Raw genomic sequence first — 137,959 nt, forward strand, 5'->3', positions numbered from 1 at the left:
AATTTGATACATAAAAAAATTACATAAATTATTATTAACGATAAGTTCTGAAAATTAACGATTTTTAAACTGCCGAAAAATAATTTATGAAAAGCTATTCATATATTATATATATTAGTTACCAAGCATGTGCTTAAGTTATTTTTGTTATTTGTAATGTTGTGTTAAAATATGAAATTATCCTTTACCTTATTACACAAAAGTATAACTTTGAATGAAATTTGTTTTCATTAGCTTGAATAAAAATGTTTATTAATAGATAAAATAAATTAAACAAAATTAATAAATGGAAAGACAAAGAAAGGGACTTTTCACTTACCCACCTTATGTTTTGCTTCCTACAACACCAACACGTACAATCATCACAAGAACACCAAAATCTTAAATGGAATATCAATGTTGATTCTATGATATATTGACATTTAAAATTGTCCACTTGATTAAGCTTGTATTTGGTTTACAACATCAAATAAATCAAGTGAAAAAATAATAATTAAATTAAATGCAAATAACTTTTACATTCATGGTTTAATTATGATGTAGGTCCAACAAGCCATTTCACTAATATAAAGTGATAGACTCACCTCTTAAAATAAAATTAATGTCCAATCCAACTTCAAACAATCCTCAATCTTTTTTCTTTCTTAATTTTCTTATACATTTAGCAATTTAATAAAATTAAATAATAATTTCATAGCCAAATAAAATTTATTATTTTTCATCATAAATCACTATTAACTTTTATGATATAAAAATTAATAAATCCAACTAAATATCTTAAAATTTTATTAAATGAATTGCTTTAGGGTGGACTGACCTAACCGTTGCTTGTTGGATTACTCTAGTAATTAGGCATAGTTGAATTTCTTATATTTTTTCTACAATAGTTATGGATTTATCAATTTTAACTTTTTGAATAATGGACTATCCATTTTATTTTTGCTTGCTATTATACTAAGAAGCAAACACTTTATCAAAAAGAACAAGTTAGATTAGGCAGCCCAAACTCATAGAGCTATAGTACAAGTCAAGATGCTCGTGAGTAATTCGGTCAAAATTCGACTCATCGACTCGAATTCGGTTTGATCGAGCTCGAGTCGAATAATTCGATTTTGTAATCGACCTCGAGTTCGGGTTTTATATTCGAAAAGTTTGTGAGTATATTCACGCTCAATAAATATTATAAAATTTTTTATATATAATATATATATTATAGGATAGAAATTTAAACAATTTGAGCATATTTTCTCCGATTCCAACTCCAACCCCAACCCCAACCCCAACCCCAACCCCAACCCCAACCCCAACCCCAACCCCAACCCCAACCCCAACCCCAACCCCAACCCCTTTTTTACTTTGAAAATCTTTACTTTAATTCATCATCTTCTCCATTACAATTAAAAAAGCAAATATCTCTAACATGTTGATCTTTCACATATTAGGTAAAAGAGTAAATCGAACTCAAGTAAAATATATAATTTTATTTAATAAAATTTAATTTTCGAGTTCAAGTTCGAATTAACGGGCCTAGTTCAAATAAACTCTATATATAAATGCAAATCTAGTCGAATTCTGTTCGGCTCGATTCGTTTAGCTCACTGTACATAACTTTATCGTGTACTCTTTCGCTAATATTTCTAAATGTTTAACAAATAAATAAATGCAAAAATTAATTAAAAACATTATTATTTTACAAGTTCACACAACAATAATTTGTTTTCTTTATTTAATAAATTAAACTCTTATGATAAAAAAAAAATTATATTTCACATGATACTACAACTAGATGATGGGTTCTCATCACTAAATGAACTCACATAGTAGTCGGGTGGGGGTTGTGGGTACGTATATGGACACGGGTATGGGTAAGTATAAGGGTAAGGATATGGATAATGATATTGGGGCATATTATAGTTGACCGGCGACGGCGGCGGTTGAAACATCTCGTTTCCATAATTCGCTCGTTGCTGCTCATAATAAACGTTTGCCGTCACAACCTCCGCCCTACCCGCCGGAAAATATGGCCCTTCGCCGGCGGCAGAATTCATCCGATCATCATTTCCCATTCCACCACCTTTCTTGTCTCCATAATTATTACCATTAGACCCACCTTTTTTACCTTCTTCTCCCCCACCACCACCACCGCCGCCGTTCTTTTCCCCTTTTTTACCGCCGCCGGCAACACCACCTTTCTTTCCTCCTCCATTTTTACTGCCGCCGGCGCCACCCTGGTTCTCATTTCCACCGGCCCCACCTTTCTTTCCTCCTCCATTTTGACCGCCGCCGGCACCACCCTGGTTTTCATTTCCACCGGCCCCACCTTTCTTTCCTCCTCCATTCTGACCGTTACCGGCGCCACCCTGGTTCTCATTTCCACCGGACCCACCTTTCTTTCCTCCTCCATTCTGACCGCTACCGGCGCCACCCTGGTTCTCATTTCCACCGGACCCACCTTTCTTTCCTCCATTCTGACCGCTGCCGGCGCCACCTTTCTTGCTATTATTACCCATCAAGGGTAATTTCTCATCGTCTATTTCATCGTTTTCGTCATCGTCATCATCATTGTCCTCGACATCCTCATGCTCAATATCAATCGATTCATCTTCATCTGGTTTAGGGTTCCGGTTCGAACCTTTGAACTGGGTTTGCCCTGTTTTGCGCTGATTATTAACATTGGCACCTAATTTCTTGCTCTTGTCGTTTCCGTTTCCGTTTCCGGTCTTTGGTTTGTTAGGGTTGCCGGAGGTTTTGACTTCCGGCCATATCTCGACGTTTTTTCCATTCTTAGCTAGATTCTTGATTAGGGTTGATGGATCTATGTCTCCTGAAACTGTCACCTTTCCCTGTTCTGTTTCTATTTTGAATGTATAAACCCCTATATTAAAATACCCACAAACAATAACAAGATTCAATTATCCTTCAATGGAGATTAATTAGATTTAAGATAGAAATACCATCCATTTTCTGCAAGATCTTCTTCACTTTATCCTTGCATCCATCACAGTGTATATGAACTTTCAGAACACAAGTCTGCAGAAACAAAAATTCTTATAAGGAAGATTCAAATCAATGTTCACTATAGACTATGCATATCCTCGTTTTGAGTCTGTCAAACTTAGGACGCTCTTGAGGTTTTGGATTCGAGTCTGTCGAAGTTTCGTTCAGATAATTAATTGGCTAGTTACCTTAAGTGTATAGGCGGGCTACATGCTTAACTCGAGACTCCGAAAAAAACCGTAACTCAGAGTTAAAAATATCAATGTAGAGTTAAAAAAAACAAATAGAAATGGGTTTTACCTTGATCTTCAAGAACTCTTCTTTACTCATGTTGTTAAAAAGATGATTGCTTTAACTTTCATGGAGGTTTAGACAAGCTTGTTCATGAAGGAAGAAGATAATTAGGAAGAGAATAATATTATTTTCTTCACTTATTTATTAGTTTTGATTAACATAATTAAGAAATTAATTCAATTTTTATAACGATTTGATTACATAAATGAGAAGAATCTGACAGTTTTTTTTCATGTAAACATAATTATGTTGTATTTATGACAAAAATATTTTTGTGAATGAAATAATTTATAGTCATAATGATCTTGATTTTATAATTGTATCAAATGTTTTGTTTCATTAGTTTCCTTCTTACTATTAATTAGAAAATTTTAAAGGTCTTAAGTTTGATTTTTGTGTTAACCTCTAAAAGAAAATAAAAACTTATTAAAAATTATGGATTTTTTATAGTAATCATTATTACATTCATAATTAATTTTATAAATTAATAAAATAAAATGTTGAGAGTTATTTTGATTGTATTTAGTATAAATTTAGAATTAAAGACTAATTATAAATTTTTTTAGACTAATATTTATATATCAAGTTTATAAGTTCATATATTTCTGATCATTTTTATAAAAAAATATATATTTCATTGAAAATGGGTGAAAAGTTATAAAATAATTTAATTATGATAATAAAAAAAAAAACAATTTTGACAACACTTTTAAGCCAAAATATTTTTTTTATTCCATTTTTTTCATACCAAAATAGGCTTATTCAATAATACTTGCATTTCAAATATAAGGGCCTTCTATCTTATTTATGAAAATATATGATGGGCTTTCTCTTTTTCTTATTAGTTGCGAGAAGAAAGTCATTGGGCTAAGTTGTTATTATTTATTATTATTAAAATCACTTCCTTATTTATTCACTAAAATATTGTTTTTTTTACTTCCACAAAATTTAAATAAATAATAAAATAATATAATAATTCAACTAATTAAAAATTCAAATAATAATACCTCATTTTATAATACTAAACTCATCTATTTTGCTATTACTGCTCTCAATTGGGCTGTTTTGGTATACTTCTTGTTTCAACTTTAACTTCTTTTATTTTGAATGCATGAACTTCCATTTTTATTATTGAAAATTTTTCTCCAAATATTAATTTAAATAAAATAACATTTTAAAACATAACTTAAACTATAATTTATAATTTTTTATTAACATTTTCTTGTTAAATTTAGATCTGACTCAAATTAAAAAAAAAAGTTTTTAAACAGGCCTTTTTATAACTTTTATCTCTTCTCACACACAAGGCTTTAGTTCAATAGAGACCCAGATCAGTTTTGTCCATAAAATATATATATATATATATACTTACTAGTAAAATCAGGTGTTTTAACAATCATTTATAATGTTTTCCAAAAAAAAAAATTATTTATAATGTTTTCCAAAAAAAAAAATCATTTATAATGTTGGGATAAAATACTGATACTATAGGTGCTTAAATAACGTACATATGAAAACAAACTCTAGACGTGGATTAAATAACGTTCATATATAAAACCGACGCTAAAGGTGGATAAATAACGTCCCTTATGAAAAAGGACATTATAAGACTAAATAAATACAACATAAATTTAGTAATTAGGGCACATTCCTCGGGACTACTAGACTTTCACCTTCTTAATCAAAAAAATAATGAACGACATTTTTCAAGGTTCAATGCCTTTTACCACGTTTTCATTCATGAACACTTGCCCAAGCATATATATATATATATATATATATATATATATATATATATATATATATTGGTTTCTAATTAATTTAGATTTTAGAATTTTTTTTAAAATTTTAAATTTAAGACTACTCAGGGTTAAAGTTATATAAAACGAAATTTTGTTTGAAATTTGGTAGTTGAAACACTTGTTTTTGCTGAAATCCGATAATTAAATTAATTACATAAATATTTTATTTATTTATAAATTCAATGTAAATAATAAGTTATTATCGTTTAAAATCAATAAGGCAAAACCTCGGTTTATATAAATTTAATAATAACGAGTCTCAAATAAAGTTTGAAATAAGAAATCTAAAATCTCAAGCACAAATAAATAAGAAGCCCTGATTCAATTTCAATCATTTCAAAAATCATGAAACTGATAAATAGTAAAAAAAAAAAAACTGCCCATATAACTAATTAACTTCTTCTAGCTAGATCATCCATGTCACCATCTTGTTTTCTTATTACTCATAAATTTATTAACACTTTTTAGAATTTTTTAAATGGGTCCAATGTATATATATAAGTAACTATGTCGGTGATCATATGAATATTAAGTGTTTATTAAAATTGTATTATTTGGAATCTAAGTCCCAAATATATAGTGACTGAAAAGCACACACATATATATATAATTTATTGATTAATATGAATCTAAGAGATTATCTTCTAAATTAATAGTTAATTCCTCCATTAATTAATTTATTATTCCATTGAAAATTGACCTGTTTGGGGTATCTATGCATGTTCATGTGTGCTGGCTGTCTAATGGTCTCCCTTAATCCCCACTGAAATCATTTATGGCTTGCCCCACTTTGTTCTCTATATACTATTTTTTAATTTAATTATTAAAAGAGAATCTTCATTTCTTAATAACACATTTCATTTTATTATTTTATTTTATTTATTTTTTCAGATTTCTCATCAAAATGTAAATGGGATCATTATTAGAAAACTAAATACATAGAGATGTAGAGATGTTTATCATGTAACTTAAAAATCAAGTTTTAATGAAAATCGAATTTTAAAATTTTTGGTCATTTTATATGATACTTGAGCTACTTTAATAGGTTAATAGAGTATTATCGCAAAAATATTAAAACAATTTTTTTAATCATTTTACATTAATATTCCCAATAACTAATTTCTTTTACATCAAACAAATTATTAATATTTTTTAAATAATTGAATAAACATAAAAATAAATAAAAAACATGAATAGACATTTATGGGCATGTGACTTAAGTGTACAACAAAATCAATAAGGCTATTAACAATCATAGTTTTTGTGAACTCAAGTTTGTAGATATTGCTATTTTATGAACTGTCATTTTTCTTTAAACTAATGGCTTGCACTGTTTATCTTTTTTCCTATTTGTATAATTCATCTCACTAAATTATCAACTCAAATTTCTTTTATTTATTTAAAAACTTATATATATTTTTATTAAAATAACTCAAATTCTTATAACTTAAAAAAAATAAAGATCATCATATATTGCTTGTCATATTGAGATTTTTTTAGATATTTGAGAAGAATACCATAATGATAATTATGATTTATCACGAAGACAAACTAACTTTCGTCGTATTGAAATATATATTTTTTTTTAGAAAATAAAAGTGATGTGATAACCACTGCATGGGTAGGGTTGATTTAGGATGTGTAGTTGAAATGTCTTATTATTGATTTAGGTTAATAAGGATCAATGAAATTATTTAACATTCCAAGATAGTTGAGACAGGGGATCCCCTATTTGTCATTATTATAGAAAGATTTAGCTTAATTATTTCCAAGGTCGATACAATATGTGATTTGATTGGGGGATTGATAATGGAAATTCTCAAAAGAACAAACTTGTTTATGGGTCTCTATTGGTTGAATGGTTCATTAGGGAGTAAAACCCCATATGGACTTGGTGTATATGTCTACATTAGTGCCAATTTGCAAGTTTTGAGTCGTCTATTAACTTCATACATAACATGTGATGCAATGATGCAAATTTTACGATGTCAGTTTCATATGTCTTTTTGAAGTTGCGATTTACTAGGGCTCGGGTGTACGTCGTAATCATGTATGACAAGATTTAGGAGATTATGATCCATGCATTAGGAGGTCTTGATCTAGACTATTCAATAAGTTGGAGAGACAAAGATTCTTTCAATGGTTAGTGCTATTTGGTCACTAAAAGAAAGACTTCTACTTTTTTAATGAGAGTCAGTGCTATACTTCACATCTCATAGATTATAAATTGAAAGGTGCACAAAGAGAATAAGTGTTATTATGTGTTTCATGTTTCCAAAGAATGAAGACTCGACCACGACGCATCTCATGCTTTGGTTAAAACGTTACAAATTATATATGGATAATTATTGTATTGGGCGAAAGTTCTATTGGATTCAAGATATACTAAATGTTTGATCTCCATTATGTTTTGATGAATTATTTAATTAATTGAAAAAGAATATATGAGATTTGAAAAAAAAACGTTATAGTTATATAGAACAACATCCTTATTATATTTGTTGAAGAATGACGGGATTTCCCGATCATCAGTCATTATTTATCATTTTTTTTTTTACAAAGATTAATCTATAATTTAGATCTTTTCAAAATCCTAAACTTTTGATACATTATATTTTTATTGTCTTGTTTTTTCTTCTTCTTAAATTTTTTTTGACATATGTTTATATACATTTTTTTTTTGTCAATGATTATTCTTAGAAAGTTATTGTTTTTTCAATAATTAATTCATGTTTATGTTGTCATGTTATATTTTTTTATTATAAAATAAAAATGTATAATTTTCTCAAAATAAATTGTAACTGTTAATTTATTAAAATAACTTTAGCTTTCAAATAAGGTCTTTTGTATTTTATTACCAAATAACATTCCTTCAATCTTGTATATTTGGCCCTTTGTTAATTGGCTCCTAGAAGACATTTTCAATTCATGATTTATATTATTTTTTTGGTATGACACCTTCAATTGAATTACTTAATCAATTTTGAGTCAATTCAAATTTTATGAGGTGTAGCTAGATCAAATATTTATAATTTAAAATTGTTTGACTTATTTTTTGGGGTTATTTTATTAAAAGATTTCATATAAAAAGGCATGCCATTGTTTTGAGTTTCTAGTAAGTCATTATTTGATATTGACAATAAGAATTTTATATTTCTTCTCATGAGAAATAAAATATTATTTTCTTACAAATAAAAAAAAAAATCCTCAACCAACATGACAAAACCTAGAAAAAAATATATAGAGGAGATAATTATGTACACTTATTTTTTATTGCCTTCAAAATAGTTGGATATTAATATTGATTTTTTTTATAACTCATTCTTTATATTGGTTTCTACTTAAATAACCTAACTACATAAATGACTTCACATTTTGAAAAAAAAAAAATAGAAATAAGAAGTTTAAAATTAATATAATACTTTTTTTTAAAATGCCTATTGTCAATTAAAATTCAAAAATAAAATTATGCCCCATCACAAACAAATATTAATTTGAACAAAGACATGCTCAGAGAGCAGAAAGATAATTTCATATTTAATATAAATATGCTTCTTATATTCATTAAAACATAAATTTTATCAATATTAATAGTTTGAAAAAAATAATTTCTAAGAGAAAAAAGGTAGACGATTCTTACTTTATTTAAATTTAAAAAAAAAATTGATAATTTTATTTAAATTTAAAAAAAATTGTGATAATTTTTAAAATTTAAATAAAATATAATTATTGCTAAATATATATATATATATATATATATTAATATTAACTTTTATTGATATAAAATAAAATATTTAAATAAAAAATAATTTTATATTTTAATTTATAAAATGATTGATTTGACCTTTAAAAGGATATTTAGATTTCTAAGATAAAAAATTGGTTTTATCTCAATAGGTATGGATATTTGAATTTTTTTTATATAGGTATGATTTTTGTTTTTTTCAACTTATCTTTAAACTTTATAACACTTGTAAGTTGTAATTATTATTGTAAAATAACTTTTAGTATAAATAAAATTATATACGTGCATAGATATTATTATAAAATTTTGAAAGTCTGTAACAATTTTAATTTTATACCATTATTTAAAATATTAAAAAAAAAAGTGTATACCATATTTTGTGACAAACAGAATGAGTTAAATTTAATAAACATATTGCTAGTTACGTATAATAATAAATCTTAGGGTCACACTTGTTGCATGTAAGTTGAAAGAGAAAGTTGGTTTTAAATTGAATATTTTAATAAAATTTATATTATTATTTTATATTTTTTAAAATTATTAGGATCTTACATTAAGATCTTATCTTAAGGTGTTTTGACTTAAAATGAAAGGCAATACATATTTATTATGTTTAGTTTTTAATTTAAGAAAAATGACAAAAATAAATCAATATATAAATATCACGTGAAATTGATTTTAAGAATTGGACAAAAAAAAAAAAAAACAGATGGTTGGAGTTAACAATAACATGTGGTCAAATTTTGTTTATAATTTTATCTTTCTTTGTCAGGATCACATGTGGTAAATATAAATATCAATTGAATTGAAAAAAAAATTTGATAAAGATAATATATATATAAATTACGGATTTATTGGCTACAAAAACAATTATTAAAAAATATATAGACAACAGTCATTAATATTGACCTTTTCATTAAATAAACATTCAAAATCAATTTTTTTTGTCTAATAGAATTAGTATTGATAGTTTGAATAAATTAATATTACTTATATAAAAACAGCATTAGCATTAGATCATTCAAGAATTGTTATTTATATTAAACTGACGAACATTTATTATTAAAAAATAAAATTGATTATTATTTTTGATTTATAGATTAATAAAATTATTAATGAAAAACTATTTGAAAGATTCAAATTGGGCATGAATTGTGTATAAGAAGTTCTAGTTCAGTCGGTTTGTGAAACAAAATAGATAATACTAGTTTGATAAATCAATAAAAAAAATATTATAAAAATAATAAATATATATTCATTTTTTCTAGTTAAAACAAATGAAATAAATTGTAAAATCTAAAAATTGTTTATTCACTTTATTCGGTTTGTTTTTGTCGGTTAAAAAATATATTAAAATTTTTTATATTCAAAACAAAATTATTGCTAAATAATATATTATTATAGTTAAAATACTTAGTAATAATAATAATAATAAAATTATATGAATAGTTGCCGAAGAAAAAGTTGAATTATGATTACTAATTGTCGTATGTGTCACGAGATTGTTAAATCGGTAACTCGTTTATTTTTGCATTATCGAATGACGGTTAGTATACGGAGGTATGAAGTATTTTGTGGAGTATTACTAGGATTCAGGACCGGTCTCAAGTTTTGGGATGCCCCAAACCTCGGTAAAAAAAAATGTTGATATTTTTTGTTGCCCTAGGTCTAATTTAAAAAGTTAATAAAAAAAATAATTTTTGGTGAGATTTTAACTCATAACTAAATAAATACTCTATGTTCTTATCTTACATCACTAAGGTACCATCTTTATATTTAAACACACAATAGATTTGACTTAAACATCCTACGATTTGAAATAAATGGGTTGCTCTGGGGAGTGGGTTGCCCTAGCCCGATGGCTTGTCGGGCTTATCCTAAGATCGACCCTACTATGATTCATTGGATGATGTTTGAGTATTTGTGTAGTTGCTGACAATATTGGTTTGATGCGTCTGATATGTTAGATTTACATATTTGAGTTATAATCACAATTATTTTTTGCTAGACTATCTAGTTGAAGAGAAATCGTTGAATTTTTAATGACCGTTCGATGGATATCATTCATAATGTTATTATTATAACGCTTTCTGAGTTTCGTTCCGAAAAAACTAGTTGAATTCATCGTAAAGTTAATCGTTTTTCTAGAGGACTTATACTAAATTATATATATTTATTAAATTTTAATTATTATCAGTCTCAATCAAATAAAAAGTTTGCATATTACAGTAAAACCTCGATAAATGAATATCTTTAAGATAAAAAAATATTCATTTGGCAAGATTATTTATTTAACTATTAATGAATATATTATTTATTTATCGATAAATGAATAATAATTCATTTAGATAATATTTTTAGATTTTTTTATAATTATATTATTTTGTATATATACCTAGAAACTCATGGTAGTTATAACTTTTTATGCAAACTTTAAATCTAGATTAATTGTAAATGCATGCATGGAGTAGATAAAATGCGCAATATCATGTATTGAGACTATTGTATTGTGTACATGCATGACATCTTAGAGTTAAGATGTCTACTCAATACCTCATTACACATAGATATATAATTCTAAATTTTCACTATATCTTCGTAACACAATCATATTATTATTTTCGTGTTCAATCTACTATAATGGCTTTCAACGAGCATTCAAACACAGTAACAAAAATTACTTTAACATATTAGATAATGAGAGCCATGTGTAAGCATAAGAAGGAACATCCAAGTATTAGCCAAAAAGATGTGCATGAAAGAAAATTTTGATAACCACACTATCAAATACTCTCAAAAGATCTTCAGAATATTATATAAATAAAAATATATTATTTGAAATATATTGGTATCAATTGTTTATCTAGGGTAAAGACTCCATTTGTATTTATTTGTTAATGCATCATTAAGTGAGGTTATTCGTTAAGCCCAATGGATCAAGTTGATATCGAAAAAATTTATTCATTAGACAAGATTATTCATTTATCGAGATTATACTGTAGTAAACTCAACTATTTAATTGTTTTATTTAGACTTTCTAGTTATGTTCATTACAAATTGAAATTTATTTGATTTTAAAAGGTTACATAAGTTTCCCTCACATTATTAATTGTTGCCTTTTTTATATAATAATTTTTTTTTAAATAAAAGAGAAAATAAGTGGAGAAAATGTCTTTTCCCCCTTCTTTGGTCCCATCTCATTTTATATATATATATTTAATATTTTGCTCGGTGGAAATAAAAGGAGAAAATAATTTGATGTTTAAATTAAATTGAATTTAACATGATAATAATTTGTTTTCATCTAATTTAATGAGTTTCTCTTCCACAATTAATTTTGATGCTCTTGTCTGATCTCAAATCCAAGTTCTTCTCTTTCTCTCTTTCTCTCACCTCAAAGCAAGACACCCCGTTTTCAGCCCTCTTTATCTCTCTCAAGATCTAAGCTTTAAGCTTGCCTTTCTTCTTCAATAAGCATCCCTTCATAGTCTTACTTTCTTCAACCACTTCACGAAGACGACAACGGATTTCATAAGCTTTCAGACCTTCAAAAAGCTTCCAGTATCGTATTACTTGTTGAGATTCTCGCCCTACTGAATCCACCGTTAATTTAGCGGAACAACTTATAAGGGAAAGGAAAATCACACCCCCATTCCTGATCTACTCTCTCTGTTTGTTTCTACGCCTACCCTTCACAAGCTTTTCAGAAATCCCCACCATATTCGGACTTTTTCCCACTTTCCCCTTTTCATCCTCGATTCCCGCTGCTACACTTTCCACTGGCTCACTGTCCTTATCCGGAAGAAGAACATAACCCTTATTTTCACATCCGATTTTGGCGTTACAAGTTTACAATCAATCAATTTTGTGAACTTAGGTTATTTGAGCAACATTCACACTTTCATTCCCGTTTAATCAGTGGATTGAAGTCAACCCATAATCTATTTTACTAAGATGCAGTCTGATCAGCGAAAAAAGGTAAAATAGTAGCTTTCTGATTGTTAACAGATCTGGACTTGGGTGATGATTATATGTCAATTGTGTCATTTTCTACTTATCTTGATAGTTTTGTATGCTTGTAGAAGAAAGTATCACTTTCCAGATCTATTGTTTTCTAGATTGTTTTCTTAAACATGACATGTTTTTTTTTTGAAATGTAGTCATCTGTAGAAGTAGACTTCTTCACGGAATATGGTGAAGGGAGCAGGTATAAAATAGAGGAAGTAATTGGGAAAGGAAGCTATGGTGTTGTATGTTCTGCATTTGATACATATCTTGGTGAAAAAGTTGCTATTAAGAAGATTAATGATATTTTTGAACATGTATCTGATGCCACACGCATTCTTAGAGAAGTTAAGCTACTCAGACTTCTTAGACATCCAGATATCGTCGAAATCAAACACATTCTATTGCCTCCTTCAAGAAGGGAGTTTAAAGATATTTATGTTGTCTTTGAACTAATGGAATCTGATCTTCATCAAGTTATTAAAGCAAATGATGATTTGACACCAGAACATTACCAATTCTTTCTTTATCAGCTTCTTCGAGGTTTGAAGTATATACACACAGGTATACGTTCTAGAAGATCTTTCCGCGTTTCCAATAATTATTGTTGTTGTTGATGATGATGATGAGAATGTGTTTTGCAGCAAATGTATTTCATCGTGATCTTAAACCGAAAAACATCCTGGCCAATGCTGATTGTAAACTGAAGATATGTGACTTTGGTCTTGCAAGAGTGGCCTTTAATGATACTCCTACTGCTATATTCTGGACAGTAAGTCTTTTTCTTTTACCTGTACAAATAAATGTTTTTTTTTTGTTGACAATATTCTTTGTTATGTGTAGGACTATGTTGCCACAAGATGGTACCGGGCGCCTGAATTGTGTGGATCTTTTTTCTCCAAGGTTATTATTCTTCCATTAAATCATTCAAACGATTTATTTAAATACTTGGGACTTGTTTGATCTAAAGGTTATTTGAATAACCAAATGGTTATTTCCTTATAACCTTGTTCGATTTAGGTTATTGAAAATCAGGTCACTTGGTTATAAACACATTTAAAATAGAGGGTATTATGATATTTTGGTTCATAATGGTATGATTGCTGAGTAGACTATTGATTGGATAATGGGTTCATTAAAATTAATCTTAAATAACCCACAACAAACCAGGCCTAAAATACCCTTATTAAAACTTTAAATAAAATAAGGAAAACCAAAAGAGAGGTTATTTTGGTCATTTATCCCAATATTCCACATCTTTATGAAACAAGATTTGGAATATATCTGGATTAATGCTTCACATGTCTGTTAAGCTTTTATTGGATTATATCTGAATTTTCTCTTGATTTGCAGTACACTCCTGCGATAGATATATGGAGCATTGGTTGCATATTTGCGGAACTGTTAACTGGAAAGCCTCTTTTCCCTGGAAAAAATGTAGTTCATCAACTGGATCTGATGACGGATATGTTGGGAACACCCTCTCCTGAAACAATAGCCAGGGTTTGTTCGATTGTTCTTCAGTTTGTTTAATTTTCGTATTTTAATAGTAGGTAAATAAATATTTGCTATTACAGATTAGGAATGAAAAGGCTCGGAGATACTTAAGCACCATGAGAAGGAAGAAAGCTATTCCTTTCACACATAAGTTTCCAAATGCTGATCCTCATGCTCTTAGATTGTTAGAAAAGATGCTTGCATTTGATCCTAAGGATCGACCTTCTGCTGAAGAGGTATATTATAATTTATTTTTTATATCATATAGACCGATATTCTCTAATCTTTTGATGATATTCACTATGTTCGAATTTAGGCCCTTGCCGATCCATATTTCAAAAACCTAGCCAGGGTTGAGCGGGAACCCTCTGCTCCTCCAGTTACAAAAATGGAATTTGAATTTGAGAGAAGAAGGGTAACAAAAGAAGATGTTCGTGAGCTGATATATCGGGAGACTCTTGAATACCACCCGAAGATGTTGAAAGAATATTTGGACGGAGCTGAACCAACCGGATTTATGTACCCAAGGTATTATTGATTGTTTTGATTTTGTTTTCCTTTCAAACGTGTAATTGCTGCTGTTATTTCAATTTTTCTTCCCTTTTTTCTTGAACAGTGCTGTTGACCATTTCAAGAAACAATTTGCTTATCTTGAAGAGCACTATGGAAATGGAGGAACCGGTACTCCACCTGAGCGACAGCATGCATCATTGCCCAGGTATATATATATATATTTTTTTTTTTAATTTCTTATATTGTACCAGCCTGAGATCTAAGATATATAAAAGAATGGTAGATGGGACTATAATGGCTTGTTTTTAGAAGAGATAAAATCGACCCACATGGAAACACATTCTAGATCTGAATCTGGATTAGATTAGTAACAGTCAATAAACACTTTTTTCCATCAAGCATCTCATTTGGAACCAGAACTTAGTTAGACACAAATTTAGAATTTTATTTTGGTTTCTCATCTAAATCCGGATCTAGATCCATACCCAACTTAAAAAAGGATTCCAAATGAAGACAAGAAAATGTAAAGAAATTTCTCTGTAAATGAGATAATGTTTTAAGCCCAAACCCAAGATCCAGGTTCAAGAAAATGTTTTCAAATGCTTTACTAGTTATAAGCTACTGACCTAAGATCCTAATTTACTCTACTAACATTTACATATACATGTTGGGTTGTTGTAGGCCCAGTGTATTGCATTCAGACAGAGTCGTTGTGCAGAGTTCAGCAGAAGTTGCAAATGAGCTCTCGAAATGTTCTATAAAGGAAGTTGATAAAGCACATACGGATAGAACCACCACCAACGGGGTGATCCCCATGACGAGAATGCCCCTTCCCCCAAATATCCAAGGTTTGCACTTTTATTTTTCTCAAAATTTCTGCTACAACACTAAAATCACTCTTATTTTTTTGCAGCCGGTTCTGCTGCTGCTGCGAGACCTGGAAAAGTAGTTGGATCCATATTGCATTATAACAACTGTGGAGCGGCTGCAGTAGCTGGTGAGGCACTTGAACAAAGGAGGATAAGTAGAAACCCAGCTGTTCCACCTCAATATGGTGGCGCCATTTCTTCATCTTCTTCTACTTCTTCCACTTCGTACCCTAGAAGAAGTGCACCATGTAAAAACAAGAGGGTTGAAGATGGTGTTGTTGAAGGGTCTGATGGTCTGCAACCTAAACCATCTTTTGTCGCCAGAAAAATGGCTGCCGCCCCTGGTGGTGGTTCTGGAACCCACTGGTATTGACTTGTGATTGACTCCTTCGATGATACGTACAGTATTAGTTTAAAGATCGTGAAAATTGATAGATTTGACCACGGTTTTCCAATTGGAAATTTGGTTAAGATGTCGAGATGAAGAAAAGTTCTACACGCGTTTATGGGGGTATATTTTGTTTAATGTTCCTGAATATAAAGGCGGACGTGTTTCATGACCTTACTCTATAATGATTATTATGTTTCCCGCCAAATGATTATAGTAATGTTCTTTTGGAAGCCAAACATTGTAAGTTCATCGATCGACATCTAATTTGAAGGGAGGAAAGAAAGAACTATTATTCTGGGATTCTAATGAATGGTAGCTGAAGAATGTCTTAAATTATTGTTTTTTATTTCTACGTTAAGAGTTATTATTTGTTGCAAAGTATTGTGTTGAACTTTTAAAAAGATTATGTGTAAGTTGAACATAAAAAGTTATCAAAAATTTAGATGTTATTTGTAACTTAAGTCATAATTGCAGAGCCTATTTGTTATTTCTTTAGATGAAAACTAACAGATTTTCTATTTTTATTATTTTGTATGAATTTATTTTAATATTTAATTAATTAAATAGAGTTCAAGCACTAAATTTGACAATTATAGTATAGTTAGAGTCTACTAGGAGAATCTATATATATAATGATACTTAATTTTTAAAGTGTCCGGATTGCCGGGTCGAGAGCTGTGATTAATTTGGATATTTATGTGAGAGTAAATGGATACTTGGGTCGAATTGTGGGTTGACCCGCCCATAAACTTAAAACGGTTAAAAATAAATTTAAAAATGTTATTTGTAAGTTTCGAACTTGCAACCTAATATAACAAATACAACATTTAACCAAATGTGATTGAGATATGATTTTTCGAGGGATAATAGACCGATATCATTTGAAAGTGGTTAAAGAAATATGAATCAAATATTTAATTGACCAAAGTGTGAGGTCATGATGCTAATTATTAAAAAATATGAATCAAATATTTAATTGACCAAAGTGTGAGGTCACAATGCTAATTATTAAAAAATATGAATCAAATATTTGATTGACAAATTGAAAGTGTAAAGTCACGAAATGAGAGATTATTCGGAAAAAATATGTTATGAAACATGTGAGAAAATAAGTTGTTTTATCGAAGTGAATAAAATGTAGAATGAGAGCGTTATATTTTTTATTTTAATAATTTTAAACATTTAATAAATATTATTATAATTTTTTTAATTTATTTTATTTTTATCATTATCCGTATGCATCGTACGGAAATTTTCCTAGTCTAATTAAAATATGAATTAACACAAAATTAGTTTCACCAACATTTTTAGTCATTTCATTGTCTTAAATAGAGACATCAATATTGTTTTCTTCATTTTTTTTTGTGTCTAATTCATCCCGTTTAAAATCTCAAAATTTGCATCTACAACCAAAATTTACAAAATAAAATTTTAGTAACTTATATTATTAATGAGTAATACCGCTGAGTTAACACGGGCTGTCGGATTTCCGGTCCAACCGACGGGTTGACCGGGCTTAACTAGGTTGATTGTATTTCTGATTTTGTACATCAACCCAGCCCGATTTGACGACCGATTCACCGGGTTTGCCATTTCGACCGCCGAGCCGAGCTGGATTTCAAAACTATGATTATTTGTATTTTTTGAAAGGAAATTAATTGTAGTTAATTCAAATTAGTAGTTGAGGGCCTGAGGTGTTAATTTTGTAGGAGATTCTAAAGTTATGTAGTAATGAGTGAAGAAGTAAGTAAGATGAACAAACAAATCAAATATTATCAAAAAAATTCAATATTTCTATCGACGAAGGGTGGATAAACAATGTCAGAAATGTTCTGTTTAGTGACAATCTGGTAAAAAAAAAAAAAATAATACGAGGAAACATGTAAAAAATCTCCAACTAAAGTATTTGTTTGAGTGACTTTTTATTGAATAATAAATAAAAAATTCAGATAACTTAATCTCTTTTACTAATAAGAAGGAAACGGACACGACTCGAGAAATGATTATCAAGACAATTATAGGGTATGAGTAGCAAACGACCCACCAACCGTTATAAATATTATTAATTTTTTTTTATTCCAAATAAAAAATCTGATCCTATTAAACAAAATGCCGAATCGAAAAAAACACAATATCAACTCAAATATGAGTGGTTAAAATAAAAATAGTCACACCCTAAACTAAAAGAAAGTCTTCGGTGTGCAATTAAAAAAAAAAATCAACTTCTTAAAGATTATTTTAGAGAGAAATTTTTTTTTTTTTTTGGGACATAATCACAAAATAAAGTATTTTTTATAAGAAAATTATATATATATATATATATATATATATATATTCTTAAAAAAAATGTTTTGATTAACTTGTACATTTTATTATCATTAAGAATTGATTGAATATTTAATAAGAGTTCAAGGACTTGATTAATTAGAAAATTGATACAATCATTCCAATTAACCGTCATTTCAATTACAAACTTCTCTCGCTCTATAACCGTCTTCTTCTTCCTCCTCTTGAGTCTTGCCATCGAACGATCAAAGTACGAATTCAACTTTACTCAGTCTTCATCTCTTTCTCCGCTCTTCTTCGCTGTAAGTTCTCCATCTTCTGCATTGAATTATTTGCAATCGTTATTCTCTCCTCTCTATGTATCAACTTGTTTTTGTACGTATAATTAGCTTGTTCTATATCATCTGTATCAAATTCCTCTTTCCTAGAAATTCTCGGTAAGCATTATGCTCTAGATTGTTGTTATTTCGTTTTCTCTTGTTTGATTTGGTTCATCAACCGTTGCATTGATCGAAAGTCGGTCTAAGGTTCTAGTTAAACTAGTTCTTATCATTTCGATGATAATTTTCTTCAGATCTGGATAAGAAATAAAGAAGATCGATAGAACATGTGTTTGATCGATTATGAAGTTTCATTTGTTTTCACTTCGCGCTAATATTCTTTCTCCGCTTCAAATTTTATTTTCCCGCTCTAAATATACTCTACATAGAAAACTCTACTCTTATTGTTTTGAGAATTTGAACTAATTACTCATCGATTCAATAACAGAGTTACATAGCTTGCAAAGAGTTCAATTATTGTCTGGACTGATTCAAACTTGGTAAGTAGAAGTAATCTTGATTGTTCTATAGTAATTTCTTAATTAAGCTAAATTTATTTACATCCAAATGACCTTATGCCTCTTTGAACAGATTCATCTTCTACATTTGAATTTATCAGTCCTCCCAATCTCAATAATTGAAAGTGTTTTCATTTAAATGATTATTACATCCATCTTCAAGCAGCAGCAAATGATTAATTTATGTTATTTCAGGTGTAAGCAATGAACTCTTCAGTTGAAGAGGTTGTTGATGATCATGATGTAAGTTCCTTGCATAATTCAGAGTTTTAACAATGGATATACATCATATGCTGATAATTCATTTGTTGAATTCAATACTGATATATGTTAATTACTGTTCTTAATTTTACAGCTCAATGAGCTTGAGACAGAACAATTCTGCTCAAAAACAAATAAAGAAGAAGCAAACACTGTCAAAGATAAAGAGAAGGAAGAATGAGTTTAACAATGGATACATGATATGCTGATAATTCATTTGTTGAATTCAATACTGATATGTTAATTTCTGTTCTTAATTTTACAGCAGCTCAATGAGACAGAACAATTCTCCTCAATAACAAATGAAGAAGAAGCAAACAGTGTCAAAGATAAAGAGAAGGAAGAATGAGTTTAACAATGGATTCATCATATGCTAATAATTCATTTGTTGAATTCAATACTGATATGTTAATTTCTGTTCTTAATTTTACAGCTCAATGAGACAGAACAATTCTCCTCAATAACAAATAATGAAGAAGCAAACACTGTCAAAGATAAAGAGAAGGAAGAACTTGTTACTTACGTAAAGAAGGCGCTTCAAGATGCATTGGATAGGGAAGAAGCAGAAGAGTTATATGAGGATCTTACACGCAAAATGGGCATGGCAAAACTGGAGGTAACTGATAGATAAATAGTTTGTGTTGTGCTAATTAATTTGGGTTACAATAAATTAAAATACATATGTTAGGAACCTGATACATGGTTGGAGATGCAACTTGCTTATGAAAAAATATGTCAGTTTAAGAAGTTAGACAAGCAGCTGCATGAACTCAAAGATCAAGTCCTTGCGAAATGCGGGTATTAATTATTAGTCTATAATTTAATTTGTTTGTTTGTTTGTTTGTTGAGGAGGTTTAATTAAACTGCTAATGAACTAAATATGTGTATTTATAGAAAGATGGGTATTGAAGAGAAAAGGCGAATTCTGTTTGATATGAAAAGATTATCATCTCCTGCTGATTTAACAAACGCGGCGATAATCATAGCTGGGACTGAAGTATATTTTGATGAATTTAACAAGGCCTTTGTGATTGATGATGAGATGGTAGAGTTTGTTGGTTCATGATCTCAATTTTATGTCTTGTTTTTAAAATGATTTGTGAATTTGCAGAGTGAATCAGTTTTATGGGAATTGAAGTTTTTCATGAAAGGTAAGGAATTGGATGATGTTGATACAATAGATTTGTTCAAAAAACAACAAGAAGAAGATTCAACAGTAGTACTGGGAGCTGATCAAAAGCAAGCCATTGCCAATACTTTGCTGAAAAAAGGTTAAGTTTGAATCTTTCCTAATGATTTTTAGCATATGCATTAAACCAAGTAAATACTACATCCCCTTCTAACTATATACAGTCACTTGGTTTGGAATGGAATGATTTCAGCCTAAAATAGTCTTTTCAGGGCTTTACTTTTGGTTTTAAAAATATACCAAAATAGGGTGTTAGATTAGATTTTTACTAATGATATAAAATTATAACTTTATACAATTTATATAAAATTGTAACTCTTTTACTACTTAATTTTTAATTTTTAGTTATGCCATTTATTAATATTATTATTATATACATCTTATAAATACATAATATATTAAATATATATTTTTTAATTTAAACATTATTATTAAATAGTCCAATATTATAATTTTATAATTAAAAATATTTATTTATTTTTACTGTGATAATTTTATTAATTATTATTATTTTATATACTTTAATTAGATTATAAATAATATTGTTTATTATTATATTATTTTTATTTTATTATAATATTTAAATTAAATAAATATTATTTATAAGTTTATATTTTGATTATTTTTATATTTTAATTAAAATTATATTAATTATTCAATTTAATAATTACAATATTAAATAATAATAAATAAATTAAGAGAATAATATAATTAAATATTCATTATATTTTTTAAATTCATATTTCACTTTAATTCATTCAAATGTTAAACTGTCTCTTTTTTCATTTTCTTTTTATTATTTCTAATATTATATACCAAAAACAAAATTATAAATTATATATAATTTATATATTTTTTATAATTCAAACCAAATAACACTAATATATAAAATTTATATTCTTATAATATTTTTATCTTTACAATTTATACCTATAATTATATCTTTACAATTTATATTTATATTTTATACCATGCACACTTAAGGCTACTTAAATTATTTGAAGAGGTCTAATTAATTATTTTTAAAATATGTTTGTTGAAAAAAAATTTAAGTGTTTTTTTTTTTGAAAAAAAAAATAACATTAAACAAGCTATGTATTTTGAATAATCTTGAAGAACATATAATTTTAGGAATCTCCAAATCATTTCAATCCCTAAATCACAGTTACGTGTTTATCAAACATTTCAAATAAAAAAAACTTTCTTAATTTTGTTTTGCAATTCTATATACTATTTAACTTACTTCAAATCTTCAATTATTTTATCAAACATTTCATCCAATCTTCATCATCATTTGTATTTTTTGAAATTTATTACAAGTTATATTTTAAGTTAGAAATATTAGTCATCATATCTTATGTCACTCATCAAGTGATCATTCTATTCTAATAATTACACCTTGATTTGAAGATATAACCTATACAAAAAAAATGAAATTGAAGACGGAAATTGGAATATTTTTTTTAGTAACGAAAAACATTAACATCAAGGTTATTATTATTATTATAATGAAAATAAATGTTGAAACTTAAATTGATTTCCTTTTTCCAAGTTAAGCAAAGTCATATTATAATCCGAAATAAAAAAATATCAATCAATAGTATTTGTATAATTTAGGAATGAGCAAACCAACCATTCAATTCGTTTTATCCAATTTATATAGATCAAATTATATTAATTCAATTGATGAATTGGATTGAGTATGGTTTGTATAATCATTTAATTTAATATTTTTAATTATTTAATTAATTTTATGTTATGTTTTATATATATATATATATATATATAAATCACTTATTTATAAATAAATTATAGTTAAATTTTTTAATAATATATTTGGTTTATTTATAGAAATGATTGTGAAAGGAAATTTTAGAAATATTGACGTAACACAATCAATTAAAAAATAACAAATTTTTTCTATCTTCTTTTCCCTAGTTAATTTTTAATCAGATAATACTCATACAGGTAATGCATGTATCCACTAAGGCAGTGTCACATGTAAAAAGAGAAAAAAAAATCAACAATGAGTTTGATGATTTCCCAGACTAACATAGTTTCGCGTTCAACTTCCCAAATTAACATACTTTATTCATTCATTCTCAAACTAACCTACTTTATTATTCAAACTCAGATTTTATTTTTTATTTATTTTTTATTAAATTTAAAATTCATTATTATATATAGATAGATATTTTAAATTATTATTATTTTTATAAATTTTATATATTTAAATTATTATTTGTATAAACTAAATTATTTATATTTTAATATATATATTAAATTATTTTTATAAATTTGATTATTTATATTTTGATATATAATCTAAAATATTATTTTTATAAATTTGATTTATAAATAATTTAAATTATTATTTTTTTATAAATTTGATTATTTATATTTTAATATATAAATTTGAGAAAGAAGAAAAACTAATGAGTTCAAAGGCATATTCGAACCGAAATGTATAACCACATAGGACCATCATTTGTGGAAGGTGTGTCCAAGAAGGTCATACGAGAGGTAGCCAACTTTGTCCTGAGTAAAATTGTCAATAATTTAGATAAATGATGATTGTAATCGATTTTATGAATGATTAATTATTATATTGTCATAGTTAAAAATTTAAGATATTTTAAATTTATTAGTATTTATCAATTATTTATTAGAATGCTAAAGGGAATATTTATTACACTATATAAATAATAATTAAAATGTATATATATATATATTAAAATATAAATAATCAAATTTATAAAAAATAATAATTTAAATATATTAAATTTATAAAAATAATAATTTATATATATATATATATAATGAATTTTAAATAATAAAAAAAAAACTGAATTTAAACCGTAAACTAGGTTAGTTTAGGATAAATGAACAAACTATATTAGTTTGAGAAGTTGAATCCGTTAGTTTGGGAAACATCGTCATTGTGTGGGTAGCATCGAAATAACCATTTTATCCTCATCTTTTTTCAGCAAGTGATGTGGTGATACGTAATTCTCTCTCCTAAATCTCATTTTTATCCCTCCTCTTATTTGTAATAATATTTTATTTATCTAATAATAATTTTAAATTTATTTAATTTAAAACATTTAATTTTAAATATTTTAATTGACTACTTCAAATTATAAATATATATATATATATATAATGATTGCCTAAATTTTGAAAAAAAATAAATTATAATATATTACAGTAAAATAAGTAAAAAATATGAAAAATATATTTATTTTTGTTGTTTCAATTTATTCCGTATTTAATCAAATTCGAATTATATAATCTAAAATAATCAAAGTAATATTTCAGATTAAGATTGGATGAATGCTCACCTAACATAATTTATTTTATTATAAGTTTAAGTTTAATGTTAATCCATTAATAAATAATTGGTCCAATTACTCAGGATAAAACTGGACTAGGCCCATTAACGAAACTATTGATTTTGCCCTAGCTACATTTCTCTGTAGCCGCAGCCACCTTTATATATGTCAAAATCTATCAAGAAACAGACAAGCAACCATAGAGAATATGAAAATCAAGAGTTGGGTGTTGATACGATGATCATTAGAAAAGATGAGGATTTCGCCTTTGAAAAGAGTTTAGTATATGTCAATGATGTTTTATATAAAATAACATGAACCCCGTTTTGATACCAGTCCCTCCCTCGCCTTCACCCCCTATCATACCAAGGTCCTTCAGGTAGAAAAGTCGGCTTAAAAGATCAAAAGATGGGCTCGATTCTATCGGAAAGCGCTTTGAGTTTAAGCGGAGAGTCATGTCGGTTGGGGTCGGTTGGGGTGTTAGGCTAGTTTTCCTTTAATTTCTCAAAAAATTGCAACCACTAACTACGATGAAGCAACGAGTTTGGCTAAATCGTGAGAAGAGGGTGGTGGGTTCGATTCCTGGAGTTCGAAATAAATTTTGTGAACGTTTATAAGGGATATGAAGAAGATGAGAGCATCCAACTCATGATGTTTAGGGTTTAGGGTAAGAACATTTAGAATTAGTTTTTGTGTAAGATTGATGTAACTTAATTGTTTTAAAATTATTGAAAATGTGTAACTTGTTACTGAAATTAAATAAATTTGTTACATGTTGAGTTAGAGATGTGTTTTTCTTTGATTTGTTAATGAAATTAATGTGTTAGATGTTTGATTTTAGTTTTAGTTGAATGATTGATCAATTTGTTTATGTTTAGTAAAATCAAATGTAACTTAATTGTTTTAATTTTTTTTGGATTGATGAAATGAAATAAATTTGTTAGATGTTGAGTTGAGATGTGTTTTTCATTCATCTGTTAATGAAATTAATGTGTTAGTTATTTTATCTTAGTATTAGTTGAATGATTGATCAATTTTTTATGTTTAATAAAGATCAGATGTAACTTAATTGTTTAAGAATGCATTGATAAAATATTTTGAATGCATTGAACAAGATTTTGAAACATTTAAGAATGTTTTGAGGTGTGTATGAAATTTTAAAAAATTGTTTTGAGGTGCTTATGATTTTTTTTTTTTAATATTTGGTCGATTTCATTTGATAAATCACTTTTAAATTTGTATAGTTTGAACTTAATTTGTTGCTTATGTTTGCATAAATTGAATTACTTTAAATCAAATTAATTTTATTTGTATGGTTAAGATTGGGAAATTTGACGAAATGAAACAAAAAAGGGAACTAAATAAGCTGGTGACCAGCGCATAATTTTAAATACGCGGGTGACCGCTTCATATTTTTTTGATGAAATTATCCTGTTGCGAGACGCAACCAGATGTCCCGTGAAAAGTCCACAATCACAAGAAGCAACCGACATTCGCGAGACGCAACCGACAATCGCGAGACGAATTTTCATTTACTTATTGAAAAGTCCAAAAAAAAAATTTTAAAAATGCGTCTCGCGATTGTCGGTTGCATTTCGCGAATGCCGGTTGATTCTCGCAACCGGGGTTGTGTCTCGCAATGATGGACTTTTCACATTGCATATGATTGCGTCTCGCGACAAGGACAATTTCGTAAAAAAAATATGAAGTGGTCACCAACGCATTTAAAATTATGCGCTGGTCACCAACTCATTTATCCCTATTATGTGAATCATTTCGTCAAATTTCCTTTAAGATTTTGAATTCAAGTCAATTTATTTGTTTTTTTTATTGTAATTTACAAAATATTGATATTTAGAATTTAAAACTCAAAAGATTTATATTTATTATTTTAAATGGATCTAGAAAGTTGTACAAATTTTCATAATTTTAAACAGTACTAATCAGATATGCACTGTTTATATTTAAAATGTTTAAGTTGAGATATTTTTTTAATTATGTATTATATTATAACCAAGTTTCTAAAATAAATTTGATTGTAAAATCACATTTTATTTGATGTATGCCTTGTTTTTGTATTTTTATAGAGTCTATGATTGATATAAAAATGTGCATAATTTGTGTGAAGTCTTGTATTAAACCTCACTAGAGTAGTTCATCACGAGAATAGTTTATAAGAGATTTTCCGTTTATAAGAGATCAAAAGTGACGAATTCAATTCTCATTTAAAATGTGTTAAACGAAAATTATAATAATTTTTGTTTGATAATTTTTTTTTTTGGTTAAAACAATATAAACAACCCTATATCAGCTCTAAATGAAGAAGAAACTAACATCAAACAAAATATTATTAAAATGAAAATAAAAATTCAAAACCCATATTTTTTCAAGCAAGATTATGGAATCCAAACAAAGTCTAAGAGATTAAAATGATTGTCTCATCATTTGTCAATATTTTCTTCATCAAATGTCAATAAAGTTGATAATATACAACTGCCCTCTCTAACATTATGCTTATATATTTTTATCCAAATTAAGACAAAAGTAGCTAGCCTAATGTTGTGCATTCACATCCAACCCTAACAATATTTATTATTTTTTTCATTAATCTTTTGACTAATGATTCTCATAATTGCATTGAATCTCATAACCCACCCACCACTCTCTTTTACCTTCGTTGAAAACCTCAAGACTTGTTTAATATGTAACATTAATTCTAAATAACTTAATATCTAATACAACTTATCATTCACTAAAAATTATATAAAAAAAACACATGTTAAAAAGGATAATTTGGTAATATTAGAATTTCAAATAACCCCATTATTTGAATGTGTATAACAAATAAGATAATCCATTTTGTACTAATGGATAACCCTATTCGGATATAGATCTGAATTTGTACTAAAAATATGTATAATTTATTTAAAAACACGATGTTTTCCCCATTATGTATAGCTTATATCATGCTTACAACTTAATTACGCCACAAATCTATTAAGCTTTAAGTCAACAATAGTTCCACCCATCTTTTAACTAAATTAATCCCAGAGACATGACTAAAAATCAACCCATCAAATAATTTATTTTTTGACATAAATCCAAAAAAGGAGCTGGTTTTACAGGTGAGAGTTGTTATGATTTTTTTTCTTAGAGCTTGTTTGATTTAATAGATTTTTTTTATCCCAGTATTTAACAATCTTTTTATCTATCATTTCAACCATTTAATCACTCATTTTATTTATTTAAATACCAAAATAACTCTTTATCTCATTGTAGAAAATGAAAAGTATTTTTTACTTTTAACTAAAAAAATATTTTCTAGAAAATTAATCAAACATGATTTATTTTCAAAAAAAAACCCGAAAACCTATTTAACTAAAGATCAAACTAGGCCTTAGTCAAATCTATTTTTTTTCTTTTTCTAAAAAAGATTAAGGAGGACTAATATAACACTTTATTAACCTTCATTCCCATTCAAAGTGTTTTTTTAGTTTTTTTTTTTTTTTATAAAAACCGAACTTCTAATCTTTTGATCTCTTAGATCGACTTTTATGACCTTTTTTTTTTTTTTCATGTTGGATTAAAAAATTCTATTTTTTTAGATATGATATGTATATTTTTGGTAAAGAAAAAACCCAATATCAAACAGAGCTAGGCTTATTATACCCATAAATAAAAAGTCCATCAGTCCCCAATTTCTCTTATCAAAAACTCACCACACTCTGTAATATACCCATGCCGGAATTATGCCACCGCCGGCAACTCCTCCGGCTATGCCGGAATCTCTCCCTTCAAATCCGATCATCCCTCCGTCTTCTCATTCATCATAAACCCAAACCCAGATTAATCATCAAGAGATTCAAATTAATGTTTTTTAGGTCAAAGAAGAAGAAGAAGAAGCTGCTACCATCGATGATCCAAGTTGGGAAATCGTTCAGATTGGCATCTTTTAATGTAGCCATGTTTTCTCTTGCACCAGCTGTTTCTATTTCAGAGAAACCGAATAGGGAAGAAGATGATGATTATGATGATGAAGATGATGATAATAAAATTAAGAATATTTTTCTACCCAAAAGCATACTGAAGCAATCTTCTCCATTGAACCAAGCTTTGATTTGTAATGGTGGATCGGAGGAGATGAAGAAGACGAAGGTATGTATTAATCTACCTGAGAATGAGATAGCTTTGGCTGCTCATCAATTGAGATCTCCGGTTTGCTTCCCGCCGGGGATGTTTAGTTATATGAATACCACCGTTGGAGATCTTCAAGGTCAGATTATCTCATTTTCATCTCAAAATATCAAATTTACTTTTATAAAAAATATATTAAATATTTGATATGGGTTATTTGAATTTTTCTTTAAGGGTTTTGTAAAAAAAAAAAAAAATTGTTTGATAAAAAATAAGTTATTTGAGTTTTTATTTGGTTTCATTCAATTAAAATTGAATAAAATTAAATAAGAATATTTTGATATTTTAGTTAATAAAATTTGTAATTTAATGTCTAAAATAATATTGATTTGATAAAAAATTTAAAAATTCATAACTTTTTTCTTCCTAAATTAAGATATCAAAACAAAGCTTTTAAGGTTTGTTTGAGGAAAGTTTTTTTTTTCTTTTTCTAAAAAACATTGTTTGATGATACTTTTAAAAAACTGATTTTTTGAGTTAAATTATTAAAATATTATTATATTTTAATTTTCTATTTTGATATTTAAATATATAAAAAGATTGATTAGATTATTGAAATGGTAGAGGAAAAAATGGTTGAATTTTAAGATTAAAAAAAAAAATAGATATTGAATGAGCCCTTAAATCATTTTAACCTAGATAAATAGTATTTTTTCTTAAAACCAAATTTTCTTCATTCTCAAAATATTTTATTTTCAATCTACAGTCTTTTTTTTTTTTCTCAAATCATCAATTCAAATAATAGATTAATCCTAACATTATTAATACACAATTTAAGTAATAACTAAAAATATATATTTTAACAATTTAACACAAATAATTAACCTTTTCCTTTAACAAAATTTTAAAACTATAATCTGATTTTCTCCAAATTAAACATCTTTGTTTGATATGAGTTAATTTGTATTTAATATAAATAATCTCATTATCATAGTCATAAATTACTCTTATTTATATTTTAGTCAAGTGAATCTAAAGAGCACTTTTTCATCCAACAAAATTTTCAAACCATATATAAACACGATTTTTTTCAAACAACCTCAGGTCAAACAAACTCTAGAAGTATCGAAGATATCCTTAGAGAAGTGAAGGCGGACGTGATAGCATTACAAGACGTGAAAGCGGAGGAAGAGAATAACATGAGACCGTTATCTGATTTGGCTAAGGCTTTGGGAATGGAATTCGTGTTCGGGGAGAGTTGGGCTCCTCAATATGGTAATGCAATCCTTTCGAGATGGCCAATCAAACGATGGAGAGTGCAAAAGATATGCGACGATCATGATTTTAGAAACGTATTGAGGGCGACGATCGCGGTTCCATTTATAGGCGAGGTGAACTTCCATTGTACGCAGTTGGATCATCTTGACGAAAGGTGGAGGATGAAACAAATTAATGCGATATTTCAATCGAGTATCGGTCCACATATCTTGGCAGGAGGCCTTAATTCTCTCGACGATTCTGATTATTCGTCGCAAAGATGGGATAACATAGTTAAGGTTGTTTAATTATTCATTCTCTTAATTTATGTATATATATGTTTTTATTCATGTTTTTTTTAACTCTTTTTAATATGATTTGATTTTAAATTGTAAAAATTGGCAGTATTATGAGGAAATAGGAAAACCAACACCAAGGAATGAAGTGACTAGGTTATTGAAAGCAAAAGGATACATTGATGCTAAGGATTTTGCTGGAGAATGTGAGCCTATTGTAATGCTTGCAAAAGGACAGATTATGTCAAAATCATTTTTTTATAAAGTTAATTATTAGTTGATTTTAATTTTATATAATGGATCAATTACTTGGGATCAAATTCAAATAAACCCTCAAGTTATAACCAACTATAATGCTTAATTATTAATAGATTATTGGGTTAAAATTATTTTGGTTGGTGAAAGCAGATGTGCAAGGTACATGCAAATATGGGACGAGGGTCGACTATATAATGGCGTCGCCAGATTTTCCTTACAAATTTGTGCCAAAGACTTACTCGATTGTTTCATCTAAGGGCACGTCCGATCATCACATGGTTAGAGTGGATATGATTAACGGACCAGAAGATAGGAGAGAAAAAGTACAAAAGAGAAATATCACGAGAAGAACGAGTTTTAATAGATAATTGTTTGATTTGATTTTTTAAATTCATGTATTTGAGTATAACCCGTAAAATTATATTTTAATTTTTGTTTTGTAATGGATATGTAATCAAATTGTATGAGATGAGTATTAGTTTATTTGTGCATTCATTGTTTTATAAAATTGAAAATAAAATAACTATATATTTTTTCAACAAATGATCAACTTTGTACATAAAAAATAAAAGAAAAAATAGATAGAAGGGTTACAAACAGAAATACAAATACATGAAAATGTAAAACTATTTTATTAATTAGATATTATTTTGTGAAAGAAATATAAAAATTGTATGAAGACAATAAAATATGTATCTTCTCTTTAGAAACGATTACTTTTTCTCGGTTGAGGAAATAGCTCATCACATTCTTATATAGTTGTGGTTTTAGGGTTGTTCATGTGAAGACATTTTAAGTATTGAACGGATCATGTTGTTGTCAATTAAAACTTTTAATAGATTAAACGATCATTATTTGTCATGTTAACACATTTGTTGTTTATTTCCATGATTGTTTGGTGTACCTTTTAAGTTTAATTTAGAATGAATAGATTCAAGTTATCTTTTATGCTAATAAAGCTTAATAACAATTGCAAACAATGTGGAAGAATGAATTACAAGATATACAAAACAATTTATCCATTCTATCATTTACATTCTTCCCATGATATATATCAAAAATTTCCTAATTGACATGATCTTAGTGGGCTATTTATAATATATATATATCAAAGATTTGCCATAGCCATCTATTTCTATTGAAATAGCTAATGAAAATACTTCAATCAATTTATTAAGCAACAAAAGTGTTGCTAAGAGAGACCAAATATCACTTGTTTAATTCGGTAATGACTATGAGTTCGTATTAGTTATATATATATATATATTTTTAACTAATGTAGTAGTCGAAATTATATTGTTTTCCTAAACTTTCAAGAATTTGAGTTTCACTTATTGTTCATTAATAAATGATACCTTCTTAATTAAAAAAAATATAATGAGTTTGAATTCTAACTTTTGCAAATATATATATTTTTTAATTTGGACAATTATTCTCTTCATTTGAATTATTTTGCTTTACAAAATATGTATTTTTACTATCTCATGTTTGAAATTATTTGGAGACAATATGAAAATATGATGATTTTTTTAGTTGATGTTGTCTATTTGCATGATTCTTAATTTTTGTTTATTTATTTGGAGTTTATAAAGTAAATGGGCTAAATCTTAGTTTTGCTGATATTAGTTGAATGAAAAATGGAGTAATCGCTCATGATAAAAGTAAAAAAAAAAAGGACTTGTTTCAATTAGTTATGTTTCCATATTTTAAAATATTAAAGATTAAATTTTTATTAATCATTTCATCTAAATAATCTACTTTTAAATCATTTACTTTTCCCCCAAATAACCCACTCAAAAACCCAAAATCTAAAAAGGCCTAAAAGTGATTTAAAATGAATTTTACACAATAATGTTGTCTTTTGACTTTTTAAGTCACGTATATATGAATATGTTGTCCATTGCATTTTGAATATAGTCTAAAATTATTTATACCAATATTTAATTTTATTTACTACATAATTTATACTAATATTCAATTTTTCATATATATATATATATATATATATATATATATATATATATTTAAAAAAATGATCCTCATCTACAAAAATGATAGAGAGCGCGACTTGAGACAGCGACTGGGAGAGCGATGCCTACGTGAGTTGACAGGTGAAATATTCTCTCTCTTATTATTAATTATTTTCTCTCTCCTGTTATTAATTATTTTCTCTCTATTCTTATTAATCGTGAGAATAAAAATATTAGATAAACATTTATTTATAAGTAATAAAACTAAAAAAATATTAATAAGTCAATAGAAAAAATAATAAAAAAAAAGAAAAAAAAGACCATAAAAAATATTTGATAAATAAAGGAATTGAAAAGTCATAAAAATAAAAGAGATAAATTCATAATTCAACTAATAGTGATATTAATTAGGGTTTATGGTTTAGAATTTAGTATTTAGGATTTAAGTTTTAGTTTAAGGTTTAGGGTTTAGGGGTTATGCTTTAGGGTTTAATAAGAGAGAGAAATTATTTAATAAAAGGAGAGAGAAATTAATTAATAATTAAGAGGAGAAAGAATATTCTACAAAAGGTGTTTTAATTATTATTATATTTTTATTTATTTATTAATTCCACCTGTCAACCCACGTAGGCATCATCGCTCTCCCAGTCGCTCTCACAGTCGCGCTCTCTATCATTCCTCATATATTTAATAAGCAAATTGCTTTTCCCACCCCCTCCCATATTCCCACCCCCGCTTAACTCCTTAATTAATTTTAAAATGACTTATTTATCCCTACCACCTTTATATATTTACACATTTCTTATTTTATTTATTTTATTTTATTTTATTATTGAGTGTTTTTATTAAATATAATTAATTAATTAATTTTTAATATTTTTTAACTTTATTTATTTAATTAAAAATACAAAATATTATTATTTTATATTATAATTATTTAAAATATATTAAATATTGAAATATATAATAATTTAATAAAATATAAATAATTAATATTTTATTATATTAATTATATATATATATATATTAAAATACTTACAAAAATTATTTATCAAATAATAATTAATAATTAGTCTAATTATAATATTTTAATTAATAATATTATATATTAATAATTAGTCAAACATAATATTTTTAATTTTAATTAATAATATTATATATTAATAATTATTTTTAATTTTAATTAATAATATTATATATTAATAATTAGTCAAACATAATATTAATAATTATTAATATTTTTATAAATAAAATTATCTATTAAATAATAATTAATAATTAATATAATCATAATATTTTATTTAATAATATTATATATTAATAATTATTCAAACATAAGATTTTTAATAATAAGTCTTAATAATATTATATATTAATAATTAGTAAACATAATATTTTTAATAATAAGTCCTTGAAATAAATAAAATAAGAAATGTAAATATATAAAGGTGACAGGGTTAAATAAGTCATTTTAGAGTTGATTGAGGAGTGAGTGAGGGGGGTGAGAATATGGGAGGGGTGGGAAAAGCAGCTCCCATTTAATAATTATATACTTTTTTCTAACATTATAAAATTAATTTTAAATTGACACAATAATACACCAGAGTATATAATTATGTTGAAAAATATTTTAAATGAGATGAAATGGTACTATAAAAAATTGAGACAACTTCTATAAAAAACAATGTTTCAAATAGTAAAATTTAGCTCTTTACAACAATGAATTTAGATTTTAAACATATTTTTTTAACCATATAAATTATGGCTTCTTATTGTTAAAATTATATAGAATAAAATTTCGTGTTAACGGGTTTTAAACACCGACAATGTTATATTTATAAATAAATAATTAAAATATTCATTTCGCTAATTTAACTAACAAATTGATAATTTTAACTACTGAATTTTAAAGAATCGGTAGTTAAAATTATCCATTCGCTGAAATTCAATGGTTAAATTAGTATTATGAATATTTTATTTATTTCTTTGTTTATAAATGTCACGTTTATTATTTTATTTATTTCTTTGTTTATAAATGTCACCTTGACAATAAGTTATGGACCGCTGGAACACCAAATCGCTCGTGCCCACCTATTGAATTTTGTCTTGCCTTAAATGGAATGACTCCCTTAATTAAGTTGCGCCCGACTCGAATCCCACGTCCACCTGTAACCCAAAGAAGTTTGCAAAGCCAAAATGTTTGAATTCGATAAAAAAAAAAAAAAGACTGAAATTGTGAAATTTAAAAGAAAAAAAAAAGTTCGAAATCTCAATTAATCCCCCCAAACAAATCCCAATTTGACAATTAAGCCCTAAAAAAACATAAATTTCATTCTTAAACAAACGATCCCTTAGAGATTTTTTTTTTGTTTCCTAAACATTCAAGAATTTGATTTTCAATTCATCTTTCTTCCCGCCTGCGTTCTCTCGCATCCATTTTCAGTAGTAGCTGTAAACTCTCTCTCTCTCTTGACTCTCTCACTAGAAATGGACATGATTTAGAAAGGATTCAGGACCGGACCGGAGACATACTTCAGCTTGCCTACTCTAAGATCCGTCAATTACGGTCATCCAATCGCAGAATCGCTCAATCAGATTTGAAACCCTAGATCTTCTCAGTCAGCAAGCAAGCAAACATGAACCACTATCATATATTTGAGGCAATTGGCCGCGGGAAATACTCGGTAATCTGGATTTCATCTTATTCCAAACTCAAATATCAAATAACTTATATTCTATGTTTCTATTTAGACTGTCTATAAGGGGAGGAAGAAGAAGACACTTGAGTATTTCGCCATCAAGAGTGTTGATAAATCGCAGAAGAGCAAGGTTCTTCAAGAAGTAAGCATATTTCTGCTTAACTTAATAGTTGAAATGAATGTGCTAAGTTGATGACTGAATCTACTTCTTTAGCCTTTATTTCGTTGCCTCTATGTCCAACAAGAGTTAAACTTTTTGCTAGCTTTAAGTCATTAGAAAACCAAAAAGTTATAACTTTGATCCAGGTTTGGTAGTGTTACCCATTTAAGCAATGTAGTCAATTGCCTTATTTTGTAGTAATTGAAGAATGATACTCAACAAACAGGTGTGAAAATATAGGTGTGAAAATATATGAGTTCATGCATTTGAATTCAGCATAGTCTTAACTCTTAATGAGTGCCAATGATATTTTTGGACCTGGATTGTATTCAATTATGCTGAACAACTGTTGAACTTAGTAATTGCTTGAATGAGAAATATTCGATTTTGATTAGTAAATCTAAACATCTTTCTCTCCGTTGCTGGACATTTCACATTAGCTTTAAGGCCATATAATAACTTTAAAACTCTAGATTAGCAAAATCTGTCTGTTTGGTGGTCGAGTAGGATTGCTAGTGAATGCAGGGATTACTACTAGGGCATTATGCCAAAGCATCTAATGTCTTCATTTAGAGTTTGGTCCGTTTCTCAAATTCAGATTGTACATACAATTTGAAAATTGGGAACGGTTATTGTAGATATTGCTGACATATGTCACACCATTATTTTGAATTTGAGAAATGAATTTAAAACTCTTCACTTTAAGGTGCTTCCAAATAGACTAAGTAAACACTGTATTGATACATGGTTTTTAGTTCAGAAACACTGCGATCTAAAGCTTGATTTTCGAGTAATTATCTAACTAAACACCCCCTCCTAGCTAATGAGCAAAAGCTTTGAATGGCTCAAGTGTTAAGATCTTACTCATTTTGTTGCAAAAGGGCTAATCCTGTGTTATCATGATAAGAGAAGTTCCTGCACTGATAAATGTACATGCTTTTCTTGAAGGACCATATGTTTAGTTTGGTCTGTACAACGTATATGAATCCCTCTTACTAATTTTTTCTTAACTTGTTTCTTTCAGGTTAGAAATCTTCACACACTAGACCATCCAAATATATTGAAATTCTATTCTTGGTAAGTGTTGCGGCTTAAGTAGTTGGAAATTGGTAATGACTTAAGTTGATTAACCAATCTATTTGTATTGCCTTTCTCCTGTTCCACTAGGTATGAAACCTCTGCCCATTTGTGGCTGGTTTTGGAATATTGTGTTGGAGGAGATCTCATGTCATTGTTGAAACAGGTAATTCTTCTTTCAAGACTATTATGATGTGGACTGAGGAATGCAAATAGAACTTCAAAGTATTACATAATCATTGATTATTTGATAAATATAAGCCTCCTGATGGATATTTAACATTGGAGCTTGTTTAATGAATGAGTTGCAGGACAAGCAACTACCAGAAGATTCAATACATATTTTTGCTTGTGATCTTGTCAAAGCTTTGATGTAAGGGACGTTGGTAGTTAAATATCCTCTCTTTTATTTTATTTTATAACACACAATATTTTTCATAATGCTACTTACTCTGATTATCCCCAGGTATTTGCATTCCAAGGGAATAATCTACTGCGACTTGAAACCATCAAACATCCTTTTGGATGAAAATAGTCATACAAAGGCAACGATTCTCAAACATTGTTCTATGATTTTCTAGTCAGCAGGTTTTCTCCAGGTAGTAACATGTTTCCTGTTCTACATTGCAGCTTTGTGATTTTGGATTGGCCAGAAAACTGAGCGATGTATCAGATACTACATCTTCTATGGTGAGATATTTTTAGTCATAATTCATTTTTCTTGTTTCTCGTTACGATTTGAAATTTCAATATCCTCTTTAATTTTCTCTTGATTTAATCTGTAATACTCACTCGGCTTTGCTTCTTGCATTTGTGTAGACCCCACAATCAAAGCGCGGAACTCCTTTCTATATGGCTCCTGAACTGTTTCAGGAGGGAGGTGTCCATTCTTATGCTTCTGATTTTTGGGCTCTTGGTTGTGTTCTGTATGAGTTCTACACTGGGGCTCCTCCTTTTGTAGGAAAGGAATTCACTCAATTAGTGAAATCTATCCTTTCTGATCCAACTCCATCACTGCCTGGTACTCCAAGCAGACCATTTGCCAACCTCATAAACTCTCTTCTAGTAAAGGATCCAGCTGAAAGAATACAGTGGCCAGAACTCTGTGGACATTCTTTCTGGAAGACAAGTTTTACTATAATTCCCTTACCTCCCCAGCCCGCTTTTGATACTATGATAGAGGTTTTGTCAAGGCCGTGTCTTGTGGAGCGCAACAACAATAAGCCTGTACAAAACAAAACTCTGCCAAAAAATAGTGAAATTGATTCAAGAGGACCTCCTAAGCAAGATGGAAATAATAATTTAGGTCAAAAAGGTTGTGAGACACCAGTCAAGGGTGTCACAAGTAGTAGGAGGAATCAAACAAAAGCTGTAGGGAAAGTTACTGAGAGACAAACAGATTTTTCAAGCAATGCCAAGGGTATTAATCTTCTGCGGCTTTCAAGAATAGCGAAATCAAACTTGCAAAGAGAAAATGAGAAAGAAAACTACCGTAGACCAATGGCTAATGACTGTGAAAATGATGCTGAAGTTAAGATTGAAAACACTGATATGGAACTAGACTTTGGTGAGAATGTGGAGGATGAAACACAAGATGATACAGATAACTCAGCTTGTCTAGATGATAAAATATCACAGAAAAATCAGCATCATGGTAACATGGATGAGGTGGAGAATTATACTGATCAACAAGATGCATCATCAGCAATCCATGGGCCTGTTGACGATGATTCACAAACTTCTACGATAGAATCATCTTCAGAACATGATAACGTGGCCTCTGCTCCACCCATTGCAAGTCCTCAACTCAAAACTCCAAGGACAAAAGAAGTCCCGGGCTGCATACTTGATGTTGACTCTTCAAAATCATCTGGTGAGGTCTCTCAGGTGCTTTGGCATCCTTCTGACCTCTCTGTCAGACCCGTGATGCCCATTAAGAAGGCTGATAAAATATTAATATCAATTCAATCCCTACCTTTCGAAGCTATACAAGCTCCTGATTTCGTAAAGATGCCCAAAGACCAGCTTGATGTACTTAACAATAAAATAATATCTAATTTGTGTGGCAACTCTGCCATTGGTGAGAAGCAGAATATCATTGGATACCTTGAGATGTTGAGCAACAATGCTGAGGCTGCCAATAGCTTGACTAATGGGCCAATCATGTTAATGCTCGTCAAAATGTCGCGACAATCTAAGACGTCTGCTTTGCGTGTTCAAATTGTTTCACTAATAGGCCTCTTAATCCGACATTGTACATTTATTGACGACGATTTAGCCAATTCTGGGATTTTGGGTTCATTAACTGATGGTCTTAGAGACAAGCAAGAAAAAGTTAGGAGATCCTCCATGGCTGCTCTTGGTGAGTTACTGTTTTATATATCCACTCAAAACGACCCTACAAAGGACATCAATCCTACTGAATCTCCAGCCAAGGACAGTCGACAATCTTCTGGCTGGCAGGTTAAATTCCTTGTTTGCCTTAAACTATTTTTTTATGTTCTATTGGAGAGATTATAATAACTTTCTGTTGACCACATATCTAATGTTAGATACCAGGTCCATTTCCCGCCTATTTTCATATGTTGATTTCTTGGCCTAAACTTATACTTTTTCAAGCAGGTTTCAAATGCACAGATATCGTTGGTGACATCAATATTACGGAAAGGAGAGGATAGCCTTGCTCAGCTCTACGCATTGAGGACAATTGAAAACATGTGCAGTCAAGGGGCACACTGGACAGCGCGTTTCACAAGCCAGGATGTTATTAATAACCTTTGTTATATATTCAGGGCTCCAGGAAAGCAGGAGAGCACAAGACTCACAGCTGGGTCTTGTTTGGTTCGCCTAGTTCGTTTTAACCCTCCTAGCATTCAGCACGTCATGGAGAAACTTCCTTTGAAGGATGTTGCTTCAATACTTATCAGAGGTAGTCAACGTGAGCAACATATTTGCTTAAACCTTATCAATATGGCATTGTTTAGCAGCCACACTGTTACAAACCTGGGAAAACATATCCTTTCCTTGGCGGAAGAAAAGGGTCTTGTTCCATTGCTCATGTCTCTTACTGATCAGGGTAGTGAAGTTCTCAAGGGAAAGTCTCTTGTTTTGGTGGGTCTACTTTGTAAAAATAGCAGGAGATGGTTGGCTCAATTCTTTTCCAACGGAAGATTACTCTCAACCATGGACAGGATGGGGAAAGACAAGGACAACTTTGTGCAACAATGTTTACAAGCATTCATTGATGTCATGGCGTCCATTCTACCAAGTCTTTTGGAGGCTATAACAGCTGATATTCAGCAGATGATGGGAGGGAGACGCTACACCCAGATTGCTGGCCTTATCAGTCGAGCCACCCCAAGAAACAATGTTCATTTATTTCCTGTCCTTCTTCATCTTCTTGGTAGTGCTTCTTTCAAGCGCAAGATGGTCAGTCATCAAGTGCTTCAACAGTTGGCGAATTTGACCAAGCTTGCAGAAACGCCCTTCCAGGTGAACAGTTGCAACTGAGCTTTATATTTCTTATATCTGTAGAGATCATGGTGATACCTAATGTTCTTGTTACTAAATGAAATTCTTCCAACTGAATAAAAAACATTGCAGGAGCTCTGCGACAAGTTGGCTAACATAACTGATTTATTTAATTAAATTCTCACCTTCTAAAAGTCTAGAATTCTAGCTCACTCTGGTTGTTTATTTCCCTTGGCACATTCACATATTATAGAATTCACGTATTTAGCAGTGTAGTGGGTTTTGCTCCTACCTAGTCGAATTTTAACATAGGTTATCTTTTGGCGTGTGCTGTTCAAGATCTAAAGAATTATGAACCATAAGGGATGTTTTCATGGTCAACCTTAAAAAAATGTTTTATATTAATACTTTTTACCTTCCACTATCCAGTAAGAAGTTAAAATTTCTAAAAAATAAAAGTTACTTTGGATTGAATTTCTGATCTTAGGAAATCATCATTACTAAACTGACTGTTACCATTCAATCTTCTATAAAACTGCAGGGAAGGGATGATTTCCAGATAACTCTTCTGCGTGTTCTTGAATGCATCACTGAAGATCCATCTTTTATTGTTGATAGGCCTGAGATTTTTAGCCATGAAATTCTTCCTAGTTTGGCTGTTCTATATAAAGGAAACAAGGATGGAAATGCTCGGTTCTTGTGCCTAAAAATAATATTTGATGTGATGGTTATCTTTCTGGATGAACCATCAAATGATGAGAAACTTCAAGAAGAGTTAAAATCTATAGCAAATATTCACTTCCTTCCTCTATATCCCAGATTCATTGAGGACGAGGATCCGATTCCCATGTATGCACAAAAGCTTCTTGTGATGCTCATTGAGTGTAATTACATAAAGATTCTAGACATCCTCCATCTGAAGATCGTCTCACAGTGTTTTGAATTTCTACTTGGCGATCTCTCGGCTGCAAATGTGAACAATGTGATGCTCTGTCTGGCACTAGCATCTGCTCCAGAACTGGAAAACAAGAAACTATCTCAATTAAAAGTCGTCAGAAGGATTGGGAACCTCTTGGAGTTTGCTTATGCAAAGGAAATGGAAGGTTTTATCGAGCCAACTTTAAGTCTGTGTAGGGCTTTTCTTCTGCGTGCCATTGGAAATGTTAAAGGTTTTGTATATGCAAAAGAACCAAATCTCTTAAGTGACGGATATTCTGACTGGAGTAGTGTAGTGGATCAACAGCAATGCATAAAAGATATTGTTGATTTTGGAAACAATGTGGGTGTCTTGCTTGAGTTGAGCAAGTCCCGTGAAACAAACATATCTGATATAGCTTCTGAATGCATAGTTTTGCTGCTGAAAGTTGCTCCTAGGGAAGCTACAACTGGTTTCCTAAATAAACTCCCCAAGGTCACTATTATTCTGGAGTCTTGGCAAAATGGTGTCTCTCATATGGTTCTAAACAGGATATTACATGCCCTTGGCTATTCATGCAGACAGTATCTATCACATGCTATGATATTATCAATATCTCTTCCGGAAATCTTAAGGCTCGAAGCAATTGTATCTCAACTTAAAAATGTAAGCTTGAATGGTATTGCTGATGCTGCATGCAGGGTTAATATTGAGCTGCAACGCTTACCTCGCCGTGTTTGAAGGAAGTTATTAAAGGAACATTTTTCCTCAACGGACTATTGTACTTACCATTGCCAGATGAAAGATCATAATTTGTCAAGTTGAGGCGAGTTTTATTGCATTTCTCTGGTAAGGTATCCTCTGAATCTAGTAATATGTATCATTGTTATCATAATTAATTTATATTGTATGAATCTATCAACTGCTTCCCAGAACTTCTTACTTCCTGGTATGACTTTTATACATAATGATTTTTGTTATTGCTATTTTCTTGATTATCATCCTGCAGATTGTCTACATAATCATAATATATATATATATATATATATATATATATATATATATATTAAATATATGAACCTTTCTAATGAATACAAATGTTTGCTTCTTTGATTGTCTCAGCTAATAGAACTCTCATTTCTTTCAATCATTGTTGAAATAATCCGATTATCTGAAAAAAGAACCTTGTTTAATATAATAAATAGTTGATTATTTGGGTTAAGTGATTAGAATAATTTTGTATTTATATTTTGAAAATGTTATAAAGTAAGAGTATTTTAGTTGATGATTTGAATGGTGAATTGATGATTAGATAAATGAATCAAGGCCCAACAAAGATGAACATCTCTTCCAGTTCCTCCCATACTAAAATATTTGAACATTGAGAGTTCTCTCATTTTTTCAACTGAGAACAAAGTTTTGAAACTGATGGTCACTTCTTTTCGAAGATAAAGATTTGCAACTACGATGAACTTTCCACCATCTTCCATATCCATGAAAGAAGAATCGGCTGGGACCATGGCCAAAATCTCCCATGTTTTAGAGAGAAAACTCTCATGAAACAATCTTGTTTAATTCATTGTTCTCATTTATTTGATTAGTTTAATGTCATAATATTAGTTATTGTTCCCAAAAGATGCTGATGTGGGGACTAATATATTATTATTAATTTTTATATCCCTGAATAGTTGGTTAATATAGAGGCATGTTTGGAATTCTTAGGAATATGATGAAAACAGATATGGCTCAAACAACTAATTAAATACCTTCTTTTCCTAGTTTTATTTGCTTTCCTGTATCACATGGGGCTTCCTATAATTATGCACTTTTAGAGGGTTTGACTCCTGATAACTTTTTATTAGCACTCATGTGACTAGGAGCTTGTTTGATGTAAAAGGTGGGTTATTCGGGTAAAATGACAAAATGCCCTTATTTATAATATTTAAATGATTTGATTAATGAAATGATTGATAATATAATAACAGGTTATATCAAACAAGCTCATTTCATGTATTGTAGGTTATCATTTTCTTTTATACCCGGGTTCTTTCGTGGGGAAAGCTAGGACAAATCTCACTTCAAATTAAGGTGTTTGTAATGATTATCAACACGATTCTTACTACTTGAACTATTTTCATTGGTAGATTGTTTTTCATTTTAGTTTTAGTGGATTCTTATTTCTTAAGACTGTAATTTTATATTACTCATTAGTGATTCAATTCCTATTATCATTTCAATTTGAATCCTGATTCTAGTGCTCGTATGTGAAATTATCATTTATCAGTGTCATGATTTTGCAATTGAGGGAAATTCATTGTCTATCATTAGGGGCCAAAGGTAGCAATCATGCTGTCCCTCCGCACAAACAGGCCAGCCTGTATTTACTCACCATTTGTATCCCTTTATTCACCTTCCACATGGCAATGGGTCCCCATTTTAGAACACTGGCCATATCCTTATTTTTCTATTACCTTCATCATGATTCATGACCTCCATTATGGAACAAATCCATTCTCACTCTGCTCTTCTGCTGCACTTTCTTCAAGAACATAGATAATTTGTATTATCTTCATTTGATCATCATCATTTTAGATGGCCTGCTTTTTGTTTTTCACAGCTTTCATAATGGTTCTCATGATCTCACCAGCATTATGCTTTTCCATTTCACTACTAAAGTTTGACACTCCTGCTGTAGTAGTATTACCAGATCATCCGTTATCTCCTTTTAAAGGGGGTAGTGTTCCTAGTCCAGATATTTCTCCTCTCCTTCCTTCTCCATTTGGATCTTCTTCTTCTTCATCAATCATCCCTTCAAACCCTAGCCCACCAAATCCTGATGAAGTAGTAAACATTTTTGCTCCTGATTCTTCATTTTCTCCGGCTGGGGCTCCACTGTCTTCGTCTTCTTCATTGCTGTATTGTTCGGATATGGTCTCTTTGCTAGTTGTGACTACAATACTATTTGTTTTGGTAGTTTGAGTAAATTGTTATAATTTTTTCTCCCCAGTTACTAGGTTTCTATCCATGTTTTTGAGTCATCCACTTGAGATGGATTTTGTTTATGCTGTTTTGTATCATATATTGTTTATGTTTTTGAATAAGGTCTTTCTTGACTTTGGAACAATTAGTACTCATGAATATTACATTTCAATTGGAATGGGTTTTTTAGGTTTTTATTAGAACATAGTCTCAAAACCAAACACTTTTCCCTTTTATTGGGGCATAGAGGCAGGATTCTGTACTACCACACAGATTTAAGGTTTAGGTTTGGTTTAGTTTGTTCGTTCTAACTTCGATTCAACATTTTGCGTCGCATTCATGACTTATTTAAGAAATAAGTTGAACCAAACATTTAAATTTGACTAACTTATTTGCTCAAACTAGTGTAAGTTAATTGCAATTCACTAAACTAATAATAATTTAACCAATTAAAAACTCAAATAATATAATTTTTTTATAGAAAAAGATTTAAAATAAAAATAAATAACTCAACATCAAACAAGCTTAGTTTTGCTGATCTTAAACTGATTTGTTTATAAATGAAACTAATAGACACATTAACAATATATTATCATATATGTGCATGAATACAAGAATAAGGTTTAATCATATTAAAGATCCTTGCATCTCAAGATCTTTGCCACTATCTGACCTTACAAGATTACGACCACCAACCAATTTCTTGCTCGGGGCATCGTCAGAATGCAGGGCGGTTTGATTAACTCTTCGAACAAACTGAGTAAACGAAGGAAAATGATCAGGTGAGAAGAAATAAGCTCCCATTCTTTGATAAGTAAATGAACTCATCAACCCTTTCTTAGCCATATTCTCCTCAATTCGCTCTAACCGACCACTAGGAGCTGCTCCTGAAACCAACGAATTCTCACCCGACAATTCAACTCCGTGTCTCTCACAAGCTTCCATGATTTGAGCTGTTAACAGCTCCGGGCTTGAAAGAGCTTCATTGGACAAGTCCATTCCGGGTAAGATCATTTTGCAAGAGTTTTGCGCAAAGATTCTGGCAATCTCGTCGTATCCATCTCTATTAACAATGTTATAAAATCCGGCAGTTAATTCAGATGGACGAGATTGTGTTTTGTACCACGAGGGTAGTAATGGAATTTTCCCATAAACCTCTACATTCGAGTCTTTGAAAGTAGAGGCAGCAAGGGAGAGGATTCTGTCTCCGTGAGCCATAAGTTGGCTCGAGTACCATGATAGGAAGAATTGTCCATACGGAGCATTCCACGATCCATTGTCATCATTGAAGAAGTTTCCAGAATTCGGAGATTGGTCATAGCTTGGGGCATCATGTGGACCTGAAAGCCCCCAGAAAGGGTTCCCAGAAGCTTCAGCATGTTGTTTAAGATTATTCAACATGTTTTTATCGTAACATTGAAATTCCCCAACTCCGACATTGTTGGATAGTTTTCGCTGAGAAGGGTAACAAAGCTCCCCATTTGGTCCAAGCCCAATGGATATACCCTGCATAACATGTAAACAAGAACAATTAAAATGACAGTTTTTATAACTTTGTTATCAAAATCATCCAATTCCCTTACTAATTCCCTTACCGTGATAGTTGAACCAAGGAGATGATTAAAGGAACACTTAAAGCTCTCACAAAAATCCTTATAAACTTGAACCGGAGTCTTCCCATGAAGAACAGGCGACTGATCAACCGCCAACGATAGACAATTTCTATATCGATCGCCTGCCCTATCCGTAAAGAAGATATCTGGTTGTAATTCGCCAATTCGCGAAACCCAATCAGGAAGGTCAATTCTCGGTTTATCCGATGCATGGAAGCAAATGGAGATACGTAGTTTAAGACCTATCTCATCTACCATATTCGCTAAAGCAAGATAACCAGACCAATCATATTCCCCAATGGAGTTCTTCTCTACAACACCCCACCATACTGAAACCTCAACACCATCAACTCCTAACAATTTCAAAGCTTTCAATCCAACTACAATTGCTCGTTCATGATTAACAGCATTACATTCGGAAATCGCATCAATAGGTAAGCCAACGTATAATTCAGTTTTTCCATTAACCTAACAAGGTAAAAAAGAAAACCCAGTTCGCATTTGAGTTTATCTGACTTAGTTTAGTAGAATAGTAGTCATTGATAGAAAATAAAACACTTACATGAGAAGATCGTGTAGATGAATCGGCGATGATTCTGTGAGATGGAAGAGATTCGGATCGGGAATAAGCTCTTAGTGTTAGGGAGGTTGAAGATCTAATCGGCCATCTGAATGATGGAGTAAATGAGATGGTTGTTTTGAGAGAGAAAAGATTAGGGTTTACATGATGATTAGAGAAAAATCCTGCACTTGACTGGGAGCTTATTAAGGCGGAAACCTCCATTATCAATGATCGAGATTGAAAGAAGATGAAATGGAGATCGGAATCTTTGAGAGGATTATTTGAAAATATAGAGAATAAGGAAGAAGAAGAAGAAGAGTTAGTAGATAAAGCGAGAGGAAGAAGGGGGCCAGCGAAGCAATTGACACGTGTCAAGCATACGGAAATAGAAGAAATTTAGCCGCATAAATCATTTCTTCTTTTTAATAATTCTTTTTCTTGGACGAAATCATTTTAGAATTTTTCTATACCAACTAATAACCAATGAATTTATAAATAGGAAAATGATCGAGGCAAATGGGAGAAAAAATAAAAAAAATTATTTCACATATTTATTTGAAGTGATTTCTTGAATGAAGGATTTGTTTTTAGGTTAAAAATTGTTATAATCCGTTTAGAATACTTGCTTATAATTTTAGAGGAGGGATAAAGAGAGAATTTGATGAGAGAATTTGGTGAGGGAATGACTTGACATCATGATTGGAAAATTTAAAAGTGGGATGAAAAAGAGAAAAGAGAGAAATTATTTGATTTTTTAACAAATAAGAGTCATTCCCTCACCAAATTCCCTTATCTAATCATTTCTCATAATTCTAATATAAAAATTTGAATTTATACATCAAATTTTTATATAAATTCCGATTGACACATTTGTTACCTCTATTATATCTCTTATAAATATAAATTTATTATAATAAATATGAAGATTTTAGAAGGTTTTAACTGTTTTTTAAAAATTGTTTATGTATATTAAAAATGATAAAATTCTTTAAATAAAACGATAATTTATGATAAGAATATATTTTTTTTAAATTTTAATAAGTTATTTAGCTAGTATATTCTAAAACAAAAATAATAAATAAATGATTAATTCATTAACTTTTAAGAAATCGTTCTTAATAAGAAGAAAATAAATTTTTGCTATTTATAAAAAAAAATAGATTATAATATATTGAGCAAGTGGATAAGATAAAATAATAATAATGAGAAGATTGCTGAGTCATATCCACGGCAGCCAGACAAAATATGAATATGGGGTTGCCAGATTTTGATTCTCTCAAGCTTAAGCTAGGCCTTGTTTGATCTCTATGTTTTGGGTTTTTTTCAAAGAATTTTACTTAAAACTCAATTATAATTTCATTCATATAATTTTTCTTTTTATTTATTAAAATATTAAAAAGAAAAAATGTATATATTTTTTGAGAAAGGATTAGGTGAGGAAATTTGGTAAGGAAATTTGGTGAGGGAATGACTTGGCATAATCTTATTCGCTGAAAAAATCAAATAATTTCTCTTTTTTCTCTTTTTCCTCAAATTTTTACATTTTTCAACCAATGAAATGAAGGAGGTGATGCCAAGTCATTTCCTCAACAAATCCTCTCTCTATCCCTCCTCATATTTTTTTTTTTCATAACCCTCCCCCCACCAAAAAAAAATTCAAATATCTGTCTCACACAAATTTTTCCTCCAAATGTGCATAGAAGGCCAACATTAGGTAGATAAGAATCTCTTATAAAAAGGGAAAAAGCAAAGATAAAAAAGAAAGAAAAAGGAAAGGTCAAAAGAGCTTTGTTTGACCTAGTATTTTTTTGTGTTTTTAAAAAAACTAATAATAATTAAATAAGAGAAATTATTGGAATTCAAAATCATAATCTAGTATATAAAATAATTTTGGTAGATACACTTTATTTTGTATATCCCATCACTATAATAATAATAATTATTATAATATGACCATTATGTGTGATATGATGATGGGTATCTAATTATTGATAATTTTATAGAGTGTCATTCACAACATTGTTACACATGCCATGTTCAACTAGATTTGAAATAAAACAATTATTTTTTTTATTTGCAATAAGTTTTCAATCAATGAAACATGACTCAACAACAAGTGTTTTCATCACCAACAAAATTCAAGCTGTATAATTGAACATCTTCACTTAATATATATATGAAATGGTTTCATCCTCTAACAAAATCATATATAAAAATTTAAATTATTATAAATAAATATTAATCAATTATTATAAAAGTAACAACTTAATACTAATATCAGCTTGTCATATATCCACCACATGTTTATATATATAGCAAGACAGCCAAATGTGACTTAAAGGAAAAAAAAAACTAGAGGCCAATTTCAGTTCATAAAAAAAATAAAAAATTGAAAAAAAAAACCAAACATACTTCCAAGTATAAATATATTTATGGCTCACATTATTTATTGAATTTGTTTTCCATTGACCACACACTTTTTCTAATTAAGATATCGTGTATGCAATTCATTTAATATAAGTTATAATACATTTAAACTTGTGTTTATTCACTTTTGTGTGGTCAAGACTAAGCATTAGTAATTGTAATTAAACAAGTTTGATGACAAATATTATATTTGTAGGGTTATTATTATCATTACTAGAGATATAGTACAATAATACTAAAAAAAATATTATTTTCAATAAAAATAAATAAATCATATTCTATCAAATTTAGTAGGTTGTTTTTAGTTAACTATTCAAACTTTACATATGTTTTGATACACAAATGCAACCAATTAAGTTAGAATCAATATAAAAATATTAATTTAGTTATATATTAAAATCATATGATTTTGAATAAAACTTTATGTAGCAATATTATAAACTATATTTAATGAAATATATAACATTACATTATCTTAACAAAAATTCACATAATATTGATTTTTATTTTCATCATTATTATCAAATAGTGAAGATTTTTTTTTTTTAATTTTCATTAAATAATTTATAAGTTTGAAATAAAGATACTCAATCTCATATATATATATATATATATATATATATATATATATATATATATATATATATATATATATATATATATATACACGATTGATAATATTTTATATTATTATTTTTAAATAATACAATTGTGATTAAATATTAAGTTGGATTAATATCATTTAAATTTTAGATTTTATAATACAATTTTATGAGTGTTTGATCATTTTTACTATTAAAATCTAATAATATTATAACAAAATATATAAATTTAGTCACTCATGTTAGTAGCTGTTCAATAATAGTTACGAACGTCTTAAATTAGTGTTAAAAAAAAAAATCTTGAATATAGTTAATAGTTAATTATTTAACTTCAATTAAAATTTAATAATAGACTATCACTAAGATTGAAAATTAAGAAACAAGTATAATATAATTATTTAGATCTAGCCTTTCATAATTCAGATCTAAACTGGTCTGGGCTGTGCTGAGATGGGCTGGGCTGGGAAGGGCCCTGTTGAAATTGATAAATACAATGGGCCAGGAATCAGTTGGCAAAACTTATTTGATATTTAAACCCAACAGTTAATCAATTTATTTATTTATTCTGTCAATTCAAATAATTAATTAATGTATTAAAATATTCTTATTATTTTTTATATAAATATTATTTTACTGACTTATCTGCCTGTAGACTTAGGCTGTGGACCTTAAGCATGCTCGAGTTTGTTTGACTATATTTAGCCCACTCTTTCTACTAAATATATATATATATATATATATATATATATATATATATATATATATATATATATATATATATATATATATATATATATAAACATATATATATATATATATAAACATACATGGCTCTAAGGTTTAAACACATATCTCGCAGACACTTTTAATCACGTAAAATTTGTCGCCTGACAAACTCGAACTTAAGACTTCTCAATGCAGTTGAAGTTATTCATATTTTATTGTCGCTAGGTTAGAAGAGGGAATGAAAATCACAATTTTATGATAAATTTTTTTTTTTTTTTATCAAATATTTGATTTTTTTTCTGTCAAAATTTAATGTACTCACGTTCATGTTAAAGTCCAGGTAATTCCTTATTTGTACTTGTAGCAAAAGTCTACCAATTTAATGTGTGTTATTAATACAAGCTATTCAATCAATTTCAAATATGTAAGTATTTATTAGTATTATTAATATAAAAAAAATGTTTTCGCATCATATAAATATATAGGGAAAGTGCCAAACAATTTCACAAATAATAAAGATATGGTATATATTTAAAACTTCTAATTTTTAATATGGTTTCAATTACTGCAAAAATCTATTAATCTTTATTTCTAAAGAAAATTACTTTAAAATTTTGGTTTGCTGTTAATTATTATAATTTTCTTTTTGTAAGTGCAATTTATAAACAAAGATTTTTATGGACGTTAGCATATGGGTTAATTAGTATTGTCATAAGAATGGATATTTCATATTTTCTATCTCATATTAATTTATAATATATATTTTGGGTATCATTTGAGATATTTTAATCTTTATTTCTTAAAAATTACTTTTACTATTTCAAATTTATCTAACTGATAACTAATACATAATGTATAACCATAACAAAATTAAATACTTTTTATTTTATTTTAAAAGTGATACATAGATTAAGCACAAAAGTAAAAATAATAATATCAAAGATGCATGTAGAGACTAATAACTCAATGTCTTTCACAATTAGAACATTGATAAATTAAGTGGTGTCATTAATTAGGTCATCAAATTTGTTGCCATTTTGAATGGGTCTTATTTATTTTTATTTTTTACTTTAAGTGATAATTATAATTTAAACACATTATTTCAATGATTTGACTAGCTTAACAATTACTTGGAAATTACTAAGAGTCTTCTTAGAAATTAAGAAAATTGACACAAGAATGAGTGTTAGGTATTTATTTATTTATTAAAAATTAACTATTATTATTGTTATATATGGACATGAAAACACAATAATTAATATTCTTAGAAGATCTAGGTAATTTCATTGTGAAGAAATTTCAAAGTCAACCCAGGTCCATTAATTAGTTGGTCCACTCAATGACTTGGTATATACATTGTGAACTTGTTTAATGGTGTACCAACTAAAGTCAATTAAGTCCTATGTAAAACAATTATTAATTATTTGTCTGGTTACAAACATGCATATATAAGGAAATCATCTAAACATTCAACTTCTTAATTTGCAGCTTGCTAGTTAGAACCTTTGATCGATTCATCGGCAGGTCATATGGGAAAGACATGTTGTTCCTCGGATTCAGATGATTTCGATCTAATGAGTTTCTTCATGATAGTGGTTTTGGTTCTCGTGATGATGCTAATTTGTGTTCCACAACCAAGATCAAGGCGGTTTGTGGTATATCGATGTATTTGATGATCATTGTTATTCCTTTCCGCTTCAATTCTTGGTGATTGATTGCGAAGTTGTTATAATAGTTTAGAAGGTATGTCACAAACTATAAGCTGGATCAAAGTTGTATTTTTGCAATATCATAGATGTTATTGAATAAAATATTGTATTTGAAGAGATTGAATGACATCAAATATGAGTTATCATTTAAGTTAGAAGCCAAATTAATTGGCCTTTCAATGATTTGTTTTTTATATTTTAAATTCTTCCTTCAAAATTAATATGATTTCAATTTTGAGCAATTATCCCCTTAATTTGATTGTAATATGGCCTAAGTATATTGATTGCTACTAATCAGGTTCTTTAGGGTCGTTTGATTGTCATCTTATAATCCTAGCTAAGACTTGTCTAACTTTGATTTTTTTTTTTGGAGGGGAAAAACGATTTAGCGTCATTTCATTAAAAATTCCCAAAAACGGGAAAAAAAACCACGAGTTTAAGAGATCATTTTAGACAGGCCTAGAATGATTTTGAAGTCGTAACATTCTGAATAAAAGCTAAAAAGCTAAAAACGTAAATGAATTATCTGTTTACAATGCTTTCAATTCTAGTGAGTTTAAAAAACAGTAAATTTCAGTTCCTACAGATATTCCAGTTCTGCTCCGTGCTTGAAATTCTTCTCCACGTTCCTGCGAGGGCGTTGCAATCCGATACAATATATTTCCATAACTCGTCAATGCTAATGCGGGTTCTGTCATATACCATTGCATTCTGTTCTTGCCAAATGTTATACACCACTGCTCCAAAGGCGCACTTGAACACGTTTGTTGCAATTCTATTTCCCTTGACTTTGATTCTTGACTCTCCCACTTTTGGGATTTTAATGAAATGGTTTTAACCGTTCCCCAAAAAATGGCCTAAATCGTCCATCCAAAAAGTGAGGGCGTAATTAAGGGATTAGCTCTTTAAAAAAAATTAATTTTGATTTGAAAATTAATTTTTGATTAAAAAGTGAGTAGCCACTTAGAGATTGTTTGATTTTGGATACCTGAGAATTTTTATAAAATTTTTAAAAAAATATTGTTTTATAAAATAATTATTTTTTTAACTTATTTAGTTTTAAAATAGTTCATGTATATTAAAATTGATAAAATCGTTTAAACATAAATAAAAGTTAAAATTATTAATAAAAATATTAAAATAAAATAAATAATAATATTTTAATTAATAAATTAAATAATTTCACGCACATATATTTTAGAATGTGATATAAATATTAATTATTTAAAAAAAAACTAATATATAAACAAATATCTAAATTGATATTTTTTAATAACTAAATTGGATGATTCCGTGTTCCACGGGCTAATTCGGTCAACATTAAAATAGCTCCAAACTTTTAAATTATATTCAAATTAGCCCACAGCCTTGGTACTTGTTTAAAAATTAAATACCCTCAAATTCAATTTGATTATATTAATTTGAATTGTCAATCAATATGTAAACCAATATATAATAAATTCAACTTATATGAAATCCCTCAATTTCATTTTTTTAAAATTAATGCATTGTGATTTTTAAAATGTAAGCTGTCAAATAATCATATAAAAAGAAAAGACAAATTTTTTCTCTAAGAAAAATATTAAATTAACATTAATTTTAGTAGTTATAAAATATTTTAATTTGATTATATTTTGTATGCTATATTGTATTACTTGTAATACTATTTTATTGAATTTGTAATAAATTATATTTTATTTTATATAATATAGAATGCTAGCATATAACCTTAGCATTATAACCTTAATAGACATTACATTATTTGTGACATTTAACTCTTATAAACTATTTTTTTTTTGTCAATTTAGCTACCTTATTGAGTTATTTCATAATTTGATTGCATTATTAATATTTTGCTTGGGTAAAGAATCTCTATAAGACCGATCATTCATAATAGTGTCTTCTCCATCGATCAAATCAGGTGGAAATGTCAATTGGCCGCAGTTCAACAAGTCAAGAGCTAGCGGCGATTGGAATGACCTTCTTAGGACTATTCCAGAAGGTGCGAGAGTTCTTGACGCACTTTCATCCTATCATATGAATAACCATGAGGATACTCGTGTTTGGAGTGTTGAGAACAATGATAAGTTCGACTCAGGGGCATCTTGGGATTGTGTTCGTGATCATGGGAACATTGTTCCATGGTCCCATTTAATGTGGTCTACCAAAGTGATCCCCAAACACCAATTCATTTTATGGCTCTCCTTTCGCGAGAGACTCAATACTCGTGATCGGATCAAAAAGTACATGAGCATCTCGGATCCTAATTGCCTCCTTTACTTGGGACATGAGGAGACCATTGAACACCTCATTTGGAACTGCCCTTTCGCCTCCTTGCTTTGGCGCAGATTCTTCGCATCAATGAGCCTCCTCAACTTCCCAAACGAATGAACCGACATCAAGGACCTCACCATCACAAAGACCAAGGGCAACGACTTCAGCTTCAATACCTTCAAGTGTTTTTTTGCCAACATTATTTGTTTATCACATTTGGATGGAGAGGAACGCTAGAGTCTTCTCAGGAGTCCGCAATAATGCAGACACAGTCTGGAACAATATTATCACCGACGACAACTCTCTCATCCGAACGTGGAGGCACATTCCCGGCCCACAGGTGAGAAGAATTGGTTAATTTGTCAAAATTGGAACATCGCTTACGAAAAAGTCACTATCACCACTGATTTTATTGCACTTTAATTATCAATTTAATTTGTCATTTGTTATCTCTAATTTTTTATTGTCCTTTATTTAGTTTGTTTTTACTCCGATTTTCTTTGAACTCATGTAATTATTTTGTCCTTTTATGACTTTTTATTCAATTAACGTTACGCCGTGTTTTACAAAAAAAAAAAAAAAAATCTTTATAAGATCGAAAATAAAAATATTCCTACTTAAAATACATAAATACACCCAAGAAATTCTAGATTTATGAATAGACATGTCAAAAATAGCTCACTTTGCATACACGGTTACTACACTTGTTTTCAATTTCAAATAAAATGTTAATTATTATTATTATTCCCTCTCACCCATTCAAGTTTATTTAAAACAACTTTAAACTAAAAGTGGATGAAGAATATCAAATTCAATATATACTTGCTAGAAATTTCAAGGCCACTAATTATACATATATGATACCGTACAAAATCAGAATATTTCATTTCAAGAATATATATGCCTTAATAATTTGTGAAAAAAAAAATTACAAATAAATAAAAGACATGCATATATACAAATCGATATAAATCAAAATTGAATCTCTTTATAAAAAAGGTCTCAATGCATGCACGTGTTGTACGTACCCTAATTAATGTCAATTGTATTATCATGATCATATATATATATATATGTCTAGGATAAGGAATCATACATGCACTATGTTGCAAGGATTGTGCTTCTTTTAGGGAATTAATTCTATGCCACATTATTATTTTTATTTAAAAACTTTTATATAACAAATTAATAACCCTAGTACTAGTCATTAAATGAACTATGTTAATTAATCTTCAATTAATTAAAGATATATTGAAGGATTTAATTAATTTCAAACATTTGTATGTCCATGGATTGAACAATGTTTGATTATGATTTGATCAACCTATGAGATTAATTAGTGTGATTATGGACTAATTTAAGTCCATCAAAATTTGTTATTTATTTTTATTTTGAAATGTGACATATGTAACTATTAATTTCTTAATATTTTTTCAATTTAATTACCAAAAAGAAGTCCTACATTGATTCACTATCCTCTATAATTTTCTTTCATTTTCTTTAAACTAATTCTAATTTTCTTTCAAGCTAATTGTAAGAATAATTTTTTTATTAGTTCCTAAATGCAATTTATGAGTTCAAAAAGACTCTAACTCATGATCACCCATGATTTTGAATTCTTGAGTTATGCTAAGTTATAAGTTTTCAATATAATTTTTTAAACTATAAATTTAGTATTATTATTTAAGTAAAACTAATTTATACCCGTAATTTTGAATTCTTGAGTTATACTAAGTTATAACATTTTGGGTGTATGCGAATCTCAATGAAATAATTTTGTGATGAACTATCACTTTTTACATATAAATGAAAGTGAGTTTTATCTTTTTTTTTTATTTACGAGAATAAAAAATAATTAGAAAATTAAATATCATGCCACTCTGTAATTGTTTTTTTATTTCAGCATTTCCTAGCCTTCCTAGTCTGTGACCTCCCTGTATCATTTGAAAGGTGTATAGAATAAACCCTAATATATAAAGATATGCCTTGTTTGAGGACATGGTATTTTTGATTTTTTTTTTCAATTTTCTTTTTTAAAACCTTGTTTGATAATTTTTTTTTTTAAAAAACCAAATTTTGAGTTAATATATCAAAGTATCACTATATTTTGATTTTCTCTTTTATTTTTTATTTTTTTGAGTTAATAAAGGATAATTTTAATATTTAATAGATAAATAGAGTTATTAGAGAAAAAAAAATAGTTGAGTTTTAAGTAAAAATGAAAAAACTATATATATCAAACAAACCATATTGAAAGCGTTTTGAGTTTAAGCGAGACCATAACTATGAGGTGTGATGCTAGTTCGATCTACTATAATTCTCGGAAAAAAAACCATATAGAGATGAGAATAATGGGTTCGTACATGTGTTGCGTACCTTGGATCATCATCGATCATTGATCATCGATCATTGATCATGGATCATCGATCATTGATGATCATCCCCGTTGGTTAATTAGTGGAGATGTCAGGAACCGCCCTTGTAATCTTCTTTATTCTTATTCCCCCCAAAAGTAGATGTTTTTAACGTTTAGCATGCATGCATTATCAGTTATCATATAACCAGCCTTTGGGACTCACTTATGGACACTAGACAAACAATTGGGGGCGGGTCATTTATAAATATATCCTTAAAAATATTTCCAAAATTTTATTTTTTGAAAAGGTAAGCTGACTGTTTTAATTTTCTTATTAATCCATGCATCATGATCAATGTACGTAAAAGTTGCATATATGCTTATGATCTCATGATAAAACACAGAATCATAATTATAAACTAAGTTATAACATAATTGGTCACAAATTAACTAAAATCTCAATATTGGTCAAAGTCTTAATCTTTTAGATTTATTATTTGTTTAAATAATTTTCAATTGATAAAAAATATGTTAAAAGATTCTCTAATTAACTAACAAGTGCTATAAATGTTACTCAAAATCATTAGAAGAGATCGAATATCTTCTCCTTATTCCATCTATGTTGTTTTGTTTCTTGATTTAATTAATCAATAGTTCATGTTACAAGAATCTTTTTATTTGTGTTTATGCTTTTAGGCTAAGAATAATCCTGTAAATTCTTGGAAAATAAATATGGTCCGGTCCCAATTGGATAAATTCATCTTCTTTCTCCATCCCACCAGATGCCCACATTGCTAGAGAGATCTAGACAGATATTGATTGTCCTTTATTTATTTATTTTGTAAAAAGAATGCTTAATTACCTAACTGCCTTATTTTCTCGTCGTTAATGTTATTTACATACAAAATGTTTTTGGCTACCCGAGCTGCAGCCCGAATAGACTTGTACATAAATCCGCCCTTAAGTCCACCCCGTTCCTCCACCCTTTTATAAGATTTTAGAGTTTGATGTTGACTTCAAAGATATTTGTGTTTAACTTGTGACAACTAAATCATAATGTTTACTAAACTTTCTTTGATCTGATCGATTGGTTTAAATGTTTCATCATAAATATTGTGTGCGCGTTCTCTTATATTAACGAAAATATTCTGGTTTTTTTACAAGCCCTAGCTTTTATAGGTTATTGATGATATTGTGGTCCACCTCAAATATCTCATAGAACATTCTCCTTGCCTCCTCTCTAAAACTACTTGAGAGATCTAACTAAGTACTCAAATCATCATCACTACTGCCATTCCATTTCCTATATAAACAAACATATTGCTCAATCTTCAATATCACATCACATAATAATACATAATACTCTCTCTTTCTTTCTCTCGATCAACTTCAAGCATAAACCCTAGAAGCTAGCTACAATGGAAAGAGTAACAAAGATGGCGGCAGAAAGGCCGGTGGTGATATTCAGCAAGAGCAGTTGTTGCATGTCATACAGCGTGAAGAAACTCTTCTCCGACTTTGGTGTGAACCCGATTGTTCATGAGCTCGACGAGATTCAAGGTGGTCAGGAGATCGAAAAGGCGCTGTCTCACCTCGGATGCGATCCGCCATATCCGGCAGTGTTCATCGGAGGAGAACTTGTCGGGGGCGCCAGTAAGGTCATGAGTCTCCATCTCGAGCTTTCCTTAATCCCCATGCTTAAACGCGCTGGTGCCCTTTGGGTCTAAACTCTAAATCAAATATATCACTTTTATAAATAATCATAATTATTAATAAATATAGTGTTACTTAATTAATGTCCATGCCGTTTTAGTTAATTAATAAAGACAATCTGGTTTCGTTATGTGGATGCCAGTTATCTAACTGAAATAACGGTTGTTATCACTTTTTTTTTATTCCATGAGATAATTTTGTAATCTCTTGAAAGTTTTTGATTGAGATATATACTATACATTATCATATTAAAATTATTATTATTGTTCATGTTTACAAGTTATACTTAAAAACAAACTTTTAGATGTTTCAGATCCATCAAATTTTAAGTAAATGTTTCATTAATTTTCATCGATAATTCTTCTATACGAGAGGAGCCAGGAACATCATGAACCAGCAAGGCGACAACAAATCTTCCGAGTTACTTATAAGACTCTTCTAATTAAACGACGTACATAAATAATAATAAATATAATTAATTAAGAATCGTCTTAGGCCTTGTTCTGTATGTATTTATTATAATAAATCCATATTATTGGAATAATGTTGAGTGGAGTTGATTTTGTAAAAAGTGCTATTTTTTTATAAAAAAAACTTAAATAATATTAATATTAGTGTTAAGTCAATAAGTCATAACCTCCTCCTCTACTCTAAGTTAAGTAGGGAAAACCGAGATAATCCTCTACTAAGGAGATAATATGATCGAATAAATAAAATTACTATGAAAATGATTGGGTGAGTCATTTGTTTAGACCGTCGATCAGTGTCGCATCAATGTCATTAGTATATATCGGCCCTATCGGTATAGTTTAGGTATTATAATTTACTTTAAATTAAATATATATATATATATTGTATTTTTTAAGAAATTTTGAAATATATAGTATTATAACTTTATAGTATATAAAAAAATAATACAGTTAGTTAATTGTCTTAATAGAGAGTTTCAGTCCTTATATTCAAAATTAAAAAAAAAAAAATATTTATTATTTAGAATTTTGCAAAGAGGGTTGGTGGTCTATGAAGGATTAGGGATGTTCATCAGTTCGAAAATTGAATTCGGTTTATTCAGATTCGGTGAATTTGAATTCAATCGGATATTCGATTCAGACCAAATATTAAACACCCCTACGAGTGATGACCCTCTAGACAGTCGCTTAATTCGTCTCAACGCCAATCTGATTGTAACTTCCAACCACTATCTTAAAGAGAAATAAGAATCTCTATAAACAACAACAACAGACATGAAAGTTTTACAAACATTTTGGAGGTACTTTTTACGTTAAATAGCATCTCCATCTTAAAAAAGCAATTGTCTAAAGTATCATATATATATATATATAATATTAATAATAATAAATTAAAGTTTGAATTCAAACTAATAATAAAAATTCCTCTAGTTATCATTTAATATTCCAATTAAGTAAAGTAAGTATTATAAAATAATTAAGGTGTTACTTCTTATGCAATTAATTAACAATGGATGATAAATATTATGAAATTTGGCCGAATGTCATTTGTCTTGAACCTCTCTATCTTTTCTTTTTTTAGACGGATTTTCCAAGCATTAAAAACAACCATTTAGAAACAAAAAATATTGTTCCCCAAGAACATTACATATAAATGATCATCTACAATTGATGATCAAACATTAAGAAAGTTTATAGTTTCCTTAGCAATGACTACATTCCTTAGATCAACCATTTTTGTTCTTCTGCTTTTACTAGTAAATTCTCATAAATTTGTCACTTCGTCCGCTTTGGATTTATATGGACTTGCGCCATGTCCCAGCCCTAACCAACCCCAACCGCAGCAACCTGAACCCGTGCCACCATCTATAAATCCTAAAAAAGATGATGACGATACTGAAAATGTATTGAAATCGAGACAGGGAAGCACTTCAAAGGACTTGAACAATGGACAAATAGCGGGGATTGTTATTGCAGCTTTTGTCGTTGTTGGGTTCGTGGGAATTGGCATATTGGTTTATAAGGAGCGACAAAGAAATATACACCGGTCTAGATTTCTAAGGAAATATGTTCGGCTGTAATTTTTATTCTTAAATAGTTCAATCTTTCTATTATATAATTCTAGACTCCTTAATTTATATATTGGACACCTACTTAGAGTGTTAGATATTTATTAGCAAGTCCCACATTATGTACTAATTAATTGTGCTAAATTTGAAGTATTTTTAAATTTAAATATGTTATATATTAACCTTAGCTCCCACATAACTTAATTAACTTGCATTATTTATAAGACAATAATTCAAGTCATTTGAACATCATCATCATCATAACCAATCAATTTCTTGAATTCACAATGATGACATAAAACAAGTATTTACTTAAAATAAGAGAAGAACAATAAACCCTAGTTCCCACATAACTTAACTTGCATGATTTATTTGATCTTGGCAAAATCAAGTGACTTCTTTCCTTCCAATTTGCTAGTAACATAGTTCTTGCTATATTCACCATGGTTGTACCTCTTATACTTTGCAGGCATGCTCTCATTCACAAGCTCCTCCACCGGCCCTAGTTCCATATCGTAGCTTGGAGCGTAGAAAGTCACAAGTGACAGCCTGTCCCTTTCCTCGTTTGCCACCGCTCTATGCTCCACACTTTTGTATTTCCCGTTGCTTAGCACCTAAAAAAAATTGTTACAAGAATGAAACAAATGATAGAAAATAAAATAAATAAAAATGAAAAATGTGCTTACTTCAATGGTGTCACCAACATTGATGACAAGAGCGCCCGGAACATAGTGAACTGGCACCCACTTGTTGTCTTTGAGTATTTGGAGCCCTAGAGGGTCATCCTTCCTTAATTGTAGAACGGTAAGGGCACTCCCATCAGAATGAGCGGTTAGACCCATGACTAGGTCAGGCCTAGGACATGGTGGGTAGTAGTTTAACCTAACAGCTTGGACGGACTCGCCAAACATCTTCTCAAAGGTGTCCTCATTCAATCCGAGACTCATGGCGATAAATCCCAACAACTTTTGAATCATCTTCCTCACTTCCTTCGAGTATTCCTCTAACGTTTCGCTAAATAAAAAGAAAAAAAATATTACATACATATACACATAATAATTTCTTTCATTTCTTATAAATTGACAACTAATATCATGACTTGTATTGTAATAGTTTGAAAAAAAATAATACCAAAATGTGACAGGCTCATGCGGCCACAAATGTGGCTGACGGATAGAATCAGGGATCACTCCGAGGGCAAACATGTTGCACCAATCGAGCTTTTGCTCCTCGGAGAAGACGAAAGCTTGACCATAACCTTGAATTGTACCCGGCAACATGGGATACTTTTTCTTTTCCTCCAAAGGTAGTTTAAAGAAATCCATCACCACTTTCTCAAAGTTATCCAACAATTCGAGGTCAATCCCATGGTTTACCACCTTCAAACATTTGTTTATAAATAAAAAATCATAATATTATGAGATCTAGTTTTCATATCAAGACCATTTCAAACGCGGGCACCTATATCTAGCTAGATTTCTTCTACCTATAAAATGAATAATTGCATAGTTGAGATTTTTTCAATATATGTTAACAAATTATAATGGGTTTTTTAAGGGTAAAATACATATAGGGTAATTATAAATTGGTAAAAACAACTAATTAATTACTTAATTATAAATAGGCTTAAAGATTGATGTCTATAAACTTACTTAGTTCATCCTTCATTATTAATGTCCCTATATGAATAAAATCAATTATAACATTAAATTTGTACAATGAACTTAAAAGATCATGAATTAATGAGGAAATCTTGACAAAAAAATGTTAATGAAAGCATACTATGGTTAACTTAAATTTAATCATATCATTTAATTTATAATTATTCAGCTCAATTTTTTTTTTATTGTACGAAACTAATATGCCGTTTTCTTTATCTTAAAGACGTTCTAAATAAGAATCGAACCTCTAACATTTGATATCTAATAAACCAATTTGCAACTTAAGCTAGCTACTTAGTAAGTTAAGAATAAATTAATTGAATAAAATGAACTTAAATATAATCTGATCGTTTAAAAATCAATAAAATTTATCTTTATCCGAATAGTTGTATAAATTTCTTAATGAAATAATTAATTTATATACACATACCTGGAAGAAACCCCATTCTTCACATGAAGCCACAAGCTTCAAGAGCTCGATGTCAAATTCATCTTTGTTAACCTTCATCAGAAGCTTCGATAAGTCGATAATAGGTATAGAAGTTGAAAGAGAAGTGTTAACATTTTTGAGCGATTGTCTTTCGTCGATGTCCTTCACAAATCTTTCGGGAATAGCAGTTTTTTTCGAGTTCCCAAGTTCTTGGACATCATGGATGTATCCAACCTTGATTGTATGAGCCATGAGTATAACAATCAGCTTTCCTAAGTTCCTATTTATAGGAATCAATATTTTGATTTAATTGATATTAAAATATTTGAGACATATATATATATATATATATATATATATATAAGTTAAGCTTTAAATTAAATTAATGTTTATAGATAGATATTAATAGTAATTTTTTTTCCTTTTCATACTAGCATTTATACTTAGTAGGTTAACATAAATATTATAATATATTTATAAAATATTATATTATGTTATCATAATATTATGATAATATTACTATTATATTAATATATTAGACTTGTCTTACTTAATTCAGTATATAACATTTAATAAATTATCCTTCTTTCTAACCTGGCAAATCTTTTCATAACTATATATATATCTGTAAATATAAACAGGATTATTAATATCATAATATTATATTATGTTATCATAATATTATGATAATAATATTATTATTATTATATTAATATATTAGACTTATAATCTTATTTAATTTAATATATAACATTTAATACATTATTCTTCTTTCTAATGTGGTAAATCTTTTCATAGCTATTTTCCCAAAAATCTTTTCATAACTATATATCTTTAAATATAAACAGGATTATATTAATAAAAACTAGTGTTAATAATATATTTGTATATTTCTATAATACTAAATGAGTAATGATAGAGAGCGGAAAAAAATGAGGTGTTACTTTCTAAATTGATTAAAAATTTAATAGGAGGAAAAATTTTCAAATTTTCAGTCCAATTAAAAAGTGACACATCATCCCCTATACCAAGTTTACTCATACTAAATATACAACACCTTTTTTTAATTAGCAGTTGTGGAAACAAAATAAGTAAAATTATTCTTTGGGTTATTTAAATTAATCCAAATCCAAAAAGTATATTTTCAGTAAGTATTAAAATTTTACCTACACAATTTATAAATTATTTTTAATAAATAAAATCAAAATAATTGAGATTAAGGCCAAAAAATGATTAAATAAATAATTGGATTAATTATTGTAATAATTAAATCATAATTAATTAAGATAATGACTAATAAAATAATTTGGGATAAATGTTATACTTATTTTATTTCAAATTAATTTTAAGAAAATTAAGGGGAATTAAAATAAATAATTTATGATAAAAGTTGTATCCATTATATCCCAAAAATTATTTATTAAAAAATATATTTATGTATACAAAAAAAATGTCTTATTTATTAAAAAAAATATTTTATATGTTAAAAATGGAGCAAAAAGGGATTGAAAAAAAATAAATTTCAAACAAGGTCTAAGACTGAAAAAATGGCCAGAATCTACTGTAATCAAAATCCGAAGAGATTAGTGCAACAGACCTCACAACCATTGGGTGGGCGCTAACTTATCATCCAACGCCCATCAACCGACCGCGTATCCCGCTGCAACAGAAGAAAGGCGCTTCCGCACAGTAGCAGGTTGGCAGACGGACACCTCCAACGACGTCAAACCAAACGCGTGCGGATCGTCCATTGCCAACGAAACACGGACAAAATGTCCTGCGTTCGATTATTTGCCCGAAACGACAATGTTTCGCCTGTCTTGTCTTCTTCCTCACGACGACGAACCAGATAAGAACAAGCTTCCATCTTTGATTTTTCAAAGATGGAACTTTGTCGTTTCTTCACCTTTTGACTTTGTTCAAAAGGTGAAATGGTCACCCGTGATCATTTCCCTACCCTTTGAGGTAGTATCATTGCATATACAGACAATTGGCTGGAGATCAAATAAAATACCAGTAATGGTCTTTTGACGAAATCCAATTCACTCTCCACCTAATAATCAAGCCCAAACAAAAATCCACCATGGATGATCTTCAAGCTTTTTTGAAATTTCAAAAATTTCGTATAAGGATGTAAGGTTCTAATCCATGCATTTAGAAAGTTTCTAAAAGAGTTAAGGAGTGTTCTTCAACTACATGTAAGCTTTCAGTCACATTGTAATTCGAATTACCAAAAAAAAATACAATTTAGTTTGACTAGTTTCATATACTACTTGATTATCTAATTTTTTGATTGGAAAACGATCCTATGATTATTTATAAGCTTTCTATTGAAGCAAACTGAATCAATCAACCTAAATCAGAAATACCAAAATTTAATTTTGATTTTTTTTCAAAATTGGGTTTCTGCTCAAGAACAACAACCTAGAAAGATTCCCAGCGTGTTTTTAATGATCTTAAGAACATATTAAAACTAATTTCAAGTCATCCCGATCATGTTTGATCAATAACTAATTTTTTTATAAAAACAAAAAATTTAGTTCTTGAAATGGTTAAAACGAAAAGTCAATGTTTTATGTTCTAGTTTTTTATTCAACTATGAAGCATAAAGAAGCTATTGACAAGCTCATTACGCTTCATTAAGTCATAAAAATCAAAAACCTATTTTTTTAATCTCAAAATTGTTTGAGTTAAATGGGACCTCATCCCGATCAATAACACATCATGGTGATATTATAAATGATCATTAGGACCATATGAAGCTTCTCATGCCCTTGGATCAAAAGATCGAAACCACAATCAAAAACATCAAACATCTAGTTTGATGTTCTTGAGACCAAGTAAAGTTAGCACAAGGCTAACTTGGGCCGAGAGCTCATTGCACCTAGGACCGAGGAAAGTTATCCCAATGTTAGCCTAGGACCGATGAAATTTTAGCCTATGTCTAAGCTAGAGTTAGCTTATGACTGAGGACTTTCGCACCCCGACCAAAGAACCAACACCCCGACTGAGGGATCCTGACCTAGGACCGAAGGTTTTAGCCTATGACCGAGGGAAATCGCACCCAAGAACGAGAGGGTCGGTCAGGCCTGTTTGGTTTAAATTTTAAAATTACTTTTATAATTTTGAACCCAAAACCATTTTTTTAAAATTAAAAAAATATAGAAAATGATTTTAAAATATTTTTAGTATATTTTCACAAAAAATATTTTGAGAACCTGTTTTTGATTTATTTTTAGATCTTAATATCCTAAAACTGATATTTTTTAGGTACATTCTTCACTAATCGTCGACATCAGTCTTAAGTACCAGCATTTAAATATTGTTTTTATTATTTTAAGTACAAGAAAAACGTGTGCATATCTAGGTTTTGAAGAATAGTTGGTTAAATAAAGCGTAATAAAAAACAATTTTCAAAAACCAAGACTTTATAAAATAAAAACTGTTTTAATGGGTACGAATGATATAACGCAAAAGCCATCTCCCGAGCATCATCAAACATCGAACCTAAAAGAGCTCTAATCAAAAATACGTTTATAAACGTATAATTTTATAGATTTAAATTAATTATTTTTTAAATTAATTTAAATTTTCTTTAATTAAATTTTGATTTAATTATTTTAAATCTAATAAATTATTTACAACTTGATCAAAATTAATTACTTTTTATAATTAATTTCAAAATATCATCAAGACATATTTTATAAATTTTTAAAAAAAATACTATTTTATTAAAAAAAAAATCAAACATATAAACCAATGTTATTTCTTGAATTTCTTCTCATATTAATCAATTTATTAATCAAAATATTAAAATATATTTTTATTAAATTATTATTTTTTATTTTATCATTATATATTAATACTTTTAAATTTTTTTATATTTTTCTCAAAATCATCTCTACCACCTATTGTTATTTTCGTGTAACAATAACTATTGAAAAGGCACAAATTATGTCTTCATATCTTATTAAAATTACAGTCCTGCCCAATCTTTATTTACTTTATGAATTGAAACTTTTTGTTCTCCTTAATTTTAAATTTTAAATTCTCTAAGTATAACAATGATTAAAAAAGTAAATTAAAATAAAATAAAATTTTATATTAATAAACTCTTAAATTATTACTTCAATTTAATATCTGACTCTAACAATTTTATTTATCTACAAAATATATATAGGACTATTGAAAAGTTTATTTATAATTTTTTTAGTTAATATCCTTATTTGTGCCAATTCTTTTTATTAAAATTTTTTGTCTAGGAATACATCTCTAAAGTAGAGTGGATAATATCACCAAATGACCAAACTAAATACACTTAAAAAATCAATGTATATGTTCATGACCCTTGATATTTAGATTGAATGAAATGAAAGATTCTTCAACTATATTATTTACTTAAGTTAAAGAAATACAGTTTTATTATGGAAATAATTTCGAAAAAAACATACACTTTTTAAGAAAAAAAATACAGAACAAGTAAAATTTTAAAAATAAATAAAATTGAGAGATACTAATTTTTTTTTTAAATATTGATGATTCCAATATCACATACAAAGTACTCAAGAAAAAGTTGAAAAACCCATCTTCAAAATTTAAAATAAAAAACTAATTATTTTTTTTTAAATAGTTCATATATATTAAAAATAAAAAAATTGTTTAAACGCAATAAAAATACATGATACAGGAAGGAAAAAAAAGGTCATAAAACATGAAAATAAGATAAAATACAAACACAATAAATAACTTGTAACAATTAACTTCCGACCAACTCTATCGATTTTCCGGAACAAAAAAACCAAAAAATTTATATATATATAGTTAACCAAAATATTCTTAAAACGCAGTGAGATTGAAAGCCCGTTAAGCCCAAATCGACCAGTGAAGACTGAAGAGAGTGAGAGAGAAAGAAATTGAGATTTGGAGGTTCTTGGTTTTGGTGATCTTTCTAATCCAATGGCGGGTTTACGACTCCCCTTCGTATCATCTCTAGCTAACGCTATTGTTTCTCTTCAAAAGGAACCCATTTCTACTCCCGCCCCATTCAAGCTCACTCGAAGAAGAACAAGAAAGAATCATCTTCGCCTAAAGATTCTCAAGAAACCCCAAACCGAAATTCTCTTCCCCGAACCATTTCCCGAATCTCCCACAATCCAATTTCAAACCCCATCTCCAGATTTATCAGACCCATTTCTCGAACAGGATGCAAACCAAGGAACAACCACTGATACCCATCAACAACAACAATCTCAGTATTCATCAGACCGATTTGTCGAACTCGACCCAAATGAAGGAACTACAGAAACAATCGGAGTTCCCGTCGGCGGCAGCGATGCTGGTGGTGTCAATACTACATTTTCGACGAGGTCAGTTGTTAAAGTAGGGATGTATTTAGTTGCAGCTTTTCTATTTCAAACAGTATTCGCTGTATTAGTATTCCGGCCAGATGGTTATGAACGTGATGATAGAAGATTGGATGATGTAAATGAGAAAGAAGTAGAAGGAAATTCTAGTATGGGTGTTGATGAATCTGAAATGGGAAAGAAAGTTTTTGAGATTCAAGCCATGGCTAGAGCTGCTAGAGTGAAAGAAAGATTGGAGTTTGAAAGAAATAGGGCAGACAGTGATGAAGTTATTAGAACTGGCATAGGGAAGGAGGTTGATAACAAACTGGTTAATGTAAGAACAAGATTGCAGAAAAGTCCAGTGAAGCTACCATTGTCTATGCCCGAAACTGATCAGGATCAAGAGACATCTAATTTAGGTGATTCTGAAAACTTGTTGATGTTTGAGAAAAAGTACAAGTTCAAGAACTCATCAGCTAAACCGGATAATAAGCCCCTTGGATTTCGAGGTTTCAGCAACAATGGCAAGTCTGGAAGAATCGGAGATGAACTAAACGGAAGCCATAAGAGTAGAAGAAAAGGGAAACCAGTCAAACCAGCTATAGCAAACAGAAGAAAGGTTGAAGAAAGTGATCAAATGAAAAATGGTATTGCTGAATCAAGAAAACAAAACAGAGAGTTGGATGATAATAAAGACGATGATCTGTGGTGGTTGAAACTTCCTTATGTTATGGTTTGCATCGAGAATCTCTTATCTCTCTCTGTTTCAGTTGCGCACATATAGAAAAAACTAACGAAATTTATGCTATTTCAGGCTGTTTTTATGCATGGGCGTGAGGAAGGTGAAGGACCAGAAGGGTTGTTTTCGATAAAGTTGGCGAATTCAAGTGATATGTTGTCGTCTCATACTGTTGCTTTTGAAGATCGTGGCGATGCTATCAACTTCTGTTATATACTGCAGTCGTTTTTTGGTGAACTTAACGATTTTAATGCCGATATTCTTCCATTACCAGTAAAGGTTAGAATACTTGAATCATCAAATCCTATTTTTGTTAGAACTAGTTTTAAACTTGTGACTTGTTTAGGAACTGGAAGTGGAAGTTAAGTCAAAGAAGATGAAGGTAATCGTGGTAAAGAAGGGACAATTGAAGCTGTATGCTGGACAATCGCTTTCTGAAGTCGAGTCAGCTTTACATTCTTTAGTTAAATGAGACACAACAAGAATGTTGTACAGAAGAAGAAGGTGATGCAAGCTCTAAAGATGATTTCTTCATATAGGTTCAAACTTTCTTCAATTCAACACATTGCAATTTTGTCCAATATGTATTTTTTAATCTATTCATTATTGTTGTTCAAGGAAAGACTAGTAGAGAATGATCTTAGGAGTTTAGATTTTCACAATATTAGCTTATTTCATCATACCCTAATCGATTATGACCCGATAAACTATTATAATATTTGCATAAACCAAAAATACAAAATCAGTTAAGAAATATAACAAAAACCCATAAATCAATCTAAATAAAATAGTTTGAAAAAAAAAAAACTAGCAAAAACTGAAAAAACAAAATCTACTAAAATTAACACTTGACTTCCTTCAAACCATGACCAAAGTACAAAAAAGTTGGATTGATAGCACCATCCTTGTAATAAGCAAACACCAATGTACTATCATCATTCATGCTCTCCCCAACAAAGCTGCAAAAACACATCATATTCATTATACAGTTTCCTCAAATCTTCAATAGAAAACAGATATATATATATAAAGATCTTACAATTGGAGATCACTGAGTTGAGATAGCAAGAACTTGGTTGCCCCTTCAATGTTCTTCTTGAATTCAATTGCTTTCTCACCATCAAGCTTAGGAGTCAACAATTTAATGTACTTTTTAATGAATACAACAAATTGTCTCTTGTCGAATGGGGGTTGTTCTTGAAGTCTAAAGGTATCAACAATGTCAACAACCTTTACAGATTGATCATCAACACCTTCTTCTTCACCAGCACCTTCTGCAGATGGGTTAGCACCAATGTCTATATCTACTGATCCTGTAACAACCCACTGAAAAAAGAACAAAATTACATTCAATTTTCAATTGTTTATAATGTAAATTATATAAACAGACCTTTCCCTCAACTTCCCATAGAATCCCATTCTGGATTTCCTTGTAAGGAAAGGAATCAGAGAGAAGCTCATCACCTACAAAAGTTTGGACAAGCAAATCAAATCAAATCAGAATTCAATATTTGAAACAGAAGATCAAACATATATGATTATGAATTGGGGCTATAAAAGAAGAGATCTTTTTACCTGTGAGCAAATCTTGATAAACCAACATGATTGATTGCAAATAGAAACTAAAAAAGAGAAATTGAAGGCAAAGGATGAGAGAAAGAGGGTTAGAAGAAGATGAAGTTACTCCTTATTTATAAGGGTTTAGATGATGACGGCATAACTAATTTCTATTTTTTCTCAAAATAATTCCTTTTGCAAACCTAAAAATTTCTCTAATTAAATAAATAAATAAATACTTAATATATTTAATTAATTCTTAAAATTTTATTTTATTCTTTTTAATTCTTAAAAAAGTATGAGAAGAGAAGAGATAAATCTTTTTAATTTTCCAGGTAACTAATTTATGTAATTAATATTTTATTTTAAAGTAAAATATAAGTTTTAAAAATATACTAGTAATAAATAATTTTAAATAAATTCTTAATTATTTATTATATATCTATAATATTAGAAAAATTAAAAAAAATAAATTAATTAAAAACTAATAAAATTTCTCTCTCTACTTCTTTTTATGAATGACAATAGGGCGGGCACTGTTTTTGTTAAGGGATTTTTAATAAAATAATTTTAAAAAATAAAAAAAATATTATATAAATATTATGTAAATATATTTTTAATATAATATATATTATAATAAATTGAAATTTTATATTATTCTAAAAAAATAAATTTAAAATAAATAAATATATTGATGATTTAATATTTTTAATTATATTTTATCGTGTTTGAGGCATAATATCATCCCTGCCCATTTCTTTTCAGTTACAAGAAAATTCTATTAGATTTTTATAGGGCGGTTTTAAATTATCATCCTTACTCTCATTCATCCTTTGTACCTTCTCATTTTTTTAACCATTCTCTCTTTAATTTTTTTAGACCTATATAATATCATATTTAAAATATATATTAAATATTATTTATACATAATTAAATATAAATATAATTAAAAAATTAAATTACAATTTAAAAAGAGTAATATTTATTAAAATCAATTATATGAATTAATTAATTTATAAATTTATAAATATAAAATTAATTTATTTATGTAATATATTATTTATATTAAAATAATTTGTAAATTTGTAAAATTTAATGGGAAATTTGATAATATAACCCTAAAAAGAAATATCTTAGCGAGTGAAGTGCTTACGCCCCTTTCTGGGGCGTTTTTGATTTTTAACCTTTTTTTCAAAATTTTTCCAATTATACCCTTAATAACCTTTTTATTTTTTACAATTTTTTTCTTTTTTTTTTTCTTTTTTTTTCCTTTCCTTTCCTTTCCTTTCCCCATTCCCTTTCTTTCTTCCCGTTTTCCTCTTCCCCTGAAGTCGCGACTGTTGGCTTTCCCCGACCATTCTTCCGGTCCCTTTCTTCCTGCCGAGCATCCCGACGATCGCCAAGCCACAGCCGGACGATCTCCAAGCACCAGCCGGACGTTCTTCGTTTCTCGTTCTCGTTCGAATCATTCAGAGACTGAGGTTAGTTCTCCTTTCTCGTTCTATTCATTCAGTTTAGTTTAGGGATTAATGATTACTGCAATATGCCTAGATTACTGAAGTTTAGTTTAAGTATTGCTTCATTTTGGAAATGCTCAGTTAGTTTAGGGTTTGGGTTTGGGTTTGGGCGTGGGGTTTGGGCGTGAGGTTGGGCGTTGGGCGTGGGGCGTGGGGCGTGGGGCGTGGGGCGTGGGGCGTGGGGCGTGGGGCGTGGGGCGTGGGGCGTGGGGCGTGGGGCGTGGGGCGTTGGGCGTGGGGCTTAGGCGTGGGGCGTGGGTCTTGGGCGTGGGGCTTGGGCGTGGGCGTGGGCGTGAGCTTGAGCTTGAGCTTGCGGTGATATATGGTCAGGTTTTATGCATCATGAGGAGGAGCTTGAAGAATCGTGTTCAGATCATATTTCTGTGGAAAATCATGCGAGCGATGTTTCGACAAGTTATAACCATGTTCCTATTCGTTTGCCTAGCCATGAACATATCAATGTTAATGTTTCGGATACAGAAGAGGATGAAGAGGAAGACGAACAAGACATTGATGATGAAGGACAGACGGGGAGAATGGTTAGTATTTTGTCGAGTTCTAGTAGTCCTCCTGAAACTAGTTACAGATTAACGAGGGAAAACAGTAGAAGGCTTTTCTGGGATGCTTTCTCTAGACGGAATTCTATAAGAAGGCATAGAGGAGATTCAATTGCTGCTGCTGCTGCAGATGGTTTAGGATCTCATGATAGATTCCTCTTCGACTTTGATCTTAGTGCTGATTCTTCTGATGATGATCAGGGTAATAGAATTCACAGCTCTAGCATTCAACGTCTTCAATCACAATCTGAGGTACTATTATGTAGAGCTTTTGGTTTTTCATGTTATCAAAGAGTTATTTGAACAATGGTTTTTTTGTGTTGTCAAAGAATTGAATAATGAAAATAGATGATATAGATATGTTATCCCCATTGATCAACTTGACGAATTCGTGTCAATTCTTCTTCCAGGCCCTTTCGAAGAGAATTCACTATGGGAAATTTGTAGCAGAGGCTAAGTGTCGAGCTTCGCTCGAGGACTATACAAGTGCAATAAAAGCACAAGTAAGTGTGTGGGAGCACTTACATAAAGTTCCTGTTAGTTGTTACAATAGAGGTCAATTAATGAACTCTTGATATTGTCTTTGTTGTAGGACCGAAAATGGCTGATGGATTTACTTACATATCCAATGGTTGAAGAAGCAGTGAAGAGAAGGGTGGAGATAAAATCGAAAACTCATGGTCAAGAAGTGGTGATTAATCAGGGAGATGAACTGGTTTCAGGTTCAGATCCGAATTACAGAATAAAACCAAACTTGGTTGGGGATTTGTATGGAGATTGGATCATGCCATTGACCTCCCCTAATAATAATAATAATAATATGTTATTAGATTACTTACTACTTATGTATTATAAATCAATGCCCTAATGTTTGGCCTCCCCTGTTTTAGAACAAAACAAAATCTTATCTATTGCCGACCAATGAATGCTGTCTTAATCTTATATTAATTAATTATATTTGTATGTTTATTTCAGATTTCAATATGATTTCCTTATTTATATTATTATTGATCTTTTGAGAAAAGAAAATGAAAGTGTAATAAGGAAGAGGACGCGTAATGAAACAAGTATGAACTAGAGTGAGCTGGATAACACTAACTGCTCTGCTGATCCATCTATTAATTATATATGTTAACTAAGTTTTAAGATTCAAGTTACTTGTTAATAATTAGCTAAAAATGAAACTTAGATTTAGTATCATAATTAATACAAACTAATTTCATGAGACAGAATATAATAATCCACTGAATAACAAACTAAAATAAGCATACAAAATTCCAACAAATTTGCTAAGCTGAAACTTTGTCTAACCAATTGTAGGTTCACAACTTTGTCCAACCGATTGTAGGTTCACTTGGGTGGTTTGCTCCAAGTTTGTTTATGTTCCTCAAAACTTCCAACAACTGCCAATTGTTGTCTGTCTGTCGGCATATTAGCATTAGTAAAAATTCTCTGCCCATCTTCAGATTCTAATCCCATTGCCACTACTACAACAGACTTCTCTATAAATTCTGAATTTAATTGAGACCGGTCGCCAGCCATTACTAATGCACCTAATATTTCACCTAAAAGCATTCCCTGCAGAATAACATAAACAAATGCCAATTATTTATTGTATACAACCTAGTGTAACCAACCAATGAATGGATATCAACTTACCACATGTTGATATCTGTGTTTCTTTTGTTGCAACTTGTATAGACGAGACAATAATCGTTTAGCTAGAAAAGCTTCGGGCGTCTTCTTGTTGATACGAAGCCTTTCTAGAATCACGGGGAATTCACTGAGCTTACGCTGGACACTCAATGGGATAAGTGTGATGTTAAGACCAGATTCGAAAACTATTTTCGCAGCCATGGAATCAAGAAACATGTTGAATTCTGCAAATTTGTTTGCGGGAATTGTAAAGATATTGTCATTTTCTGTATTTTTATTATCACCACTTCTTATGTGTCCACCATTTATAAAGACCTCCTGCATCACATCCAGAACCGTCAAGATTTTTTATATAAGTTCAGGATGATCAGTATCCCGAGGAGCTCCATATTTTACTGAGTTCTCAGAAGTAAACCTGAAACCAAAAGAAAAATAATAATGGTTAAATGCTTTTGTCGTTTTTTTACCCAAACAATCTTTAAATGCAATTTACAAGGACAGTTTACCTTCGTGAGCTTCGTGGTAAATCACGAGCTAATCCATAAAGGGTGTCTGAGTCGAGGAATCACCATTACCATTAGGGATAGCTTGAGTGTACTTGCAATCACCAACAGCCGAGAAAATAGAGTCAGACTGGTTCATTGGAAGTACATCTCCTAGACCAACAGGAATGTCATCGCGACCCATTATGTGTAGTAAATCATAGATGACATCTATGGTTGCTGCATTTGTCCAGGCAGTAGCAGACACAAGTATAGCCTGGGAACATGATCCACGCTCAAGCTCAAGCCCACGCCCCACGCCCCACGCCCCACGCCCCACGCCCCACGCCCCACGCCCCACGCCCCACGCCCCACGCCCCACGCCCCACGCCCCACGCCCCACGCCCCACGCCCCACGCCCCACGCCCAACCTCACGCCCAAACCCCACGCCCAAACCCAAACCCAAACCCAAACCCTAAACTAACTGAGCATTTCCAAAATGAAGCAATACTTAAACTAAACTTCAGTAATCTAGGCATATTGCAGTAATCATTAATCCCTAAACTAAACTGAATGAATAGAACGAGAAAGGAGAACTAACCTCAGTCTCTGAATGATTCAAACGAGAACGAGAAACGAAGAACGTCCGGCTGGTGCTTGGAGATCGTCCGGCTGTGGCTTGGCGATCGTCGGGATGCTCGGCAGGAAGAAAGGGACCGGAAGAATGGTCGGGGAAAGCCAACAGCGACTCCAGGGGAAGAGGAAAACGGGAAGAAAGAAAGGGAATGGGGAAAGGAAAGGAAAGGAAAGGAAAGGAAAGGAAAGAAAAGAAAAAGAAAAAAAAAATTATAAAAAATAAAAAAGGTTATTAAGGGTATAATTGGAAAAAATTTAAAAAAAAGGTTAAAAATCAAAAACTTTATTATGGAGGTTAAATATCAAAATTAGCTTCTTTTTAGGGTTATATTATCAAATTTCCCAAATTTAATATCATTAAGATTTTAATTTAATTTAGAGAAATTGAGAGAGAGAGGTTGAAAAAAGAAGAAGAGGTTAGAGCTGAGGAAGCGCCGCCGGTGCCGGCGCCGGCGTTTCCAGGAAAATAAGGAAAGGAGTATTTTTTTACGATTGAATGCTCGAAGCCGGTGGAGCGTGGAGAAGTTTCTTCAAGATTGTATTAAGCTTGACGGAAAGTCGCGAAACCGTCCCTATCTCAATTTTCGAAGAGGTTAGATATCTCTTTTTTGTCTAATTTAGTGTTATAATCATATAGGAAAACAAGATTTATCATACAAAGAAACGAAAGAATGGTTAAATGTGTTCATCTTCATTAGGATTTCGTTTAAGATGCTTTATAATTTACAGAATTAGGTAATTTGCTGTTATTATCTTCTCCAGTCTCAAGTAAGTTAGCAATGGTGCTGGAGTTTGACTAATGATGCCTTAGAGATGATGAATGGATTCAGGTTCTATTCATTGTTGAACTGTAAATGGAAATGAATGTTTTAGAAGTTTCTCTTTTGGGGATTTAGGGATTTCAGACATGGATGATTAGTTTGATTGAGTTGAAATCACTTTGTTAGTACTGGTGAATCACTTATTAGGTGCTGGAGTTTGATATTGATGACTAAGAGATGATGAATGCTCAAGTTCTTTTCATTGTTCAACTATAAATGGAAATTAATGTTCTAGAACTTTCTCTTTTGGAGATTTAGGAATTGCAGACATGGATGATTAGTTTGAATGATTTGAAATCACATTGTTAGTAGAGGTGAATCACTTATGCCTAAGAGATGATGAATGCATCAAGTTCTCTTCATTGTTCAACTGTAAATGGAAATGAATGTTCTCTTTTGGGGATTTAGGGATTCAGACATGGATAATTAGTTTGAATGAGTTGAAATCACATTGTTAGTACTGGAGATGATATGCTCAAAGGGTATTCTTTTTTGTTTATTAGAAGAGAATCTTGATACATTATCATTACTACAAGACCAAATGTCTATTATATGTTTGAGTCATAGGGTAATCCGGTTGGCTTAACCCATAGATTTCCTCTAATGAAATTGCTTGCACAAAAGTCACTAGCTTCTAGGGCATTTATCTTCTTGATTCCTCCCCAAGTCACCCTTTTGCTTGTGCTAGCACCTGCACCAGTATTCCCAAGCTCCGCGTAGAAGCTTGTTTCGAGTCCAAAGCTGCCTGCCCATGGAGCCCATCCTTGAGGTGCAACAATTCCGTCAATGTTGGAATTAAGAATGATTGTCCTAGAGAATAGCTTCCATGGTCTACCTAGATAGACCATTACGGGCTCAATCGAGGCCTTCAGTTCCGGGGATGGGATGATATTGCAGTGTTGGAGGACAAGACCGGTGTTCTCACGCCTCTCATCACGACCCTGTGCTGTTACCATGCAAGCCTGGTTTTCAAGTGGCTTCCTCACTATCATGGTACAGTTTTGGAATACAGCGCTGGCATCACCGAAGATGAAGTCGATGGTTCCTGAGATTTGGCACTCGCGGTAGAACTGACGATGGGCGTGCGCGTAGAGGGTGTCTTGATAACCGTCGAAGTTACATTGGTAGAACATGGCCATGTCGCTGGTCACACGAACTGCCACCGCCTGATGCTTAGCAGCTCCGGCGGAGTTTTCGAATCCGATTCCCCTGGCGAAGAAGTGGTTTGCTTGCACAGCTGCAAAACAATTAGTTGGTTAAACGAAGTTTAGTGTTTGAAGTTTTGTGAGATCGTTAACTTACTAAAGGTAGCCGAATTGAAGGTTGGGGTTCCGTCGACGACGTTCTTGTTTCCGGTGATCCTCGTCATGTTAGGACCCTCTCCCAACAACACAACATTGCTCATCTTCTTGGTGACCATGACATACTCATTGTAAACACCGGCCTTGATGAAGATAACAAACGGTTTCTTATTCTTCTTCGGCACCTTAGCCAATGCTTCCGTGATTGTTTTGCAATCACCGGAACCATCTTTTGCCACGACCACATTGGGTGTGAGTGTGCCGGTAAGGTTGTATGCAGGGGTGGGGAAGGAAATAGAAATATTGGATGCATGAAGCAACCTTCTTTTTCCGGCGTCAACCCATGCAGGCATGCCGTCTGATGCTAGAAGTTTTCGTCCGGTGAAGGAGTTGATATCTAGGGTTGTCAAACTCTTTGAGAACTCGTCGACCATGGCCAATCCGTTCCTGGTAAGCTCACCTGAGACCTTGAGAAGTTGTTTCATCTTCTCACTTGCATCCCCAGTGGTGTTCTCGAAACCGTCAAGGCATGTACCTTGGAAGGTTAGAGCCCCACTAAGCCATGTCTTGATGTCGGCAAGGTAGTCATCGAGGTTCTCAAGGTCAAAAGTATCGAACCTGTGAACCGTATGACGAAGATCCTCCTCGGAATCTTGTAGAAGCTGGTGGCAGTTTTCATAGGCAATTTTGGTACGGGGATCAGCCTCGGCATCCTTGAGGACGGTCATGTTATTCAAGGCGTCTCCAACTTGTTGAATGGCAACGTTGAATGCAATCCTAATTAGGTCTTTGGGATTTGTGATGTTACCCGCTGCATTCGACAATGTGGTTTGGCACGTCTCCTTGTAATCGGTGGGTTTACATATGGCCTCGACAGCCTTGGAAGACGCCGATTTTTGATTGGAGTCTTCCAACGAGGGCGAGGATGTGTTCTTCTTGTGGTAGACGACGTATACACCGATGAGCATGCCGGACAACATGAGCATAGAGATGCCAACAGCCAACTTTTTATTACCCATGACTAAAATGATATAAAGAAAATGTTGTAAACAAAATGGAGAAAATTGTTAAATTATTTTCTCTTTGTTTGGGAATTTTCTTTAGAAATAATTGAAAGATGAGGGGATTAATAAAAATTAATTTTTTATCATAAAGATGTAATCCCCTAAGAAGGAACTCTTCCTCCTTTGAGTTGAAGATTAAGGTGGGAGGGAGGTGCATATTTATACATGATAATTAGATAGCAAGATTAATGAATGGGTGAGATAATTAATTACGGTTAATTCAGTTTTAACATCTGTGGCGGGAAAGTGAAAGAAGTTTTATGTGGATATTATTCTCTTAGAAATATTTCATGTTTTTTATTTGCATATATCTTTTTAAAGAAACTAGTTATAAGACTTATCTTATTGTAAAGGGAGATATGTTTGGTGCTTAGCAACCTTTCTCATTATACTATTGAAAATATTAATATAAGATATATGAACTGGTCAGACGAAATTAACCGCACGCGAGGGGTAGAATCGTCACGCTCAAAACTATTAAAATCTCGAGTTTACTTTTAAAATTTTACGATTTCACATTAGGTTAACGAGTCTGATTTTAAGTAAATTCTTACGATTTTAAATTTACAATAATAAAATTTTACGAGTTTATAAATAATTTCGATTTTATAATTTTATACCATTTACTTTTACAAAAATAAATTTATATTTAAAAATAAAAAATAAAAAATAAAGTTATTATTTATTTAAATAAATAAATTTATTAATTTTATAAGTAATTTTTTTTAAGTGTTATTTACTTATTATTTTAAAATTGATTAGATATAAAATACTTCAATATATATGTATAAATAATAATAATATATAACTATTATTTTTTCAAATTAAACTCCTACGATTTTATGAGTTTATAACTGACTAACGATTTTACGTAAACTCTCGATTTTGATCGTTTTGGTCATGCGAAGGAAATGCATGTGAAATTATTCGCGTTACGTGAAGAGCATAATCATTTTAAACTTTTCACATGTTTTTCTTTCGCAATACGATTCTGTCCTTCACGTTACACGACGAGATAATTTCATCAGAATAATTAAATTTGCTTCACGTGTCGGAATAATTTTAATAATTAAATTTGTGCAAGAATCAACACACATTTGTAAGGCTTTTTAGGGTCAAATTTCCTTATCAACTCTGTTAATTAAAATAACACAACTACAATATGTCACATTAGTGAAAAACTTCTATATATAAATATTAATTTATTAATAATTAAAAAAAAATAACAAGACAAGCTATATAATATTAAAATGACTAATAAAAATGAATAATCTTGAAATTGCAAAAATGAACTTGTTAGGCTACAATGGGGGTGATGGTGATGGGGGAATTAATAAGCATAAACAGTTCCACATGATAAGGCCATTAACAAGAAGGCCGCCTGTTCTTCCTCCTCCCCCATTAATATCTTTCTCCTCCTTAACTTCTCCACAGTAGAAGTTGTAGATCTCTTTCGAGTAATCTTCTTTCTATTATCATTCAATCCTCCTTGAACAGAAGAAGAAGATGAATAAGAACATCTTCTCTTTTTCCTACTCTTTATTCCGCAAGCATTACAGAGTGACTGCAGCAACAGATCGGATCCAATCGAATTAAATAAATAAATAAAATGGAAGATGATTGAATATGATGAAATTGAATTACCTTAGGTCCAGCTGGTCCACTTCTCCAAAGAGGTGTTCTCGATGTACCGCAATCAACGCAAGTCTTAACATCGATTCCTTCCGACGAATCATCACTCGTCTCCGATCTATCCAACTGAATATAAAATAAATATGAAGATCAGATCAGATCAAATGAGACAAGGAAATCATTAATAAATATAGATCGTGTGATTAATACTCACTTTCTTACTCCGATCCATCATTTATATTGGATATCTAGATCTGAAAACAAACCGCTAGTATGTATGTATGTATGTATCTTGTGGTGGAAACAAACAGATCTATAGGAACCGAGCGAGCGAGCGAGATCCACAGTTGTAATGACTAGAAAATGCAGTAGACAAAGTGGAGAGAGAGCCAGGTCGAGTGACGACGAAGAGTGTAAACCGACATAGAGAGAGAGAAGGAAATGGAGGCGGGAAGAAGATGAGACCTGAAAAATGATATTCTTCTTTAGCTGATCATAAAGAAAACCCTAGAAAGCGGTGGTGGATGTAATGAAATTATCGAAAATATCCTTTCATTTTTCAAGACCCGCCAAAATTTCCCCGCTGTAAATTAGGAAAGGCGCCATCTGAATATTGTTTTTTTTACTAGATTCAAATGTTCAATTTCGCCCTTTATTATTATTATTATTGAAAAAAATTATTAGTTTTATATTTTGCATATCACTAAAAGAAAATTAAGATGAGTTAGTAATCGGACTGTCGTGATTTTTTACTCGATTTATTTTGTTATGGCGGTTTTTTGTCGAGCGGGATTGTATTTGTGTAGCTCATTTCGATTTCACCATAATTTTGTCTTAGACACTAAGAGCATGGCTATCCATGACCCAAAAATGGGTAATGATGCCGGTTATAGTTGATTTTGTAGATTTATCATGATCAAATGGTTGGTCATTCAATGACCAAAATTACAATCAGGTATTGGTTTTTGTCAAATTTTGATAAAAATTATAACCAAAACTCATTCAATAAAATGCTGCATTTGTCAGCATCTGATTGGTTGCCTTTATTTTTTCATCTCTTATTTTTAAAATCCGATTTTAGTATTATTTATAATTTTAAAAAATAAAATAAATAATATATCAAAATTCATAATTTTTCGAGATCTATAAATAGAGACCACTCTTGCTATATTTCGGAGCACAAAAAAATCACAATTTTCTCCATTTTTACTAATTATCCTCCTTTATTTACAATTATCTATAATTAATACTAAATTATTATGGATAATTATAACAATAATCCAAACACTTCCACTGATTTTGATCCTGAATATGAAAGTTTTCGACAATTCAAGCGTAATAATTCAACCGGGTGGCAAAATATGATGTCGTCGGGAGATATTATTATTTTTTATTTAAAAATTAATTATTATTTTTTAAATTAAAAAACATTATTATGTATAAAAATTAAAAATTAAATATTATTATTATATTTAAAGATTATTTTTTATTTTTTTAATTTAAAAATAAAAATAATATTTTTGATTATCTATTAATTTTGTTGGTAATAGATAAGCACAATGACCAAAATCTTGGTCATAAAGCTCTTTTCATGATCATGATTATGAATCATGATAAAAAATGGGTTATTGATAGGGATGCTCTAACATTATCAATATATTTATTTATTTATTATATTTTATAAGAGTTTTAAATTTATTTATTTATAATAATATAAAATATATAATATATAATATATGATACCCGCTTGAATTTTCTGAAACCTCCGAATTAAATATGCACCCATGTCATGCAACAAGTTAAGTTGGATATTAATTATGATATAGATGAAGAAATTGGATTGTTTAATTTGGAAACTTTTAGATTCAAGCGGAATTTGGGTTTAAAAAATATATATATTTATTTTTAAATATCTTATTTAAATATTGATTTAAAAGAAATGATATATTAAAATATATTTTAATTATATATTAACACATTTAATAACATTTTTTCGTTTAAATTTAGTTATACTTCAGCTTCAGGTGTTTTAAATAGGCTCGGTTGGCTACTTAGGTTAATCGGTTTCTTAATCTCATGTCGATTAGTAATGATTTATGTTTTAATTTTATGTTATGAAATGGATTTCGAATAATATCATGACTTAATTTAATAATTTTATGAAATTTTGCCATATTTGTATGTGTTTAATCTTTTAAAAAAATTACAATAAAAATAGTTTAGTGGTTAATATAAAAAATTATGACATTGTTTCATTTTCTTGAAATTCTCTATTAATTTTTTATTATATTTATTTGTTTCTCATTCTTTCATTTTTTTTTTCTTGAACTTAACTCATTGTTTATTATTATTTTCCTTTACATTTTAGTAAAATGAACTTTTACTTTGGAAAATATAAGGAAAAATCTGTAACCTTGTTCAGAAAAATAAAATAAAAAAAAACACAATCTTAAAAGGATTACCCTTAAAAAAATATATTGTATAAAATAAATAAAATACTAATAATGAGGGACTAAGTTTAATTCTAGTAAAAAAAAAAAAGTCAATGTCCAATAAGCATTTCTAATAAGGCATGAAAGTGATTTAACATAATAATAGAAAGAAACAAAAAAGAAGGGTTTAAGAAAATCCCATTAAGATTGATGCAATATATGAAATATTATAAAATACTACTAAGATTCAACATAAATCCAACAGTAATCAAAATCAAATTTCATAATATTTTTCTAGTTACTATCAAGTTTGTATCAAAATGATAAAAAATTACCAAACTTATTTTTGTAAAAAATCTACAAATTTGATAAAAAAAAAATTATCCACTTTTTATCTGAAAAAAAAATTGAATCTACTTCAATCATATTTTTCACACTAAATATAAATAGAATAACTTTTATTTTTAATTTGGACAATTTTAAAAAAGTAATTGTAATTTTGATAGTGATGGTGATAAAATAACACTTTCAGAAAGTTTAATGTCAATTTTAATTGTTGTTATGTACTTTTTATTTTATTTCTCTATATTTTATTTTATTTAACCATGATTTATTATCAGAAAAAATATAATACAACCTTATAATGCTATGATTTTTGTAAGGTTTATACATGTACTTTTCAAAAATTAAATTTTATTTTAACCCATTAAATATATATTGTGATATAGCAATTAATTTATCTAACAATAAGAATATGTGAGTGTAATAAGTAAACAAGTATAAATAGTTCAAGAATTAATTAATAATTCACAAAAATCACGTTCTTGTCTTTCTTACATTTTTCCTCCTTACATTTCTTTGGCTTAAACTTGAATATTTGTGTTGGGCTTTCCAAAAAATGATAAATATTCGGATAAGGGTCTTCCGGTTGAATACATATTTCTTATTACCGGACTCTCATTTGGCATGGTTGTGATTTCCGACCGAGGAATCGGTGATCGAGGAGGAGTCAAATAGAGAGAGGCGGCATGTAGAATATCGCGGCGAATTCTAGCGTCTTCTTTAAAAAATGTCAAAGCTCGAAGAGCCGTTATGTATAATCCAACCGCTAGAAAAACAGTGGTTAGACCAAATATACCCGCGGTAGCAAATAGACCGGGCCGGACAGTTAGACATCTTAACCTCGGCCCGGTCCAATTCTTTACGTGGTCAGACTCGATGCTTATGCCTATCAAAAGCAAAATCTCTCCAACAATAAAAGAAATCCTACATAAAAAAGAAATTGATTTATTAGTGGTAAAAGAGTGCAACTTTTTGACCATTTTAAATAGAATGAGTACCTACCAAGTTGATACGAAGAAGAAACAAGCCTGCCATGTAAGAGACTTGGCCGAAGTCGAAATTGGATCCCACGCGGACGCACTATCAATGGAAGTAGATTTGCTAAGTGCTGCCATGAGATAGCCGTGTTGAATCGACACGGCTATCGCTAACTCAACGAAAGCCCCGCCCGCAGTTATCAAAGTTGTTTTTCCACTCCCCGTATATTTACATTCATGAATTTTCTCGTCAAGAGTACTCACCCATGTCATCTAAACTTAAATGAATCTCAATTTAAAAAAATATTGACAATTAATGTGCGATTTAATGAAATTTATGATCTTATTACCTCTGAACGGTTGGCTTCGGCTATGAGACAAAGGATGAAGCACGAGAGACTAAGGAGTATAGAGAAAATCATGAGAAAGGCCCCGGTTTTGCTGCCGAGTTCAACTCCATGGGGGCTCGGGGTGAGATCGGCGTGGGTGATTGCCTTCGCCATGGATGATGTAGATGAGGAATAGAAGATGGATTGTGTATAGATTTTTATAGAGGAAAGGGTAAAGAATAACTTTTTGAAAAAGAAAGGGAGCAAATAAAGGAATTGCTTGGAACAAAGGTTGCTTAAAGTTGAGAAATTCCCAAAATATTATAATTCATGTTATATTGAAGTTCATTTCTTTTTCACGGTGGTTCTTAATGTGACAAGTCATTTTCATATGATTTTAGACATTATAAACTGTTTTTCTTTCATCTTTAGATGTGTTGATGATATTGGGGAATCAACAAATTTTGTGATTTATTCTCAAAAGTAACACCTAAGTCAATATTATTTATAACTTTAACCTTGAAAGTAATATTAGTTTCTTTTTTTAACTTTAATTATTTATTCTAGATGAATCATAATGAATTCATTGAAAGTTATTTTTATTAAAAATCTTTTTGATTCATTATGAATCATGAAACTTAAAAACATATATATAATATTATTATTGATTTTAATATTGAAACATGCGATCTTAAGAATCACTTGAACTGCTTAATGAATTTATTATTAAAATGAAACATGCGATCTTAAGAATCACTTGAACTGCTTAATGAATTTATTATTAAAATCATCGTAAATATAAAAAGTCATGTCAGTGAGATCAATAAGTATTTAAAAAAAAAACAAAATCAATAAGAAAAAAATCCTTAGATTATGATATCAATGATTCTTATAAAGACTACATTAGGACATATCACATCTATCATCAACAAAAGCTGGATATCCGACTTATTTGAGATATTGAGTTTGAATTTGTAAGCGTCAAATTTTGTGCATAGTTAAATGGTTAAATGTGTTTATGGGCCATGTGATTAACCTCTTTTAGTCACATTTTTATCTCCTCTTCTAGCCTAGCGGTAACAAGAGATTCTGAGTTCGAGCCCGTCAGACGACAAGTTTTGAATCTGATTAAATAATTAAATGTGTTTGCGGACTATATGCTTAACCCCATTGTGACCATATTAAAATTCTACCAAGATAGCCTAGTAGTAATAGTCAATTTAAGAGACCAAAAGATTATGAGTTCGATTTAATTTAAAAGTGTTTTGAGTTTAGGTCAAGGCTGTCAAAATCGAGAGTTTACGTAAAATCGTTATCCAGTTGTAAACTCGTAAAATCTAAAGTTTACATAAAATCGTAAGAGTTTAATTCGAAAAAATAATAGTTATATATTATTATTATTTATATATATAATTAAAAAATTTATATTTGGCCAATTTTAAAAAATTATATATTTTAATATAAAACTAATTAAAAAATAATAATAAGTAAATAACAATGTAAAAAATTATACTTATAAAATTAATTATATTAATTAATTTATTTAAATAAATAATAATTTTATTTTTTAATTTTTAAATATAAATTTGTTTTTTAAAGTAAAATCGTATAGAATCGTAAAATCGAAATTATTTATAAACTCGTAAAATCGTAAAATCTTATTAATATAAATTTAAAATCGTAAGAGTTTACATATTTAAGAGTTTACTTAAAATCAAAATTGTTAACCTAATGTGAAATCGTAAAATCGTAAAATTTTAAGAGTTAACTCGAGATTTTGACAATCTAAACGGAAAGACATAAACGGAAAGACATCGACTGTGATGTGTGATTTTAGTTCTCTTATAATTAATTAATTTTTTTTTTTTTTATGTGTGTGGGTTCTTTCATCCATGAAATATTCTTCCCAAACACTAAAATAAAATATAAGCAATCTAAGATAAATTCTCAATTTAGGTTAGTTAATCAAATTTGTGAGCATTTATTTTAAAAAATAAAAAATAAAAGTTGAATACTCTGAAAAAGAGGTTGCCGGGCCTGTCTAAGCCCACGTTCAAACAATATATGGAAATATATAATCAAATGTTTAGCCCACTCCATTTAAATTGTCATGTTTTTAAAACCTAATTATGAATCTTTTCATTTCTCTTTGGGTTATTTTTTAAAATTTTATAATTTTATAGAAAATTAATGAATTTGATTTAAGTAAATTTTTGAATTTACGATAATAAAATTTTACGAATTTATAAATAATTTTGATTTTATAATAATATACGATTTTATTTAAAATAAAATTATATTTAAAATAATTTTTTTTTATTATTTATTTAAATAAATAAATTAATATAAGTATTTTTTATAAATATAATTTTTTATAGTATTATTTACTTATCATTATTTTTTAATTAATTTTATATTTAAATATATAAAATTTTAAAATTGAACTAGATATAAAAGTTATATATATAATAATAATAATATATAACTAATATTTTTTTAAATTAAACTATTACTATTTTAACTTTAAATTTTAAGAAGGACGCTGAAAATATTTTTTTATCTTTCTTAACCCTACTAATTTAATGATTTTTTAAGAACAACATTTTTTTTATTTAATTTTAATTTTTTGAATACATGAAACTAGTCTTGAGTCAAGGAACAATATAAAGACGATTCATTAAATTTTTTAAATTGGAGTGAAGGAATATTTTTACTTTTTTTAATAATGTACAAATTACTTCACAATAGATTAAAATATTGAAATGAGATTTGAATTATTATTAAATATTCAGACAAACTCTATATCATTGTAATTATTAAACACTTATATCATTTAATTAATAAAAAAAAATGAAAGTTTTATTTATGTAATGATTTTTCTTCTCTTACATAAATTATTATTTATAATAATAATAGGTGTAATTATTCATTCAATTAGCAAGACTGTATTTATTAAGAGTACATTTTCTTACGCAAACACATTGAAATTTATAGTTACAACTTCCATCAACACGACCTTCATTCTTGCAATGTTTCATGCAATTGTAATTTATTAAGCACATGCCTTTGAAAGTACCACTTTTAACCGTACCAACACATGGTTTTGATATCACTAGATAATTTTCTACAAAATAATAATATAGTTATATTATGAATGATTTCAGTAAATTTTATTAAAAACATTAAATAAACTTACGTGAAACAAGAAGAGTTAACATCAATACAATACTGAAAAATAATTTCATCATATTATTATGGATGGATGATTTTTGTAAAGATGATGAAGGATTATAATGAATTAATCTATCTATATATATTATTATTATTGATATCTTCAAATCTTATATTAGATTATTATAATCTATTTTATTGTTAAGATTATTTCAATATTAACTTAAAAGGTAAAATCATAAATTTTCTTATTTCAAATTCTAAATTAAAATATTACTCACATATATATATCAAATATTCTGATAATCTTTTTTTATATTTTTTTAAATGTACTACTTTTTGAAATATATAAAAAGTATATATATAGATATATTGTATTATTAACTTACACACTCAATTCAATGAATTGTTATTATCTAAAATAAAAATAATGGTCAAAGTAATTAATATGTTACAATGAAAAAAAAGTAAAAACCATATAAAAAGTAATATGTGAAATGAAAATAATAAATAAAAGATGAAAAGTATATAATTATAATTGGAATTAAAAGATTTAATTCTAATTTTTATATTTGTGATTTCTTAACTTATATAATTCATTCCAATTTTGATAGAATTATAATTTCAATTAGATTTTGTCCATATTTTATGAATAAAATAAAAAAAAGTTGTAAAATGGATTGTCCAAACGGTGTAGTATGTTGAAATTTGATAATTGAGTATAGGAGACATGTAAATATAGTATTTAACTCAAGATGTAAGAAATAGCTTGAATTTTGTGTAAGTTAATTAAACATTAAGTTTTACACTATATTTTTTTCAAAAATTTAATTCACTCTTAAATTAATATAATTCTTTCTCATTAAGACTAGATAGTTTTCAGACTATCACATAATGTATTTTTAAATATTATTTTTCTCAAAATTTAAGGTAGACACAAAACACAACCAAAATTATAAAAATGTGAAAAAAAAAGTATTATATTGTGTAAATCTTTTTTCTAGACTTGGGTAAAAACTTATGTTATATGGATATCATACATTTTTGTTTTTTAATTAATGAATCAAAATTTATTTATTTTTAATGTAATTTTAGAAATCTTGTATAGATTCTAAAATTTTACTTATTTTAATTAAATAGGTAACATGTATAATGTTCTTTATATATATTTTTGTTTGAATTTCTTCATTATACATTTATTTTTATTTTTATGTGAAATTACTTCATATATATTTATTTTTTTGGTTTAAAATTACTCCTTATATATTTATTTTTATTTTAGATATTTGTACCATAAATATCTAAAATAATTAAAAATATTATACAATCGTTAATTTTTGTTAAAAATATGAACTAATTACTCTTTTATATCTATTTTTTATTTTTCTAAATTTTAGAACGGACAAAGTTTTCACATTCAACTTGAGATTTGCGATGACTTTTTCAATTTCTATTTTCAAAGTTTCATTTTCAGACAACAACATTACAGACTAAGTCAACGACGAAGTTGTTACTCTCCATATTTAAATATTGTATTTGTGTTGTGCTTTCAAAATAATCTCTAAAAATTAAAAATATAAATGTTGAAATTGAGAAAAATGTCGGATAGACATATAGTTAAAATATAAATAATATAATAGAGATTACAAAATATAAAATATTATATAGTAATACAAAATTCTTAATATATTTGAATCGGCCAACTAGACACGACTTACACCTAAAAGACAGTTATTTTCTTAATGATAATAATATAATTTGATTTGAAAACAAAATGAGATTATTACTTAAAATATGAGAAACACAACATGTTACGCCCTAATTTCCTACTTTCATGCAACTAAATCAACGTGATTTCGAACATAAATGCGGAAGCTCTAAAGTTCCTATTTGACCCAATCATTGAAAATGTTGATATAAAAGTCGGTCCTACGGTCTCGGTCCCTCCTTCCACACACATCTCCGACACCACGCTTCCGCTCCAACTCTTCCTTCATCTGTCATAAAATCCGTTGGCTGGATTCCTACACCACACAAGCATAGTGAGTCTAAGGACCCAACAAGCATTTATAAGAACACTTTTAAGACATTGCATCCATGAGGATTTTTAAGGGTATCTCATCAGCCAATCATGTATAGTTGCATACTGATCACATATTCGGGATCCTTAGCCCGGAGAGCTGATCCTCCAGGGTGGGAATCCCTTCGTCAATTCCACCAGCCATATTTTGAGAGCATCGGACCACCAGAGCTCATCCTGGTAGCCATCCTCTCGTATCCGTCAATTCCTCCATGATTATCTCTTAGATTCCATAGCCCTTAACTTAAAACCATCATTCTTTAGAAAACCATGGACTTGCAATGAAAACATGCTTTGAAATCATATGCATCGTTTACATAAAATACATGAATAAATAGCACTGTGTGGGTTTTAGAAAATGTATAGAAAAGTACTTGCGTGATAATTCCTTGTTTGCGGAATCATCGGTCGAACCACTCGGCCCTGGGTTCCATCATCCACGGTCGTAGATCTCTGTCAAGACCGCAGATTCCTCGGTCAAGAAAAGTGTGATTTTAGGACGTGACAAACTACCACCCTTATAATGAATTTCGTCCCCGAAATTCGATCATAAAGGCAGTACAAATAGTGTGTTTGTGAAAAATGGTTTCATGAAAAAAAACATTATTTCCAACTATTATGAAAAACGATTTCATGTCATGCAAAACATCATTTTAAAACAATTTACAGACATGAAGGCCTTGGAGGTGCATCCGCAGGAGCATATGTGTGAAAGTGCTAAGGTTCGGAACTGTTGCTCTGATACCAAGTTGTTACGCCATAAATTTCTACTTTCATGCACCTAAATCAACACGATTTCGAACATAAATGCGGAATCTCTAGGGTGCCTATTTGACCCAATCATTGAAAAATTGATATAAAAGTCGGTCCTACGGTCTCGGTCCCTCCTTCCACACACATCTCCGACACCACACTTCCGCTCCAACTCTTTCTTCACCCGTCATAAAATCCGTTGGCTGGATTCCTACACCACACAAGCATAATGAGTCTAAGGACCCAACAAGCATTTATAAGAACACTTTTAAGACATTGCATCCATGCGGGTTTTTAAGGGTATCTCATCAGCCAATCATTTATAGTTGCATACTGAGCACATATTCGGGATCCTTAGCCCGGAGAGCTGATCCTCCAGGGTGGGCATCCCTTCGTCAATTCCACCAGCCATTTTTGAGAGCATTGGACCACCAGAGCTCATCCTGGTAGCCATCCTCTCGTATCCGTCAATTCCTCCATGATTATCTCTTAGATTACATAGCCCTTAACTTAAAACCATCATTCTTTAGAAAACCATGAACTTGCAATGAAAACATGCTTTGAAATCATATGCATCGTTTACATAAAATACATGAATAAATAGCACTGTGTGGGTTTTAGAAAACGTATAGAAAAGTACTTGCCTAATAATTCCTTGTTTGCAGAATCATCTGTCGGACCACTCGGCCCTGGGTTCCATCATCCACGGTCGTAGATCTCTGTCAAGACCGCAGATTCCTCGGTCAAGAAAAGTGTGATTTTAGGACGTGACAAACTACCACCCTTATAATGAATTTCGTCCCCGAAATTCGATCATAAAGGCAGTACAAATAGTGTGTTTGTGAAAAATGGTTTCATGAAAAAAAAACATTATTTACAACTATTATGAAAAACGATTTCATGTCATGCAAAACATCATTTTAAAACCATTTACAGACATGAAGGCCTTGGAGGTGCATCCGCAGGAGCATATGTGTGAAAGTGCTAAGGTTCGGAACTGTTGCTTTGATACCAAGTTGTTACGCCTTAAATTCCTACTTTCATGCACTTAAATCAACGTGATTTCGAACATAAATGCGAAATCTCTAGGGTGCCTATTTGATCCAATCATTGAAAAATTGATATAAAAGTCGGTCCTACGGTCTCGGTCCCTCCTTCCACACACATCTCCGACACCACACTTCCGCTCCAACTCTTCCTTCACCCGTCATAAAATCCGTTGGCTGGATTCCTACACCACACAAGCATAATGAGTCTAAGGACCCAACAAGCATTTATAAGAACACTTTTAAGACATTGCATCCATGCGGGTTTTTAAGGGTATCTCATCAGCCAATCATTTATAGTTGCATACTGAGCACATATTCGGGATCCTTAGCCCGGAGAGCTGATCCTCCAGGGTGGGCATCCCTTCGTCAATTCCACCAGCCATATTTTGAGAGCATTGGACCACCAGAGCTCATCCTGGTAGCCATCCTCTCGTATCCGTCAATTCCTCCATGATTATCTCTTAGATTCCATAGCCCTTAACTTAAAACCATCATTCTTTAGAAAACCATGAACTTGCAATGAAAACATGCTTTGAAATCATATGCATCGTTTACATAAAATACATGAATAAATAGCACTGTGTGGGTTTTAGAAAACGTATAGAAAAGTACTTGCCTGATAATTCCTTGTTTGCAGAATCATCGGTCGGACCACTCGGCCCTGGGTTCCATCATCCACGGTCGTAGATCTCTGTCAAGACCGCAGATTCCTCGATCAAGAAAAGCGTGATTTTAGGACGTGACACAACACGTTTGGAATCTTAGACGGTCAACAATTTTAAATTAGTTATTTAAAATATTCAAATTTTGATCATAGAATAAAAATAGTTAATACTTGAGTCTTTATTTTATACTTTATCAAATAAAAATAAATGTACAATAAACAATTTTAAACAAAAATAAATTTATAAAAAGTAATTTCAAACAAAATTATGTATATAAAAATATTTAAAACATAATTAATTTTATATTTTGAGCAATAAATTAAAAGATTGTAAATTTTCTTAATCCGTGCAAAGTATTTATTTTCATTCTTGACTAATAATAGTGAGTTTAACAACAATAAATCAAACTAACATGTGTTCATAAAGAAAATTATGGTATATTAATTAAAGAATTTAGGCTTAAATTAATCATTTTTTATTTAACTAGGAAAATTTTCATGCGATGCACACGGATAAAAATAAAAATTAAATAAATTATAATAATATATATTAATATGTAAAATTCTTAATAAATCACGAATAATATATTAAAATAAAAAATAGAACGTTTTCATTCCACATTTTATTCACTTCGGTACAACAACTTATTTTCTCATATGTTTCATCACATATTTTTCCGAATGAATCTCTCATCCCGTGACTTTACACTTTCACTTTGTCAATCAAATATTTGATTCATATTTTTTAATAATTAGAATCGTGACCTCACACTTTGGTCAATCAAATATTACATTCATATTTGTTTAACCACTTTCAATTGATACCGGCCTATTATCCCTCAATAAACCACATCTCAATCACACTTGGTTAAAGGGATGTACTTGTTTTGTTAGGTTGCAAGTTCGAAACATACAAATAGCATTTTTAATTTTATTTTTAACCGTTTTAAATTTATGGGCGGGTCAACCTACAATCCGACCCAAGTTTTCTTTTACTCTCACATATATATCCAAATTAACCACAGCTCTCGACCCGGCAATCCGGACACTTTAAAAATTAAGCATCATTATATATATATAAATTAGTTAGTTAAAAATTTGAACTTTTATTGTTAAAATGTCTCGCATTCATCAAATTTGGTGTTGAATATAAAATATATAATGTTGTTAGCCTAGTTGGTTAAGAGGTTGTACTTGTTTTGTTAGTTTGCAAGTTCGAAACATACAAATAGCATTTTTAATTTTATTTTTATCCGCTTTAAATTTATAGACGGGTCGACCCACAATCCGACCCAAGTATCCATTTACTCTTACATATATATCCAAATTAACCACAGCTCTTGATCCGGCAATCCGAACACTTTAAAAATTAAGCATCATTATATATATATATATAGATGAGAGACGAAATTTGAATCGAGTCATCACAATTTTAAAATTTTGAGACTTTCTCACAAATAAACTTATTCTTTGAGTAGTATTTTCCTTTTTTAACTAGTTTATTATATTTGTAAAAAATATTAATAACAATTCTATATCTTTTCAATTTTTCTAAACTATTCTCGTGCGTTACACATTTTGTAAGGCAATGAAATCGTATTTATCGGGTTGAAACATGTATATTTCAAAAAAATACTCAATTTATAAAACAAATACATTTAAATTGGGAAATTGTAAATTTGTTAAAAACAAATGCAAAATTTATTACTTTTTAAATTTTTTCAAATCATATAAACAAACCACCTTCCATAAATTAAAAATGCACAAATCTCAGAAAAAATAAGTAATTTATAAAAAAAAAGTTTTATCTTTTCATTTACAAACTTAACAAATCAATCAGAAAAACAAAAATATACGTACAAACGGTTTTTTTTTTTTAAGTTTTAAATTAATAAAATTGTGATGGATCAAACTACGTAAATATCACAATTCACAATTCAATGTTCGACTAATTTATTAAAAATTTTAAATGTGAACCTTTCAATAACAATGGTTCAATTACCAGTATAAATATAAAGAAACAATGATTTGATTGTAAAAGTTGAGGATAAATATATAATTACAAAGATAATAATATCATTTAAAATAAGACAAAATAAACAATATATAATTAAAAAGAGAAAAAAATGTTCACATTTCTACATGTTATGATATCATCATGATGAATGGACATACTTTTCACAATTTTTTTTTAACAAATTACACAATTTCACAAAAAAAAAAACACAAAATTTAAAAAGATCAAGATGAAACTCGATAAAATCACCCCATTTTACAATAAACTATCTTTTAGTGGAAGATAATCCCCACTAAATGTAATACTGTTTCAGAGAGAAATTATTATTAATTCTTCATCGTGACAATCCATCAATAAAGATAAATAAATAATTAAAAAGAATATCATATCATGTATCTTTCTAGGGAACAAGTAGACGATGAAACACAACCAAAAGACATGATTGTTGATGCATATAAAAGATTCTAGAGAACAATGATTCTATATTTATCAAATTAAAACTAAATACTTGTTTTTTCAAGACTTAAAACAGGACAACAAACCACATGTAAAAAGCATCAAACTTTACTCATTATGTTTCAATAAGGTGTAATCTAATGAAGGTAGCAAATTAAAACCAAATATATTTCATTACAGACAACATTTCATTGCATATATTTGGGGTAAAACTTGTTTCTTTTAGTTTAACAAAGTTTAGAATTTTGTTGTTCATATGAAACCTAGATAAAACAATGGTTAGGGACAAATGACATGTTTAAAACCTGATGTTGTTACTTAATGTTGTTGCTTTTGTGATTCAATATGGTGCCTTCCCCAACCATTTTGAATCCTATTAAGATCAGTCCATTCCTGACAAACACAAGACACAAGTCAAAAGTGCTCAAATTTTTAGTTGGAATTTCGCTGATTCATTAAAATAGTACCACTAAGAAGAGGACAAGTGCAAATTTCGCTTTCGAATTTGGATGTTTGTTGTCTGTCTAGTCAGTATTTGGTATGCTGGAGCATCTTCACTACTTCTCTCATTGTGGGTCTTTGTTTTGGTTCCTTCTCTGTACATCTCAAAGCTAACACAAGTACTTCAATTATTTTATCCAACAATTCATGATTGATCAGCATCATCATACTTGAATCCACTATCCTCATTGCTACTTGTTCTACTTCTTCTTGAGTAGTGCTGCTCCATACAGATCTCACCCAACCTACTATGTCCCCTGATGTAGATCCTGACTTCTCGGAGAAATAAGGATCTAATACCTTCTTTCTTGTTATCAACTCCAATAAGACCACTCCAAAACTATACACATCTGATTTTGTGCTAAAGTTGTTGATGCTAAATGCATTTTCTGCACACACAAACATATATCTATGAGAACAAAAGCAACAATAGTTGAACCTTTTTGGTAAAAAATCAATGAAGAACCTGGTGCTATATAGCCAATTGTGCCTAGAACTGCATTGGATTGAATTGGGGCTGTGGATTGATCATGATCAAGAAGAAGAAGCTTGGCTATGCCAAAATCAGATATATGAGGCTCCATGTCCAAATCCAACAATATATTCATTGGTTTGATATCCCTATGCACTATCGGAGGATCACAATCGTGGTGAAGATACGACAATCCATTAGCTACTCCAATTGCAATTCTATAACGTTCATTCCACTCCAAGTTCCGAGGTGGACTTATCTCATGGAGCACATCATGAAGGCTTCCGTTTTCCATATATTGGTATAAGATCAAACCGTGTTCCTTTCTCAACCTGAAATTTTCCAACTTCACGATGTTTCTATGCCTCACCCTCCCAACTGTCTCGATCTCCCTCACCATACTTTTTCTTATCGATCCTGAAAAAACCAGCTTCTTTGCAGCATAATGCACCACACCCTCTTGTTTAACATGATCTGGACTTGGGAGGGAAACTTTATATACCTTTCCATGGGCGCCTTTTCCAATCAAGTATTTATCATCCAGATTCTCAGTAGCTAACATTATTCTATTCAGTTCAGAGGATGCACCCTCTTCTTCATCTACCAAGTTACTATCATCTCGGTTCTTCCTCTTCCTCTGAAAGAAACACATGAAACATCCTACAAGGATGATGATGAGAACAACTGACGATCCAATAGCTATCAAAACAATTTTAGTAGTAGAAGAAGAAGGTGTTTTCCGGCTGCAAGACTTTAATATGGGATTTTCATGGCAACTTGAGTTGTTGATTGTAGGAAGAAGACATATCAAACAAAGACCTGAATTCCCAACAAAAGAATAAGGGAATGAATTGGCAACCTTCAACAATGTTTCAGGTATCTGGCCACTGAAATGGTTGTAAGAAACATTCAGTTTAACAAACTTGGGCCCGGTTCCACCAATGTAAGACAAAGTCCCTGTCAAATTGTTGTGAGATATGTCCAACTCCTCCAATTCACTCAATCTTCCTAGTTCCTTAATCTCACCTGTCATACCATTCCAGCTAACATTTAGTCTTTTCAAATGATGTTGTGTTGCTTCCATTTCGAACGAAGGAAAGCTCCCACCCAACATATTCCCGCCCAACTGCAGATTCAAAAGGGAATCAATTTCAAATAACAAAAAAGCAGGAAGACCTCCAACTAGTTTGTTACCATTGAGATTCAGTGTAGACAACTTCTTCAAGCTTCTAAAAGCAAAAGAGGGTATAGAACCATTGAAAAGATTGTAACTCAAATCAAGGTCAAACAATTCAGTACAGTTTGACAGTTGATCAGATGGCAACAAACCTTCCAACCGATTGTAAGAAATATTCAATCTTCCAAGATTAACCATGTTTCCAAATAATTCAGATGACACAACACCCGTCAACTTGTTCATTGAAAAATCAATCTCTGTAATGCCAGATAAGTTCCCCAAGCTGGAAGGAATCATGCCCGACAAGCTATTACCACCAAGATTCATGTATAAAAGGTTTTTGTTTTCGCGTTTTCCACGAAAACGGAACAACTCCAGAAAGGTTGTTTTCTTTGAGTATAAATCTGGTCAGGCTAGAACAGAGTCCTACATCTGGAGGTATGCTGCCTTGAAGAAAGTTAAAACCCATATTCAACCTCTTCAACTGCTTGTTCAAACAAAGATTTAGTGGTTGTTGCTAGCCTACTAAAATAAACTAATATTCAATTATATTAAAATAGATAATTGTAACTCTCCAGATAATTGTAAAGAGGCAAACTAGAATATTAAACACCTTTTTTCTTTTTTAAAGATAAAAAATAAAAAAACACTTTTGCTGGGAGGGGCTTGCTATCGTACCCTTTTCTCCCTGTGTATGTGAAAAAGAGTGACGAACTCCTTTTTGTTTAGTCATAGGTGGGTCCAAAGAACGAGAGTCGGCTGAAAGCTATCTCGAGCTTACGGTTTGTTACAGAAGGAATGGAGCGCGTTAGTCTGGTTTCAAACTTGGCAATTATTGTCTTTGGAATTTCATTACGGAAGAAGACCGGCTTTTCGATTGAATGAAGGGGCTCCAACCTGCGCCAAAATGTCCAAGAAGCGAGGGGCTTTAAGGCAGCTAGCCTGCTAGATTGAAATTAGCCAGGGAGAGTCGAGACCAGGCCCTTGGCCTTGCCCTAAAGTATCGAAAAGGCAATCTCTCTAGTACTCTTTGATAAAGGTAGTCTGGGAAGACTGACTGAAAGGGCTCTTATCCGTATTGGTTGAAAATCCCGCTTAGAGATCGCAACTTCAGAGTAGTCCCATCCATTATCTCCGTCGAAGCGCCTCATTTTACCTGTCAATTACGGCGGATCCGTAGGATTGAAACCTCCATTATCCATTGGCTTTGCCTTGAGGTATCCTCCCATCTCCGTATCGTGAGAATGCTTTTTCCTTGAGACTGTGGAAGGAAGAACTAGTCCCTTCTTTCTTGCTGAAGCTTAACGAAGGCCGACCACTGCATAGAGAGTACAAGCCCCCTACCTACATCTAAGGGAAAGGGGCAAGTCAAAACCTACCCCTAACAACGCCCCGTTATAAAATTCCACGGGTTCCAGCCCGCAGGATAAGATCCAGATCATTCACTGAAATCCATAAAACGGTCCTACCTACCCAAAAATCAGCTCTTTTTTTCCAGATTTTTCAGCCCTTGTTCTTCATTATGAAAGCTACTGATTGGAGAGAAAGGAGTCTTTTCATGCAGCAATAGTGGTGGATGGACAGAAAGTGAGTATTTGAAAACAGAAACAGAAGGAAGAGTTTTCTGAAAGAAGGACCGACCGCAGTACTCGAGATTCGATTGTTTCAAATTTGGTTTGCGTGTCAAATATATTTTTAAGTAAAATATTTTAATTTTTTTTTATAATACTTGACAGATTTTAAAATTATCTATGTAAAAATAATTAATTTTATTTAAATTTTAATAATTTTGGGATTTATTATAATCAAATGATAATTTGATTGATATCCGATTTAAATTAATTAAACATAATTAATTTAAGAAAAAAAATATTTAATTGAAGAATGGGTCGATAATTAAATTTATAAAAAAATCAATAAAAAGGTGCATGTGTACCAACATACTTTATACTAGAGTTTCCATAAAGGGTTTGTTATTTAGTTACGCTCGAAAAGGGCTTGCGCGTTATGTCCTCCGTCCCAGTTGAAAACAATTTTATTTTTTAAAAGTCTGGTTATCAAAAGATTTATTTATATTGTTTATTTTCTTTAAATTAGTAGTTAGGGTCCTAAACAAGGATAAGTTTTGATTACGTAAATAATTATACATAATTATTTAGATGTGCGTACCTGCGATTGCGGTTAAAAAAGATTGAGTAAAAGACCTGAAAAATCAGAAAATGGTGTTAACATTAATTTTTAAAAAAGGTTAACATACTAAACTTAAAAAAAAATATATTAATTTTTTATTTTAAAATCCTAAATTAATTTTAAAAAAATAAATTTTCGGTTGAACACGTTTATAATGTTATAAATAATAAAATAATAAGATATTTTATTTGAAAAAACATAGAAAAAATAAATATTAAAATTACATTTTTAAACTAAAAACTACAATTAAATTATTTTTGTTTTGAATTACATTATAAATTTAATTATCCTTCTAATTTCAATTCTTAGTGTATTAAACTTACGAATTTTCAATTCCAATTTCAACTTTAGGATTGTCAAACATACCCTAATTGTTTATTATAGGATGAATAATTATTTAGACTTTATGGAAAACCTTTGGAACATTCACATAATCAAAGAAATCCAATTTCAACTTTAGAATTGTCAAACATACCCTAATTGTTTATTATAGGATGAATAATTATTTGGACTTTATGGAAAACCTTTGGAACATTCACATAATCAAAAACAAAATAAAGTCAATGTAGTGGAGGAAGGATTCCACTTGTTAGGTAAGGATACATACAACTTTTACTAAATATTAAATATGAAATGAGAGTTTTACATTGTTCATGAAAAAATAGTTTTAAAATGGTACAACGTTCTCATGAGAAAGATAGAATAAATAACTTATTTATTTTTGCATTAGTGAGATGTAACTAGTATTTCAAATATTGTGTATAGTATTCACTATTCCGCTACAGCGGGCTATGCGTGTTGTTGAGGAGTGTTGGATGCGATTTCAATTTTCTCTTTTGTTTTCAACTATACCTGGTTACATATTTTATTTGTATTTTAAAACTTATAAAAATTTATTTGAAATTGATTTTTCTTTCACCCTTTTGTCTTTAATTTTGAATTTTTTAAATATAACAAATATTAAAATAAATATGATAAATATTTTATTAATTTATTATTATTTTTCTTTTTATATTTTTAAGATTTAAATAAATAATTCTATTTAGATGAAATGGATACATCAATTCATCAAAATTATTTATTTTTGTCTTTTAATTTTACTAAAATTATTTTGAGAAAAAATGGGTACAGCATTTATTCTAAATAATTTATTTTTTATTTTGACCATAACTCTGAATTAATTTTATTAATTTGTACAATAATTAATCCTAATTAATTGTTTTAGATAGGTTTTTGACCATTAGTATATTATTTTGATTTTATATATTTAAAAATATTTAAAAAAATATTATTTTAATATTATAAATTAGAGTATAGATTCTTAGTGCATATAAGTATAATGTTCTCTATATATTTAACCATCTTTTAAATATCTTTATACATAATTTTGTTTGAAATAGTTCATTGTACATTTCTTTTTTGTTTAAATTAATTCATATACATTTATTTTTGTTTGAAATTACTCTTTATACATTTATTTTTATTTCAATCTATACCCTAACTAAGTATCTAAAATAATTTAAAATGTTATACAATCAATAATTTGTGTTGAAAATATGAATTAAATCCTCTTATACATGGTATATCTATTTTTTTTCTAAGTTCTATTTGCAGCGGACAAAGTTTTCACATTCGACTTGAAATGACTTTTTCAATTTCATTCTTAAAGTTTCGTTTTCAGACAACAATGTTGCAGACTAAGTCAACGACGAAGTTGTTACTCGTTCGTCTTCTCCATAGTTAGATATTGTATTTGTGTTGTGCTTTCAAAATAAAATCTAAAAAAATAAAAATATTATTGTTGAAAAAGAGGAAGATGTCCGATAGTCATATAGTTAAAAATATAAATAATATAATAGTGATTACAAAATATAAAATATGATATCGTAATACAAAATCCTTAATATATTAAATCGGCTAACTAGACACGATTTACACCTAAAGGGTCGTTATCCCCTAAGTGGTAATGATATAATTTGATTTGAAAACGAAATAAACTTATTAGTAAAAATATGAGAAACACGATATATTTAGAATTTTAGACGATTAATCATTTTAAATTAGTTATAGAAAATGTTCAAATTTAAATAATAGAGTAAAAATTGTTATGTGATATAGCAATTATTTATCTCATGTAAGAATACGTGAGTGTAATAAGTAAACAAGTATAAATAGTTCAAGAATTAATTAATAATTCACAAAAATCATATTCTTGTCTTTCATAACATTTTTCCTCCTTACATTTCTTTGGCTTAAACTTAATATTTGTGTTGGGCTTTCCAAAAAATGATAAATATTCGGATAAGGGTCTTTCGGTTGAATGCATATTTCTTATTACCAACTCTCATCTCGCATGGTTGTGATTTCCGACCGAGGAATCGGTGAGCGAGGAGGAGTCAAATAGAGAGAGGCGGCATATAAAATATCGCGGCGAATTCTAGTGTCTTCTTTAAAAACACATTGACAATTAATGTGCGATTTAATGAAATTTATGATTTTATTACTTCTGAACGGTTGGCTTCGGCTATGAGACAAAGGATGAAGCACGAGAGACTAAGGAGTATAGAGAAAATCATGAGAAAGGCCCCGTTTTTGCTGCCAAGTTCAACTCCATGGGGGTTCGGGGTGAGATCGGCGTGGGTGATTGCCTTCACCATGGATGATGTAGATGAGGAATAGAAGATGGATTGTGTATAGATTTTTATAGATGAAAGGGTAAAGAATAACTTTTTGAAAAAGAAAGGGAGCAAATAAAGGAATTGCTTGGAACAAAGGTTGCTTAAAGTTGAGAAATTCCCAAAATATTATAATTGATGTTCATTTCTTTTTTACGGTGGTTCTTAATGTGACAAGTCATTTTCATATGATGTTAGGCATTATAAACTGTTTTTCTTTCATCTTTAGATGTGTTGATGATATTGGGGATCAAAAATTTTTGTGGTTTATTCTCAAAAGTAATACTAAGTCAATATTATTTATAACTTTAACCATGAAAGTAATGTTAGTTCCTTTTTTAATGTTAGTTCCTTTTTTAACTTAAATTATTTATTTTAATAGCTATATATGATTAAATCGAGATCAACTAGATGAATCATAATGAATCCATTGAAAGTTATTTTTATTAAAAATCTTTTTGATTCATTATGAACCATATATAAAACATAAACATATATATATATATATTATATAATATTATTATTGATTTTTTTTATTAATATTAAAACATGCGATCTTAAGTCTCTTAAGAATCACTCTTATCATTTGAATGAATTTATTTATTATTAAATCATCGTAAATATAAAAAGTCATATAAGATCGATAAGTATTTAAAAAAAAATCAATAAGAAAAAAATTCTTAGACTATGATATAAATGCTTTTTATAAAGAGTACAATGAGATTTTGGGTTTGAGTTTGTTAGGCGGCAAGTTCTGTGTCTAATTAAATGGTTAAGTGTGTTTATGGACTATGTGCTTAACCCTTTTAGTCACATTTTTATCTCCTCTTCTACCCTAGCGTCAATAAGAGATCCTAAGTTCGAGCCCGTCAGACGACAAATTTTGCGTCTGATTAAATGATAAAATGTGTTTGCGGATTATATGTTAAACCCCTTTGTGATCATATTAAAACTCTACCGAGGTAGCTCAGTGGTAATAGTCAATTTAAGAGATCAAAATGTTACGAATTCGATTTTATTTGAAAGCGTTTTGAGTTTAAGCGGGAGACATTAATTGTGATGTATCATTTTAGTTCTCTTATAATTAAAAAAAAAACTTAAGTATTTTATCATGTGTGGGTTATTTCATCCACGAAATATTATTCCCAAACAATAAAATGAAATATAAGCCAACTAAGATAAATTCTCAATTTATGTTAGTTAACTTAGTTTATACTTTTAAGCATTTATTTTAAAAAAATAAAAAGTAAAAAATAAAATAAAAGTTCAATACTCTGAAAAAGAGGTTGCCGGGCCTGTCTAAACCCACGTTCAACAATATATGGAATTATATAATCAAATCATTTAGCCCACTCTACTTAAATTTTCATATTTTTAAAACCTAATTATAGATCTTACACTTATTTTCATTTCTCATAAAATTTTGAATTAATTTTAAAATTTTACGATTTTATAGGAAATTAACGAGTTTGATTTGAGTAAACATTTTAATTTATAATAATAAAATTTTACGAGTTTATAAATAATTTTGATTTTTACAATAACATACTATTTTACTTATAATAAATTATATTTATAAATATTTTTTTATTATTTATTAAAATAAATTAATTAATATAACTATTTTTGTAAATATAATTTTTTATAGTTTTATTTACTTATTATTATTTTTTAATAAATTTTATATTTAAATATATAAAATTTTAAAATTGAACTAGGTATAAAAGTTATATATATATATATTAATAATAATAATAATAATAATATATATATACAGTTAATATTTTTTCAAATAAAACTCTTACTATTTTAACTTTAAATTTTAAAAGTTACAAACTCAAAAAGATTGGCCAAATTTTATATGTCTATCTCAATTCTACTAATTTAATGATTTTTTAAGAATATTTTTTTATTTAATTTTAATTTTAATTTTTGAATACATGAAACTAGTCCTGCGTCAAGGAATAATATAAAAATGATTCATTCAAAATTTTAAATTGGAGTGAAGGAATATTTTTACTTTTTTAATAATATACAAATTACTTCGCAATAGATTAAAATATTGAAATGATATTTGAATTATTATTAAATATTCAGACAAACTCTATATCATTGTAATTATAAAAAAACTTATATCATTTAATTAATAAATAAAAACATGAAAATTTTATTTATGTAATAATTTTTCTACTATTATTATAAATACTACTCTTACATAAATTATTATTTATAATAATAGTAGGCTAATTATTCATTCAATTAGCAAGAATGTGTTTATTAAGCTTACATTTTCTTACGCAAACACATTCAAATTTATAGTTACAACTTCCATCGATATGACCTTCATTTTTGCAATGTTCCACGCAATTGTGGTTTATTAAACATATGCCTTTGAAAGTACCACTTTTAACCGTACCAACACATGATTTTGATATCACTAGATAATTTTCTGCAAAATAAATAATAATATAATTATATTAGGAATGATTTCAATAAATTTTATTAAAAACATTAAATAAACTTACGTGAAACAAGAAGAGTTAACATCAAAAAAACATTGAAAAATAATTTCATCATATTGTTATGGTAGGATGATTTTTGTAAAGATGATGAAGGATTATAATGAATTAATCTATTTATATATATTATTGATATCTTTAAATCTTATATTAGGTTATTATAATCTATTTTATTGTTAAGATTCTTTCAATATTAACTTAAAAGGTAAAATCATAAATTTTCTTATTTCAAATTATAAATATTAAATTATTATAATTTATTTTATTGTTAAGATTCTTTCAATATTAACTTAAAAGGTGAAATCATAAATTTTCTTATTTCAAATTATAAATTAAAATATTACTCATATATATATATATCAAATATTCTGATAATCTTCTTTTATATTTTTTAAATGTACTATTTTTTTTTTAAATATATATATATATATAATATATATATATATATATATATATTGTATTATTAACTTACACACTCAATTCAATGGGTTGTTATTATCTAAAATAAAAATAAAGGTCAAAGTAATTAATATGTTACAATGACAAAAAATGTAAAAACCATATAAAAAGAAATATGTGAAATAAAAATAATAAATAAAAGATGAAAAGTATAGAATTATAATTGGAATTAAAAGATTTAATTCTAATTTTTATATTTGTGATTTCTTAACTTATATATTTCAATTCCAATTTGGTAGAATTGAAATTATAATTATAATTTGGTCCATATTTTATAAATAAAATAAAATAAAAAAGTTGTAAAATGGATTGTCCAAACGGTGTAGTATGTTGAAATTTGATAATTGAGTATAGGAGACTTGTAAATATAGTATTTAACTCAAGATGTAAAAAAGGGGAAATTTGATGAAATGGCCCCCATAACAGGTGAAATTCCAAAAAAGGTCGACGCCTGCTAATGTTGGCAAAAAGGGCCCTTTTGCCCTGCGAAATGTCAGAAATACCCCTCCGGCCCCAGATTTTACGCTCATTGACGCGAATCACCACTCACGCGATTTAATCTAAATCGCGTGAGTTCATCATCGCGATTTAGATGAAACGCGTGAATGGCAATTCACGTTTTTAAATGTACGTGAATTACCATCCACGCGTTTCATCTAAATCGCGTTGATGAACTCACGCGTTTGTAGATGAAACGCATGGATGGTAATTCACGTCTTTAGTCTTATATATAATTTTCCAGCCCTAATTTAAAACAAAACCCCGATTCTCCCTCCCACTCCGACTGCGGCCGACTTTCCATTCCTACATCCTTCAACATCCATCAAGATCATCGTTCCTCAACATCATCGTTCCTCAACATCATCGGGATCCTTCCAACATCATCGTTCTTCAACATCATCAGGTCAGTTTAGGGCTTAAGGTTTAGGTTTAGGTTTCGATTTATATTATACCGTTTATATTCATGGATATGGATGTATTTAGGTTTAGGGTTTGGTTTTGATGTATTTTATGCCGTTTCCTATATATATTGATGTATTTAGGTTTAGGGTTAGGTTTTGATGTATATTATACCGTTTATATTCGTGGATATTGGTGTATTTAGGGTTTAAGGTTTGGTTTTGATGTATATTATGCCGTTTCCTATGTATATCGAAGTATTTGGGTTTAGGGTTAAGTTTCGATGTATATTATGCCATTTATATGGATGTATTTAGGTTTAGGGTTTGGTTTTGATGTATATTATGCCGTTTATAATGGATATTGATGTATTTAGGTTTAGGGTTAGGTTTCGATGTATATTTTGCCATTTATATTGATAGATATTATAGTATTTAGGTTTAGGGTTAGGTTTCGATGTATATTCTGCCATTTATATTCATGGATATTGTTGTATTTAGGGTTTAAGGTTTGGTTTTGATGTATATTATGTCGTTTCCTATATATACTGATTGATTGTTGATTTTCAATTACATGAATATTGTATGGTTAGCTATTGATGTATATTCTGCTGTTTATAATGATGGATATTGTAGTATTTAGATCAGGAGCTGCCGTTGTGGTTTTCTCAGTTCGTTCAACAAAATGGTATGTAATAAAATGGTTGTTATATTGAATTGAAATGTTCATATTTATGTATTTAATAACAAAACTCCTTTTTTTTATAATATGCAGGCAACAAACACTGTTATGACCTTATGTCCCAATCAATTATCACCTGAAAATAATTTATGTTCTATTCTCTCTACTATGTCCATATTAACTAGTTTTGTATGTAATAACCATTATATTATTGTTTTACACAGTTGTTGATAGTTGAATTGCTCGCACTTTTGGTGCAAGGGTGTCTCCGAAGTGGAGAGAAGATGTAACCCATGTTATTGCTTACACTGATCCCAATGGTGCATGCGACCGAACTCAAAAAGTATTGAAGGCAATTCTGAACGGGAAATGGGTCCTTACTATTGATTGTGAGTCTCTGTTAACACGATTATTTCATACATATGTCTGTTAAATTAATATAAAAATTGTTTTGTTTAGGGATAAAATCATCATTAAAAACCCAAAACTGTGTTGATGAGGAACCTTATGAGGTTAAACATGATAATCATGGAGCCCAATGTGGTCCTAGAAAAGGCAGACTTCTGTTGTTGAATAATGTGAGTTTGGTCTTATTCCTCCTATCTGTACTTTTCTTATTTTGCATGATAACTGAAATTATCTTCTTTGTTTGTTTTTCAGCGTTTGAAACTGTTCGACGGTTACATTTTTATATTTATAGGGAATTTCAACACACTTTACAAACAGGATCTCATTGAGTTAATAGTTGTTGGAGGTGGTAGTATTAAAGAATCGGATAATCCAGATTATCCATTTGCTGAGCCAAGGGATGCGAAAACTATAATAGTATATTTCGAGATATACAGCAGGTGTCGACCAATTGAAAAGGATTTTGATGTTCTTCCCGACAATTGGCTTTATGAGACAGCGGCTGCTATGTCATGGATATTGGATGAACATGTTGTTCCTCATACAAAGTTGCTTCAATCTGTTGCTGCTTGTGATTTGCAACATTTGCTTACTTAATTTGGAGTTGTTTAGACTTATTGTTCTTCTATTTATGGGTTATTTATGATATTTATAATATTTATGGTTTATAACAATACTTAATTTGGATATTTATGATTTATGGTGGTTTATATTACTGAATATTCTTCTATTTATGGTTTATTACTTTTGTTAACAATATCATAACTTATCCTCATAACTCACGCGTATTGTGTATAATCAAACAACAAGGAACAAGGAACAATGTTGTTATTCGCCACATAACTCAAACAACAAGGAACAAGGAACAATGTTGTTATTCACGCATATTCGCCACATAACTCAAACAACAAGGAACAAGGAACAATGTTGTTATTCACGCGTTTCATCTAAAACGCGTGAATAAACTCACGCATTTTAACGTGAAATGCATTCACGCGTTTCATCTAAAACGCGTGAGTTTATTCACGCGTTTTAGATGAAACGCGTGAATAACAATTCTCGTCTTTCATCGTATATAATATTTTTGTGCCCTAATTTATAACAAAACCACGAATCACTAATTTCCCCTTCTCTCTTCTCTCGCTTTCGCCACTCCGACTCGACCCTCCCCTGAAGAACTCGACCACGAGCAGCAGCAGCTGACGACTACGACGACACCACGAGACCCTGAAGAACTCGACCACGAGCAGCAGCAGCTGACCCACTACTCTTCGTTCTCAAAATGGGTATGTTTATTTTATGGTTTTTAGTGATTATGAACACTAGGTTAGTTAAATTATAGTTTATCTAGGTTGTATTCGAATGAATGGGAATCAATACTATGTTGTTATTCTAGTATTAAGGTTTAGGGTTGTATTCGAATTAATGGGAATCAATACTATGTTGTTATTCTAGTATTAAGGTTTAGGGTTGTATTCGAATGAATGGGAATCAATACTATGTTGTTATTCTAGTATTAAGGCTTAGGGTTGTATTCGATTGAATGGGAATCAATACTATGTTGTTATTCTAGTATTAAGGTTTAGGGTTTGCATGCTGGCATAGTGTAGTTGATTTCACTCACGCTTATTGATTCTCACTCACGCCAATTAAGCTTTGAGGTAGAGTTTACTGGTATGTTTCGTGGAGATACAATGTTCCAAGAATTAACCACAAGTTTGCTTCAATGGACCTATTGGATAGGGAGCTCTTATCCCATTAGATTCATTGAAGCAAACTTATGGTAAAAAGTTGCGGCATTGGATTTCCTGAAACTCTACGAGCAAACTCTCCTCGGTTATGGTAATGTTGTTGAACTTTTTTCAATTCTTGTGATGTTGTTGAACTGTTTTCAATTCTTGTGATGTTGTTAGACTGTTTTCAATTGCAGCTCAAGTACCTGTACTTCTTTACTTTGATGGAGAGTGGAAAACTACGGATGATCTTACTCATTTTTCTGCAAAGTCAAACAGCGGTATGATTGTTCCCCAAAATTCTACTTATGCCCAATTAGTTGATCAAATTTATTCTGATACCGATGTTGACAAATCTAGATATGATTTATTGCTTCAAGCCAAGTATAATGCTCCTAGCATGATTGCCAAATTTTCTTATATAACTGATATAAAAAAAGATGTGGATGTGGAGTTCTTTTTACATGAAGCAGTTTTAGTCCACAACCGCACTCCATTGTGTGTATCCTTAGTAGAGAAGTCACTACCAACTCAAGAAAGTGTAGCGGTTCCATAAATTGATGACCCCGACGTCTTCCCGATGCAGCGTGAGGTTTTCTTTGAAAATGACATTGAAGATGAACATTTGCGTCTGAATGTGGGGGATGATGCTGATGATGATTGGGTTCCTATTACCCAACCTAGTAGTTCTGATTGGGTTCCTAGTACCAATCCAAATCCAAGCGGTTCTTGGGTTCCTAGTACACAACAAAACAATGTTGTTGTTCGTACTCAACCATGCTGCAGTGAATGGGTTGCTAGTAACATACCAAGTAGTGAAAATCCTATACATGAGGCAGTAAGTACCGGAATCGGATTGGAAGTCAGTTCTTTGTTTGAGAATAAAAAAGAACTTCAGCTGAGGTTATATAAATATGCCATGACTAATCATTTTGAATTCAAAGTGGTGAAGTCAAAAAAAGAACTTTGGGTTGTGAAATGTTTGGATAAGAATTGCAAGTGGAGACTGCGTGCTGTCAGAGTAAATTACTCGGAAATGTTTGAGATTCGTAAATTCGTAAAAGATCATACCTGTTCAATTGTGACGAGGCAAGAGAATCAAAGGCAAACACCAACATGGGTGTTTGGGGAATGCATGAAGAGAAAGTACATGGACCATCACCATGACCACATGCCCAAGAAAATAATGGAAGACATACAGACTACTTATGGAATAAAGTTGTCTTATAATAAGGCTTAGCGGTCTAGAGAAAAGGCCCTAATGGCGGTGCGAGGAACTGTAGAAGATTCTTACGGTAAATTGCTATCATACCTGTACATGTTGGAGAAGAACAATCCGGGTACCATAACAGACATCCAGACGGATGAGCACGGTCATTTCAGGTATATGTTCATGTCCTTAGGCTGCTCAATTAGGGGTTTCAAAAACTGTTGTCGTCCAGTATTGTGCGTCGATGCCAGTTTTCTTGAGCACAAGGTTGGAGGTCAGCTATTGGTGGCGATAGCATTAGATGCGAATGAACAACTCTATCCTGCTGCATTCGGCGTTGTTGATTCGGAGAATAACAACTCCTGGACTTATTTCATGCAAAAACTTAGAGATGCAATTGGATTGGTTGATGATCTCGTGTTTGTATCTGATAGACACCCAAGCATCGCCAATGCCTTGTGTGCTGTTTTTCCAGAAGCTGACCACGGTGCGTGCACATATCACATCAAGATGAATATTATGGCCAAATTCAAAACCGATCACTGCCACGCCGAGTTTGATTTGGCTTCTCAAGCATACACAATCTTGAAGTTTAATCAGCATTTTGACAAGATCAATGCTAAGGACCCTCGTATTGCTATGTATTTGGCAGATATTGGGTTTGAGAGATGGAGTCGTGCATTTTTTCCGGGTAAACGATACAATCAAATGACAAGCAATTACGCTGAGAGCTTCAATAGTCAAAGTAGGGAAGCTAGAAAGTATCCCATATCAATCTTAGCTGATTATTTAAGATTCACATTACAAGATTGGTTTAATAGTCGAAGAGAAAAAGCTTCCAATCACAATGAACGTTTATCTTCTTATTATGAAAAGTTCGTAAGGTACCGAGAAGATGTAGCTCATGTGGTGGTCAGGGTCACAACAGGGCAACATGCAAATCAGTAATGCCTGCACCCTCTACTGCAAGAGCTGCAAGAGCATCATCATCTCAGCCGCCATCATCTCAGCCACAAACATGAATATTGTCTGTGCAATTTTGAATATTGTATACTAATTGATTGTTGGTTTTCGAATATTGTATGCTGATTGATTGTTGGTTTTCAATTACATGAATATTGTCTATGTTTTTTTATTTGAAAGTTGTATATAGATTGTATAATACATCCAGGTTGGCCATACAGTGACTCACGCATATATATTGCACAATGCTAAACTCACGCATATTGTAATATACATGAGTCATATTGTAATACGCGTGATTCATAACTGACGTGTATTACAATACGCGTGAGTTATGAATCACGCGTATTACAATACACGTGAATTATATTACAATACACGTGAATTATATTACAATACACGCGAATTATATTACAATACACGTGAATTATATTACAATACACGTGAATTATATTACAATACACGTGAATTTTATGATACCTATTACAACATTCATGTCTGAAATGATGATGATAAACAATATTCAGTGTTTACAAAACATGTTACAACAATAATTTAGTGTTTACAAAACATGTTACAACAATAATTCAGTGTTTACAAAACATGTTACAACAATAATTCAGTGTTTACAAAATATGTTACAACAATAATTCAGTGTTTACAACTTCATGGCTCTAAAATCTGGTGGTATAACCTGACTGCCCACTTTTCTCTATATAATTGCATATTGTTTGATACGCAATTTTCTAGACCAAGTTTAGCAGTCAGGTACTCTACATACATTAATACAAAAACGCCACAGTCCCCACTCCATTCTGCTTTTGGTACTTCAGGATGTGGGATTCTCTTAAATCTAAAAGTTTCATTTATCATGTTAGGATACCTGGCTATTTCAAGTTCAGACATTGCTTTATGAAGGAAGGGCGGCAACATCTCACAAATGGCTTTCATGTATTTTCCTAATTCTTCATCATTGAAAATTGTCTGATTGCAATCATAAACATCAATTCTCCATTCTTGCAATCGAATAACACACAGTACCCAGTGTAGGTTGTTGAGGTTGAGGGGGAAGTAAATAACATCAACACTGCTCCAACCGGGCATATGTTTATCTTCTCTACCCCAGTAGTAGTGGTAAATGATTTCAGCGAAAGTATGGCCAGCTGGTTTTTCTGGATCAACCGAGTCAGCAAAAAATTCGTCATAGTATGAAGTAATCAAAGGGCCAAACTGGCAATCTAAGATGGTGAAATCCGCCGGGTACGTCTTAGGGTAGGCGAATGCTCTTGCTCTTAGCAGACAAATTGCGGCATTCATCTCCACATCAGTTAGCCACCTATTTAACCTCAGAATTGTAGTGAAGAACTTAAGGTCTCCAGAGAGTTGGATGTCTTTAAAATTAGCCCTTTTCGCAAATTCTTTCTTGAACTCGTTCTTCAGTTTCTCATTACAAGTCGACAAAGGATCGACACCAATCGTCTTCTTTCTTGGACGAGGGACGATGTAGGGACTAAGTACAGCTTTCGACGCCGTCCTCTTTCTCTTAAATAGGATGTGGGATGCATCTTCCAGTACCACCACATCCTCATCTATCTGCTTGTCCTCCTTCTTCTGCACAACGAAATGATCGTCCACCTTCTTCTGCACCACCTTCCTACCCCTCTGCACCCCCTTCCTACCCCTCTGGACCCCCTTCCTACCCCTCTGCACAACGAAATCATCGTCCACCTACAAAGAAATCATTGAATTAGGCAAGAAAAGTCTTCAATTAGTCTAAATGCAAGAATTGCATACCTCATCTTCATTATCCTCCACCTTCTCTTCAACCTTCTCTTCCACATTCTCTTCCACATTCTCTTCCACCTTCTCTTCCACCTTCTCTTCAACCTTCTCTTCAACCTTCTCTTCCACCTTCTCTTCCACCTTCTCTTCAACCTTCTCTTCAACCTCATCTTCATTATCTTCAACCTGCTCCTCCACCTGCTTCTCCACCTGCTCCTCCACAGCTTCCTCAACATTCCCACCATCTGTCTTCTCCTCCAAAGTCCAAACATTCTCCATCTCCAACAACGGCTCATCCTACAAAAACCAGAAAAGCCCTTCAATTAGTCCAAATGCAAGAAATAGGCAAAGTGCGCGAATTGCACCAAATGCAAGAAATGCATACCTCGATATTCAATTCACCATCTTCATCTGTCTTCTCCTCCAAAGTCCCAACATTCTCCATCTCCAACAACGGCCCATCCTATAAAACCAGAAAAGCCCTTCAATTAGTCCAAATGCAAGAAATAGGCAAAGTGCGCGAATTGCACCAAATGCAAGAAATGCATACCTCAATATTCAATTCACCATTTTCATCTGTCTTCTCCTCCAAAGTCCCAACATTCTCCATCTCCAACAACGGCCCATCCTACAAAAACCAGAAAAGCCCTTCAATTAGTCCAAATGCAAGAAATAGGCAAAGTGCGCGAATTGCACCAAATGCAAGAAATGCAAGAAATGCATACCTCAGTATTTTTTTCACCATCTTGAACTGTCTTCTCTTCATTTTCATTGTCCTCCCCAACATTGTTTTTCTCCAAGAGCCCAACAATGTCTTCCTCATGTCCATCCTACAATAAACAGAAAAGCCCTTCAATTAGTCCAAATGCAAGAAATAGGCAAAGTGCGCGAATTGCACCAAATGCAAGAAATGCATACCTCAGTATTTTTTTCACCATCTTCAACTGTCTTCTCTTCATTTTCATTGTCCTCCCCAACATTGTTTTTCTCCAAGAGACCAACAATGTCTTCCTCCTGTCCATCCTACAATAAACAGAAAAGCCTTCAATTAGTCCAAATGCAAGAAATGCACCAATTATCCAAATGCAAGGAAATGCAAGAAATACATACCTCAACTTCATTCTCCTCCACAAGCCCAACATTGTCTTCATCCTGTCCATCCTACAATAAACAGAAAATCATTCAATTAGTCCAAATGCAAGAAATGCACCAATTATCCAAATGCAAGGAAATGCAAGAAATACATACCTCAACTTCATTCTCCTCCACAAGCCCAACATTGTCTTCATCCTGTCCATCCTACAATAAACAGAAAAGCCTTCAATTAGTCCAAATGCAAGAAATGCACCAATTAGTCCAAATGCAAGGAAATGCAAGAAATACATACCTCAACTTTATTCTCCTCCACAAGCCCAACATTGTCTTTCTCCAAAATCAGCACAACATTGTCTCCCTTCCCATCCTACAAAAAAGAAAAAATTATTTAATTAGACCAAATGCAATAAATGCCAAATGCACGAAATTTATCATCATTCAAACTCATACCTCAGTGTTCATCTCAAAATCCCCCTCGTCCTTTTCTTCATCATTCTCCTTCTTTTTCTCCCCTTGTGTGGAAAAGTCTTGTTGTAGTTGCTTTAACATCCGTTTAATGAGAATTATTTCATCTCTCATTTCGGTTTTGATGAGACTTATTTCATTTCTCATTTCAGTTTTGATGAGAGTTATTTCGTTTCTCATTACAGTTTTGAATTCATTTAGCTCCTTCGAAAGTTCATCCAATCTACATCTATCGTGGGGAGAGGATTCTTCGTCTTCGTCTTTTCTACTCGTGGCGCTCTCGACAGAATAAGAGCTGCTGGTGCTGGTGCTGGGGGTAGGGTTGCGGGTTCTTCTTCTTGTGGAAGGTTTGGCTTTGGCTGGAGTAATTTGTCTTTTCTTCCCCATGACAGTTTTTTTATGAGGAACTCCATCGTCAATATCTCCAAATTTCCTCTTTCTGCAGTCAAGATTTTGTGTAAGTTAATTAAACATTAAGTTTTACACTATATTTTTTTCAAAAATTTAATTCACTCTTAAATTAATATAATTTTTCTTATTAACCCTAGATAGTTTTTCAGACTATCACATAATGTATTTTTAAGTATTATTTTTTCTTGAATTTAAGGTAGACACAAAACACAACCATAACTATAAAAATGTGAAAAAAAGTATTGTGTGAATCTTTTTTTCTAGATTTGGGTAAAAACTTGTTATATGGATATCATACATTTTTATTTTTTTAATTAATGAATCAAAATTTATTTTTCTTTAATGTAATTTTAAAAATCTTTTATAGATTCTAAAATTTTACTTATTTTAATTAAATAGATAATATATATAATGTTCTTTATATATTTAACCACCTATATATACAATTTTGTTTGAAATTCTTCATTATATATTTATTTTTATTTGAAATTACTTTCTATATATTTATTTTTGTTTGAAATTATTCCTTTACATTTATTTTTTATTTGAATTTGTACCCTAAATATCTAAAATAATTAAAGTTCTACAATGGACAAAATTTTCACATTCAACTTGAGATTTGAAATAATTTTTCAATTTTTATTCTCAAAATTTTATTTTCAGACAATAATATTACAGACTAAGTCAACGACGAAGTTGTTACTCTCCATATTTAGATATTGTATTTGTGTTGTGCTTTCAAAATGAGAGAGAAAAATGTCGGATAGACATATAGTTAAAATATAAATAATATAATGGAGATTAAAAAATATAAAATATGATATAGTAATACAAAATCTTTAATATATTTGAATCGGCCAACTAGACACGGCTTACACTTTTAAGACGATTATTTCCTTAGTGATAATGAATATAATTTGATTTGAAAACGAAATGAACTTATTACTTAAAATATGAGAAACACAACATATTTGGAATCTTAGACGATCAATAGTTTTAAATTAGTTATTTAAAATATTCAAATTTTGATTATAGAATAAAAATTATTAATACTTAGGAGTCTTAATTTTATACTTTATCAAATAAAAATAAATATATAATAAATAATTTTAAACAAAAATAATGTATAAAAAATAATTTCAAACAAAATTATGTATATAAAAATATTTAAAACATAATTAATTTTATATTTTGAGCAATAAATTAAAAGATTGTAAATTTCCGAATCCGTGCAAAGTATTTATTTTCTTGACTAATAATAGTCAATTTAACAACAATAAATCAAACTAACATGTGTTCATAAAGCAAATTATGGTCTATTAATTAAAGAATTGAGTTTTAAGAATGAATTGAGGCTTAAATTAGTCACTTTTATCGAATGAGAGACGAAAATTGAATCAAAGTCATCACAATTTTAAAATTTTGAGACTTTCTCACAAATAAACTTATATCTTTGAGTAGTATTTTCCTTTTTTAACTAGTTTATTATATTTGTAAAAAATAATAATAACAATTCTATATCTTTTTGAATTTTCTAAACTATTCTCGTGCGTTACACATTTTGTAAGGCAATGAAATTGTATTTATCGGGTTGAAACATGTATATTTCAAAAAAAAATACTCAATTTATAAAACAAATACATTTAAATTGGGATATTGTAAATTTGTTCAAAATAAATGCAAAATTTATCACTCTTTAAATTTTCTCAAATTATGACATTTTTTAATCATATAAACAAACCACCTTCGATAAATTAAAATTGCACAAATCTCGGAAAAATTACGTAATTTATAAAAAAACGTTGTATATGTTTGTAAATATCTTTTCATTTACAAACTTAACAAATCAATCAGAAAAACAAAAAAAAATACATTAAAATAGAAGACAAACATTTTTTTTTAAGTTTCAAATTACTAAAATTGTGATGGTTCAAACTAAGTATATCACAATTCAATGTTCGAGCCTAATTGATTAAAAATCCTAAATATGAACCTTTCCATAACAATTGTTCAATTACCAATATAAAGAAACAATGATTTGATTTGTAAAAGTTGAGGATAAATATATAATTACAAAGATAATATTATCATTTAAAATAAGATAAAAAAAATAATATATAATTAAAAGGAGAAAAAAATGTTCACATATCTTCATGTTCTGATATCTTCATTATGAAACATGAACATACTTTTCACAATTTTTTTTAACAAATTACACAATTTCACAAAAAAAAAAATACACAAAATTTAAAAAGATCAAGATGAAACTTGATAAAATCACCCATATTTTACAATAAACTATCTCTTAGTGGAAGATAATCCCCACTAAATGTAATATTGTTTCAGAGAGAAATTATGATTAACTTTTCATCATGTGACAATCCATCAATAAAGATAAATAAATAGTTAAAAAGAATATCATATCATGTATCTTTCTAGGGAACAAGTAGATGATGAAACACAACCAAAAGACATGATTGTTGATGCATATAAAAGATTATAGAGAACAATGATTCTATATTTGTCAAATTAAAACCAAATACTTGTTTTTTCAAGACTTAAAACAGCACAACAAACCACTATGATCCAAAAAAAAAAAAAATTTAATTTTCCAAAAAAAAGCATCAAACTTTACTCACTATGTTTCAATAAGGTGTAATCTAATGAAGGTAGCAAATTAAAACCAAATATATTTCATTATAGACAACATTATAGACAACATTTCATTGCATATATTTGGGGGTAAAACTTGTTTCTTTTAGTTATACAAAGTTTTGAATTTTGTTTCATATGAAACCTAGATAAAACAATGGTTAGGGACAAATGACATGTTTAAAAACCTGATGTTGTTACTTAATGTTGTTGCTTTTGTGATTCAATATGGTGCCTTCCCCAACCATTTTGAATCCTATTCAGATCAGTCCATTCCTGACTATACACATCTGATTTTTAGTTGGAATTTCGCTGATTCGATTAAAATAGTACCACTAAGAAGAGGACAAGTGCAAATTTCGCTTACGAATTTGGATGTTTGTTGTCTGTCTGGTCAGTATTTGGCATGCTGGAGCATCTTCACTACTTCTCTCATTGTGGGTCTTTGTTTTGGTTCCTTCTCTGTACATCTCAAAGCTAACACAAGTACTTCAATTATTTTATCCAACAATTCATGATTGATCAGCATCATCATACTTGAATCCACTATCCTCATTGCTACTTGTTCTACTTCTTCTTGAGTAGTGCTGCTCCATACAGATCTCACCCAACCTACTATGTCCCCTGATGTAGATCCTGACTTCTCGGAGAAATAAGGATCTAATACCTTCTTTCTTGTTATCAACTCCAATAAGACCACTCCAAAACTATACACATCTGATTTTGTGCTAAAGTTGTTGATGCTAAATGCATTTTCTGCACACACAAACATATATTTATGAGAACAAAAGCAACAATAGTTGAACCTTTTTGGTAAAAAATCAAAGAAGAAGAAGAAGAACCTAGTGCTATATAGCCAATTGTGCCTAGAACTGCATTGGATTGAATTGGGGCTGTGGATTGATCATGATCAAGAAGAAGAAGCTTGGCAATGCCAAAATCAGATATATGAGGCTCCATGTCCAAATCCAACAATATATTCATTGGTTTGATATCCTTATGCACTATCGGAGGATCACAATCGTGGTGAAGATACGACAATCCATTAGCTACTCCAATTGCAATTCTATAACGTTCATTCCACTCCAAGTTCCGAGGTGGACTTATCTCATGGAGCACATCATGAAGGCTTCCGTTTTCCATATATTGGTATAAGATCAAACCGTGTTCCTTTCTCAACCTGAAATTTTCCAACTTCACGATGTTTCTATGCCTCACCCTCCCAACTGTCTCGATCTCCCTCACCATACTTTTTCTTATCGATCCTGAAAAAACCAGCTTCTTTGCAGCATAATGCACCACACCCTCTTGTTTAACATGATCTGGACTTGGGAGTGAAACTTTATATACCTTTCCATGGGCGCCTTTTCCAATCAAGTATTTATCATCCAGATTCTCAGTAGCTAACATTATTCTATTCAGTTCAGAGGATGCACCCTCTTCTTCATCTACCAAGTTACTATCATCTCGGTTCTTCCTCTTCCTCTGAAAGAAACACATGAAACATCCTACAAGGATGATGATGAGAACAACTGACGATCCAATAGCTATCAAAACAATTTTAGTAGTAGAAGAAGAAGGTGTTTTCCGGCTGCAAGACTTTAATATGGGATTTTCATGGCAACTTGAGTTGTTGATTGTAGGAAGAAGACATATCAAACAAAGACCTGAATTCCCAACAAAAGAATAAGGGAATGAATTGGCAACCTTCAACAATGTTTCAGGTATCTGGCCACTGAAATGGTTGTAAGAAACATTCAGTTTAACAAACTTGGGCCCGGTTCCACCAATGTAAGACAAAGTCCCTGTCAAATTGTTGTGAGATATGTCCAACTCCTCCAATTCACTCAATCTTCCTAGTTCCTTAATCTCACCTGTCATACCATTCCAGCTAACATTTAGTCTTTTCAAATGATGTTGTGTTGCTTCCATTTCGAACGAAGGAAAGCTCCCACCCAACATATTCCCGCCCAACTGCAGATTCAAAAGGGAATCAATTTCAAATAACAAAAAAGCAGGAAGACCTCCAACTAGTTTGTTACCATTGAGATTCAGTGTAGACAACTTCTTCAAGCTTCTAAAAGCAAAAGAGGGTATAGAACCATTGAAAAGATTGTAACTCAAATCAAGGTCAAACAATTCAGTACAGTTTGACAGTTGATCAGATGGCAACAAACCTTCCAACCGATTGTAAGAAATATTCAATCTTCCAAGATTAACCATGTTTCCAAATAATTCAGATGACACAACACCCGTCAACTTGTTCATTGAAAAATCAATCTCTGTAATGCCAGATAAGTTCCCCAAGCTGGAAGGAATCATGCCCGACAAGCTATTACCACCAAGATTCATGTATAAAAGGTTTTTGTTTTCGCGTTTTCCACGAAAACGGAACAACTCCAGAAAGGTTGTTTTCTTTGAGTATAAATCTGGTCAGGCTAGAACAGAGTCCTACATCTGGAGGTATGCTGCCTTGAAGAAAGTTAAAACCCATATTCAACCTCTTCAACTGCTTGTTCAAACAAAGATTTAGTGGTTGTTGCTAGCCTACTAAAATAAACTAATATTCAATTATATTAAAATAGATAATTGTAACTCTCCAGATAATTGTAAAGAGGCAAACTAGAATATTAAACACCTTTTTCCTTTCTTAAACTTAAAGATAAAAAATAAAAAAGCACTTTTGCCGGGAGGGGCTTGTTATCGTAATCTTTTCTCCCGGTGTATGTGAAAAAGAGTGACGAACTCCTTTTTGTTTAGTCATAGGTTGGTCCAAAGAACGAGAGTCGGCTGAAAGCTATCTCGAGCTTACGGTTTGTTACAGAAGGAATGGGACGCGTTAGTCTGGTTTCAAACTTGGCAATTATTGTCTTTGGAATTTCATTATGGAAGAAGACCGACTTTTCGATTGAATGAAGGGGCTCCAACCTGCGCCAAAATGTCCAAGAAGCGAGAGGCTTTAAGGCAGCTGCTAGATTGAACCAGGGAGAGTCGAGACCAGGCCCTTGGCCTTGCCCTAAAGTATCGAAAAGGCAATCTCTCTAGTACTCTTTGATAAAGGTAGTCTGGGAAGACTGACTGAAAGGGCTCTTATCCGTATTGGTTGAAAATCCCGCTTAGAGATCGCAACTTCAGAGTAGTCCCATCCATTATCTCCGTCGAAGCCTCATTCTCATTTTACCTGTCAATTACGGCGGATTCGTAGGATTGAAACCTCCATTATCCATTGGCTTTGCTTGAGGTATCCTCCCATCTCCGTATCGTGAGAATGCTTTTTCCTTGAGACTGTGGAAGGAAGCGACTAGTCCCTTCTTTCTTGCTGAAGCTTAACGAAGGCCGACCACTGCATAGAGAGTACAAGCCCCCTACCTACATCTAAGGGAAAGGGGCAAGTCAAAACCTACCCTAACAACGCCCCGTTATAAAATTCCACGGGTTCCAGCCCGCAGGATAAGATCCAGATCATTCACTGAAATCCATAAAACGGTCCTACCTACCCAAAAATCAGCTCTTTTTTTCCAGATTTTTCAGCCCTTGTTCTTCATTATAAAAGCTACTGATTGGAGAGAAAGGAGTCTTTTCATGCAGGAATAGTGGTGGATGGACAGAAAGTGAGTATCTGAAAACAGAAGGAAGAGTTTCCTGAAAGAAGGACCGACCGGAGTACTCGAGATTCGATTGTTTCAAATTTGGTTTGCGTGTCAAATATATTTTAAAGTAAAATATTTTTTTAATTTTTTTTTTATAATACTTGACAGATTTTAAAATTATCTATGTAAAAATAATTAATTTTATTTAAATTTTAATAATTTTGGGATTTATTATAATCAAATGATAATTTGATTGATATCCGATTTAAATTAATTAAACATAATTAATTTAAGAAAAAAAATATTTAATTGAAGAATGGGTCGGCAATTAAATTTATAAAAAAATCAATAAAAAGGTGTATGTGTACCAACATACTTTATACTAGAGTTTCCATAAAGGGTTTGTTATTTAGTTACGCTCGAAAAGGGCTTGTGCGTTATGTCCTCCGTCCCAGTTGAAAACAATTTTATTTTTTAAAAGTCTGGTTATCAAAAGATTTATTTATATTGTTTATTTTCTTTAAATTAGTAGTTAGGGTCCTAAACAAGGATAAGTTTTGATTACGTAAATAATTATACATAATTATTTAGATGTGCGTACCTGCGATTGCGGTTAAAAAAGATTGAGTAAAAGACCTGAAAAATCAGAAAATGGTGTTAACATTAATTTTTCAAAAAGGTTAACATACTAAACTTAAAAAAAATATATTAATTTTTCATTTTAAAATCCTAAATTAATTTTAAAAAAATAAATTTTCGGTTGAACACGTTTATAATGTTATAAATAATAAAATAATAAGATATTTTATTTGAAAAAACATAGAAAAAATAAATATTAAAATTACATTTTTAAACTAAAACTACAATTAAATTATTTTTGTTTTGAATTACATTATAAATTTAATTATCCTTCTAATTTCAATTCTTAGTGTATTAAACTTACGAATTTTCAATTCCAATTTCAACTTTAGGATTGTCAAACATACCCTAATTGTTTATTATAGGATGAATAATTATTTGGACTTTATGGAAAACCTTTGGAACATTCACATAATCAAAGAAATCCAATTTCAACTTTAGAATTGTCAAACATACCCTAATTGTTTATTATAGGATGAATAATTATTTGGACTTTATGGAAAACCTTTGGAACATTCACATAATCAAAAACAAAATAAAGTCAATGTAGTGGAGGAAGGATTCCACTTGTTAGGTAAGGATACATACAACTTTTACTAAATATTAAATATGAAATGAGAGTTTTACATTGTTTATGAAAAAATAGTTTTAAAATGGTACAACGTTCTCATGAGAAAGATAAAATAAATAACTTATTTATTTTTGCATTAGTGAGATGTAACTAGTATTTCAAATATTGTGTATAGTATTCACTATTCCGCTACAGCGGGCTATGCGTGTTGTTGAGGAGTGTTGGATGCGATTTCAATTTTCTCTTTTGTTTTCAACTATACCTGGTTACATATTTTATTTGTATTTTAAAACTTATAAAAATTTATTTGAAATTGATTTTTCTTTCACCCTTTTGACTTTAATTTTGAATTTTTTAAATATAACAAATATTAAAATAAATATGCCAAATATTTTATCAATTTATTATTATTTTTCTTTTTATATTTTTAAGATTTAAATAAATAATTCTATTTGGATGAAATGGATACATCAATTCATCAAAATTATTTATTTTTTTCCTTTAATTTTACTAAAATTATTTTGAGAAAAAATGGGTACAGCATTTATTCTAAATAATTTATTTTTTATTTTGACCATAACTCTGAATTAATTTTATTAATTTGTACAATAATTAATCCTAATTAATTGTTTTAGATAGGTTTTTGACCATTAGTATATTATTTTGATTTTATATATTTAAAAATATTTAAAAAAATATTATTTTAATATTATAAATTAGAGTATAGATTCTTAGTGCATATAAGTATAATGTTCTCTATATATTTAACCATCATTTAAATATCTTTATACATAATTTTGTTTGAAATAGTTCATTGTACATTTCTTTTTTGTTTAAATTAATTCATATACATTTATTTTTGTTTGAAATTACTCTTTATACATTTATTTTTATTTCAATCTATACCCTAACTAAGTATCTAAAATAATTTAAAATGTTATACAATCAATAATTTGTGTTGAAAATATGAATTAAATCCTCTTATACATGGTATATCTATTTTTTTTTCTAAGTTCTATTTGCAGCGGACAAAGTTTTCACATTCGACTTGAAATGACTTTTTCAATTTCATTCTTAAAGTTTCGTTTTCAGACAACAATGTTGCAGACTAAGTCAACGACGAAGTTGTTACTCGTTCGTCTTCTCCATAGTTAGATATTGTATTTGTGTTGTGCTTTCAAAATAAAATCTAAAAAAATAAAAATATTATTGTTGAAAAAGAGGAAGATGTCCGATAGTCATATAGTTAAAAATATAAATAATATAATAGTGATTACAAAATATAAAATATGATATCGTAATACAAAATCCTTAATATATTAAATCGGCTAACTAGACACGATTTACACCTAAAGGGTCGTTATCCCCTAAGTGGTAATGATATAATTTGATTTGAAAACGAAATAAACTTATTAGTAAAAATATGAGAAACACGATATATTTAGAATTTTAGACGATTAATCATTTTAAATTAGTTATAGAAAATGTTCAATTTAAATAATAGAGTAAAAATTGTTATGTGATATAGCAATTATTTATCTCATGTAAGAATACGTGAGTGTAATAAGTAAACAAGTATAAATAGTTCAAGAATTAATTAATAATTCACAAAAATCATATTCTTGTCTTTCATAACATTTTTCCTCCTTACATTTCTTTGGCTTAAACTTAATATTTGTGTTGGGCTTTCCAAAAAATGATAAATATTCGGATAAGGGTCTTTCGGTTGAATGCATATTTCTTATTACCAACTCTCATCTCGCATGGTTGTGATTTCCGACCGAGGAATCGGTGAGCGAGGAGGAGTCAAATAGAGAGAGGCGGCATATAAAATATCGCGGCGAATTCTAGTGTCTTCTTTAAAAACACATTGACAATTAATGTGCGATTTAATGAAATTTATGATTTTATTACTTCTGAACGGTTGGCTTCGGCTATGAGACAAAGGATGAAGCACGAGAGACTAAGGAGTATAGAGAAAATCATGAGAAAGGCCCCGTTTTTGCTGCCAAGTTCAACTCCATGGGGGTTCGGGGTGAGATCGGCGGGGGTGATTGCCTTCACCATGGATGATGTAGATGAGGAATAGAAGATGGATTTTGTATAGATTTTTATAGATGAAAGGGTAAAGAATAACTTTTTGAAAAAGAAAGGGAGCAAATAAAGGAATTGCTTGGAACAAAGGTTGCTTAAAGTTGAGAAATTCCCAAAATATTATAATTCATGTTCATTTCTTTTTTACGGTGGTTCTTAATGTGACAAGTCATTTTCATATGATGTTAGGCATTATAAACTGTTTTTCTTTCATCTTTAGATGTGTTGATGATATTGGGGATCAAAATTTTTGTGGTTTATTCTCAAAGTAATACTAAGTCAATATTATTTATAACTTTAACCATGAAAGTAATGTTAGTTCCTTTTTTAATGTTAGTTCCTTTTTTAACTTAAATTATTTATTTTAATAGCTATATATGATTAAATCGAGATCAACTAGATGAATCATAATGAATCCATTGAAAGTTATTTTTATTAAAAATCTTTTTGATTCATTATGAACCATATATAAAACATAAACATATATATATATATTATATATAATATTATTATTGATTTTTTTTATTAATATTAAAACATGCGATCTTAAGTCTCTTAAGAATCACTCTTATCATTTGAATGAATTTATTTATTATTAAATCATCGTAAATATAAAAAGTCATATAAGATCGATAAGTATTTAAAAAAAAATCAATAAGAAAAAAATTCTTAGACTATGATATAAATGCTTTTTATAAAGAGTACAATGAGATTTTGGGTTTGAGTTTGTTAGGCGGCAAGTTCTGTGTCTAATTAAATGGTTAAGTGTGTTTATGGACTATGTGCTTAACCCTTTTAGTCACATTTTTATCTCCTCTTCTACCCTAGCGTCAATAAGAGATCCTAAGTTCGAGCCCGTCAGACGACAAATTTTGCGTCTGATTAAATGATAAAATGTGTTTGCGGATTATATGTTAAACTCCTTTGTGATCATATTAAAACTCTACCGAGGTAGCTCAGTGGTAATAGTCAATTTAAGAGACCAAAATGTTACGAATTCGATTTTATTTGAAAGCGTTTTGAGTTTAAGCGGGAGACATTAATTGTGATGTATCATTTTAGTTCTCTTATAATTAAAAAAAAAACTTAAGTATTTTATCATGTGTGGGTTATTTCATCCACGAAATATTATTCCCAAACAATAAAATGAAATATAAGCCAACTAAGATAAATTCTCAATTTATGTTAGTTAACTTAGTTTATACTTTTAAGCATTTATTTTAAAAAAATAAAAAGTAAAAAATAAAATAAAAGTTCAATACTCTGAAAAAGAGGTTGCCGGGCCTGTCTAAACCCCGTTCAACAATATATGGAATTATATAATCAAATCATTTAGCCCACTCTACTTAAATTTTCATATTTTTAAAACCTAATTATAGATCTTACACTTATTTTCATTTCTCATAAATTTGAATTAATTTTAAAATTTTACGATTTTATAGGAAATTAACGAGTTTGATTTGAGTAAACATTTTAATTTATAATAATAAAATTTTACGAGTTTATAAATAATTTTGATTTTTACAATAACATACTATTTTACTTATAATAAATTATATTTATAAATATTTTATTATTATTTATTGAAATAAATTAATTAATATAACTATTTTTGTAAATATAATTTTTTATAGTTTTATTTACTTATTATTATTTTTTAATAAATTTTATATTTAAATATATAAAATTTTAAAATTGAACTAGGTATAAAAGTTATATATATATATATATTAATAATAATAATAATAATATATATATACAGTTAATATTTTTTCAAATGAAACTCTTACTATTTTAACTTTAAATTTTAAAAGTTACAAACTCAAAAGATTGGCCAAATTTTATATGTCTATCTCAATTCTACTAATTTAATGATTTTTTAAGAATATTTTTTTATTTAATTTTAATTTTAATTTTTGAATACATGAAACTAGTCCTGCGTCAAGGAATAATATAAAAATGATTCATTCAAAATTTTAAATTGGAGTGAAGGAATATTTTTACTTTTTTAATAATATACAAATTACTTCGCAATAGATTAAAATATTGAAATGATATTTGAATTATTATTAAATATTCAGACAAACTCTATATCATTGTAATTATAAAAAAACTTATATCATTTAATTAATAAATAAAAACATGAAAATTTTATTTATGTAATAATTTTTCTACTATTATTATAAATACTACTCTTACATAAATTATTATTTATAATAATAGTAGGCTAATTATTCATTCAATTAGCAAGAATGTGTTTATTAAGCTTACATTTTCTTACGCAAACACATTCAAATTTATAGTTACAACTTCCATCGATATGACCTTCATTTTTGCAATGTTCCACGCAATTGTGGTTTATTAAACATATGCCTTTGAAAGTACCACTTTTAACCGTACCAACACATGATTTTGATATCACTAGATAATTTTCTGCAAAATAAATAATAATATAATTATATTAGGAATGATTTCAGTAAATTTTATTAAAAACATTAAATAAACTTACGTGAAACAAGAAGAGTTAACATCAAAAAAACATTGAAAAATAATTTCATCATATTGTTATGGTAGGATGATTTTTGTAAAGATGATGAAGGATTATAATGAATTAATCTATTTATATATATTATTGATATCTTTAAATCTTATATTAGGTTATTATAATCTATTTTATTGTTAAGATTCTTTCAATATTAACTTAAAAGGTAAAATCATAAATTTTCTTATTTCAAATATAAATATTAAATTATTATAATTTATTTTATTGTTAAGATTCTTTCAATATTAACTTAAAGGTGAATCATAAATTGTCTTATTTCAAATTATAAATTAAAATATTACTCATATATATATATATCAAATATTCTGATAATCTTCTTTTATATTTTTAAATGTACTATTTTTTTTTTTAAATATATATCTATATATAATATATATATATATATATTGTATTATTAACTTACACACTCAATTCAATGGGTTGTTATTATCTAAAATAAAAATAAAGGTCAAAGTAATTAATATGTTACAATGACAAAAAATGTAAAAACCATATAAAAAGAAATATGTGAAATAAAACTAATAAATAAAGATGAAAAGTATAGAATTATCATTGGAATTAAAAGATTTAATTCTAATTTTATATTTGTGATTTCTTAACTTATATATTTCAATTCCAATTTGGTAGAATTGAAATTATAATTATAATTGGTCCATATTTTATAAATAAATAAAATAAAAAAGTTGTAAAATGGATTGTCCAAACGGTTGTAGTATGTTGAAATTTGATAATTGAGTATAGGAGACTTGTAAATATAGTATTTAACTCAAGATGTAAAAAGGGGAATTTGATGAAATGGCCCCCATAACAGGTGAAATTCCAAAAAGGTCGACGCCTGCTAATGTTGGCAAGAAGGGCCCTTTTGCCCTGCGAAATGTCAGAAATACCCCTCCGGCCCCAGATTTTACGCTCATTGACGCGAATCACACTCACGCGATTTAATCTAAATCGCGTGAGTTCATCATCACGATTTAGATGAAACGCGTGAATGGAAATTCACGTTTTTAAATGTACGTGAATTACCATCCACGCGTTTCATCTAAATCGCGTTGATGAACTCACGCGTTTGTAGATGAAAACGCATGGATGGTAATTCACGTCTTTAGTCTTATATATAATTTTCCAGCCTAATTTAAAACAAAACCCCGATTCTCCCTCCCACTCCGACTGCGGCCCGACTTTCCATTCCTACATCCTTCAACATCCATCAAGATCATCGTTCCTCAACATCAGCGTTCCTCAACATCATCGTTCCTCAACATCATCGGGATCCTTCCAACATCATCGTTCTTCAACATCATCAGGTCAGTTTAGGGCTTAAGGTTTAGGTTTAGGTTTCGATGTATATTATACCGTTTATATTCATGGATTATATTCATGGATATGGATGTATTTAGGTTTAGGATTTGGTTTTGATGTATTTTATGCCGTTTCCTATATATATTGATGTATTTAGGTTTAGGGTTAGGTTTTGATGTATATTATACCGTTTATATTCGTGGATATTGGTGTATTTAGGGTTTAAGGTTTGGTTTTGATGTATATTATGCCGTTTCCTATGTATATCGAAGTATTTGGGTTTAGGGTTAAGTTTCGATGTATATTCTGCCATTTATATGGATATATTTAGGTTAGGGTTTGGTTTTGATGTATATTATGCCGTTTATAATGGATATGATGTATTTAGGTTTAGGGTTAGGTTTCGATGTATATTTTGCCATTTATATTGATAGATATTATAGTATTTAGGTTTAGGGTTAGGTTTCGATGTATATTCTGCCATTTATATTCATGGATATTGTTGTATTTAGGGTTTAAGGTTTGGTTTTGATGTATATTATGTCGTTCCTATATATACTGATTGATTGTTGATTTTCAATTACATGAATATTGTATGGTTAGCTATTGATGTATATTCTGCTGTTTCTAATGATGGATATTGTAGTATTTAGATCAGGAGCTGCCGTTGTGGTTTTCTCAGTTCGTTCAACAAAATGGTATGTAATAAAATGGTTGTTATATTGAATTGAAATGTTCATATTTATGTATTTAATAACAAAACTCCTTTTTTTTATAATATGCAGGCAACAAACCACTGTTATGACCTTATGTCCCAATCAATTATCACCTGAAAATAATGTATGTTCTATTCTCTCTACTATGTCCATATTAACTAGTTTGTATGTAATAACCATTATATTATTGTTTTACACAGTTGTTGATAGTTGAATTGCTCGCACTTTTGGTTGCAAGGGTGTCTCCGAAGTGGAGAGAAGATGTAACCCATGTTATTGCTTACACTGATCCCAATGGTGCATGCGACCGAACTCAAAAAGTATTGAAGGCAATTCTGAACGGGAAATGGGTCCTTACTATGATTGTGAGTCTCTGTTAACACGATTATTTCATACATATGTCGTTAAATAATATAAAATTGTTTTGTTTAGGGATAAAATCCATCATTAAAAACCCAAAACTGTGTTGATGAGGAACCTTATGAGGTTAAACATGATAATCATGGAGCCCAATGTGGTCCTAGAAAGGCAGACTTCTGTTGTTGAATAATGTGAGTTTGGTCCTTATTCCTCCTATCTGTACTTTTCTATTTTGCATGATAAATGAAATTATCTTCTTTGTTTGTTTTTCAGCGTTTGAAAACTGTTCGACGGTTACATTTTTATATTTATAGGAATTTCAACACACTTTACAACAGGATCTCATGAGTTAATAGTTGTTGGAGGTGGTAGTATAAAGATCGGATAATCCAGATTATCCATTTGCTGAGCCAAGGGATGCGAAAAACTATAATAGTATATTTCGAGATATACAGCAGGTAGTCGACCAATTGAAAAGGATTTTGATGTTCTTCCCGACAATTGGTCTTATGAGACAGCGGCTGCTATGTCATGGATATTGGATGAACATGTTGTTCCTCATACAAAGTTGCTTCAATCTGTTGCTGCTTGTGATTTGGCAACATTTGCTTACTTAATTTGGAGTTGTTTAGACTATTGTTCTTCTATTTATGGGTTATTTATGATATTTATAATATTTTGGTTTATAAACAATACTTAATTTGGATATTTATGATTTATGGTGGTTTATATTACTGAAGATTCTTCTATTTATGGTTTATTACTTTTGTTAACAATATCATAACTTATCCTCATAACTCACGCGTATTGTGTATAATCAAACAACAAGGAACAAGGAACAATGTTGTTATTCGCCACATAACTCAAACAACAAGGAACAAGGAACAATGTTGTTATTCACGCATATTCGCCACATAACTCAAACAACAAGGAACAAGGAACAATGTTGTTATTCACGCGTTTCATCTAAAACGCGTGAATAAACTCACGCATTTTAACGTGAAATGCATTCACGCGTTTCATCTAAAACGCGTGAGTTTATTCACGCGTTTTAGATGAAACGCTAGTGAATAACAATTCTCGTCTTTCATCGTATATAATATTTTTGTGCCCTAATTTATAACAAAACCACGAATCACTAATTTCCCCTTCTCTCTTCTCTCGCTTTCGCCACTCCGACTCGACCCTCCCCTGAAGAACTCGACCACGAGCAGCAGCAGCTGACGACTACGACGACACCACGAGACCCTGAAGAACTCGACCACGAGCAGCAGCAGCTGACCCACTACTCTTCGTTCTCAAAATGGGTATGTTTATTTATGGTTTTTAGTGATTATGAACACTAGGTTAGTTAAATTATAGTTTATCTAGGTTGTATTCGAATGAATGGGAATCAATACTATGTTGTTATTCTAGTATTAAGGTTTAGGGTTGTATTCGAATGAATGGGAATCAATACTATGTTGTTATTCTAGTATTAAGGTTTAGGGTTGTATTCGAATGAATGGGAATCAATACTATGTTGTTATTCTAGTATTAAGGCTTAGGGTTTGTATTCGATTGAATGGGAATCAATACTATGTTGTTATTCTAGTATTAAGGTTTAGGGTTTGCATGCTGGCATAGTGTAGTTGATTTCACTCACGCTTATTGATTCTCACTCACGCCAATTAAGCTTTGAGGTAGAGTTTACTGGTATGTTTCGTGGAGATACAATGTTCCAAGAATTAACCACAAGTTTGCTTCAATGGACCTATTGGATAGGGAGCTCTTATCCCATTAGATTCATTGAAGCAAACTTATGGTAAAAAGTTGCGGCATTGGATTTCCTGAACTCTACGAGCAAACTCTCCTCGGTTATGGTAATGTTGTTGAACTTTTTTCAATTCTTGTGATGTTGTTGAACTGTTTTCAATTCTTGTGATGTGTTAGACTGTTTTCAATTGCAGCTCAAGTACCTGTACTTCTTTACTTTGATGGAGAGTGGAAAACTACGGATGATCTTACTCATTTTTCTGCAAAGTCAAACAGCGGTATGATTGTTCCCCAAAATTCTACTTATGCCCAATTAGTTGATCAAATTTATTCTGATACCGATGTTGACAAATCTAGATATGATTTATTGCTTCAAGCCAAGTATAATGCTCCTAGCATGATTGCCAAATTTTCTTATATAACTGATATAAAAAAGATGTGGATGTGGAGTTCTTTTTACATGAAGCAGTTTTAGTCCACAACCGCACTCCATTGTGTGTATCCTTAGTAGAGAAGTCACTACCAACTCAAGAAAGTGTAGCGGTTCCATAAATGATGACCCCGACGTCTTCCCGATGCAGCGTGAGGTTTTCTTTGAAAATGACATTGAAGATGAACATTTGCGTCTGAATGTGGGGGATGATGCTGATGATGATTGGGTTCCTATTACCCAACCTAGTAGTTCTGATTGGGTTCCTAGTACCAATCCAAATCCAAGCGGTTCTTGGGTTCCTAGTACACAACAAAACAATGTTGTTGTTCGTACTCAACCATGCTGCAGTGAATGGGTTGCTAGTAACATACCAAGTAGTGAAAATCCTATACATGAGGCAGTAAGTACCGGAATCGGATTGGAAGTCAGTTCTTTGTTTGAGAATAAAAAGAACTTCAGCTGAGGTTATATAAATATGCCATGACTAATCATTTTGAATTCAAAGTGGTGAAGTCAAAAAAAGAACTTTGGGTTGTGAATGTTTGGATAAGAATTGCAAGTGGAGACTGCGTGCTGTCAGAGTAAATTACTCGGAAATGTTTGAGATTCGTAAATTCGTAAAAGATCATACCTGTTCAATTGTGACGAGGCAAGAGAATCAAAGGCAAACACCAACATGGGTGTTTGGGGAATGCATGAAGAGAAAGTACATGGACCATCACCATGACCACATGCCCAAGAAAATAATGGAAGACATACAGACTACTTATGGAATAAAGTTGTCTTATAATAAGGCTTAGCGGTCTAGAGAAAAGGCCCTAATGGCGGTGCGAGGAACTGTAGAAGATTCTTACGGTAAATTGCTATCATACCTGTACATGTTGGAGAAGAACAATCCGGGTACCATAACAGACATCCAGACGGATGAGCACGGTCATTTCAGGTATATGTTCATGTCCTTAGGCTGCTCAATTAGGGGTTTCAAAAACTGTTGTCGTCCAGTATTGTGCGTCGATGCAGTTTTCTTGAGCACAAGGTTGGAGGTCAGCTATTGGTGGCGATAGCATTAGATGCGAATGAACAACTCTATCCTGCTGCATTCGGCGTTGTTGATTCGGAGAATAACAACTCCTGGACTTATTTCATGCAAAAACTTAGAGATGCAATTGGATTGGTTGATGATCTCGTGTTTGTATCTGATAGACACCCAAGCATCGCCAATGCCTTGTGTGCTGTTTTTTCCAGAAGCTGACCACGGTGCGTGCACATATCACATCAAGATGACTATTATGGCCAAATTCAAAACCGATCACTGCCACGCCGAGTTTGATTTGGCTTCTCAAGCATACACAATCTTGAAGTTTAATCAGCATTTTGACAAGATCAATGCTAAGGACCCTCGTATTGATATGTATTTGGCAGATATTGGGTTTGAGAGATGGAGTCGTGCATTTTTTCCGGGTGTAAACGATACAATCAAATGACAAGCAATTACGCTGAGAGCTTCAATAGTCAAAGTAGGGAAGCTAGAAAGTATCCCATATCAATCTAGCTGATTATTTAAGATTCACATTACAAGATTGGTTTAATAGTCGAAGAGAAAAAGCTTCCAATCCACAATGAACGTTTATCTTCTTATTATGAAAAGTTCTTACGTGATCAAGCTGAGAAGGCCAGATTATATAAAGTTCATCCACTTAACCGATTCGAGTTTTATGTCCATGACGGTGAATCTGATTATAAAGTTGACTTGAGAGGAATGAGTTGTAGTTGTAGGGTATTTGATGTATCTGGTCTTCCTTGCACTCATGCCCTGGCTGCTTCCCGTACCCATAGATTGGATGCCTATGAGTTCTGCTCAAGGTTTAGGATTTACTTTACTTTATTTGCTATTGAATTTATCTAACTAACTTTATTTCTCACATGTTCAATTGTTATCTTTCAGGTATTACTCAAGTGAAATGTGGATCAATGCTTATGCGGAAACAATATATCCAGTTTGTCATGAAGAGTATTGGGATATTCAGAACATATCAAGCAACGAGTGTGCCTTAAACCACCTGTTAAGGTTAAGAAAGGGCGACCTCAAACAAAGCGTAGGTCATCCCAAGGTGAAATTCGTAAGGTACGAGAAGATGTAGCTCATGTGGTGGGTCAGGGTCACAACAGGGCAACATGCAAATCAGTAATGCTTGCACCCTCTACTGCAAGAGCTGCAAGAGCATCATCATCTCAGCCGCCATCATCTCAGCCACAAACATGAATATTGTCTGTGCAATTTTGAATATTGTATACTAATTGATTGTTGGTTTTCGAATATTGTATGCTGATTGATTGTTGGTTTTCAATACATGAATATGTCTATGTTTTTTTATTTGAAAGTTGTATATAGATTGTATAATACATCCAGGTTGGCCATACAGTGACTCACGCATATATATTGCCACAATGCTAAACTCAACAATATTGTAATATACATGAGTCATATTGTAATACGCGTGATTCATAACTGACGTGTATTACAATACGCGTGAGTCATATTGTAATACGCGTGAGTTATGAATCACGCGTATTACAATACACGTGAATTATATTACAATACACGTGAATTATATTACAATACACGCGAATTATATTACAATACACGTGAATTATATTACAATACACGTGAATTATATTACCAATACACGTGAATTTTATGATACCTATTACAACATTCATGTCTGAAATGATGATGATAAACAATATTCAGTGTTTACAAAACATGTTACAACAATAATTCAGTGTTTACAAACATGTTACAACAATAATTCAGTGTTTACAAAACATGTTACAACAATAATTCAGTGTTTACAAAATATGTTACAACAATAATTCAGTGTTTACAACTTCATGGCTCTAAATCTGGTGGTATAACCTGACTGCCCACTTTTTCTCTATATAATTGCATATTGTTTGATACGCAATTTTCTAGACCAAGTTTAGCAGTCAGGTACTCTACATACATTAATACAACAACGCCACAGTCCCCACTCCATTCTGCTTTTGGTACTTCAGGATGTGGGATTCTCTTAAATCTAAAAGTTTCATTTATCATGTTAGGATACCTGGCTATTTCAAGTTCAGACCATTGCTTTATGAAGGAAGGGCGGCGGCAACATCTCACAAATGGCTTTCATGTATTTTCCTAATTCTTCATCATTGAAAATTGTCTGATTGCAATCATAAACATCAATCTCCATTTCTTGCAATCGAATAACACACAGTACCCAGTGTAGGTTGTTGAGGTTGAGGGGGAAGTAAATAACATCAACACTGCTCCAACCCGGGCATATGTTTATCTTCTCTACCCCAGTAGTAGTGGTAAATGATTTCAGCGAAAGTATGGCCAGCTGGTTTTTCTGGATCAACCGAGTCAGCAAAAAATTCGTCATAGTATGAAGTAATCAAAGGGCCAAACTGGCAATCTAAGATGGTGAATCCGCCGGGTACGTCTTAGGGTAGGCGAATGCTCTTGCTCTTAGCAGACAAATTGCGGCATTCATCTCCACATCAGTTAGCCACCTATTTAACCTCAGAATTGTAGTGAAGAACTTAAGGTCTCCAGAGAGTTGGATGTCTTTAAAATTAGCCCTTTTCGCAAATTCTTTCTTGAACTCGTTCTTCAGTTTCTCATTACAAGTCGACAAAGGATCGACACCAATCGTCTTCTTTCTTGGACGAGGGACGATGTAGGGACTAAGTACAGCTTTCGACGCCGTCCTCTTTCTCTTAAATAGGATGTGGGATGCATCTTCCAGTACCACCACATCCTCATCTATCTGCTTGTCCTCCTTCTTCTGCACAACGAAATGATCGTCCACCTTCTTCTGCACCACCTTCCTACCCCTCTGCACCCCTTCCTACCCCTCTGGACCCCCTTCCTACCCCTCTGCACAACGAAATCATCGTCCACCTACAAAGAAATCATTGAATTAGGCAAGAAAAGTCTTCAATTAGTCTAAATGCAAGAATTGCATACCTCATCTTCATTATCCTCCACCTTCTCTTCAACCTTCTCTTCCACATTCTCTTCCACATTCTCTTCCACCTTCTCTTCCACCTTCTCTTCAACCTTCTCTTCAACCTTCTCTTCCACCTTCTCTTCCACCTTCTCTTCAACCTTCTCTTCAACCTCATCTTCATTATCTTCAACCTGCTCCTCCACCTGCTTCTCCACCTGCTCCTCCACAGCTTCCTCAACATTTCCCACCATCTGTCTTCTCCTCCAAAGTCCAAACATTCTCCATCTCCACAACGGCTCATCCTACAAAAACCAGAAAAGCCCTTCAATTAGTCCAAATGCAAGAAATAGGCAAAGTGCGCGAATTGCACCAAATGCAAGAAATGCATACCTCGATATTCAATTCCACCATCTTCATCTGTCTTCTCCTCCAAAGTCCCAACATTCTCCATCTCCAACAACGGCCCATCCTATAAACACCAGAAAAGCCCTTCAATTAGTCCAAATGCAAGAAATAGGCAAAGTGCGCGAATTGCACCAAATGCAAGAAATGCATACCTCAATATTCAATTCACCATTTTCATCTGTCTTCTCCTCCAAAGTCCCAACATTCTCCATCTCCAACAACGGCCCATCCTACAAAAACCAGAAAAGCCCTTCAATTAGTCCAAATGCAAGAAATAGGCAAAGTGCGCGAATTGCACCAAATGCAAGAAATGCAAGAAATGCATACCTCAGTATTTTTTTCACCATCTTGAACTGTCTTCTCTTCATTTTCATTGTCCTCCCCAACATTGTTTTTCTCCAAGAGCCCAACAATGTCTTCCTCAAATTAGTCCAAATGCAAGAAATATGCAAAGTGCGAGAATTGCACCAAATGAAAGAAATGCATACCTCAGTATTTTTTTCACCATCTTCAACTGTCTTCTCTTCATTTTCATTGTCCTCCCCAACATTGTTTTTCTCCAAGAGACCAACAATGTCTTCCTCCTGTCCATCCTACAATAAACAGAAAAGCCTTCATTAGTCCAAATGCAAGAAATGCACCAATTATCCAAATGCAAGGAATGCAAGAAATACATACCTCAACTTCATTCTCCTCCACAAGCCCAACATTGTCTTCATCCTGTCCATCCTACAATAACAGAAAATCATTCAATTAGTCCAAATGCAAGAAATGCACCAATTATCCAAATGCAAGGAAATGCAAGAAATACATACCTCAACTTCATTCTCCTCACAAGCCCAACATTGTCTTCATCCTGTCCATCCTACAATAAACAGAAAAGCCTTCAATTAGTCCAAATGCAAGAAATGCACCAATTAGTCCAAATGCAAGGAAATGCAAGAAATACATACCTCAACTTTATTCTCCTCCACAAGCCCAACATTGTCTTTCTCCAAAATCAGCACAACATTGTCTCCCTTCCCATCCTACAAAAAAGAAAAAATTATTTAATTAGACCAAATGCAATAAATGCCAAATGCACGAAATTATCATCATTCAAACTCATACATCAGTGTTCATCTCAAAATCCCCCTCGTCCTTTTCTTCATCATTCTCCTTCTTTTTCTCCCCTTGTGTGGAAAAGTCTTGTTGTAGTTGCTTTAACATCCGTTTAATGAGAATTATTTCATCTCTCATTTCGGTTTTGATGAGACTTATTTCATTTCTCATTTCAGTTTTGATGAGAGTTATTTCGTTTCTCATTACAGTTTGAATTCATTTAGCTCCTTCGAAAGTTCATCCAATCTACATCTATCGCGGGGAGAGGATTCTTCGTCTTCGTCTTTTCTACTCGTGGCGCTCTCGACAGAATAAGAGCTGCTGGTGCTGGTGCTGGGGGTAGGGTTGCGGGTTCTTCTTCTTGTGGAAGGTTTGGCTTTGGCTGGAGTAATTTGTCTTTTCTTCCCCATGACAGTTTTTTTATGAGGAACTCCATCGTCAATATCTCCAAATTTCCTCTTTCTGCAGTCAAGATTTTGTGTAAGTTAATTAAACATTAAGTTTTACACTATATTTTTTTCAAAAATTTAATTCACTCTTAAATTAATATAATTTTTCTTATTAACCCTAGATAGTTTTTCAGACTATCACATAATGTATTTTTAAGTATTATTTTTTCTTGAATTTAAGGTAGACACAAAACACAACCATAACTATAAAAATGTGAAAAAAAGTATTGTGTGAATCTTTTTTTCTAGATTTGGGTAAAACTTGTTATATGGATATCATACATTTTTATTTTTTTAATTAATGAATCAAAATTTATTTTTCTTTAATGTAATTTTAAAAATCTTTTATAGATTCTAAAATTTTACTTATTTTAATTAAATAGATAATATATATAATGTTTCTTTAATATTTAACCACCTATATATACAATTTTGTTTGAAATTCTTCATTATATATTTATTTTTATTTGAAATTACTTTCTATATATTTATTTTTGTTTGAAATTATTCCTTTACATTTATTTTTTATTTGAATTTGTACCCTAAATATCTAAAATAATTAAAGTTCTACAATGGACAAAATTTTCACATTCAACTTGAGATTTGAAATAATTTTTCAATTTTTATTCTCAAAATTTTATTTTCAGACAATAATATTACAGACTAAGTCAACGACGAAGTTGTTACTCTCCATATTTAGATATTGTATTTGTGTTGTGCTTTCAAATGAGAGAGAAAAATGTCGGATAGACATATAGTTAAAATATAAATAATATATGGAGATTAAAAAATATAAAATATGATATAGTAATACAAAATCTTTAATATATTTGAATCGGCCAACTAGACACGGCTTACACTTTTAAGACGATTATTTCCTTAGTGATAATGAATATAATTTGATTTGAAAACGAAATGAACTTATTACTTAAAATATGAGAAACACAACATATTTGGAATCTTAGACGATCAATAGTTTTAAATTAGTTATTTAAAATATTCAAATTTTGATTATAGAATAAAATTATTAATACTTAGGAGTCTTAATTTTATACTTTATCAAATAAAAATAAATATATAATAAATAATTTTAAACAAAAATAATGTATAAAAAATAATTTCAAACAAATTATGTATATAAAAATATTTAAAACATAATTAATTTTATATTTGAGCAATAAATTAAAAGATTGTAAATTTCCGAATCCGTGCAAAGTATTTATTTTCTTGACTAATAATAGTCAATTTAACAACAATAAATCAAACTAACATGTGTTCATAAAGCAAATTATGGTCTATTAATTAAAGAATTGAGTTTTAAGAATGAATTGAGGCTTAAATTAGTCACTTTTATCGAATGAGAGACGAAAATTGAATCAAAGTCATCACAATTTTAAAATTTTGAGACTTTCTCACAAATAAACTTATATCTTTGAGTAGTATTTTCCTTTTTTAACTAGTTTATTATATTTGTAAAAAATAATAATAACAATTCTATATCTTTTTGAATTTTCTAAACTATTCTCGTGCGTTACACATTTTGTAAGGCAATGAAATTGTATTTATCGGGTTGAAACATGTATATTTCAAAAAAAAATACTCAATTTATAAAACAAATACATTTAAATTGGGATATTGTAAATTTGTTCAAAATAAATGCAAAATTTATCACTCTTTAAATTTTCTCAAATTATGACATTTTTTAATCATATAAACAACCACCTTCGATAAATTAAAATTGCACAAATCTCGGAAAATTACGTAATTTATAAAAAAACGTGTATATGTTTGTAAATATCTTTTCATTTACAAACTTAACAAATCAATCAGAAAAACAAAAAAAATACATTAAAATAGAAGACAAACATTTTTTTTTTAAGTTTCAAATTACTAAAATTGTGATGGTTCAAACTAAGTATATCACAATTCAATGTTCGAGCCTAATTGATTAAAAATCCTAAATATGAACCTTCCATAACAATTGTTCAATTACCAATATAAAGAAACAATGATTTGATTTGTAAAAGTTGAGGATAAATATATAATTACAAAGATAATATTATCATTTAAAATAAGATAAAAAAATAATATATAATTAAAAGGAGAAAAAAATGTTCACATATCTTCATGTTCTGATATCTTCATTATGAAACATGAACATACTTTTCACAATTTTTTTTAACAAATTACACAATTTCACAAAAAAAAAATACACAAAATTTAAAAAGATCAAGATGAAACTTGATAAAATCACCCATATTTTACAATAAACTATCTCTTAGTGGAAGATAATCCCCACTAAATGTAATATTGTTTCAGAGAGAAATTATGATTAACTTTTCATCATGTGACAATCCATCAATAAAGATAAATAAATAGTTAAAAGAATATCATATCATGTATCTTTCTAGGGAACAAGTAGATGATGAAACACAACCAAAAGACATGATTGTTGATGCATATAAAGATTATAGAGAACAATGATTCTATATTTGTCAAATTAAAACCAAATACTTGTTTTTTCAAGACTTAAAACAGCACAACAAACCACTATGATCCAAAAAAAAAAAAATTAATTTTCCAAAAAAAAGCATCAAACTTTACTCACTATGTTTCAATAAGGTGTAATCTAATGAAGGTAGCAAAATAAAACCAAATATATTTCATTATAGACAACATTATAGACAACATTTCATATGCATATATTTGGGGGTAAAACTTGTTTCTTTAGTTATACAAAGTTTTGAATTTTGTTCATATGA

General features: G+C 30.2%; 15 protein-coding genes, 1 long non-coding RNA gene and 2 pseudogenes across 16 annotated transcripts; 8 read left to right on the forward strand and 10 right to left on the reverse strand.

Annotated features, from left to right (window-relative positions):
- Positions 1-1,766: 1,766 nt before the first annotated feature.
- Positions 1,767-3,327, reverse strand: LOC124912869 (heavy metal-associated isoprenylated plant protein 32-like). Its single transcript, XM_047453508.1, has 3 exons — positions 3,298-3,327; positions 2,955-3,030; positions 1,767-2,875 (listed from the first exon to the last, which is right to left on the reverse strand). The coding sequence occupies exons 1-3, from the start codon at positions 3,325-3,327 to the stop codon at positions 1,767-1,769; spliced, it is 1,215 nt and encodes a 404-aa protein (XP_047309464.1).
- An 8,889-nt stretch (positions 3,328-12,216) lies between these two features.
- Positions 12,217-16,606, forward strand: LOC124911254 (mitogen-activated protein kinase 15). The gene is made up of 10 exons (XM_047451711.1): positions 12,217-12,816; positions 12,999-13,407; positions 13,488-13,615; positions 13,687-13,746; positions 14,197-14,346; positions 14,421-14,576; positions 14,657-14,868; positions 14,957-15,058; positions 15,535-15,701; positions 15,767-16,606. Exons 1-10 carry the CDS (start codon positions 12,793-12,795, stop codon positions 16,093-16,095), a joined length of 1,737 nt encoding a protein of 578 aa, XP_047307667.1. The 5' UTR covers positions 12,217-12,792; the 3' UTR covers positions 16,096-16,606.
- An 11,553-nt stretch (positions 16,607-28,159) lies between these two features.
- On the forward strand, positions 28,160-30,361 carry LOC124912871. Its single transcript, XM_047453509.1, has 4 exons — positions 28,160-28,292; positions 29,258-29,709; positions 29,816-29,945; positions 30,115-30,361. The coding sequence occupies exons 1-4, from the start codon at positions 28,160-28,162 to the stop codon at positions 30,330-30,332; spliced, it is 933 nt and encodes a 310-aa protein (XP_047309465.1). The 3' UTR covers positions 30,333-30,361.
- A 3,994-nt stretch (positions 30,362-34,355) lies between these two features.
- Positions 34,356-41,237, forward strand: LOC124911253 (serine/threonine-protein kinase RUNKEL-like). Its single transcript, XM_047451710.1, has 10 exons — positions 34,356-34,618; positions 34,686-34,775; positions 35,818-35,870; positions 35,961-36,036; positions 36,182-36,243; positions 36,337-36,415; positions 36,501-36,560; positions 36,690-38,333; positions 38,493-39,362; positions 39,883-41,237. Exons 1-10 carry the CDS (start codon positions 34,571-34,573, stop codon positions 40,996-40,998), a joined length of 4,098 nt encoding a protein of 1,365 aa, XP_047307666.1. The 5' UTR covers positions 34,356-34,570; the 3' UTR covers positions 40,999-41,237.
- A 1,057-nt stretch (positions 41,238-42,294) lies between these two features.
- On the forward strand, positions 42,295-43,381 carry LOC124911256 (classical arabinogalactan protein 25). The gene has a single exon (XM_047451713.1). It carries the CDS (start codon positions 42,850-42,852, stop codon positions 43,234-43,236), a length of 387 nt encoding a protein of 128 aa, XP_047307669.1. The 5' UTR covers positions 42,295-42,849; the 3' UTR covers positions 43,237-43,381.
- Positions 43,382-43,811: 430 nt separating this feature from the next.
- LOC124911686 (inactive beta-amylase 9) lies at positions 43,812-45,648 on the reverse strand. Its single transcript, XM_047452196.1, has 3 exons — positions 45,412-45,648; positions 44,832-45,317; positions 43,812-44,742 (listed from the first exon to the last, which is right to left on the reverse strand). The coding sequence occupies exons 1-3, from the start codon at positions 45,631-45,633 to the stop codon at positions 43,864-43,866; spliced, it is 1,587 nt and encodes a 528-aa protein (XP_047308152.1). The 5' UTR covers positions 45,634-45,648; the 3' UTR covers positions 43,812-43,863.
- Positions 45,649-50,695: 5,047 nt separating this feature from the next.
- Positions 50,696-53,266, forward strand: LOC124912872. The gene is made up of 2 exons (XM_047453510.1): positions 50,696-50,831; positions 52,773-53,266. Exons 1-2 carry the CDS (start codon positions 50,696-50,698, stop codon positions 53,264-53,266), a joined length of 630 nt encoding a protein of 209 aa, XP_047309466.1.
- A 3,590-nt stretch (positions 53,267-56,856) lies between these two features.
- Positions 56,857-57,483, forward strand: LOC124912395 (monothiol glutaredoxin-S2-like). The gene has a single exon (XM_047453009.1). The coding sequence runs from the start codon at positions 56,924-56,926 to the stop codon at positions 57,230-57,232; it is 309 nt and encodes a 102-aa protein (XP_047308965.1). The 5' UTR covers positions 56,857-56,923; the 3' UTR covers positions 57,233-57,483.
- A 2,104-nt stretch (positions 57,484-59,587) lies between these two features.
- On the reverse strand, positions 59,588-61,599 carry LOC124912873 (protein SRG1-like). Its single transcript, XM_047453511.1, has 4 exons — positions 61,348-61,599; positions 60,388-60,635; positions 59,943-60,270; positions 59,588-59,870 (listed from the first exon to the last, which is right to left on the reverse strand). The coding sequence occupies exons 1-4, from the start codon at positions 61,597-61,599 to the stop codon at positions 59,625-59,627; spliced, it is 1,074 nt and encodes a 357-aa protein (XP_047309467.1). The 3' UTR covers positions 59,588-59,624.
- A 4,618-nt stretch (positions 61,600-66,217) lies between these two features.
- On the forward strand, positions 66,218-68,045 carry LOC124912535. Its single transcript, XM_047453173.1, has 3 exons — positions 66,218-67,425; positions 67,507-67,710; positions 67,778-68,045. Exons 1-3 carry the CDS (start codon positions 66,304-66,306, stop codon positions 67,901-67,903), a joined length of 1,452 nt encoding a protein of 483 aa, XP_047309129.1. The 5' UTR covers positions 66,218-66,303; the 3' UTR covers positions 67,904-68,045.
- A 208-nt stretch (positions 68,046-68,253) lies between these two features.
- On the reverse strand, positions 68,254-69,034 carry LOC124912874 (translationally-controlled tumor protein homolog). The gene is made up of 4 exons (XM_047453514.1): positions 69,007-69,034; positions 68,822-68,895; positions 68,471-68,763; positions 68,254-68,390 (listed from the first exon to the last, which is right to left on the reverse strand). The coding sequence occupies exons 1-4, from the start codon at positions 69,032-69,034 to the stop codon at positions 68,273-68,275; spliced, it is 513 nt and encodes a 170-aa protein (XP_047309470.1). The 3' UTR covers positions 68,254-68,272.
- Positions 69,035-70,840: 1,806 nt separating this feature from the next.
- LOC124912875 (chorismate mutase-like) lies at positions 70,841-71,930 on the forward strand. Its single transcript, XM_047453515.1, has 3 exons — positions 70,841-71,314; positions 71,473-71,565; positions 71,655-71,930. Exons 1-3 carry the CDS (start codon positions 70,841-70,843, stop codon positions 71,928-71,930), a joined length of 843 nt encoding a protein of 280 aa, XP_047309471.1.
- A 298-nt stretch (positions 71,931-72,228) lies between these two features.
- Positions 72,229-73,740, reverse strand: LOC124912876 (annotated as a pseudogene).
- Positions 73,741-75,205: 1,465 nt separating this feature from the next.
- On the reverse strand, positions 75,206-76,978 carry LOC124912877 (pectinesterase-like). The gene is made up of 2 exons (XM_047453516.1): positions 75,961-76,978; positions 75,206-75,895 (listed from the first exon to the last, which is right to left on the reverse strand). The coding sequence occupies exons 1-2, from the start codon at positions 76,976-76,978 to the stop codon at positions 75,207-75,209; spliced, it is 1,707 nt and encodes a 568-aa protein (XP_047309472.1). The 3' UTR covers position 75,206.
- A 1,233-nt stretch (positions 76,979-78,211) lies between these two features.
- LOC124912588 lies at positions 78,212-79,260 on the reverse strand. Its single transcript, XR_007096695.1, has 2 exons — positions 78,870-79,260; positions 78,212-78,781 (listed from the first exon to the last, which is right to left on the reverse strand). It is a non-coding gene; the product is annotated as an uncharacterized LOC124912588 (long non-coding RNA).
- Positions 79,261-81,910: 2,650 nt separating this feature from the next.
- On the reverse strand, positions 81,911-82,909 carry LOC124912878. The gene is made up of 3 exons (XM_047453517.1): positions 82,757-82,909; positions 82,432-82,679; positions 81,911-82,353 (listed from the first exon to the last, which is right to left on the reverse strand). The coding sequence occupies exons 1-3, from the start codon at positions 82,907-82,909 to the stop codon at positions 81,951-81,953; spliced, it is 804 nt and encodes a 267-aa protein (XP_047309473.1). The 3' UTR covers positions 81,911-81,950.
- Positions 82,910-93,120: 10,211 nt separating this feature from the next.
- On the reverse strand, positions 93,121-96,226 carry LOC124912879 (annotated as a pseudogene).
- Positions 96,227-115,404: 19,178 nt separating this feature from the next.
- On the reverse strand, positions 115,405-117,585 carry LOC124912148 (receptor-like protein kinase). Its single transcript, XM_047452711.1, has 3 exons — positions 116,061-117,585; positions 115,552-115,974; positions 115,405-115,494 (listed from the first exon to the last, which is right to left on the reverse strand). Exons 1-2 carry the CDS (start codon positions 117,568-117,570, stop codon positions 115,613-115,615), a joined length of 1,872 nt encoding a protein of 623 aa, XP_047308667.1. The 5' UTR covers positions 117,571-117,585; the 3' UTR covers positions 115,405-115,494; positions 115,552-115,612.
- Positions 117,586-137,959: the final 20,374 nt, after the last annotated feature.

The sequence above is a fragment of the Impatiens glandulifera genome, chromosome 8 (assembly GCF_907164915.1).
Source record: "Impatiens glandulifera chromosome 8, dImpGla2.1, whole genome shotgun sequence".
Taxonomy (NCBI): domain Eukaryota; kingdom Viridiplantae; phylum Streptophyta; class Magnoliopsida; order Ericales; family Balsaminaceae; genus Impatiens; species Impatiens glandulifera.

Bases quoted from the DNA above. Each gene is read 5' to 3' on its own strand.
- LOC124912869 (XM_047453508.1), bottom strand. From the start codon at position 3,327: ATGAGTAAAGAAGAGTTCTTGAAGATCAAG. The intron at 3,031-3,297 runs GTAAAACCCATT...TTGTTTCTGCAG, and splicing joins AAGAGTTCTTGAAGATCAAG to ACTTGTGTTCTGAAAGTTCA. The intron at 2,876-2,954 runs GTATTTCTATCT...ATTTTAATATAG, and splicing joins GATCTTGCAGAAAATGGATG to GGGTTTATACATTCAAAATA.
- LOC124911254 (XM_047451711.1), top strand. From the start codon at position 12,793: ATGCAGTCTGATCAGCGAAAAAAG. The intron at 13,616-13,686 runs GTAAGTCTTTTT...TGTTATGTGTAG, and splicing joins CTACTGCTATATTCTGGACA to GACTATGTTGCCACAAGATG. The intron at 14,347-14,420 runs GTTTGTTCGATT...TTGCTATTACAG, and splicing joins CTCCTGAAACAATAGCCAGG to ATTAGGAATGAAAAGGCTCG.
- LOC124912871 (XM_047453509.1), top strand. From the start codon at position 28,160: ATGAAGAAGACGAAGGTATGTATTAATCTACCTGAGAATGAGATAGCT. The intron at 28,293-29,257 runs GTCAGATTATCT...AAACAACCTCAG, and splicing joins CACCGTTGGAGATCTTCAAG to GTCAAACAAACTCTAGAAGT. The intron at 29,946-30,114 runs TTATGTCAAAAT...TGGTGAAAGCAG, and splicing joins AATGCTTGCAAAAGGACAGA to ATGTGCAAGGTACATGCAAA.
- LOC124911253 (XM_047451710.1), top strand. From the start codon at position 34,571: ATGAACCACTATCATATATTTGAGGCAATTGGCCGCGGGAAATACTCG. The intron at 34,619-34,685 runs GTAATCTGGATT...GTTTCTATTTAG, and splicing joins TTGGCCGCGGGAAATACTCG to ACTGTCTATAAGGGGAGGAA. The intron at 39,363-39,882 runs GTGAACAGTTGC...ATAAAACTGCAG, and splicing joins TTGCAGAAACGCCCTTCCAG to GGAAGGGATGATTTCCAGAT.
- LOC124911256 (XM_047451713.1), top strand. From the start codon at position 42,850: ATGGCCTGCTTTTTGTTTTTCACAGCTTTCATAATGGTTCTCATGATC.
- LOC124911686 (XM_047452196.1), bottom strand. From the start codon at position 45,633: ATGGAGGTTTCCGCCTTAATAAGCTCCCAGTCAAGTGCAGGATTTTTC. The intron at 45,318-45,411 runs GTAAGTGTTTTA...TTACCTTGTTAG, and splicing joins CATCTACACGATCTTCTCAT to GTTAATGGAAAAACTGAATT. The intron at 44,743-44,831 runs GTAAGGGAATTA...CATGTTATGCAG, and splicing joins TCCTTGGTTCAACTATCACG to GGTATATCCATTGGGCTTGG.
- LOC124912872 (XM_047453510.1), top strand. From the start codon at position 50,696: ATGGGAAAGACATGTTGTTCCTCGGATTCAGATGATTTCGATCTAATG. The intron at 50,832-52,772 runs GTATTTGATGAT...CATTCATAATAG, and splicing joins GCGGTTTGTGGTATATCGAT to TGTCTTCTCCATCGATCAAA.
- LOC124912395 (XM_047453009.1), top strand. From the start codon at position 56,924: ATGGAAAGAGTAACAAAGATGGCGGCAGAAAGGCCGGTGGTGATATTC.
- LOC124912873 (XM_047453511.1), bottom strand. From the start codon at position 61,599: ATGGCTCATACAATCAAGGTTGGATACATCCATGATGTCCAAGAACTT. The intron at 60,636-61,347 runs GTATGTGTATAT...AAATGTTTGAAG, and splicing joins AAGAATGGGGTTTCTTCCAG to GTGGTAAACCATGGGATTGA. The intron at 59,871-59,942 runs GTAAGCACATTT...AATTTTTTTTAG, and splicing joins ATGTTGGTGACACCATTGAA to GTGCTAAGCAACGGGAAATA.
- LOC124912535 (XM_047453173.1), top strand. From the start codon at position 66,304: ATGGCGGGTTTACGACTCCCCTTCGTATCATCTCTAGCTAACGCTATT. The intron at 67,426-67,506 runs GTTTGCATCGAG...ATGCTATTTCAG, and splicing joins TGAAACTTCCTTATGTTATG to GCTGTTTTTATGCATGGGCG. The intron at 67,711-67,777 runs GTTAGAATACTT...TGACTTGTTTAG, and splicing joins TTCTTCCATTACCAGTAAAG to GAACTGGAAGTGGAAGTTAA.
- LOC124912874 (XM_047453514.1), bottom strand. From the start codon at position 69,034: ATGTTGGTTTATCAAGATTTGCTCACAG. The intron at 68,896-69,006 runs GTAAAAAGATCT...AAACTTTTGTAG, and splicing joins TTATCAAGATTTGCTCACAG to GTGATGAGCTTCTCTCTGAT. The intron at 68,764-68,821 runs GTCTGTTTATAT...ATTTTGTTCTTT, and splicing joins TATGGGAAGTTGAGGGAAAG to TTTCAGTGGGTTGTTACAGG.
- LOC124912875 (XM_047453515.1), top strand. From the start codon at position 70,841: ATGCATCATGAGGAGGAGCTTGAAGAATCGTGTTCAGATCATATTTCT. The intron at 71,315-71,472 runs GTACTATTATGT...TTCTTCTTCCAG, and splicing joins GTCTTCAATCACAATCTGAG to GCCCTTTCGAAGAGAATTCA. The intron at 71,566-71,654 runs GTAAGTGTGTGG...TCTTTGTTGTAG, and splicing joins CAAGTGCAATAAAAGCACAA to GACCGAAAATGGCTGATGGA.
- LOC124912877 (XM_047453516.1), bottom strand. From the start codon at position 76,978: ATGGGTAATAAAAAGTTGGCTGTTGGCATCTCTATGCTCATGTTGTCC. The intron at 75,896-75,960 runs GTAAGTTAACGA...ATTGTTTTGCAG, and splicing joins CTTCAATTCGGCTACCTTTA to CTGTGCAAGCAAACCACTTC.
- LOC124912878 (XM_047453517.1), bottom strand. From the start codon at position 82,909: ATGGCGAAGGCAATCACCCACGCCGATCTCACCCCGAGCCCCCATGGA. The intron at 82,680-82,756 runs GTAATAAGATCA...ATTTAAGTTTAG, and splicing joins CCGAAGCCAACCGTTCAGAG to ATGACATGGGTGAGTACTCT. The intron at 82,354-82,431 runs GTAGGTACTCAT...TTTTTTATGTAG, and splicing joins TTCTTCTTCGTATCAACTTG to GATTTCTTTTATTGTTGGAG.
- LOC124912148 (XM_047452711.1), bottom strand. From the start codon at position 117,570: ATGAATCTTGGTGGTAATAGCTTGTCGGGCATGATTCCTTCCAGCTTG. The intron at 115,975-116,060 runs GTTCTTCTTCTT...TTGTGTGTGCAG, and splicing joins AATTGGCTATATAGCACTAG to AAAATGCATTTAGCATCAAC.